At 36.9% G+C, this 144,179-nt stretch overlaps 1 non-coding gene and 1 pseudogene across 1 annotated transcript; both read left to right on the plus strand.

Annotated features, from left to right (window-relative positions):
• The first annotated feature begins 35,351 nt into the window (after positions 1 to 35,351).
• Positions 35,352 to 35,454, plus strand: LOC131822925 (U6 spliceosomal RNA). Its single transcript, XR_009350399.1, has one exon. It is a non-coding gene; the product is annotated as a U6 spliceosomal RNA (small nuclear RNA).
• An 11,828-nt stretch (positions 35,455 to 47,282) lies between these two features.
• Positions 47,283 to 113,671, plus strand: LOC131827417 (glucose-6-phosphate 1-dehydrogenase-like; annotated as a pseudogene).
• Positions 113,672 to 144,179: the final 30,508 nt, after the last annotated feature.

A 144,179-nucleotide genomic window follows, 5' to 3' on the forward strand; every position in this document is an offset into this window, starting at 1 on the left:
CCCAGATAACTGTAAGGTTTCACAGGCAAGGTAAACACATCACCAGGCAAGGCTGGTGCAAGGCAAGATTTATTAAAGGCACTCTCTGGTGAAGTTTCAGGGCTAAGGATAAGGGGAGCCAGGAAAGTCGTGCCAAGAGGAGGTGGGCACCCTCGGGTGAGGTTCCTTGACTCCAGAAAGGGGAGTGGGGGAATTCACACTGGGAGGAAGTTGGTGGGGTTCTTTTATCGGGCCAAGGCAGGGCATGGGCTCACATCCATATATGGTAGGGTATTTGGTGATCAGAGGGTATGGGGTGGGGGGGGGGGTCCTGATACTTCGATTTCCTGCATAGGTATTGGGTTACCTATGGAGATGTGACCTGGGCATACATCCTTTTGGCAGAAGAGTCAAGGATTAAGGAAAGGGTGTGGGAGGAGGCTGGAAGATGGTGGGGCCCCAGTGGTATTTCTATTGTTCCTCTTGCATTCCCGGAGCCTGCAGTCCCAACATTCCAACCTTTTTGGTGTAATAGGGGCCGCAATTCAGATCTGACTACTTCCTGCTGGCAAAGGGGCATTGTTTTAGAGTCCTACGGATGTGGGTAGGTGGATATAGGGAAGCAGGAGAAGTTGGTTGACAGTGACCCTGGAAACCTCGCAGATACGATCCTGAATGAAGCAAAGAACACAGGGGGTGATTAATGCTAATAGGCAGAGGAGAATAAGGGGACTTAGGATTGGAAGGAGCCAGGTCATTAAGGAGGAGAGCCACCATTGAGAGGGGTTTATTTCAGGGTGATGCTGGCCATGAAGGGAGTCGTGGATTTTTGCCAAGACACTGATATTGGTTTCAACTATACCAGATTCATTGATATAATAGCAACATTCTTCATTGAGGAATAAACAGGTTCCTTCCTTGTCTATGGTGAGCAGGTCCAGGCCTCATCGGTTCTGTAGGGCTACCTGGGTCACTGAGGTAACCTGTCATTGTAGGGATGCCAAAGACTTGGCTGAGGCCTCTACAGCTATTCGGAGTTGTTCAGATAAATCTCGGGTAGCATCTATGGAGTGAGCTAGGGCCCCAGTGGCCAGCCCAGTGCCCACTAGGGAAGACGCCAAGGAGACCCTAATAACCAGAGAAAGAAACACAGCCCTTTTCTGTCATAGGAGGGGGGTGGAAAGGACGGCCATTTCTGCTAGGGCTGGCACCCTTCGGGCTGGCAATCTGTGGTGACCAGCTGATTAGACCGTGTGGTGTCCCCATGGGTCCAAGTTTCCACTAGGAAGAAGTGCCACCTGAACCCAGGGTCACCAGAGGGGCAGCTACTTGGGGGGGGGGGGTAGAAGGAGGAGGGTGAGGAGAAGTGGTGTGGGAAATCCGCAACCACATGGGCCCCAGGGTTTGGGAAGTCCAACCATCCTGTGGTGGGGCTGGTTTTAGATTGGAAATGTGTACCCACGGGTGGTGTCCTAGGAGTTTTGCCACTGTGGGAGTTGTGAGAATAACAGTATGGGAGTTGGCCTTTAAGGACTTTGGGTGAAGTTCTCATAGGAGAACTTGGTCCCCAGGATTTAGGGCCTGGGGGAAGTCTCTGCCAGGGCTGTTGAGGGCAGGGATGGTTGCATCTGCACGAGCCCTTAGGAGGGCTCGTAAGAGGGTCAGATAGGGCAGATAAGATAGGAGGGGTGGAGGAGAAGCAGGCTGGTTGTGACTGAGTAGGAAGACCCTGCCTTACAGGAGTTCAAAGAGGCTGATTCCTGACAGCCGTGAGGGGAAGCCCTAAGACGGGTGAGTGCTAGAAGGAGAAGGGTTAGTCAAGAGAGGCAGGTTTCAAGAGTGAGTTTGGTGAGTTGTTCCTTGAGGAGGACCTTGGCCCTCTCGACCTTACCCAAAGACTGGGGGTGATAGGGGACATGGAGTTTCCAGGTGATGTTGAGGCTCTCAGAAATTTGTTGTGTGATGCTGGAGATGAAGGCCAGTCCGTTGTCTGATTGTAGGGTTCGAGGGAGTCCAAACCTCAGGATGATGTGCTCAGTGAAAATCGTGGTGACCATGTCTGCTATTTCCCTAGCGGTGGGGAATGCCTTGATCCAGCCTGTGAAGGTGTCCACAAGAGTTAGTAGGTTTTGTGTCGAGGCTTGTGAGTGAAGTCAAGTTGCCAGTCCTCGCCTGGCTGATGCCCTCGGAGCTGGTGGGTGGGTCCCTGTCTGCGGAGGCCGCCCTGGATGTTGACCACAGAACAGGTTCTGCAGGCCTGGTGTACCTCCTTAATGGTCTTTTGGAGGAAGGGGTGGTGAAGAGAAGTTGGAGAAATTGGTATAGGGCCTTTGGACTGATGTGGAGAGACTGGTGGATGTCAGTAATGAGGGTGTGGATTAGGCTGTTCAGGAGGGCAATTTTGTCCTGGACAAAATACCATCTCTTGTCACCCAACCTGCTACGTAATGTTTTGAGGGCCTGAGTCACCTCATCAGTGTATGAGGGACTGTGGGGAGTGTTGAGAAACAGGAGAGGGGCTGGAGAGGAGTTTAAAGCCATCTGTCAGGCAATAGAGTTGGCCTTGTTGTTCCCCAAAGAGATGGGGTCATTGGAGGCTTAATGGCCATGGCAGTGGACAATTGCCACCTCAGTAGGGTAATTGAGAACCTCGAGGAGTTTGGCAATAAGAGGCCTGTTGACTATGGGGGTTCCCTTGGTCGTGAGAAATCCCCTTTCTCGCCAGAGGACAGAGTGAGTGTGAGTAAGAAGGAAAGCATATTTGGTCAGTATAAATAGTGAAGGGCCCTGATAAGAGCCAAGAGTTCTGCCTTTTGAGTGAGTTGTGACAAGGATTTGTGGCTAAGTCCATCAGTTGATGGGGGGAGAAGACCATAATGGGCTGTCCTAAGGTAAGTTTGAGGGCCTCCTTTGTCAGAGAAGCGGCTGCTGCTAGGGCCCTGAAGCAGGGCTGCCATCCCTGGGTGGTGACATCTAGTTACTTAGAGAGTTAATGAGGATAAGGAGACCCTACTACGCGAGGCAGTCAATGATGGGGTTAAGTCCTCACCGGTGGGTTGCTACTATAGATCTGGAAATGTCCCATAACTCCGGGTCCATGGAGGGGAGACAGTCCAGGATAGAGGATGAGTCAGAGGGGAGTAGATGGAGGACAAGGTGAGCAGAAGTCAAGGGAGAGGGAGAGAGACGAATGGTGGCTTGAAGTTTGTGGAGGATGTCCCTGCCTGGTAGGCAAACAGGGCAGAAAGGGATAATGAGGAAAGAGTATGAGAAGGGGAATCCATCCAGGCTGCACGTAAGGGATGGGCTGGCCTTTGGAGTGGAGGAAGTACCATCAATTCCCATAACTGCAACTGGGGAGGGACGAGTTGGACCCAAGTAGGAAGGCAGGACAGAATAGGTAGCCCCTGTGTCCAACAGAAAAGAAATGGACTTACCTGCTACCTGGAGTGTGACCCTGGGCTCAGCATGGGTGAGAGGGATATCCGAGTCTGGGCTCTGTCAGTCATCCTCCTATCGGAAAAGTTGGAAGGCAGGACTTACCGTCTCAGGGTCTCCCCAGCGTGGAGGTGCTGGGGAGAGGCTGGCAGTTTGATTTCCAGTAGCCCATCATGTGGCATTGAGGGCACGGCCTAGTAGGCACTTTTGGATTGGGGCATTGATGGGCCCAGTGTCCCTTGGCTCTGCACTTGAGACAGGCCCCCAGAGGGACACGGTTAGGTGCTCCTTCTGTTGACCCCCAGAACCTGCTGGCCTCAGGGTTGCTACCAGGGCTTGGGTCTGCATTTGGATCTTCTGTTGGGAGTCTGGCTTGGCGCTTAAGTTCTGCTGCCTCCTCTAGGGAGTTAAAGACTTTAAATGCCATTTTCACCAGATCAGAAATGAGAGTTTGAGAGCCCTCCTCCACTTTCTTTAATTTTTTCCGAATGTCGGCGGCTGACTGAGAAATAAAGTGGGTAGCTAAAACAGTTGCCCCTGCTGGAGAGGCCGGGTCTAGGTGAGTGTATTGAGTCAGCGCCTCAGTAAGTCAGTTAAGAAACATGGCGGTGTTTTCATTGGGTTCCTGAATGATTTCCCTTCACAAATATTCTACAACTTTCCTTTGCATTCAGGTTTTGTCCCAAACAACCATCTCATTAAGGACAAAATTACCTCCTTTTACTTTCAACAAAATGTACTCCCATTCCTTAAATTTTTCTTACATATCTTCTACTTTCCTACATACAGAGTTGCTTCCTTTATTTCCATCAGTCTTACAGTTAGCAGAATTTTGTACTCTTAGAAACACCTTTAGTTATTAACATCTAATCAGTTATTAATCAATTGTGAATAGTTATAATAGAATTCTTTAGATGTCAATTTATGAATCAGTTAAGCACAATCCATGCTTACTAACAGATTTAAATATTCATATTTTCTTTGCTGTAAGAAGTCAAAAGCACAAACCTATGGTCAGTAATCAATGACTTGGCATTTTTTCCTCTTTGGAAAAGACCTAAATGTCCAACAAATTTAATTCCATTTGTTTTCACAGGTTCTGGTCCAGTTCCAGGGTTTTAAGATTGGCCAACAGGCCCAAAACACCCCAGGGATGTTTTAGGGTCGAATTTGGATTGGGAGGTCCCCATGATTCATTGCCGGGCAACCCCAGGGCTGGAGGAAGGCATCTCCTTGTCCACCACAGGGTTGTGGAAAAACTGTGTCCACTGCCATAGAGGTTAGGACGTCTTCCAGCCTCTCAGAGTCACGGAGGTCACCTGGTGACCGGCGGGGTCTGCCCTGATGCGGCCGTGATTAGGCAGGGCTTTCTGGAGGGAGGAGCAGAATCCTGGGAAACTCACCATGGCTTCAGAAGTAGCGTTTGGAAAGGCAGGTCGAGGTCTGGCGAGGGAGAGGAGAGAGCCTCCCCACTGGGGTGGAGGCTCAATCTCCTTCCAGGTTCCGAGCACCAAATGTAAGGTTTTGCAGGTGAGGTAAACATAACAGCAGGCAAGGTGGGTGCAAAGCAAGATTTATTAATGGCACTCTCTGGTGAAGTTTCAGGGCTCAGGAGAAGGGGAGCCAGGAAAGTCGCTCCAGGAGGAGGTAAGCAATCTCTGGTGAGGTTCCTCGACTCTGGAAAGGGCGGTGGGAGAAGTTGCACAGGGAGGGAGTTGATGGGGGTCTTTTATCGAGTCAAGGCAGGGCATGGGCTCACATCCATATATGGTAGGGTATTTGGTGATCAGAGGGTATGGGGTGGGGGGTCCTGATGATGAGGGAGTAGGAGGCTGGCTGAGGATAGAGCAAAAGCTGGTGCCTTGCACCCCCTCTCCACCTGCTCCCCTCCATATGTGTGGCATTCTTCAGACACCCCTGACTGCCATAAAACGATAAATAGTTAACTTGCAGGGATTGCAATCCTGCAGAACAGGAATCTCCCTTGCTCTACAGATGTCCTAGAGACCTAAACAGGGAGGTTACCTTATCAATAGCACAAATTTCCAGAGCCAAATAACTCTCAGTTCCTGAAGCCCTAATGTCTCCCTCCCCACCATAAACTGGAGGAGGCTGAGGTAGAAGGGAATGTAAATGACAGCAGGATCATAATCCCCCACCAAGAATCTCCCAACTCTCTTGATGTTAATGCCTGACCTAAAGGCGACATTGATCAAGCCATAAGGGCAAGGCCTCCCCTCACCTCTGGCACCTTGTAGGCCCTCCTTAACATGTGAAAACTCTGTTGAAACTTCCCATCCCTTCTCCTCACCTTCCCCCAACCGCAAGGTATATGACATGCCGACCCTCACAACCCAGGGCAGCAGCTCTTCCTGCCCATGTTTCCCGTCCCCGTGCTTTAATAAACCACCATTTTGCACCAAAGATGTCTCAAGAATTCTTTCTTGGTCATCGGCTCCGGACCTCAGCCCACCGAACCTCACCTAGGTTCTAGAACTTCATCACTGATGCTTCTGTTTCCTGCATAGGTATTGGGTTACCTATGGAGATGTGACCTGAGCATACATCCTTATGGCAGAAGAGTCAAGGGTGAAGGAAAGGAGGGGGGCTGGAAGATGGCAGAGCCCCGGGGGTCATTTCTGCTGTTCTTCCTGCATCCCCACTGCATTCCCGGAGCCTGCTAACCCCAAAATAACCAGGTGATTCACATGCACATTCAAGTTTGAGAAGTAATGTGGCAAGATACACCGTGACTGAGAGAGAGAAAATTAAATCCCCTCCAATTCATTCATTCATTCATTCATCCATCTATTCTACGAATAGCTATTCTGTGACTCTATCATGTGTTAAGCACTCTGATTGACTTTAAATATATCACTATGAACAAAATTTTAGCCCTTTTCCTTAAGTGGAAATGATAAGAAAGCAAGCATTTTCAATACATAGTATAGAAAAGTTTATTTTTCCATATGGAAGAGCAGAGAATCTCACAACAACCTCTACATAGAAAAGGTACACTTTTTTTTTTTTTTTTTATCAAAGTGAAAATAATACCAACCTCCTTCTTTCCAGGGTAAGACATTTAATAAATAGATAAAATGTCACTGGACACAAGAGAAAGTAAAATAATAGTACTCAGCTAAGTACCATCATATAACTATGTTAATAACAATCTTCTCCCCCACATATTGTTCAGGAGAATTGAGCAGTGTATTCTGGAATCACAGCTCAGTTTTACAGAATTTAAGACATAGGCATTTAAATGCAGGCTTTTGTGAAAATCATGATTTTTTTTCTTTGTAGCTTTTACTTAGAAATATCCTCTAGTTGTAAAAGATAGCCAGAGACCAAGTAGGAAATTATAGGCTCAGACAATAAATACTAATATAAAAACATTTCTTATTGTTACTGTAGTTGCCAATCGACAGAAGCAACCTATTTAATGAAGAAAACGGGCAATCGGCTATGTAGTTGCTGAGATTTCCAAAGAGCTTGATGTGACAGCGTCCAGAGTCACTCTTTTAAACCATAGGGATTACTGAAAAAACTTGCCATTTACAACCCAAAGTACCTAACATAGAGGGCTAAATAATATTATTAACTCACATCTGCTGGATACGAACAAATCACTATATCTCAACACTGTTTTAAAGGATTCTTTTTTATAGAATAAGTGGCCTAGATGGGCAGTTACCATCTCCAACAATGAGGGAATAGCCCACTTCCTTCCCTCCCCCTTTACTCTCTCAGTCTTTCTCACTCTTCCTCTGTCTCCTTTCACAGGCAAACCTAAACCAACATTCTAAATCCATAATCCTTCCCCCACCTCACCCTGAACAAAGAAAGCAGTCAAAGTAATCTTCTTTAAGATTTTTCTAGTAATAAGTTCTCTGGTGAAATTGATGAGGGAACAGAAGGCTGGCTGAGGACAAAGCACAACCTGACACCCTGCAACCTTCCCCCACTCCCACTCCCGGGTGGAAAATATGTGACATTCTTTAGGAACCTTCCACCCATCTTAATGTTAATACCTTGCTAGAGGGAAAAAAGACCTTGACAATGACAAGGCCTCAAGGCCTCTGGTGTCTTGTAGGTCCTCTTTAGCATATGAAAGTTCTATTGAAACCTCCCTTTTCCTTCCCCCAACCCCCATGGTACAGAATCTGCCACCCCCTCACAACCCCTGGGACAGCAGCTCTTTCTTCTCACAGGTCCTGTCCCCATGCTTTAATAAACCACCATTTTACACCAAAGATGTCTCAAGAATTTCTTCTTGGTCATCGGCTCCAGATTCCACCCCACCGAACCTCACTTACAGTCTAAAACTACATCAAAATTACTACCATTTCTAGCTATCTCATCCTTTTAGGACATAAGGAAGGCCTAAACTCTGGGGTAGTCTTGATGAGGGAGCAGGAGGCTGGCTGAAGACAAAGCAAAAGCCAGCACCATCTGCTCCCCCTTGGTAATATGTGTAGCATTCCTCAGGTAACCTTGACTGCCATAAACGATAAACAAATAGTTAACTTGCAGAAATCTCAATCCTACAAGACAGGAGTCTCCCTTGGTTTACAAATGTCCTAGAGATCTACAAACAAAGAAGTTACCTTATCAATAGCACACTTTCCAGAGGCAAATAACTCAGTTCCTCAAACCCTAATGTCACCCTCCCCTCCATAAACAAAACTGAAGGAGGCTGAGGTAGAAGGAAATGTAAATATAGTTAAATCTCTTCTGAACCTAAATCTCACTAACAAAAACGCTTGATAGCAGAAATGTGAATGGCTTGCCAAAACACAACACTGATCAAACCACAAGGCATTGGGTATCCCGGCACCTTGTAGGCCCTCTTTAGCATATGAAAGCTCCATTGAAGCCTCCCTGCCCCTCACCTTCCCCCAATGGCTAGGTACATAACCTGCCATCTCTCACAACTGGGGGCAGCAGCTCTTCCTGCCCATGGGTTCTGTCCTCCTGCTTTAAAAACCACCATTTTGCACCAAAGGTGTCTCAAGAATTCTTTCTTGGTCATCGGCTCTGGACCTCAATCCACCAAACCTCACCTAAGTTCTAGAACTTCATCAGTCTGACAGGGATATTTTTCCATTAACTCATTTTTGTATTGACCAAAATCAAACTGATCCATTAGACCTGTTTTGAGAAGATTCAGGTATAAAGTATGAGGTACCTATAAAATGCAGGGTAGCAACAAAAGCAGAGACAGAAGCATGTAAACCTAATTTAGAGAGCAAAAATTAAATAGCATTCTTAAATCTCTAAGAGCAGGAAACAGTTATCTCCCTCTGCTTGCCAGTTGCTTCATAATAGTGGGGAAAATAAAGAAAACTAAATCCCTAAAACTGTTGTTGGGTTATTGAGTTGCTGGTACAAATGAAATTTTTTATGTAGAAAAATGAGGAGTATTGTTCTAACTTCATGAGGTGTGGCTGTATGGCTAGTTAGAGTTTCTTATATTTCTTTTTACATATATACATATATGTAAATTCCAATAATCAGTAGTTCTCTTTTCCTTTCAAACTGAAAGCCAAGCTAAAGTAAAAATAACCAAGAGGAGCCAATTAAGTTTGTCTCTTACAAAACTGGATAGGAAGCATGTTTTCCAAATAGAACCCCCATGGCCTTCCATGCTTCCCTTTATTCTGTAGTAAATACAATATATGAAGAAGAGGGGAAGGGCCTGGGCATTATTACCTTTGATAGCAAAATCACATCACTTCAATAATAGGAAAAATTTTCTTTTAATTTAAGTTAGGCCTGTGAAATAGAGAATCCTATTAAGCAACAATTTAATCAAACTCTTCTGCAGGTGTCCATCTGGCCTGTGTTCTGTCAATAATGGTTCCCAAATTTCCTGGACCCTTAGAGCCACCCAATATGCCTAAGTGTAAAAGGGTTCTGAACTCCAAGCGTATTGAGTACAACTCAGTACTAGGAATCTTCATCTTATTAAGCTTCCAAGATTATGATGTGATAAGTGATCGAGGGGACACTTTTTTGAAACATCATAACTGAGTTATTTTAGGTTCATCTTTATCAATCTAAAAAAGAAAAGCTAGAGTTTGAGCTATAGAATGTGTAGAGATTTGTATCCCTGAGAAGATGATTTGCAATGTGCTGGCTGGTAACAGAAAAGATAATTATAGCTTTACACTCTTCTAAATAATTCCCTACTTTTTAACATATGGACTCAATATGCCATTAAACAACTTGCTAGCTTGGGGCAATTCAATATGTTTTGAAGAAACATCGCAAGCAGCAGCACTCTTTAGTGGTTCATCTCCACAGTATGTAGCGATGGTGTCTTCAGGTTATGCCAAGCTGCTGAGAGCAGGCTGGTAGCAAATGTGTTACTTTCTGGTGATACATGTTTCCCTCTTTTATCCTGAGGTAGTCTGGTCTTTGAAAATATGCATAAAAATGTTAAGATCCTCTTTCTTAGGGAACTCTATGTGTGTGTGTGCACAAGTGTGTGTATGTAAAAATATGTATATAAATAATTCAGATGTGGTACTGCTTGTATGAAATGCTCTTATTTTTTGCAAATTATTCCTCCTTAAAGCTAATATTAATTAAGACATTTTTCTCAAGGAGTTTTCTTCCTCCTTATAGTTAAAAAAGAAATAAAAGGAGATGACACTTGGGAGCAACTGGGTAGCTCAGTCGGTTAATCATCCTCCTTTGGTTCAGGTCTCAGGGTCTCGAATCATCTGGCTCCCTGCTCACCTCCTCCTCTCCTCCCTCCATCCATGTTCTCTCTCACATGCTCTCTCTCTCTTCTCAAATAAATAAATAAAATCTTTTTTTTTTTTTTTAGACACAGAAGTCTGTGTTGTCACAGAATTCTGTTATGCCAACTAAATTCAACCCCTTGCCCCATTTTTAACATGAGCTTTATTGTTGTTAATATTTGAAGCATAAAACAGTAAACAAAAATGTCTGGTGACCATCCCACAGAAAAATCCATAAACTGACCAGTAAGACTGAGGATGACTCCAGCTACAAAATGCCATGAAACATTTGAGGAGAAGGATGGTAGACAAGAATCATTTACCAACAGTAACTTTTAATTGTCAAAGTTAAGGATAGTAAATGAAAATGGTTATTAAATAAGCTTTCAAACTGTCCATCAGAACTCAACCAGTTTTAGATAGTGGAGAAATGCTGAAGTTTTAGCTATTAAGTTTTTCAGGTCATGATACTGTAGTCAGGTACTCTGAGAGTTACACCACCAAGAGAAATGCTTTGACCTGACACCAAGGACCTCAGAGAGAGAGAGCGAGGATGATGAGCCACGTGAAGGATTCAGTATAATCAAAAGCTTCTCAGGGATTGAGATCAGTTGGGATTCTTGCATGCAAGCTAAGAAGCTAGTGTCAGTTTATTTAATCACTGAAGGAATTAATTGACCAATGTTGGATATCTTTGCTAAGGAGGAACGGTGCTCTGGATTGATCAGGTTAAGGGTACTTTTGGTTACTGAACTACAAAAGGAATCATGATGTCTCCAAGGTATGCCTGTATATAAGATGTCTTTTAGATTATCTGATAGGACAGAAAGATCGGATAGTGCCACCATTAAGTCTTGTTTTTACATTGTTACAATTGATTTAGACTAGACAATGAAATAGTCCATTGGGTCAATTCTAACTCACTTGTGTTTTCCACTAGGGTATATTATTATGGCTCTAGATCGTAATAAATTTTATTTCCCTTATTTTCCATTTTGGTTATAAAACCCCCATAGATTTGGAAGGGAAGAGTTACTTAGAGATAAAATTAGTTTATGTCTTTTTTCACCTAGCCTATACCTGCTTAACAACAGCTAATTTTATTACTTAGAGAAATTGCCTTAAAATTTTATTTCCAGAAAAAGTTTTCTCTCTGTTTTCTAGCAATATGAGCACCTAAAGAATACATTTTTGGTTATGCAATGACTTAATAATTTTTGGTTATCTGTTCATTCACAGTGGGATGCTATACTCAATGCAGAATAAAATATAATAACAGCAACATATCAACATGCTTTGATATCAAGGATTTTAATCAAGAGAAGAAAGGAATGACGTAGAAGGACTAGTGGTGGATTGTGTGTGCCTGTGTGTGTGTCATGTAGGTGTTTATATTCAACTGCCTCTTTCCTCTTTCTGTTCCTTTTACAGGACTTCAATACAGCTTTGAATTACAAAGGCTGTTTTTCTAAGCAACTACTAGGTACATTTTTTTAATATCAGGTTAAAAGAAAAGGAGATCAGAGCAAAACTAATCTGCATGGGACTACTTCTTTATTTATTGTCTAGAATAGATCAACAAAATGAGGTTTAATTTGTCCCAGTATCCCAGACTGCTAAGCCAAATCTCAAAGAAAGGATAGAAACATGAAGATTTAAATCAAATACTGATATGTTCTGACATCTTAAGTTAGATCTACTGTTTAATTCAAGAATGTAGAGTCAGTAGAGACAATCCATGAATACCCATCATCAGTTTAGCACACATATTATGATATGCTGGTAAAATGTACTGTAATAGTGTTTATATGATTTATTTTTCCCCACAGAATTATTTCTAAACATTTTTAAGGTATAATCTAATGGGCTGTTTTTCTCTTTTAGAGATGTCATTTAGATATCTAATAATGATGTTTCCATATCTTTGTTTTTCCCATGTTATATAAAACTTCTCTCACCAATTAACTTCATGCAAAATGCTTAAATTACACTTTCTACTGTTGGAGAAACCCTCTGTGACAGAGAAGAATAAGAAGTTCATTAATATGCATGTCAATTTTGCTTTTCCCAACAACTTAACTATCCATTATTCTAGTGAACAATAAAAACATCCTACTGAAAGTGCAGTAACTCTACAATTAAGATTCAGTTTCAGATGATTACATGTAAAAATATAAGGCATGTAGCTTCCAATCCTAGAAATATATCTTTCCTTGGGTTTCTTCATTATAAGTGTATAACAGATGTGCAACAGAGATTACATTATATTAATTTATTTAACATTTGTAAATTAGTTTTGGAAACAGCACAAAATAAGAGTAGAATAAATATACTTAGGTTACAAAACTCTTAATAGGCTTTTAGAATTTGCAGCTTCTAATATGTTCTAATATGCGGGTTTACTTTCACTTATCAAATGTGTGAGGAATTATTAACAACCCATAGATTGTGAATTCACATGAAACAGATTGCTTTTGATTTGTTTCATGGATCAAGGGCATGCAGTTTCATTACTTGGAAACCTAATTTATGCCCTTCCATATTATATTCACTTCCATGTGGTGGTCAGGAATACATAAGAGCTTGAGCTGCTGTAACATTAGTACTGCCTGATTCATAAATTACTATGCTAGGTAAATTCAGGGAAGGCATTTATGAATTTCAGTTTCACAAGAATTACCACTACTGATAACATAAAGGGACTCCAGATTTCCCTTTAGTACTTTTAATTTGGATGCCAAGTCGACTAGAGGCAAATGTGTCCAGTGATATTTTCTTATTATCCTCAAGACATCTTTTTATTACTCCTATTCCTTAACCTATATGGGTTTTAATAAAGTGAAGTGATAACAGCCACCCAGTGTACTACAATACAGCTCAGTTAGGGCTGGTTCTTGATGGCATTTTACCAATAGCAATACCAGGTCATTTTCTATCATTAGCTCCCTAATAAATCTACTTTTTAGTTGAGGAGTTGGTCAGAGGAAGGCTATTAAAAGGGTAGAAGAAAGAAGAAATAAAAACATGAAAAGGTCTGTGAATATCTGAAAAACTACTGAATTGCATGCTTTACGTGGGTCAATTGTATAGTACACGAACTATATCTCAATAAAACTGTTAAAAAAAACATAAAAGCGGCAGAGGAGACTACAGTGGGCAAGAGGACTTGCAGAGCCATGATAATTTAAGTAAATCGTTAATGTGAATATCTCAAGCTCAGTTTATGTTGTTTTCACCCAAGTTTTTAACTATATGGACTCTAAGTGTAATCACCTATAAAATATATATTTTATATATCACTGTTTTAATTTTTTACTTCTCTAATATTTAGCTATTTATATAGACTAGGAATAGAATAAAATGAACAAGTATTAGTTGCACAAGTATATTTTATAGGATCTATGAGAAGAACAATAAGGATAAGAAAAGCAGACAAGTATTTTTTATCCCTTTTTTTTTCAGTCAGAGAATTCCTTTGGTTCACTGTTACATCTTTCATTCAGATCACATTTTTTTTCTAAATATTTCCAAAGTATTTTCAAAGATCTATTATTTTATTGATTTGTTCATTATTTTTAAGTGAGCAAAAAGGAAGTAAAAAACATATAATTTAGTTAAAATATAGTGAGAAATTAAAAATGTGAATTATAAAAGTATTCTAAATGTTTTAAACTAAGGAATGAAAGTAATGCCAACAATTTGTCATTTTAATGTTAAGTTTTGTGTTTTTACCTTGCCCAGTATTTTTTACTTTTTTGTTTTTGTTTTATTTTGTTTGTTCTTTTCTGTAACAATCTTAATTGATAAATCAGCTAAATAAGACTGAAATTATTGAATCTGTTTAAAGAAACCCCTCTTAAATTAGTATCTTTATAGCTGGGATCACTGGCAGTGGCAAATAGAAAAAGTCTAGCTCTGGATTGAAAATCACTTCTTCTAATTACTAGTGACCTTAGAAACTCCTAACATTGTCCACAGTTTAGAAAATTACTATAGAAAGTCTGCGTTGGACCTGTATACTTTTCACCGTGGACTAGAGCAGAGATAATCCTTGGAAATTCTAGAGTAACCCTGTAGAAAAATACAAGGGTCCTCAAAATTTTAGTTATTATTAAGTAGCCTTGCTTTAGTGTGTATGATACTTTAGATTATATCAAAAATCCAGACTTAAAATTCATTGAAACTTTTCCAGTATTCGGGAAATGTTAAAACATTTTATTACTTATAATGCTTGTATAGAGTTCATAAATGCTTTAAAATTCATGGGTCTTTTTCCAGAAAAAAATAATTATTGTGTTTTTATTCCTTAAGTAGGTTCACTAAATGTCTGGTCATTTAAAAAGCCAGGGGTTATTTCATGTTTGAATGAATTAAAAGATAAAATTTTCCCAACTAGATACTGAGATGTATGCCCTGGAGAAAATGGAAACTGTCAATGAGACCCTTTTGTCCTATTATCATATTTAAATCATTCCAAGTTTTAACTCAAGAATTATCCTAATTAATATTAAAGGGCTATTCTGGGTAGTGCAAGGTAGACTATGAGTTAATAGAGAAAAGAGTTCCAACCTATGACTGAATTGGGTGGTTGTAACCATAAGCCTGTATCTTTATTTTATAAATTCTTTTGCCCTGGTCCATCATCAAGCTCCATATTAATACGTAACTCATAAATGTAACCATCTGTTTACAAGGTGGTTTAGTGGCAGTAAGCACATGTAGTTTATAATGAATAATCATTAAGAGTTGACTAAAAATGGATCAGGATGAGTATTACACAATGGTCTTGTTAGAGTTATCTTGTTATAAGTAGAAGAGAATTTCAAAGTAAGCTCTTTTAAAAGAACACATTTTAGAAATGGTTATATTCCAATTATTGTGTATTTGATAAAAAAAAAAAAGTAATGCAATTAACACCGCAGAATGTGGGTAGTTACTGGCATTACTATGCCACTTTAAATATAACCAACCTGAATATTTGGCATTAGGATAAACTGTTCCAAATATGAAATATAGAAAGTACTAGCTTTGCAACTCAGTTACTTCTATTTTAGCAGTCAAAAACAATTAGGCTATCAAGTATTTAAAGGAAAAATGTGGTACAGTGTGATTTTCTTTCAAGAGAATTAGAAGTTACTGACAAATAAATGTAGATTGATAGTAACACCAACTAGGGATCAAGAGAGATGTCCTGAAAGTGACATTTGAACTAGCCCTTGCTGAATGTATAATAATTTGACAATGAAAGGTATTTCTGGTTGAGGGAAAAGACAATGGTACCATAGTAGGACATCAAAAAATAGGATTAGGAATCAGGAAGCAAAAATGTTTTCAATTCTAATTTCAGCAACAACAGACTAGAAAGTTCTTGTCAACCTCCCAAAGATAATAATTTTAAAATTGGACAAAATATCATTTTAAAAAGATTACTTTAGGGGCGCCTGGGTGGCTCAGTGGGTTAAGCCGCTGCCTTCGGCTCAGGTCATGATCTCAGGGTCCTGGGATCGAGTCCCACATCGGGCTCTCTGCTCAGCAGGGAGCCTGCTTCCCTCTCTCTCTCTCTGCCTGCCTCTCTGCCTACTTGTGATCTCTCTCTGTCAAATAAATAAATAAAATCTTTAAAAAACAAAAACAAAAAAAAAAAACAAAAAAAAAAAGATTACTTTAAAAGGTAGTGAGAAGAGGGAGGAGTCAAGATGGCGGAGAAGTAGCAAGCTGAGACTGCTTCAGCTAGCCGGAGATCAGCTAGATAGCTTATCTAAAGATTGCAAACACCTGAAAATCCATCGGCAGATCGAAGAGAAGAAGAACAGCAATTCTGGAAACAGAAAAACAACCACTTTCTGAAAGGTAGGACCGGCGGAGAAGTGAATCCAAAGCGACGGGAAGATAGACCCCGGGGGGAGGGGCCGGCTCCCGGCAAGCGGCGGAGCAACCGCGCACAAAATCAGGACTTTTAAAAGTCTGTTCCGCGGAGGGACATCGCTCCAGAGGCTAAACCGGGGCGAAGCCCACGCGGGGTCAGCGTGGCCTCAGGTCCCGCAGGGTCACAGAAGGATCGGGGGTGTCTGAGTGTCGCAGAGCTTGCGGGTATTGGAACGGGAAAGCCGGCTACAGAGGCAGAGCCGACAGTAAGCTCGCAGCTCGGTGTTACCTTGAACCGGTTGCAGGCTCGGTGAGCTCGGAGCGGGGCCGGAGGTCAGGCAGACGGGAGTAACTGGGCGCTGTTCTCTGAGGGTGCACTGAGGAGTGCGGCCCTGGGCTCTCGGCTCCTCCGGGCCAGAGACCAGGAGGCTGCCATTTGTATTCCCGTCCTCTGGAACTCTACGGAAAGCGCTCAGGGAACAAAAGCTCCTGAAAGCAAACCCGAGCGGATTACTCACCCCGGCCCCGGGTAAGGGCGGTGTAATTCCGCCTGGGGCAAAGACACTTGAGAATCACTACAACAGGCCCCTCCCCCAGAAGATCAACAAGAAATCCAGCCGAGACCAAGTTCACCTACCAAGAAGTGCGGTTTCAATACCAAGGAGAGCAGCAGAATTCCAGAGGAGGAGAAAGCCAAGCACGGAACTCATGGCTTTTTTCCTGTGATTTTTTTTAGTCTTGCAGTTAATTTAATTTTTTCTTTTTCATTTTTTTTTTTTTTCTCGCCTTCGGGTAAAATTTTTTTTTTTTTTTAACTGTTACCTTTTTCTTTTTTAACGATTTTTTACTAGTTTATCTAATATATATATATTTTTTTTTACATTTTTCTTAGGTGTTTTCTTTTTTAAAAAAAATTCTTTTCTCTTTTTTTTTTTTTTCTTTTTTCTTTCTTCCTTTTTGAACCTCTTTTTATCCCCTTTCTCCCCACTCACGATTTTGGATCTCTTCTAATTTGGCTAAAGCATATTTTCCTGGGGTTGTTGCCACCCTTTTAGTATTTTACTTGCCCCTTCATTTACTCTTATCTGGACAAAATGACAAGACGTAAAAATTCACCACAAAAAAAAGAACAAGAGGCAGTACCGAAGGCTAGGGACCTAATCAATACAGACATCGGTAATATGTCAGATCTAGAGTTCAGAATGACAATTCTCAAGGTTCTAGCCGGGCTCGAAAAAGGCATGGAAGATATTAGAGAAACCCTCTCGAGAGATATAAAAGCCCTTTCTGGAGAAATAAAAGAACTAAAATCTAACCAAGTTGAAATCAAAAAAGCTATTAATGAGGTGCAATCAAAAATGGAGGCTCTCACTGCTAGGATAAATGAGGCAGAAGAAAGAATTAGTGATATAGAAGACCAAATGACAGAGAATAAAGAAGCTGATCAAAAGAGGGACAAACAGCTACTGGACCACGAGGGGAGAATTCGAGAAATAAGTGACACCATAAGACGAAACAACATTAGAATAATTGGGATTCCAGAAGAAGAAGAAAGTGAGAGGGGAGCAGAAGGTATACTGGAGAGAATTATTGGGGAGAATTTCCCCAATATGGCAAAGGGAACAAGCATCAAAATTCAGGAGGTTCAGAGAATGCCCCTAAAAATAAATAAGAATAGGCCCACACCCCGTCACATAATAGTAAAATTTACAAGTCTCAATGACAAAGAGAAAATCCTGAAAGCAGCCCGGGAAAAGAAGTCTGTAACATACAATGGTAAAAATATTAGATTGGCAGCTGACTTATCCACAGAGACCTGGCAGGCCAGAAAGAGCTGGCATGATATTTTCAGAGCACTAAACGAGAAAAACATGCAGCCAAGAATACTATATCCAGCTAGGCTATCATTGAAAATAGAAGGACAGATTAAAAGCTTCCAGGACAAACAACAACTGAAAGAATTTGCAAATACCAAACCAGCTCTACAGGAAATATTGAAAGGGGTCCTCTAAGCAAAGAGAGAGCCTACAAGTGGTAGATCAGAAAGGAACAGAGACCATATACAGTAACAGTCACCTTACAGGCAATACAATGGCACTAAATTCATATCTCTCAATAGTTACCCTGAATGTGAATGGGCTAAATGCCCCTGTCAAAAGACACAGGGTATCAGAATGGATAAAAAAACAAAACCCATCTATATGTTGCCTCCAAGAAACACATTTTAAGCCCGAAGACACCTCCAGATTTAAAGTGAGGGGGTGGAAAAGAATTTACCATGCTAATGGACATCAGAAGAAAGCAGGAGTGGCAATCCTTATATCAGATCAATTAGATTTTAAGCCAAAGACTGTAATAAGAGATGAGGAAGGACACTATATCATACTCAAAGGGTCTGTCCAACAAGAAGATTTAACAATTTTAAATATCTATGCCCCCAATGTGGGAGCAGCCAACTATATAAACCAATTAATAACAAAATCAAAGAAACACATCAACAATAATACAATAATAGTAGGGGACTTTAACACTCCCCTCACTGAAATCGACAGGTCATCCAAGCAAAAGATCAGCAAGGAAATAAAGGCCTTAAACGACACACTGGACCAGATGGACATCCCAGATATATTCAGAATATTTCATCCCAAAGCAACAGAATACACATTCTTCTCTAGTGCACATGGAACATTCTCCAGAATAGATCACATCCTCGGTCCTAAATCAGGACTCAACCAGTATCAAAAGATTGGGATCATTCCCTGCATATTTTCAGACCACAATGCTCTAAAGCTAGAACTCAACCACAAAAGGAAGTTTGGAAAGAACCCAAATACATGGAGACTAAACAGTATCCTTCTAAAGAATGAATGGGTCAACCGGGAAATTAAAGAAGAATTGAAAAAAATCATGGAAACAAATGATAATGAAAATACAACGGTTCAAAATCTGTGGGACACAACAAAGGCAGTCCTGAGAGGAAAATATATAGCGGTACAAGCCTTTCTCAAGAAACAAGAAAGGTCTCAGGTACACAACCTAACCCTACACCTAAAGGAGCTGGAGAAAGAACAAGAAAGAAACCCTAAGCCCAGCAGGAGAAGAGAAATCATAAAGATCAGAGCAGAAATCAATGAAATAGAAACCAAAAAAACAATAGAACAAATCAACGAAACTAGGAGCTGGTTCTTTGAAAGAATTAATAAAATTGATAAACCCCTGGCCCGACTTATCAAAAAGAAAAGAGAAAGGACCCAAATAAATAAAATCATGAATGAAAGAGGAGAGATCACAACTAACACCAAAGAAATACAAACTATTATAAGAACATACTATGAGCAACTCTACGGCAATAAATTTGACAATCTGGAAGAAATGGATGCATTCCTAGAAACATATAAACTACCACAACTGAGCCAGGAAGAAATAGAAAGCCTGAACAGACCCATAACCAGTAAGGAGATTGAAACAGTCATTAAAAATCTCCAAACAAACAAAAGCCCAGGGCCAGACGGCTTCCCGGGGGAATTCTACCAAACATTTAAAGAAGAACTAATTCCTATTCTCCTGAAACTGTTCCAAAAAATAGAAATGGAAGGAAAACTTCCAAACTCATTTTATGAGGCCAGCATCACCTTGATCCCAAAACCAGACAAGGATCCCACCAAAAAAGAGAGCTATAGACCGATATCCTTGATGAACACAGATGCGAAAATACTCAACAAAATACTAGCCAATAGGATTCAACAGTACATTAAAAGGATTATTCACCATGACCAAGTGGGATTTATTCCAGGGCTGCAAGGTTGGTTCAACATCCGCAAATCAGTCAATGTGATACAACACATCAATAAAAGAAAGAACAAGAACCATATGATACTCTCAATAGATGCTGAAAAAGCATTTGACAAAGTACAACATCCCTTCCTGATCAAAACTCTTCAAAGTGTAGGGATAGAGGGCACATACCTCAATATCATCAAAGCCATCTATGAAAAACCCACTGCAAATATCATTCTCAATGGAGAAAAACTGAAAGCTTTTCCGCTAAGGTCAGGAACACGGCAGGGATGTCCATTATCACCACTGCTTTTCAACATCGTACTAGAGGTCCTAGCCTCAGCAATCAGACAACAAAAGGAAATTAAAGGCATCCAAATCGGCAAAGAAGAAGTCAAATTATCACTCTTCGCAGATGATATGATACTATATGTGGAAAACCCAAAAGACTCCACTCCAAAACTGCTAGAACTTATACAGGAATTCAGTAAAGTGTCAGGATATAAAATCAATGCACAGAAATCAGTTGCATTTCTCTACACCAACAGCAAGACAGAAGAAAGAGATATTAAGGAGTCAATCCCATTTACAATTGCATCCAAAACCATAAGATACCTAGGAATAAACCTAACCAAAGAGACACAGAATCTATACTCAGAAAACTATAAAGTACTCAGGAAAGAAATTGAGGAAGACACCAAGAAATGGAAAAATGTTCCATGCTCCTGGATTGGAAGAATAAATATTGTGAAAATGTCTATGCTACCTAAAGCAATCTACACATTTAATGCAATTCCTATCAAAGTACCATCCATCTTTTTCAAAGAAATGGAACAAATAATGCTAAAATTTATATGGAACCAGAAAAGACCTCGAATAGCCAAAGGGATATTGAAAAAGAAAGCCAACGTTGGTGGCATCACAATTCCGGACTTCAGGCTCTATTACAAAGCTGTCATCCTCAAGACAGCATGGTACTGGCACAAAAACAGACACATAGATCAATGGAACAGAATAGAGAGCCCAGAAATAGACCCTCAAATCTATGGTCAACTAATCTTCGACAAAGCAGGAAAGAATGTCCAATGGAAAAAAGACAGCCTTTTCAATAAATGGTGCTGGGAAAATTGGACAGCCACATGCAGAAAAATGAAATTGGACCATTTCCTTACACCACACACAAAAATAGACTCAAAATGGATGAAGGACCTCAATGTACGAAAGGAATCCATCAAAATCCTTGAGGAGAACACGGGCAGCAACCTCTTCGACCTCTGCCGCAGCAACATCTTCCTAGGAACAACGCCAAAGGCAAGGGAAGCAAGGGCAAAAATGAACTACTGGGATTTCATCAAGATCAAAAGCTTTTGCACAGCAAAGGAAACAGTTAACAAAATCAAAAGACAACTGACAGAATGCGAGAAGATATTTGCAAACGACATATCAGATAAAGGACTAGTGTCCAGAATCTATAAAGAACTTAGCAAACTCAACACCCAAAGAACAAATAATCCAATCAAGAAATGGGCAGAGGACATGAACAGACATTTCTGCAAAGAAGACATCCAGATGGCGAACAGACACATGAAAAAGTGCTCCATATCACTCGGCATCAGGGAAATACAAATCAAAACCACAATGAGATATCACCTCACACCAGTCAGAATGGCTAAAATCAACAAGTCAGGAAATGACAGATGCTGGCGAGGATGCGGAGAAAGGGGAACCCTCCTCCACTGTTGGTGGGAATGCAAGCTGGTGAAGCCACTCTGGAAAACAGCATGGAGGTTCCTCAAAATGTTGAAAATAGAACTGCCCTATGACCCAGCAATTGCACTATTGGGTATTTACCCTAAAGATACAAACGTAGTGATCCAAAGGGGCACGTGCACCCGAATGTTTATAGCAGCAATGTCCACAATAGCCAAACTATGGAAAGAACCTAGATGCCCATCAACAGATGAATGGATCAAGAAGATGTGGTATATATACACAATGGAATACTATGCAGCCATCAAAAGAAATGAAATCTTGCCATTTGCAACAACATGGATGGAACTAGAGCGTATCATGCTTAGCGAAATAAGTCAAGCAGAGAAAGACAACTATCATATGATCTCCCTGATATGAGGAAGTGGTGATACAACATGGAGGCTTAAGTGGGTAGAAGAAGAATAAATGAAAGAAGATGGGATTGGGAGGGAGACAAACCATAAGTGACTCTTAATCTCACAAAACAAACTGAGGGTTGCCGGGGGGAGGGGGTTTGGGAGAAGGGGGTGGGATTATGGACATTGGGGAGGGTATGTGATTTGGTGAGTGCTGTGAAGTGTGTAAACCTGGTGATTCACAGACCTGTACCCCTGGGGATAAAAATATATTTTTATAAAAAATAAAAAATTAAAAAAAAATAATAATTATAAAGTTTTAATTTTGCAAGATGAAAGGAGTTCTAGAGATGGACAATAGTGATGATTGAACAACAATATGAAGGTAGTTAATATCGCAGAACTATTCTTTTACGAAAGGTTAAGAGTGTATTTTTTCATTATGTTTCTTTTACCACATCAAATTAAAAAAATTAAACTTAGTACACTTGCTGCTTGTTCCAACTCTTGACTCTATCTCTGTGACAGAATTTTACATCCATACTTTTCATCATGTGAGACTGCAGTGTCCTCCTACTTTGATTCTGGGCTCAGCATCATGACTGGATTTATCCATTGGGAGATTCTTAGATAGAATGCAAGCAACATTTCAAAAGGTGCTTGGGCAACTGAGCTTGCTCCTGCAGTACTGTCATCACCATAACAACATGGATTAATAAGCTTGGTGGTCCCAGGGGATATAAGAAAAACATGGACCAACGGTATACACATACATGTCCCCAGCCAAGTCTAGCCAAGGTCTGTGGGCCCTCATTTAACAATGAGGAAGTAGGAACTAAATAAATACTTTTTGTTTAACATTACTGAAATTGTGTGTGTGTGTGTGTGTGTGTGTGCTTACTGTGGGCAGTCTAGAAAGGCAGATCCCCATCTCATTTGAAGGTGTGTGGGTGTTTAGCTTAGTGCAGCAGAGCCACCAAGGTTAAAAGCATTTTCAATCTCTCAGTTTCCAGCAAATCTACTGATGTCTGAGAAAATTAATGTTTATTGTTTTATGCCACTGATTAGAAGTATTGTGGCAAAACAGATTTACAGGCACAAAAGAAAGATAAATATCTCCCCTCTCTGAAGTGTCCAGCTCTTATAAATAAAAGTAATGTGAATTTTAGGTTGCATTATCTTTACTATGGTTTAAAATATCAATTAAAAACAACTTTATTGGGGCACCTGGGTGGCTCAGTGGGTTAAAGCCTCTGCCTTAGGCTCAGGTCATGATCCCAGGATTCTGGGATCGAGCCTTGCATCGGGCTCTCTGCTCAGCGGGGAGCCTGCTTCCTCCACTCTCTCTCTCTGCCTGCCTCTCTGCCTGCTTGTGATCTCTGTCTGTCAAATAAATAGATAGAATCTTTAAAAAAATCCACAAAACTTTATTATGAAGACTAAAGTAAGCCATGTCTTCTTCTCCTCTCAGTCACACATACTTTCCCTCTCAGCGGACACCACAGGCTGAATGGTAGAAGGCAGCAGGGTACAGAGAAAAACTGTAGGGCTTAGAGTTCTCGGTTTAATTAACTCACATTATTTTAGATCCACATCTAAACATAATGACAGATTGGTATAATAATTCCAGAAGAACACACATTAAAGAAATGTGAGAAGAAAATAAGAAAGCATGTAAAATAAATGAAAGAATGAATGAATGAATGAATGAAGATGGACTTAAGAGTCTTTTAAGAGGTATATGGACCACTGAGAAGCCTTAAGAACCAATGCAATTTGGAGGTCACCAATCACTGTATTTTGTTACATTTCTATCTGCAAACTACCCCAGGCCATGGGCAGTAAAGCTTTTATGCCTGCTTTGAGGTTCAGCTGCCTTTACCTAGGAAAATCCTACTTCATCTTCAGTACAGGTATAACCTAAGGAATCCTGTTTATGTAATGCTGATAAATACAATTATCATAGCATTATGTATTTTACCTTTATAGTATTATTCTCAATCACATTAATTCTGTAGTCTTTGTTTACTGTCTGCTCTCTTGTTAGAAAATAAGTCCTATGAATGCAGGAACAATGTTTCTTTTGGGTACCTAATTCAGTGCCTTGAAGAGTAATCTTTTTCGTTGTTGTTGTCATCCTTGTTTATGTGAATGAATGTATGAATGAATGAATGCTTAAACATTTCAAGACTCAAGAAAAGTTGTGATACTCTATTATACTCAAATGGTCCGTAGTTTCTATCTATAATATTCTCAGAGACATATTCTAGTCAGAGAAGATGATCTGACTCTCCACTTTTGTTAATATCATTTTAATGTGTCCCTAATTAAAAATCATAGTTTTGGGGATTTACTAGAACTTAGAATGATAACTTGATGACATTAATGCTTGATCACTATGTGATGTCATTGTTAAAATACAAATATCCTTCAATGATTGATTTTTTTGTTTTTATTTAAATTCAATTAATTAACATATAGTATATTATTTGTTTCAGAGGCAGAGTTCAATATTGATATTTTAAACTTTACTACTTGTCTCATTTATATCTAATTTAGCTTAAATTTTAGCTTTCATAAAGAAAAACTTGAGGAAAAGTGTTACTTATTTCAAATGTCAATACTATCATGAGTTAATAAATACTGCCTATTGTTGTTTAAATTCTGAATATTGTTCATTTTCCCTAAGACCATGTTTTCAGGTGAAGGCAAAGAAAGAGATCATGAATGCACAGGCAACTTGAAGGTGAAAGGGATTCCTCCAAGGTGGTTGTTCAGGGGAGTAAGCTTATGGAAAGGAGAGGGCTGAATTCATGAAACGTTGGTTGTAATTTCACACTCCAGTTCTAGTCGTTAAGTGTCCCTTCACTTCCCAGTCAGAAAGCACTTAGAATTAAAAGGGCCCACGTTCTCAATCCAGGGGTTTCATTAAAATGTAATGCCACATATAATGGTTAATAGAAGATGTGAGATCAAGAAAGGCCCAGTCTCCTGTGGAATGAAGAATAATACTGGAAATTCTTTGGCAAGGAATTGCCTACAAGACCACAGATATGCTCTGTGATCCAGAAGGGCAAACCAATACACTCAGATGACTTTTTAAAATAGAGAAAATGAATTCTAAGTGCTTAAAACCATCTAGAAACAAGTGAGAAAAAATGGGAACAACTAATATTAATCCATCCTTTTACCAGAAATTGATTAACAATCATATTACTGGAAAAGAGACTCTTTCAGTATTACATAATTTTAATAACAGAGCCTTATTTTCTATAGTGAGAAATTGTTTCCTTAAATGACTATTTCTTAATATTATACCTCATTATATGTTGAAGCCTCTTAGGGTACAAAGAAAATGCCCTCGCCTCAATCCATTATTATAATCAATAAAAAACTCATAACTTCTAAAATAACTGTAATTATTTTAATACTTCATACAGCTGGTATTTCTGTGGTTTCTGCAAACTACCAAAGTAATATTTTTCAACTTCAGTGGGTATGAAATAAGTTACTTTTGTTCTGAAAATAATTTTCCATATGGGTAAAATAGGCTATTCATATAGAACATAAGAATTTAAAAAATCCTAATGAATTTTCTTTCAGCTTCCCTGTGGCTCAAAAGACAGACAAACGGGATAATCTGGGAGAAGTGACAGAACATTAATGAGGACTTTAAGAAAATTTCAACTTGGATTTAACAAAAATGCTTATTTAAACCATATCAGGCTGAAATTAATGAATAATTTTTATCATTCATTTGAATGGGTAATATGTAAGCAGGATAATATATTACTTTTCTATAAGAATTAATATGCCACAGACATATTTATATAGTAAAGGTTTACCTGAACAACAGGAATGTAGCTGCTTCATTGAATCCAACAGTATATTAAAAGAATTGTTCACCACAGCCAAGTGGGATTTATTCCTGGGTTGTGAGGGTGGTTCAATATTCACAAATCAATCAATGTGATATGCCACATTAATAAAGAAAGGATAAGAACCATATGATCCTCTCAATATATGTAGAAAAACCATTGACAAAATAGAGCAACCGTTCTTGATAAAAACCCTCAACAAAGTAGGGATAGAAGGAACATACCTTAACATCATAAAGGATATTCGAAAGACCCACAGCTAATATCAATGGGGGAAAACTGAGAGCTTTTCTACCAAGGTCAGGAAGAAGACTGGGATGTCCACTCTCACCATTGTTAATTAAGATAGTACAGTACTTTAAGTTCTAGATTCAGCAATGAGACAACAATAAGGGATAAAAGGCATCCGAATCAGCAAGGAAGAAGTCAAATTTTCACTATTTATAAAAGACATGGTACTCGATACATAAAATCCAAAAGACTCCACCCCAAAATTGCTAGAATTGATACATGAAGTTGCAGAATACAAAATCAATGTACAGAAATCTGCATTTTTGTATACCAATAATGACGTGGCAGAAAATGAAATCAAGGAATCAATCCCATTTACAACTGTACCAAAAACAAAAAGATATTTACAAATAAACCTAACCAAAGAGATGAAAGATCTGTACTCTGAAAACTGAAGAACACTGATGAAAAGAAAAACTGAAGATGACACAAAGAAATGGAAAAACCTCCATGCTCATGAATTGGAAGAAAAAATATTATAAAAATGTCTATACTATCCAAAGTAATCTACACATTTAATGCAATCCCTATCAAAATACCACCAGCATTTTTTTTTTTTTACCACCAGCATTTTTTACAGGGCTAGAACAATCCTAAAATTGTTCTGGAACCACAAAAGACCCCAAATAGCTAAATCAATCTTGAAAAACAAAAGCAAAGCTGGATGCATCACAACTCTGGACTCAAAGTAAATTACAAAGTTCTAGTCATCAAGACAGTATGGTATCGGCATAAAAGCAGACACACAGATCAATGAAACAGAATAGAAAACACAGAAATGGACACATAGCTATATGTCAACTATGAGAAAGCACAAAATAATATCCAATGGAAAAAAGACAGTCTCTTCAACAAATGGTGTTGGGAAAACTGGACAGCAAGATATAGAAGAATGAAACTGAACCACTTTCTTACACCATACACAAAAATAAATTCAAAGTTGATGAGAGACCTAATGTGAGACAGGACACCATCAAAATCCTGCAGCAGAATAAAAGCAGCAACCTCTTTGACCTCAGCCAAAGCACCTTCTTACTAGACATGTCTCCTGAGATAAGGGAAACAAAAGCAAAAATGAACTATTGCAACTTCATCAAGATAAAAATCCTCTGCACAGCCAGGGAAACAACCAACAAAACTAAGGGGCAACCTACAGAATGGGAGAAGATATTTTCAAATGACCTATCTGATAAAGGGTTAGTATCCAAAATCTATAAAGAATTTATCAAATGCAACACCCAAAAAACCAAATAATCCAGTTTAAAAAATGGGAAAAGATATGAACAGACATTTTTCCAAAAAAGACATCCAGAGGGCTAACAGACAGATGAAAACTGGTTCAACATCACTCACCATCAAGGAAATTCAAATCAAAACTATACTGAGGTGCACCTGGGCAGCTCAGATGGCTAAGTATCTGCCTTTGGCTGAGGTCATGATCCTAGGGTCCTGGATCAAGACTTACGTCAGGTTCTCTGCTCTGCAGGGAGCCTGTTTCTCCTTTTTCTCTCCGCCTACGTCAAGACCTTCTTGTACACTCTCTCCCTCTGTCAAATGGTTAAATAAAATCTAAAAAAAAAGAACTACATTAAGATACCACCTCACACCTGTTGGGATAATTAATATTTACAACACAGGAAACAGAAGACATTGGTGACAATGTGGAGAAAGGGGAACACTCTCAAACTGTTAGTGGGAATGCAAACTGGTGCAGCTACTCTGGCAAATAGTATGGAGGAGGTTCCACAAAAAGTTAAATATAGAACTATCCTACGACCCAGCAATTGAACTACTACGTGTTTACCCAAAAGATACAAAAGTACTGATTTGAAGGAAGATGTGTACTTAGATACTTATAGTAGCTAAATTATATTGGGGTAACTGGGTGGCTCAGTCTGTTAAGTGTCTGCCTTCGCCTTGCGTTGTGATCCCAGAGTCCTGGGATCGAGCCCTGCATTGGGTTCCCTGCTCAGTGGGAAGCCTGCTTCTCCCTCTCCGTCTGCCATTCACTCCCCTTGTGCCCTCTGACTCTATCTCTCTGTCAAATAAGTAAATAAATAAAACCTTAAAACAAAAAACAAAAAACAGTAGCCAAATTATAGAAAGACCCCAAATGTCCACTGACTGATGATTGGATAAAAAAGAAGTGGTATGTACACACACAGACACACACACATACACCCATATAATGGAATATTACTCAGCCACAAAAAAAGAATGGAATCTTGCCATTTACAACAATGTGGATGGAGCTAGAGAGTTTTATGCTAAGCAAAGCAAGTCAGAGAGAGACAAATATATGATTTCATTCATATGTGGAATTTAAGAAACAAAACAGATGAACATGGGGAAGGGAAAAAAAAAAGAGAGGAAAGCAAACCATAAGAGACTCTTAAGCTATAGAGAACAAACTGAGGTTGATGGAAAGAGTTTTTTGGGTGGGGCATGGGCTAAATGGATGATGGATATTAGGGAAGGCATCTGGGATGAGCACTGGGTGTTATATGTAAGTAATGAATCACTAAATTCTACTCCTGAAACTAATAGTACATTGTATGTTAACTAGCTGGAACTAACAAATAAAATAAAACATTAAAAAAAATGAAGTAGCTGCCTCAGGGGCAGTATATGTAGAGACTATACTGGTTTTTTGATTTTCAACTAAATTAGGAATTTCAAAATTTATAATCTCCTGAATACTCTTGCCTTGTGTCTATCACAATGTCCTGCTCATGGTGAGACAATGATTATTTCATTTTAGAAGAGATGCTACAGTCAGCTTTCATGCCCACAGAAATATAATATTGACAATTAGATTTGTCCAACTTTCATTTAATCTCACTCCAGTAGACAGAAGAAAAAGTTCAACTGGAGATTAAAAGTGGGGAGTAAAAGAATAGTTAGAAGAGAAATCAATACCTCAGGGAACCCATTACAAAAACATGTAATAATACACCTTTTTTTTCTAGTTGAATCTAGTGATTTTATTTATTTATCTTTCTTCTAACTCTTCCTTAGACTATCACAAAAATTTAACAGAAGATGTTATATGTAATTAAGTATGTGCAAAGATTCCAAAATGTCATTGGCCTTTCATGATTTCAGGTGAAACAGAAATCAAAAACCATGGGGCGTCTGGGTGGCTCAGTGGGTTAAAGCCTCTGCCTTCAGCTCAGGTCATGATCTCAGGGTCCTAGGATCGAGCCCCGCATCGGGCTCTCTGCTCTGCGGGGAGCCTGCTTCCTCCTCTCTCTCTGCCTGCCTCTCTGCCTACTTGTGGTCTCTCTCTGTCAAATAAATAAATAAAATCTTAAAAAAAAAAAAAAAAAGAAAGAAATCAAGAACCATGAAGCTCATGCTCTTAAAAATGTCTTTGAGAATTCTTCTGCCTGGGAAGCACCCAGCAGGCAGCCATTCTCTTTCCTACATCCTTATTCTCTTGTTCTCTGGCCAATAACGTTTCCATCCCTCCTCTAAAAGCCTCAAGGAAACCAAATTTGCAAATTATCTCATTTTTGCATGATATCTTGGCTCTCTCAAACTATAGTTTCCAGAATTTAGGCTTTACTGTATATGCCTTTTTATGGTGTTTGGATACTACTCTCTCTCTCCCTCCTTCCCTTTTTTTCTCACTCACACACACCCACACACATACAAGCACACACGTGCACACACACACACACTCTCTCTCTCTCACACACACCCACACCCATATTCTTGGCTTTAACCAAAGAATCACCTGTCCTTGATTTTGTTCACTTATCTCTAACCAAAAGCTTCCCTTTCTGTCATTGTTCTTTTGCTTCTTCTTGTGCTATTACTATATGGCTTTTATTTGAAACTACAGCTGGCTTTTATTTGAAACTACAGCTAATTCCCTAGTATGGCATACACGATGGCATGCACTGTATAAATGATACTCATTGTTTTGAAAAGGTTTGGGGGATTGTTTTTTTTACTGTTTTTTTTGGTTTTGTTTTGTTTTTGGGGAGCTCGGGGGGACACTTAACAATCAGGTTGTATTTTACTCTCTTCAAGTTAATTGTGTCCTTTGGCGCAAAGGATGGGGGAGGCTGGTGCTGGGATGGGCAACCATATGACTATGAAATTTGATGATCATCATTGCCTAAACATAATATTGTAATGCTTTTGCCATGTGGCTGAGGGCTGAGGAGCAGCTTTTTTACTGTGAGCTGAAGTGGGTCAACCAGTAGTATGCGTAAGAAAAAAAGGGACACCCTGAAGCACAACTTCCAATAATGCGTCCCTGCTGGGAAATCAGAACATTAACTATAGAGCCCTGGCTATGGCAATCAGAGATAAAATGGATATTTTTTATCTATGGCTATAGGCTGATTGTGAGGGAATAAAGCAGAATTTCAAAGACTTTCAGGTTCTGCCAACACTGGCTGCAATTTCAAATCTAAGAAAAATCTTTAGAACTAATACTGTAATTGTGTTAGCTATTTTTAAGAACAAAGGCCACTATAATATTCAAAAGTAGGATTTTAAAACAAAAAATTAATATATATTCCTCTGTTATATTCACTTTTTGATTGTTCAAATTAAGGATAATCTATTCTGCTGCAATTTCTGCTATGATAAGCTGTAATTCTGTCTATTTGGCTGTATACCATAGGTACATATTTGTATATGTATGAAGCAGGATGAATTTAATAGGAATTTAAAAAACTTTTTTAGTACTTAACATTTGATGTATCTGATAATGATTTATGGATAAAGAACTTAAAATGATCAGTATCTCTTCTTTAATTTAACTTTATCTAGTTTTATATTTCTCCATTAAAGTTTTCTTTCCCAATGCAACAATTTCTGAAAAATAAATCCATAATATGCCACAAAACCACAGGTTTAAATTATGCAATATAATAGGGAGTGCTTAAATAGGAAAATTCTCATCTATAAAAAATCTTTGTGGCAATTGTCTTTCATTTAAGATTTTCCCAAATGACACACTAATTTCCAAAGAGGCACAAAGATCAGCACCACACTTAAAGTCCCACTGCAAGATGTATTTAGGGCCATTGAGCACAACTGCTTTGCCTGGATGGAATAAAATGCTATTGTTCCCTCTGAATTTTGAGCACTACTCTTTGACTTGAATCTCTCATAATTAAGGACATGTATATTATAAAGGCAAAGGAATCAAACGTAAAATTCCTGTTCTTTTTGCTAATTCTCAGATATGTCAACTTGCCAATGTGACTAGTTAATATACTTCTCTTTCAAAGTTAATTACAAGTAACCAGCCCATAAAAACATAGTGGAAGATACAGATATTGTAAATCCAATCAGGCATTCATTGATTCTATTTTCTACTGAGAGACAGAAGATTAAATGGACTTATTGTTACCAAAAATTGGGACCTCATAACTGACATTATCCAAAGAAAATTTTAAGGCACTAGACTCCCATAAATGATGTAAAAACAACAGTATAAAGTAATTCTTTTGTAAAAATTTTTTAAATTAAGTATAACATATCTACATAAAAGTGTTCAATAAATTATCATGAAGGCTACTCATAAAATCAGGAACTACATCTAGAAAAAGAATATTTACTTATTTATATCCAGAGACCTCTCCCAGTAATCACTGATTCTTTTTATTCCAAGATAACTACTCTCTAAACTTATAATCCATATATTAGAAGGACCTTTTTTTTTTTCCATTTATGTACATGGAATCATATACTCAGAATTGGCTGCATAATTTCAGAGGCTCAGTGAAAAATGAAATGGCTAGGGCATTTATTTAAAATGCATTAAGATTTTCAAGATGGTGACACTAGAACATTAAGCCAAGTGTGGACCCTGTGCAACAGTCAGAAAGCCAACTCTGTAGATACCACATATTTATATATATGTATAGATTTTTCCTCTCATTTAATTTGTGAAATTCATCATGATTCTGTGATTTTAATTTCTTCATTGGCATTATAGCATAGTTTGCCATCACATAAAAATAATTTATCTATCATCTCTATGAAAATTCATATTGTTTGCTGTAAGAATGATTATGAGTATGCTGATATTGTTCAATTATTAAAATTGAGGGGCCGCTGGGTGGTGCAGTCAGTTAAGCATCGACTTAGTTTAAGCTCAGGTCAAGATTTCAAGGTCATGAGATCAAGCCCCCATGCTGGGCTTCAAGCTCACTGAGGAGGCTGCTAAAGTTTCTCTCTCCCTCTCCCTCCATCCCTCCCTGTGTTCCTTCTTTCTCTCTCTCTAGGTGTCAAATAAATAAGTCTTTAAAAATAATTAATAAACACTTCTTTTAAAAACTAATTAAAAATTTAAACAATTTAAATACTGTTAAGGTAATTAAACAAAGAAGTCATTAGATTGAGGTCCCTCTAACGCCTCACCAACCTAAGTAAGCAAACCAAAATCTAAGCATTTAACTATGTCAAGATTAAGAAATCAACACCTGCGTACAACCAATCAAAAACCTCCAACTAGCCTTTCCCCAAAAGGGAAACTATTAAGCAGCTATAGCCATTGAAATAAGCTCCTTGTTTTGCTTCTATGTCTTCTTTATAAGACTATTCATTGCTTTTGCATGGAGTGTTCCTAACCACTTCCAGTTTAGTGCTGCCCAATTCAAATCTTTCCTCAAATAAATTCAAAAATTCCAATATTCCTCAAATTACGTTTAACAACAATCTTTTGTGTATTTTTTGGTGGATATTTGCCCCTCATTTCCATTGGGCATTTAGAAGAGTGAAATTTCTGTACCTAGTGAGCTTGTAAATAACATCTACTAAATTCGTATTTAGTAAGTATGGCCAAACAGATTTCCATGGTTGTGGAGTAAGTTTAAACTCTCATTAAGGTAGTTCTCTTCTATTCCTAATTTGGCAGTTGATTTTATAATGAATTAATTATTTAATTTTATTCTGCCTTTCCTGCAAATGTTGAATTAATCATATGATTTCGCTCATTTATTTTATTAATGTTCAAATATTATTCTCTATATAAATTTTACACTAAACTTGCATTCCTAGAGTTAATCCTAAATGGTCATGATATATTACCCTTTTTATATAACACTGTATCTACTTAGCTAAAATATTGCTTAGGATTTTTGAATCTATGTTTATGGATAAAACTAAGAAGCCAACTTTATCGTTAACTTCCTTGCCAGGTTTTATCATAATGTTATCATACACTCATCAAAAACATTGTATGATGCTCTATGAGTAAAGAATATTGTAACCCTTGGTATTTTAGTTTGCTTTGTTAAATTAACAAGTGAAATCTTCTGGATCTAGATTTTTATTTTGAGAAAATTCTTGGTACAGATTCTATTTCTTTACTAGATATAGGATTACTTGGATTTTTAACTTTTTAGTCAGTCACAATATGATGTGTTTTTCTAAAAGTCTGACACTCGTGTTTCAGATTTTAGTTGTTCTTTCTTTTCCTGCCACTTGCCAAGGGTTTATCATTTTTATTAACAATTTCAAATAACAATCCTTCTGCTTTGTCAAGCCTATCTCAAGTAAATTTAATTTCAATTTTATTAATTGATACTATCATCATTACTATGTTTTCCCTTTTACTTTATGAAATTTAGTTCTACTTTCCCATCTGTTTTCAGATACAGGATGAAGGTCATTAAATGTTATTTATTTTTACTATATGCATTTAAAATACAGCTCTACTTATAGCCCAGAAGATTTATCATTTATAATTATTCAATTACAAATATTTTATAATTTCTATGATTGTTCTTTGATCAATGAATCCTTTGGAATTATGATGATTCCTAAACAACGAGAGTTTCAAGTTTCATTTCACTTTTCACTTAAGAACATACAAGTGTTCCTTGAAATTTTTGAGGCTTTATTTATGGTGCAGTGTATAGTCGATTTTGATCAATAATTCACATGCATTTGAACACAATGTGCACTCTTTTAACATTGGTTGAATGTCTGCTGTTGTCAGGCTCGCTAATTTTGTCCTTCATATTTTCTATATTCTTATCGATTGTATTTCTTTACTCTATGAACTTTGAAGAAAGCTATGTCAAAAAAAAAAAAAAAGGTGTTTTAGTCCTAATAGCTTATGTTATCTCCTAAAGGATATAATATTTAATATTAATTATGGGTTAAATAAATGCTAAAACAGCTATTTAAAACAATTGGAGAGGACCCAAGATAAGGGAGAAACTAGAGAGGATTCAATCTTTGAATGACGGTAATTCATTGGATTAAATCCAACTTTATATCACCTTTTCCCCTTTGGTCTATACAGTTTAGAGCACCTAGAAAAAAGAAGAAAACCTAGAAGAAAGATTAGCTTATTGATATAATATAGCAAATAACAAAATTCAGGGGCCCCAAAGAAGGTATAAATTGAGAAAGAAAGTCCTGCAATCTGAAGAAGATTGTGCCTGACATCTGGATAAAAAAAGCTCTCAAAACTGACTGCCCCAAGAATAGTGCTTGGTTTGGTTAAGAATACCAGTATTCCAAAGGAAAGCAAGTGGTAGAAGGTTTAAAGAGCTGATATTTCTGCCGACTCCAGCACAAAAGAAAAATAGTTTGGAGTTTGAATATGACAAGTTAGAGAAACAAAGGACATACTCTGAGCTTTCATTTAAAATTCCAGAAGATCCATGTTTAGAAGAAAGACTGTGTCCTGGAATTAGGGCGCTCATCATGAACTAAGAGCAACACTGAAACAGAGTTATCTGACATATCACCACACAAAAAGGATCAGTTCTTAATTTATTTGCTTTCTGGAATGAAACTAAACACTATTAAGAGACAGAGATAATGAAATTCAGAGTTTTCATAATGTATAATCACTGATGAGCAAAATAAATCTGAAGTTTTTTAACACACGGAGACACAGGAAAATGACAGCCATTGCCCATGATCAAAGGCAGTCAAAAAAATAAAATAAAACGAAAAAACAAGTCCAGAGATGACTCCAATATTTAAATTAACAGATAAAACCTTTTCATTAGCTGTTATAAATACAATCAATGACAGAAGTGAAACTGAGATCAAAATAATTGGATAGATTTGGAATCCAAGCATTGATACGGTAAGGGTAAAAGTAATTATGTTGAAATTCTAGAAGGGAGTATCACCGTGCTTAAAATGAAAAATTTAATAGATAGACTTAATAGAAGATGAGAGAGGATGATATGATGGTCAATGAAATTGCAGACGATTAATAGAAATTATCCTATTTAAGTAATGGGGAAATATTTATTTTAAGTAGTTCTGCTTTCATGCTCACTTCAGTAGCACATATACTAAAACTAGAATGATACGAAGATTAGCATGGCCCCTGTGCAGGATGACATACCAATTTGTGAAGTGTTCCATATTTTCAAAGAAGGAAGAAAAGGAAGGAAGGAAGGAAGGGAGGGAAAGAGAGAGAGAGAGAGAGGAAGGAAGGAGGGTAGGTTGGTTGGTTAGTTCTGTTTTGATATGTGAGGCAACATTAAGTGGTCCAATATGCATGTAATAGAAACCAAGAAGTAACTCTTCGTAAACAGACTGATGATTTTTACTACAGAAATATAATAATGGAGAGTCCTTGCTTTAAAATTGATTTTTGGGTAAACAAATCTGGTTTGTCTTCCTTTCTTACTGAAAAAAATAAAAACAAAGCCAAAATAATACAACAAGAACTAGAACAACAGAACACTTAGTTCATGGGTTAAGTGGATTTGGAAGAATGGAAAATAGTCATATAGACTACTTCTTTCTGGGTAGCTTTTAACACAGTATAAAACAGGAAAATCAAAATGGAAATGGCTTCCTTTGAGAACAATATCTCTTTATATGCATGGCAACACATACATTACCCAAACCAAAGACTCAAAGTAAGTGAAGGAATAGTTCTGACCTCTTTTAGAAGGAAATGCAATATCATTGCTGTGTTCTTTCTTTTTGGATTATTAATAAAATTTGGTGATTGGTTAGATCCATGATTAACAAAAGTCTGCTTTGAGAGTTCAAATTTTGTGTTAACACAGTTACTTATTTTGAACAGGAGTAATCATGAGAGTCTAAGGTGACTCACATGGTGATTAGTGTCTGTCATAGAAAACAGAAGAGAAATTAGAGGTTGAAGAAGTTAAAGATACATTTTGCAATTGCACATTTATGATTGGTTTTGGTTGAAAAGACCCTCAACATAATATATAGTACTTCATTCTGGGTGAGATTTAAGAGTTCATTTTAAGAAAAATATATAGGGGTGCCTGGGTGGCTCAGTTTGCCTCCGGCTCAGGTCATGATCTCAGGGTGCTAGGATCGAGCCCCACATCCAGTTCCCTGCTTGGCAGGAAGTCTGCTTTTCCCTCTCCCTCTGCTGCTCCCCTGGCTTGTGTTCCCTCTCTCGCTCTCTGTCTCTGTAAGATAAAATAATAAAATCATACACACACACACACACACACACACACAGAAATAATTTGGCTATTGCAACATGTATTTCAAAGATCCCTTTTCCCTGTCATATGTAAACTGTCTTACTGGCATTATACAATGTGGCAGTCAGATTCCCAAGGTAAATAATTTCTATTCCCAACAATGCATATTATTTATATGTATTTCTTCTAAGGATATCAAAATAGTTTATGAATGTAATGTTCATAGTATCCTTGAGGGGCAAACAGACTTAAGTTGTCATAATTACAATTCAAAGATGTGCATAACAGTTTTGTATTTAAAAAGCCATCCCAAAGGAATACACTAGTTATAGACAGGAAAAAAAAAATTATTGCATACTTTTTTATTGTTTGAGGTTTTATAATCAGTTGCCAGGCAACTGGATCTTTTTGTCTATTTAAATTGCTTCTGGGGGCGCCTGGGTGGCTCAGTGGATTAAAGCCTCTGCCTTCGGCTCAGGTCATGATCCCAGGGTCCTGGGATCGAGCCCCACGTTGGGCTCTCTGCTCTGTGGGGAGCCTGCTTCCTCCCCCCTCTCTCTCCGCCTGCCTCTCTGCCTACTTGTGATTTCTCTCTCTCTGTCAACTAAAAAAAAAAAAAAAAAATCTTAAAAAAAATTGCTTCTGGGGGCTGGGTGGCTCAGTAGGTTAAGCATCTGGCTTCACCACAGGTTATGATCCTGGCATCCTGAGATTGAGTCCCTCATCAAGGTCCCTGCTCAGCAGGAAGTCTGTATCTCCCTCCCCCTCAACCTCTCTTCCCTTCCCCCCTGCTCATTCTCTCTCTCTTCCAAATAAATAAAATCTAAAAAAAAATTAAAAATAAAAATAAATTGCTCCTATGATAGTTGTTTTAAAAATCAATGGTTATGTTGATTACAGTTCTACTACACAAATTTCACCTAATTTGCAGTGCTATATACATATATATATTTCTCTTTCATAATCTCCATAGTAATACTTCTTGGGATTTTTCAATGACCATCTTATTTCCAGTCATATAATTTTACAGGTAAACTGAAAGACTGGGCAAAGTAAATATGAGTGGGAAATTTAATGTTTGCATTTGCAGAGTGGTTATTATTTTTTTTTCCTTACTTGACTTCAACTGTAACGGTTAGCATTCCCATTTTATAAGCTAACAGGGAGGTTAAGAAATGTAATTACTAAGGTGAGCACATACTTTAGTATCTAACACAAGCTAGTTTTTAGAGTAAAAGTATGTGGCCATTAACATATACTTCAAAGTAACACACAAAAACTAAGACTATCCCAGAAAATTGGGATACATGGTCATCCTATTATAGTACTCATACTATAACTAATGTATATTTGTTCACAAAACAAAGTTCCTAAATATGTTACACTCCTCTATTACAATAATTCTAAATATTTTAAACATTAAAGTTTATTACATTAGATTCATAGTGAGTTTTCACATCCAGTTAGGATTGCTTATAAATATTCCTGTTAGCCAATTAGACATGTTATCTCATATACACTGTCAGTTAATATATACAGATATACCAGGCACTGTTTCTAATGCTTTATTTACATTAATTAATTCACTCTTTCCAACAATCCAGGGCTTAAGTATTATTACTAAGCCATTTTCCAGATGAGAAAACTAAAGTATTGAGTGACTACTCATGGTTCCATTGGACTAAGTCAAAATTTGAACCCAGGCTTTCTAGTTACCCAAATGTCTTGTCTTTCTTTCTTTCTTTTCTTTTTTGTATCAAACTTTATTTACTTATCTTGGAGAACTGTTATAAGAATTTGGTGGGGGGGATACATTAACCATCTGCCATAAGAAATTCATAGCATATGGCAGGCACTCAGATGGTGATGGTGATGATGATCATTGTGAATGACTTGACATAAATCATTCTTGATTCTAAAAGGGCAGTCAGTTCAAAATAAGACACTAATCTTGGTCAGACCTATGCCCAAGGCAATTTGGCACGTGGTTTCATTATTTAACTTCTTCATTTCTAGTGCTACTCCCAAGAGACTGATTGAATGATTGATTTTTTATTTAAATTCTATCAATTAACATACAATGTATAATTAGTTTCAGAGGCAGAGGTCAGTGATTCATCATTATAACACCTGTTGCTCATTACATTACATGCCCTCCTTAATGTCCATCACCCAACTACCCCACCCCCTGCTCCAGTAACCCTCAGTTTGTTTCCTATGATTAAGAGTCTCTTATGATTTGTCTCCCTCTCTAACATCATCTTGTTTTATTATTTTCTCTCTTACCATATGATCTCCTGGTTTGTTTCCTAGATTTCACATATGAGTGAGATCATATGGTAATTGTCTTTCCCTGATTGACTTATTTCACGTAGCATAATATCCCTCAGTTCCATCCATGTCATTGCAAATGGCATAAAACATACAGGTTTTTACCCTGCTTGCATTTAATATTGCATCATGAAATTTACCCACATTATCATAGATTGCAGTCTAATATTCTATCAAACTGACATATTACAATTTATTTAATTTTGCCTAACTTTAAATTTTCCTTATTTGTAACTAAGACAAATAAAGCTAATGTTAAAATACTTGCATTCTGCAGAGAACCCTGGTTAATTTCATAAAATTTATTTCTACACTGAAAGATTTAAATAGTTTTAAAAATGACACGAGGCATATATTGCCAAACCTCATTTTGCACATTATAATTCCAGTATATGTTTTTTTCTTCCCTAAGTGAACAAAATGATTTTGAATTTGAGATACTTAAAAACTTGGCGCATACTATCTATTCATAAATGATATAAAGAAGTTATAAGGCAAATGTGACAAAATGTTAAAAACTATTGTATCTGGGAAAGTTTTAATAAACTTTTTCATACACTCCTTGCAACTTTTTTGATAAAAGTAAACAAATGTGCACGAAAAACAATAGCATACATAGATATGTTGGGGTTAAAAATGTATGTTTAAGTATTATATATGATAAAAATAGCACAAAGTATGAAAGGTACAAACAAAATGTACTCCTTCAATCCCTTCAGCAACCATGAAAAATAATATAAAGATACATAGCTTAAAAAGCCAATAAAGGAGCATGAACTGATTATAAAATAATACTACTACTACTCAATAGGAAACAAGGCATTTATAAAAAATGTATTTATAAAGAAATAATAATTGGAACAGGTTAACAGAAAATACAGAGTAAAGCACAAGAGCTAAACCCAACTGTTTTTTTAAAAAATAGATTAATTGCATATGAATGACTTTCAAATATATGAAAAAAACTGGGGCACCTGGGTGGCTCAGTGGGTTAAAGCCCCTGCCTTCGGCTCAGGCCATGATCCCAGGGTCGTGGGATTGAGCCCCGCATTGGACTCTCTGCTCAGCAGGGAGTTGGCTTTCTCCTCTCTCTCTCTGCCTGCCTCTCTGCCTGCCTGTGGTCTCTGTCTGTCAAATAAATAAATAAAATCTTAAAAAACATATATATGAAAAAAACTAAACAGAAACTTAAGATAAATCTGCAACCACAGTGGGGAAATTTATCAACTATCTCTCAGTAATTGATAGAACTGCTGAAAATTGATTATTATATAGAAGACCTCAACAACACAATGAGCAAAACTCAAACATCTCTACATCTTATAGCTCTAGAATACCCATTTATCTAAAAAATTATATAATGACTACTCATCAAGATAGACCATATGGTGAGAAATGAAAGCATATTACATTGCAAAAGACCAAACTTGTAAAACTAAAATTAAATTACAAATCAATAAATACAATATGAGGAAAAGCCTCAATACTTGCAAGTTTAGTAAAATATTTCTTCCTAATCCTTTCACAAAACATATACCAAGTTACACTAGAATAAACTGCCAACTGAAAAAAACATGAAAATACTGCATGGATATATATGTGATTTAGCAAAAGCAATGTTCAGAAAGAGAAAATTTAACATCTTGGAAGAGGAAAAAGGTTTAAATACTGCTGATCTAGAGGACTTGTTGTTTTAGTCCTAATATGTAAAGAGTTTGAAAAGTCATCATTTCCAATGTATCAACAAGAAAAAGCGATTCACACTTAACCTACTTTATTGTTTGGCCCACAGGAACTAAAGTTGCAGAACAAACCACAACTCTAAAATCTGAAGACACAGGCATATCAAGAGCACCACAGACACGATCTGCTTACCTGGAGCAGAAGCTGCTTAAGCTATGAAGTAGTACAGAAGTTTAAAGAGCCATTTTTTTTCTTGTCTTTTTTTATTATAATATTTTACTTTTTCAATTTCTTTTCAGTGTACCAGAATTCATTGTTTATGCACCACACCCAGTGCTCCATGTAATACGTGCCCTCCATAATACCCACCGCCAGGCTCACCCAACTTCCCACCCTCTGCCCCTTCAAGACTCTCAGATTAGGGCACCTGGGTGGCTCAGTGGGTTAAGCCCCTGCCTTCAGCTCGGGTCATGATCTCAGGGCCCTGGGATCGAGTCCCGCATCAGGCTCTCTGCTCAGCAGGGGGCCTGCTTCCCTTCCTCTCTCTCTGCCTACTTGTGATCTCTCTCTGTCAAATAAATAAATAAAATCTTTAGAAAAAAAAACCTCTCAGATTGTTTTAAAGAGTCATTTTGACGAACTGCTGGAGGTTGAATGTGTATTAAAGAGTGAGAAACTCGTTGGAGCAGAAGTTTCAGTGGAATCCCTCACATTTTCATAGACTTTACGTTAGGAAATCCACCAGGTCTTGATGGTAGAAATCTGAGAAAGATACCCACTAGACTCTGAGAGAGGGGAAAAAAAAAAAAAGTGATTATGTGGATTTCTTTTAAGATTCTCCCTGACAAAGTCATAGCCTTCAGGGGCATCAGTTTTATTAGAGCCTGATCACAGTGTGGAAGAGTAGTCCTCCCAATCTATCCCCTTCTAGCATTTTTGTCTCAGCAAGGGGCTGAGTGAGTGGGAAGGAATCTATACCAATGGAAAATAGTCTTAAGTCTAAATGCCATAGTCTTGATGCCAGAACAACTAAAAGAATGAGTTTAATCATAAGACTACAGAAAACTTTCCCTCCTCCACACCTGACCACCCCATAAAAAAGACCTTTGTATAAAAACAATGGTGCACAGCTGAAAGAACTATAACATGCAGTGTCCCTCAGGAGGAGGGCCTACGAAAGTCCAAAGTCAAAAGAGAAGGACATTAAAGAAATCTGAAGCCTCTCACTTGCAACCACAACAAACATTAAACAGTACTCAACTTCTATCTAAGTTAACATAAATTGTCACACTAAATGCCTCACACCTCAGTTTCTGTTACTTGATACATCACGTTCAGATTTCACTGAAAAATAACAAGGTATTCCAAAAAGCACCAAAACACCATATGAAGAGAGAAAGCAAGAATAAGAATAAGAATCAGATTCATACATGACAAAGATTTTGGAATTAACAGACATTTTTTGAGATATTTATAAATTCTATGTTGAAGCTCTTTTTTTTTTTTTTTTAATTAACACATGTTTTATTATTTGTTTCAAAGGTACAGGTCCGTGATTCATCAGTCTTACACAATTCACAGTGCTCACCATAGCACATACCCTCCCCAAAGTCCATCACTCAGTCACCCCATCCCTGCCCCCGTCACTCCAGCAACCCTCAGTTTGTTTCCTGAGATTAAGAGTCTCTTACAGTGTCTCTTCCTCTCTGGTTTCCTCTTATTTCATTTTTCCCTCCTGTTGCCTAAGATCCCATGTTTTGTTTCTCAAATTCCTCCTATCAGTGAAATCATAAGATAATTATCTTTACCCAATTGACTTATTTCACTTAGTATCATACCCCCTGTTCCAACCACATCATTGCAAATGGCAAGATTTCAATTTTTGATGGCTGCATAATATTCTAATATATATATATATATATATATATATATATATATATATATATATACCACACCTTCTTTATCCATTCATCTGTTGATGGACACCTAGGCTCTTTCCATAGTTTGGCTATTGTGGACATGGCTGCTATAAACATTGGGGTGCACATGCCCCTTTAGATCACTACACTTGTATCTTTCATGTAAATACCCAGTAGTGAAATTGCTGGGTGATAGGGTAGCTCTATTTTCAACTTTTTGAGGAACCTCTATACTGTTTTCCAGAGTGGCTGCACCAGCTTGCATTCCCACGAAGAGTGGAGGAGAATTCCTCTTTCTCAACATCCTCCCCAACACTTGTCATCTCCTTGCTAATTTTAGCCATTCTGACTAGCGTAAGGTGGTATCTCATTGAGGTTTTGATTTGTATTTCCCTAATGCCAAGTGATGCTGAGCACTTTTTCATGTGTTTGTTGGCCATTTGGATGTCTTCTTTGCATAAATATGGAATTTTAAACACCTATGATTGGTATGTTTGTTTGTTTTAAATAGATTTTTAAAAATAATATATTATTTGTTTCAGGGGTACAGTTCTGTAATTCATCAGTCTTACACAATACACAGCGCTCACCAACAACACATACTCTCCCTAATTTATTTGAGAGAGAGAGAGCAAGCAGGGGGAGGGTTAGAAGGAGAGGGAGAGAAAATCTCAAGCAGACTCTGTGTCAAATGTGGAGCCCAAGGTGGAGCTGGATCTCACAACCCCAAGAGCATGACCTGAGCTGAAATCAAGAGTCAGACACTTAACTTACTGAGCCACCCCCCAGGACCTCTATGATTGGTATGTTAATGGAGAAAGGAGACAGCATGTAAGAATAAATATAGTATGTAGGCAGAGAGACAGAAACCCTAAAAATAATTTAAAGTAAATGCTAGATATTCAAACAGTGTAACAGAAATGAAGAATGTCTCTGATAGGCTCATCTATAGAATGGATATGACCAAGGAAAGCATTAATGAGCTTGAAAATGTCAGTAAACTTCTCCAGCAAAATTACAAAAAAAATTAAAAGGTAAAAATAAGATAAATCCCAGAAAAGCTAAGAGCTGTGGATCAATTGCAATATACATACAAAAGTATATTTTGAATATAGAAAGAGAAGAGAGTAAATAATAAAAAAATATTTAAATTACTAATGGTAATTCTGAACTTCCCAAATTAATGAATAACTAACCACAGACTCATGAAGATCAGAAAACAATAGGAAAAATAGCAGTAACAATAAAAAACTGTACTTAAGCATATCATATTAGAAAGTATGCATGAAAGAAGATACTGGAGTAAAATGTTCTAAAATGTCAAAATTAAGAACACCAATCAAGAATTCTACAGCAGATAAAACCATCTTTCAAAAATGAGAATAATCACTTTATCGGAAAAAATAAAAATGAGGGAATTTATGATTAGTAGACCTGCTGTGGAATAAGTATTAAAGAAGTTAAAGAAGTGATTTAGGACAGAAATGGAGAACTGAAAGATACAATGATCAGAAAAGAAGAAATAATTGTCTTTCCTCTGCAGAGAACATGATTGTCTGTAAATATATATATATATATATATATATACACTAACAAAGGAACTAAACATGTTCTTACCATAGGGGCCAGCAATTATGCTCCTAGGTATTTACCTAACAGATTTAAAACTTGCGCTCACACAAGATATTGCAGTTTAATATTTATAGTCGTCTATTTATAATTGCAAAAAAAGAAAACAACCAACATAGACTTTAAGAGGTGAATGAATAAGCAAACTATGGTACATCCACACAATATAATATTGTTCATTAATAAAATAAAAGGACTAATAAGACATAAAAAGACATACTTGAATCTTAAATGCATGTTGCTAAACAAAAGAAGCCATTCTAAAAAGCTACATACTGGATGATTCTAATTACAATATTCTGTAAAAAAGAACACTATAGAGATGAGACAAATGCTCAGTGATTATAAAATGCTCAGAGAGAAAGGTGAATAGGTGAAACACAGGGTTCTTTTAGGATGATAAAGTTTTCTTTATGATGTGGTAACAGAATATATATCATATGTATATTTGTCAAAACCAATAAAAATTTACAACCCAAAGAGTGAACATTAATGTATGCTACTTTTAAAATCATTTAATAGGTTGGGGAGTCCTCTGATGGACAAATGTGAGAAAATCATTTAACTTATTACAACTGTATTAAGCAAATTTACTGGAAGCAGGATTAAAATGTTTTAGAAATGAGAGAAGTCTGTAAGACTAAGGCAAAAGCCAGTATATGCAAGCAACATACTCTAGCTGATAAAATTATTTTCCATGGAAATGTAAATTAACAATTCTAATAGTGCTATGTATGCATAGCACTCTAATTTATAAAGATACCTCCAATGGAAATACAAGTTGACAATTCTAATAGAGCTATACATGTACACTGGAATTGAAAAATTAAGAAAATGTATCATGGCTGGTAGGAGTTAGGTTTCTCACTTCAGGATGGAAAATTTATAAATAAGTGAAGTGAGGAGGCTAGAATGATCCATACGGTAATAGATTAGAATTGGAGACATCAGAATAAACTTAAGTGTACTTCCATATTGAGATGAATTTACATACAGAAATATTTATAGATGTGTATACACAAAGGAATGGATATGCACATGTATTTCTTTATTGTAAATTGGAATAATACAAAAGAAATAACACCCCTCATCCCTCCAGCAACAAACATGCTTAGCACCCAGAGCTCAAAGTCTAACTTCCCAATTTAAAGAAAACTATAGGGCCTATGGGATACATGGCTGATTTTAGGACTGGGATAGGAAATAAAACAAAATGAGTTTATAGTATATGTAGTGCAAGAAAGGAAGGAAGTACTTTAAAAAATGGTGGAGAAATGTCAAGTGGCCAACACTATGACCCCTGAGAAAGAAAATAAAATAGTATTGAATTTAAAGTATAAAATAAATAAACATGAGTCCATACCAATATAAATAAGTGATTAAAATAAATGGAAGACATCTCTCATTCAGAAGAATTCCTAATAACTTATGTAGATAACCTTCCCTTAAGTAGGTAGAGCATAACTCTCCACTCCATAAGTGTGGGATTCTCATGAGTTCCTTCTAAATAATGTATTATATGAAGAGAGAGAGAGAGAGAGAGAGAGAGAGAGAGAAAGAAAGAAAGAAAGAAAGGAAGAAGAACTTTAAAGTGGAGAAATCCAACTAACCTGACAGAAGCCACGGGTACCAAGTTTTACATCAATAGTGATAAATAATGTCAGGATAATATGTACCCTTGATATAATGCAATGGCACTTTAGCTCTATGGTCTTCCTCCCAAAAGGATATAATATCCATCTAACTATGAGAAAAAAACATGAGAAATACCCATATATAGAGATAATATACAAAATACCTGATTAGTATTCCTAAACACTGTCAAGAATATCAAAACCAAGAAAAGTCTAAGGAAGTGGCACAAGCATTAGGAGACCAATGAAATATGATACCTGTTAGATCTGTGGCCCTGGGAATGCAGGAGGAACAATAAAATGGCCGCCAGACCAACATCTTCCCCCTACTCAGGACTTTCCTGACAGAAGGGCATTTATCAAGGACATGTCACCTTAAGTAAACCGAAACTTATGCAAAAAACAGAAACCAGCTACTTTGGGACTCTCCAACCCCCAACCTCTAACCTTACCAAATATGGTTATGAGCCCCCGCCCTGCCTTGGCCCAATAAAAGCTCACTCAACCCCTTCCCGGGTGTGACTTCCCCAACTCACCTCTCCTGAGTGAGGAACCTTGCCCGAGGGCGCCTTTAATAAACCTTGCCTTGCACCTATCTTGCCTGGTGTCATGTCTATCTTGCCTGTAAAACCTTGCAATACCCATAAATAATGTAGTACCTAAGCAGTTTCCTGGAACATAAAAAGAATATTTTTTAAAATAAGTAAATTTTAGGGAAGGGAGGCAAGATGATGGAAGGGTAGGGGATCTCATATCATCTAGTCCCTTGAATTTATCTCGATAACTATCATATCATTCTAAACACCTATGAATTCAGCTTGAAAGGTAAGAAAAGGATTGCTGGAATTCTACAAATAGAAAAGTAACTCCCTTCTGAAAGGTAAGTGTGGAGAAGTGAATTGGAGGGGATATATCAGAAGATAAACTGCATGGGTTGGGAGCCTCCTTAAGTTGGCTATTGGAAAGTTATATAGCCTTGGAGTATAAAATCAGAACTTTTAGAAGTCTACTCCAGTAAGAGATGTCCCTGCCTGGAAGGTGGTTAGGTGGTGAAGTAGGGCAGAATCCTAGGTGGGACAGTGGAGTCTCCAGATCTCCAGGGTCACAGAGAACAGCAATGTCTGAGCCAGTGGAGTTCCCAAGCACTGGAGCAGGGAAATGGGTTACAATCAGTGAGCATGGGAGTGGGCTCTCAGGTAGGTTTGCCATAAACCATGAACCGCAGTGCAATTGGGTGACAGCTCTCTGTGTGAGGGACCTGCAAGCAGCAGACTACAGCTATCCTCCTCCCTCCCCTGGGAGGATCATTGCTTGCTCCCCTGGGAGGATCAGTGATACCAGAATTATTGCAGTCCCAGAGGAAAAAGAAAGAGAGAGGGACAGAAGGTATATTTGAGTAAATCATAACTAGAACTTTCCTAATCTGGAGAAGGTAAAAGGTATTCAAGTCCAAGAGGGAGAGAGAACTCTCCCACAAAATCAATAAAAATAGATCAACCCCCTAACATATAATATTGAAGCTTGCCATTTCAGAAATAACGAGAAAATCCCATAAGGAGCTTGAGGCAAGAGCTCCATAACCTGCAATGGTAGAACCATTAGACTGGCAGCAGACCTTTCCACAGCGATCTGGTAAGCCAGAGGGTTAGCATGATATATTCAGGGTACTAAGTGAGAAAACTATGCAGCCAAGAATATTTTATCTAGCAAGGATGTCATTCAGAATGGAAGGACTGATAAAGAACTCCCAGGACAAAAAGAAAATAAAAGAATTTGTGGTCATTAAACCAGCCTTACAAAAAAATATTAAAGGGAATCCTATAAGCAAAGAGAGAGCTCCCAAGTAACATAAGCCAGAAAGAAATGGAGATGATCTACAGAAACAGACACTTTACATGTAATACAATGGCACTAAGTTCTTATCTTTCAATAATTACTCTGAATGTAAATGGGCTAAATGCCCCAATAAAAAGACACAGGGTATCAGCCTGGATAAAAAAGCAAGACCCATCCCAATGAAAACACGATGGTTTAAAATCTGTGGGACACAGCAGAGGCAGTCCTGAGAGGAAAATATATAGCAGTACAAGCCTTTCTCATGAAACAAGAAATGTCTCAAGTACACAGCCTAACCCTACACCTAAAGGAGCTGGAGAAAGAACAACAAAGAAAGCCTAAACTCAGCAGAAGAGAAGATCAGAGCAGAAATCAATGAAATAGAAACAAACAAACAAACAACAACAACAAAAAAAAACCCAGAACATTTCAACTAAACTAGGAGCTGGTTCTTCAAAAGAATTAATAAGATTGATAAACCCCTGGCCAGACTTATCAAAAAGAAAAGAGAAAGGACTCAAATAAATAAAATCATGAATGAAAGAGGAGAGATCACAGCCAACACCAGAGAAATACAGACAATTATAAGAACATACTATGAGCAATTCTACACCAACAAATTTGACAATCTGGAAGAAATGAATACATTTTTAGACACATATAAACTACCACAACTGAACCAGGAAGAAATAGAAAACCTGAACAGACCCATAACCAGTAAGGAGATTGAAACAGTCATCAAAAATCTCCAAAGAAACAAAAGTCCAGGGACAGATGGCTTCCCAGGGGAATTCTACCAAACATTTAAAGAAGAACTAATTCCTATCCTTTTGAAGCTGTTCCAAAAAATAGAAATGGAAGGAAAACTTCCAAACTCATTTTATGAGGCCAGCATCATATTGATCCCAAAACCAGACTAGGATCCCACCAAAAAAGAGAACTACAGACCAATATCCTTGATGAACACAGATGCAAAAATTTTTACCAAAGTACTAGCCAATAGGATTCAACAGTACATTAAAAGAATTATTCACCACGACCAAGTGGGATTTATTCCAGGGCTGCAAGGTTGGTTCAACATCCGCAAATCAATATGATACAATACACTAATGAAAGAAAGAATAAGAACCATATGATACTCTCAATAGATGCTGAAAAAGCATTTGACAAAGTACAGCAACCCTTCCTGACTAAAACTCTTCAAAGTGTAGGGATAGAGAGCACATACCTCAATATTATCAAAGCCATCTATGAAAAACCCACCACAAATATCATTCTCAATGGAGAAAAACTGAAAGCTTTTCTGTTAAGGTCAGGAACATGGCAGGGATGTCCATTATCACCACTGCTATTCAACATAGTACTAGAAGTCCTAGCCTCAGCAATCAGACAACAAAAAGAAATTAAAGGCATCCAAATTGGCAAAGAAGTCAAACTATCACTCTTTGCAGATGATATGATACTATATGTGGAAAACCCAAAAGCCTCCACTCCAAAACTTCTAGAACTTTTACAGGAATTCAGCAAAGTGTCAGGATATAAAGTCAATGCACAGAAATCTGTTGCATTTCTTTACACCAACAACAAGACAGAAAAAAGAGAAATTAAGAAGTCAATCCCATTTACAATTGCACTCAAAACAATAAGATACTTAGGAATAAACCTAACCAAAGAGGCAAAGAATCTACACTCAGAAAACTATAAAGTACTCATGAAAGAAATTGAGGAAGACACAAAGAAATGGAAAAATGTTCCATTCTCATGGATTGGAAGAACAAATATTGTGCAAATGTCTATTCTACCTAAAGCAATCTACACATTTAATGCAATCCCTACCAAAATCCCATCCATTTGTTTTCAAAGAAATAGAACAAATAATCTTAAAATTTATATGGAACCAGAAAAGACCTCGAATAGCCAAAGGAATATTGAAAAAGAAAGCCAAAGTTGGTGGCATCACCATTCCGGACTTCAAGCTCTATTACAGAGCTCTCATCATCAAGACAGTATGGTACTGGCACAAAAACAGACACATAGATCAATGAAACAGAATAGAGAACTTAGAAATAGACCCTCAACTCTATGGTCAACTAATCTTCAACAAAGCAGGAAGGAATGTCCAATGGAAAAGAGACAGCCTCTTCAACAAAAGGTGTTGGGAAAATTGGACAGCCACATGCAGAAAAATGAAATTGGACCATTTCCTTACACCACACACAAAAATAGACTCAAAATGGATGAAGGACCTGAATGTGAGAAAAGAAACCATCAAAATCCTTGAGGAGAACACAGGCAGCAACCTCTTTGACCTCAGCCGCAGAAACTTCTTCCTAGGAACATCGCCAAAGGCAAGAGAATCAAGGGTAAAAGTGAACTATTGGGATTTCATCAAGATCAAAAGCTTTTACAAAGCAAAAGAAACAGTTAACAAAACCAAAAGACAATTGACAGAATGGGAGAAGATATTTTCAAACGACATATCAGATAAAGGGCTAGTATCCAAAATCTATTAAGAGCTTAGAAAACTCAACACCCAAAGAATAAATAATCTAATCAAGAAATGGGTAGAGGACATGAACAGACATTTCTGCAAAGAAGACATCCAGATGGCCAACAGACACATGAAAAAATGCTCCATATCACTCAGCATCAGGGAAATACAGATCAAAACCACAATGAGATACCACCTCACACCAGTCAGAAGAGCTAAAATTAACAAGTCAGGAAATGACAAATGCTGGAGAGGATGCGGAGAAAGGGGAACCCTCCTACACTGCTGGTGGGAATGCAAGCTGGTGCAGCCACCCTGGAAAACAGTGTGGAGCTTCCTCAAAAAACTGAAAATAGAGTTACCCTATGACCCAGTGATTGCAATCCTGGGTATATATCCTAAAGATACAAACATGGTTCTCCGAATGGGCACATGCACCCGAATGTTTATAGCAGCAATGTCTACAATAGCCAAACTATGGAAAGAATCTCATAGTATATGAGTGGAATACTATGTAGCCATCAAAAGAAATGAAATCTTGCCATTTGCGACGACTTGGATGGAACTAGAGAAGATTATGCTTAGCGAAGTGTGTCAGTCAGAGAATGACAACTATCATATAATGTCCCTGATATGAGGAAGTGGAGATGCAACATGGGGGGTTTGGGGGGTAGGAAGAGAATAAATGAAACAAGATAGGATTGGGAGGGAAACAAACCATAAGAGACTCAATCTCCCAAAACAGACTGAGGGTTGCTGGGGGGAGTGGGGACGGGATTGGGTGGTGGGGATATGGACATTGGGGAGGGTATGTGCTATGATGAGTACTGTGAAATGTGTAAACCTCTCGAGTCACAGACCTGTACCCCTGGGGATAAAAACACATTATATGTTTATTTCAAAAATTTAAAAATAAAAATTAAAAAAAAAAAAGAAAGAAACAAGGGCTTTGAATGACACTATGGACCAGGTGGATTTCACAGATATATACAAAACATTCCATCCTAAAGCAAAAAATACACATTCTTCTACAATGCACATGGAACATTCTCCAAAATAGATCACATACTGGGACACAAATTAGGTCTCAACTGATACCAAAAGATTGGGATTATTTTTTGTTATTATTTTTTATTATTATGTTGTTATTATTATTCCCTGCATATTTTCAGGCCACAATGCTTTGAAACTGGAACTTAATCACAAGAAGAAATCTGGAAGGAACTCAAATACATGGAGGCTAAAGAACATCCTACTAAAGAATGAGGTCACCAAGAAATTAAAGAAGAGTTTAAAGAATTCATGGAAACAAATGAAAATGAAAACACAATTGTTCAAAACCTTTGGATTTAGCAATGGTAATCCTAAGAGAGAAGTACATAGCAATACAAACCTTTCTCAAGAAATAAGGTCTCAAATACACAGCCTAACCTTACATCTAAAGGAACCAGAGAAGGAATAGCAAATGAAGCCTAAACCCGATAGAAGAAGAGAATTGATAAAGATTAGGGCAGAGATCAATGAAATAGAAACCAAAAGATCAGTAGAACAGATCAACAAAACTAGGAGCTGGTTCTTTGAAAGAAATAATAAGATTCTTAAACCTCTAGCTAGACTTATCAAAAAGAAAAGAGAAAGGACCTAAATAAATAAAATTGTGAATGAAAGAGGGAAGATCACAACCAACACTAAAGAAATAGAAACAATTATAAGAGCATATTATGAGCATCTATACCCCAACATATTAGACAATATGGAAGAAATGAATGCAATCTTGGAAACGTATAAATTATCAAAACTGGAACAGGAAGAAATAAAAAACCTGAAAAGACCCATAACCAGCAAGGAAACTGTAGCAGTAATCAAAAATCGCCCCACAAAAAGAGTCAAAGGTCAGATGGCTTCCCAGGGGAATTCTATCAAAATTTTAAAGAACTAATACCTATTCTTCTGAAGCTGTTTCAAAAAATAGAAAGGGAAGGAAAACTTTCAAACCTTATGAGGCCAGTATTACCTTGATCCCAAGACCAGACAAAGACCCCACTGAAAAGAAGTACTGACCAGTATCCCTGATGAACATGGATGCAATAATTGTCACCAAGATACTAGACAATATGGTACAACAGTATATTAAAAGGATAATTCACCATGGCCAAGAGGGATTTATTCCTGGGCTGCAAAATTTGTTCAACATTCACAAATCAATGACATGATATACTGCATTAATAAAAGAAAGGACAAGAACCGTATGATCCTCTCAATATATGGAGAAAAAGCATTTGACAAAATACAGCATTGTTTCTTGATTAAAACTCTCATAGTGTAAGGAGAGAGGAGACACAACTCAATATCATAAAGCCACCTATGAAAAGCCCACAGCAAATATTCTCAGTGAGGAAAACTGAGAGCTTTTCCTGTAAGGTCAGGAACACAGCAGTGATGTCCACTCTTACCACTGTTTTTCAACAAAGTACTAGGAATCCTAACATCAGTTATCAGACAACATAAAGAAATAAAAGGCATGCGAATCAGCAAAGAAGTCAAACTCTCACTCTTCTCAGATGACATGATACTCTATGTAGAAAATCCAAAATGCTCCACCTTAAAGTCGTTAGAATTCATACATGCATTAAGAAAATTGGCAGGATATAAAATAAATGCACAGAAATCTGTTGCATTTCTATATATTAACAATGAGACAAAAGAAAGGGAAATTAAGGAATCAAACCATTTTACATTGCATCAAAAATCATAAGTTACCTAGGAATAAACCTAACCAGGAAGATAAAAGATCTATACTGTAAAAACTACAGAACACTTATGAAAAAAAGGAAGACACAAAGAAATGGAAAAAGATTCTATTTTTATGAGTTGAAAGAATAAATACTGTTAATATGTGTATGGTACCCAGAGCAATCTACACATTCAATGCAAACCCTATCAAAATACCATCAAGATTTTTCACAGAATTGTAACAAATAATCCTAAAACTTGTATGGAAGCAGAAAAGACCCAAATAGCCAGAGGAATGTTGAAAAAGTAAATCAAAGCTGAAACCATCACAATGCCTAATTTCAAGCTATATTACAAAGATAATAATCATCAAGACAGGACAGTCCTGGCACAAAAACAGACACAGAGATCAATGGAACAAAATAAAGAACCCAGAAATGGACCTGCAACTCTATAGTCAACTAATCTTCTACAAAGCAGGAAAAAAGATCCAATGGAAAAAGGACAGTCTCTTCAATAATTGGTGTTGGGAAAATTGGACAGCAGCATGTAGAAGAATGGAGCTGGACCATTTTCTTATGCCCTACACAAAGATAAGCTCAAAATTGTCGAAAGACCTAAATTTGAGATAGGAATCCATCAAAATCCTAGAGGACAGCACAGGCAGCACCTCTGTGACTTCAGCTGACTTCTTGCTAGACATGTCTCCAAAGGCAAGGGAAACAAAAAAATGAAAAACTGGGACTTCATCAAGATCAAAAACTTCTGCACAGCAAATAGTAGACAAAGCTAAAAAGGCACCCTACAGAACGGGAGAAGCTATTTAAAATGGCATATCAGGGGCGCCTGGGTGGCTCAGTGGGTTAAAGCCTCTGCCTTCAGCTCAGGTCATGATCCCAGGGTCCTGGGATCGAGCCCCACACCGGGCTCTCTGCTTCCCTTCCTCTCCCTTCCCTTCCTCTCTCTGCCTGCCTCTCTGCCTACTTGTGATCTCTCTCTCTCTCAAATAACTAAATTAAATTAAAAAATAAATAAATAAAATGGCATATCAGATAAAGGGCTAGTATCCAAGATCTATAAAGAACTTATCAAACTCAACACACAAAAATCAAATAATCAAGTGAAGAAATGGGCAGAAGACATAAACAGACATTTCTCCGAAGAAGAGAAACAAATGGCCAACAGACACGTGAAAAAATGTTCCACATCAACTGGCAGCAGGGAAATACAAATGAATACCACAATGAGATATCATTTCATACAAGTGAGAATGGCTAAAATCAATGACAGGAAACAACAAATTTTGGAGAGGATATGGAGAAAAGGGACACTTTTACTCTGTTGTTGGGAATGTGAGCTGGGACAGGTACTCTGGATAAAGATAGAGAAGTTCCTCAAGAAGTAAAAAATAGAGCTACCTATGACCCAGCAATTGCACTACTAGGTACAGCCCCAAAGATATAAATGTAGGGTTCCAAAGGGGCACCTGTTTATAAACCTGTTTATGTTTATAAAAGCAATGTCCACAATAGCCAAACTATGGAAAAAGCTGAGATGTCCATCAATAGATGAATGGATAAAGATGATGTGGTACACACACACACACACACACACACACACACACGCACACACAGAAATATTAATCAGCCAGCAGAAAGGATGAATGCTTACCATTTACACTGGTCTTGATGGAACTGTGGGTATTACGCTAAATGAAATAAGTCAACCATCAAATTGTCAGAAAGACAGTTATCATATGGTTTCACTCCTTTGTGGAATATAAGGAACAGTGCGGAGGATCATAGGGGAAGGAAGGGAAAACTGAATGGGAAGTCATTGGAGAGGGAGAAAAACCATGAGAGACACTTAAGTGTAGAAAACAAACTTTGTGTTGCTGGAGGGGAGCTGGGTGGGAGGATGGGGTAATTGGGTGATGGGCATTAATTTAAGGAGCACATGTGATATGATGAGCACTGTGTGTTATAGGCAACTGATGAATTATTGAACACTACATTTGAAAATGATGAGGTACTATATGTTGGCTAACTGGCTAATTATTCATAAATATATGAATTTAAATTTTAAAAAATGAGTTAAGTTGAATATGATTATGTGAGAATAGAATATAGAAAATATACATAGAAAATATACATATGAATCTCCAACTTTGATTTCTAGCACAGAACTCCTAAATCCACTGGAATTTCCCAGGTAATAAGAGCAATAGGAACATTTTTTTTTAAACCCTTAGAATTTCTTGAGTGATAAGTGTCTTGTGTTCTAGTGAAGTGACTCTTGGGCTCCTGAGTCGGGTTAATCACTAAAATGACAAAACCGGGATTGGAAGTCTGAAATATTCAGCCCCTACATTCTCCCTACAATATTCTCCCTATAGAAGGGAGAAAGGATTATTAATGGTGTTAATAACTGATCATGCCTTTGTGTTGAGACCTCCATAAAAATCTTAACAGTATGGGGTTCAGAAAGCTTCCAGGTTAGAAGATGCAGAGGTGCTGGGAGAGTGATACACTTGGAGAGGGCATGGAAGCTCTATGCCCCTTTCTACACACCTTGCCCCAGATATCTCTCCATGTGGATTTTTATCTGTATCTTTTGTCATATCCTTCCTTAATAAACTGATAAAAGGTAAATTGTTTTCCTGAGTTGTGTGAACCCTTCGAGCAAATTAATGTAGCCCAAAGAGGGAGTCTTGGGAGCCTGCAATTTACAGCCTACAGGTCAGAAGCACAGGTAACAACTTGGACTTATGACTGACATTGGAGGGTGGGAAACAGCTCTGTAAGACTGCGCCTTTAATCTGTAGGATCTAATGCAATTTCTAGGTAGGCAGTTTTAGAATTGAATTACATTGTAGGATACCCAGTTGATGTTGCAGAATGGCTTAATGTGGAGAAAAAACTAACTAACTAACTAACTAACTAACTAACACACCTGGTGTCAGAAGTGTCCTAAGTATGATAGTAGTGTGAGAGTAAACAAGAACCACAGCAGGAAGAGCAAATTTTTCTGACTCAGGTTAGTTAACAACAATATACAAATCAAAAGATCAATGATTGAAGGTTCATTTTTCCACCTCATTTTCATGAGGCAGAAAAATAACCAATTAAAACAAAATTAAGCAAGAGACAGGAAACAACGAAGAATAGAAATCAATGAAACAGAAAATCAAAACATAATAGAGAAAATATAAGAAGCTAATATTTGATATTTCTAAGAGCTGACTGTGGACTTTTAAATACAACAATCAACAGTAGAAAAATCAAGAAAAAAAATTTAGCAATGCCAGGAATGACAAAAGACACTACAGATTCTCAACTTTATAATGATAAAATGTGATCATATGAATGATCATAAAATGTGATCATATGTTTTGGCAAGTAAGTAAAGAAATAAAATGACATAGGAAATACAATTTACCAATATTGACCCCAAAGGAAATAGAAAATCTGAATAGCCATATATATCTAAAGAAATTGAATTAATATTTTAAAATATTTTCACATAGAAAACAACCAGTTTCACAGGTGAGTTCTATATAATATTTATGGAAGAAATCATACCAATAGTGTACAAGCCTTTTCAGAAATGTGAAGGGAATGATTTTTAATTCATTTTTTGAAACCAGTATCATCACCAAACCAGGAAGTGAGAACATTAGAAGAAAAGAAAATGACTTATGAATATACTTATGAACAAGAATGCAAACATTCTAAAGAAAATATTAGCAAATCACATATAGCCCCACTGAAAAAGGATAGCTTATGTTATGTATATTGAAAGAATGAATGAAGTGTTTAAAATTCAAAAATTAAACAGTAACAGATCCTCAATCTTTCATGATTTTTTATAACCTTAATACTTGAAGATCATTGATCAGCTATATTTATTTCATATACTTTACAAACTTTTCAATGGTCAGTGGACTTTTATTTTAATATTTTAAAATGTTCTTGAACTTTATAACCAATTCATAAGAGTATTTTCAAATCCCAGGAGGAACAAGAAAGAAATCAATACAACTTAAATTAAAATAAGTTTTAATTTAAAAAAATAATTTTTGCCAAATTTTAAGAAATACTGTTTTCCTTATATTATCCACTATCATTTCATTGACCCTATTGTTCTAATAATTTCTCTAAACTGTTAATATTTTAATTTTATGTCATTAAAAGCATCTTATTGCTTCTATTAACTGAAGATATATTTAAATTCTAAGTCATTGAGAAGTGACAAAAAAAAAATATTTTCCTGTAAAACAAATTTACTTTTTCATTCCTCCCCAAAATTATTCTATAAGGACTTGTTTCTTTCAGAGAAAAGGAAAAAGGAAAGGAAGTAATCCCCAAACTCTGCTGAGCACTAAATATCGCTGCTCTGGTAACATCTTTACGGTATGACAGAATCTTATTATCTTGTCATTTTAACACTCTGGTTAATTTTAGATTCACAGGATTTCCCTTCTAGATATGACAGATTTTCTTGTTTATCAAATTTCACTCTTTAAATTATCCTCTTCTAATTTTAATTCAAGAATGTTCATCTTTCTCTGAGAACTTTTTTGCATTCTATAAAGGAACTAATCAGTGGGAAATAAAAAAGAAATTACAATCCTGCAAATAAAAGATGTACTTAGTAAATATGGGGCTTCTGATTAATCTACCTTTCATATTATACAAATACAGAAAAAGACACTCTCTGACATGAAATTTAAGAAAATAAAGACAAGACTAGAGATGTTTGGTTATTGGTTGACACAACTAAAAATCATTAATAATGTGTAAATATGTTATTTGTGTTAGCATAGTATCTGTAAAACTTTCAAGAAGATGGGAATCTCCAAAATGTAGTGAAGTTGATGCTTGTTCTCAGAAGAACTTGCTTTTGATTATTTTTTTAAGATTTATTTATTTATTTGAGAGAAAGAGCAGGAGCAGTGGGGAGAAGCAGACTCCCCCAATGAGCAGGAAGCCTGAGGCAAGTCTCCATCCCAGGACCCAAGCCAAAGGCAGATACTTAACCAACTGAGAACCCAGGTTCCCCGGAATATGACTATTAAAACAAATCTGTATTCTCCTCAGATGCACTAAATTATGACTGTCGCTGTGTAAAGAATCCATGTAGCTTCAGAAGAGCAGGGATGCTGGCAGGATTTAAAGGAAGAATAAAGTGAATTTTTTTTTTCACTTTATGTCATTCTTTAAGGAAAAAGAAAACATTTGATGTTTTCTTCCCAAAATAATGTTTTTTTTCTTTTAGTCAAAACCAGGCAGAATAAACATCTCGATTTAAAGAGATCTTGATAGATTAACCTTTCTCCTGTGTCATATTTATAAAATGTTACATTTCATATGAATTGGGAGCTTGAGAACAAACTGTAACTAAAACCATAACAATGACTGGCAGTGGTGGCTAAAACTAGGGCTAAAACTGAGTATTAGTAAAATTACCTTACTTAGCTTTTACCACAGGTTTGTTTTTGTTTTTGTTTTCGTCTCCCCTTTTGTTTTCAACATAAAGAATTAACAGTGATTTTATGTAACCTATCTTCCCAAGATTATAAGGAATTAATGAAGACTTTGAATCCAATTTTGTCTTACTTTATTTATTTATTTATTTTTTTAAGATTTTATTTATTTATTTGACAGACAGAGATCACAAGTAGGCAGAGAGGCAGGCAGAGAGAGGAGAAAGCAGGCTCCCTGCAGAGTAGAAAGCCCGATGCGGGGCTCGATCCCAGGACCCTGGGATCATGACCTGAGCTGAGGGCAGAGGCTTAACCCACTGAGCCACCCAGGCGCCCCAATTTTGTCTTACTTTAAAACATGCAATCTTTACCACTAAATTTGTTTATCTACTTCAATGTGAAAAGTGTAGGTCTTCCTTTACATATATGTAGAATCCTCTTTTTCTTTTTTTATGTTTTTGAAATATGTGCATTGTACAGTAAAACAACAGACAATAAAGCTTAGGTTGACCCGCGACAGATTTCTGGAACTGCTTAACCAAAACAACAACAAAACCAAATAGACAATGGACCCAAAGTGTGAAATGTCCTAAGATGACAAGTTTTCCTCATCACACAGAATGGGGCTGAACAGAGATTCTTAGTAACTAAAAGGGAGGCTTAGTGCACTAAACACTAGGTTACTATTTATTGAGGTATTTATTGTGGTCGGAGTACTGGTAGTTGAAAAAAAAAGAAAAAAGAACACATGATTCTATCCATAGGTATTCTGAAAAGTACCACACAATTAGCAAGTACTTCAATTCAATTTAAGTGACAAAACTAAATGAAACATTTTATTTGTTCCTTCTGTCCTCTCAAAAGAATTCCTCTCTTCTTTCCTCATGGCCAATCCCTTCATTCACTGTGAAGCTGTATCTCTTTTGTTTGGCTGGGTGTAGAGGAAAAGGAAACCATGAAAGTCAAACAGAAGTGTATGAATGCCATATTTACATAATGATAATTACCATAATAGGCTCCGAATTGTGCATTTTCCCAAACTCCAAGTGCTCTACTGCTTTCCAGCCTATTTCTACTCTATGACTTTCCCCTGCTCTATGACTTTCTGAGATCTGATCTTCCCTTCCCCTTTATTAAAAATTGATCTTCACGAAGGAGATATTAGGGGAAGACTCTTCATTGCCATCTGACTACAGACCTAAGTTATTTCTACACAGGATATAAAACCTGATATGCTATATTATAAAGGAAATAAAATTGATTTGGAAAAATCCATTTGCTATTCATTTAATGTGTCTGAATTATTAAAACATTGCCCCTAAATGACCTAAATAATCCCCAAACTCCCCAAATGATTATTAGCTGCACAACTTTAATTTGAAAGTATATGGAAATAGCACATAAGGAATATCAGGATTAAGTTCTGATATCTGCCCCTGAACAAAAGTCTATTTATGACATTCACCTGGTTAATAGACGATAGCAATTAAAAAAAAATTTTGAAAACACACACAGAGAAAAACAGGGAGAATGCAGACTGGCTTCAAGAAGACTGCAGGCTATTGAATCAGGCTGACCTTAATAAGAGACCCAGTGAACAGTTAACCTACTGATAATGAAAATGAAATCTGCAGTTAGTAAGGTTGGCAGCATCCCCTCACTTTGAGCTTTAACGAGTTGGCTGATATACATGTAACCTACACTATGAAGAGAGTGTCTGACTTCACTGAGAGATAGCCTGTCTAGAAAACTGCTAGGGAAGAGACAGCAGTCAAGCAGCCAACATACTTACTATTTAAAGGAGGTTTAGACAAAGTCTATCAAAGTCGTGAGTATGTATCACAGCAGTTCATTATTCACATTTCAAATTATCTGTGAGGGAGTGTCTTCCCTGCTCTGATAAAACTTTCAGTTAGTTTTCATTTCTGAACTAAAGTAGAGGTGAAGTAGAACTACTCTTTAAAGGAAAACAATTAAAAGCCTAGGTATAAGGGAAATAATTCATCTGAAACCACTTCTTTTAAATGACTACATTTTTATAAGATATTTCTGGGAGCAGTTAAGAAAGGATTACAGCTTGAATGTGAACTTAATCTGATCCCAGCCCAGAAAAACTGCTTTCTTCATTTCTTTTCCAACCTGAAATACCCTTTGTTCCAAAGGAAATCAGAGTGGGCCAGATTCTCTTTTTTATCGTTCTTACTATCACCTTAGTAATCATGAAAAATGCTTCTACAGCAATGTTTTTCAAGTAATCTAAAGGTCATTTTAAACAAAATGCCATGATTCGAGTGGTTTTGAAGCAAAGAATCTTAAAACACACACACATACAGCTTATTTCTATACCTTTTTTCCTTCAGTTGTGAAATAAGCTAAGAAAATTTTGCAGCTCAGATTCCTTGGCCCAAAGCTACACTACCACAGACTTTAAGTCCCAGGAGGTAACAACAGCAAAATCAATTTCCAGAAACATGCCCTCTTTAAAAAGAAATACGTTTTAAAATAGAGGACATAGAAACAATTTAGATTTTCCTTAACTGGATAAATTAAAATCATGTTTTAAAGTTTTGTATGACAGTTTTACTGAGGTTTAATTGACATGCAATGCTATTTTCCAGATCTATACTTTGATAAATTTTGACATTAAAACTTCCATCACAATTAAGATAATGAATCACCACCAAAAGTTTCTTTGTGCCCTCTGTAATCTCTTACTCCGTTCTTCTCGACCCCTTTCAACCACAGCACCTCTCTACACATAACACACCCAGTCCTCAGGCAATCAGATCTGCTTTCTTTCGTTATAAATTAGTTTGTATTTTCTAGAATTATTTTTAAATAGAATCATACAGTATGTACTCTTTGAGGAGGGTAGAGGCTGGCTTATTTCATTTGGTGTAAGTATTCTGGCATTGATCCATGTTGCATGAATTAATAGTGCATTTTTAAAATTGCTGAGTGGTATTGAATTGTGTGGCTATACCACAGTTTGTATATCCATTTACCTGATATGGAACATTTGGGGTATTTCCCATTTTTTACTCTTAAAAGTCATATACAGACTATACACTTTTATTTCTTTGGGATAAATACCTAGGAGTGAAATGGCTTGGTCAAACGGAAGGTACATTTTTAACTATTTAAAAAATTGTTAAACTGTTTTCTGAAGTATTTGTACTATTTTGCATTCTCATCAGCAGTATGAGATAGAATTCTAGTTGCTTAGCATCTTTACCAACACTCGGTATGATTAATCATTTTTAATTTTAGCCATTCTTATAGGTGAAGTGGTATCTCATTATGATTTAATTTTCATGTCCCTATTGACTACCCATGTTAATCATATTTTCATGTGCTTATCTGCCATTCCTACACCTTCTTTGGTAGAGTGCCTGTTTAATTTTTGCCCATTTTTAATTTTTAATTTTTTCCCAGATTTATTGATATAACTGACATTACAATGTGTAAGTTTAAGGTGCTTAATGTGATGATTTGGTACACATATATACTGCAAAATGTTTCCCACAATAATGTTAGTTAACATAGTCTTCACTTTACATAATTACAATATTGTTTTTGTTGTTCTGTGAGAGCAATAAAAAGTTCTATTCTCAAAAAAAAAAGTTCTATTCTCGTACCAACTTTCACATGTTCAATACAATATTGTTATCTATAGCTACCCTGTGTCCCTTAGCCCCTGGAGCTTACTCATTTTATAATTTTGGATAATATTATATATACAAAGCTTGTAAGCTTTATCTTTTGACTAACATCTCCTCATTTCTTCCACCCCTTGGCTCTTGGCAACTACTCTTTAAGAGTTCTAGGTTTGTAGGGCACGTGGGTGACTCAGTGTTTTAAGCTCAGTGCGTTAAGCTCTGCCTTCAGCTCAGGTCAGGATCTCAGGGTCCTGGGATCCAGCCCCACATAGCATCAATCACATCAAGCACTCTGCTCAGCAGGCAGCCTGCTTCCCTCCTCTCTCTCTGCCTACTTGTGATCTCTGTCTGTCAAATAAACAAATAAAATTTAAAAAAAGAGTTCTATGTTTCTGATTCCACATGTAAGTCGTATCATACAGTATTTGTCTTTCTCTGACTTATCTCACTTAACTTAAGTTACGTGAGGGTCCATAAATGTTGTTGCAAATAGCAGGATTTCCTTTGTATGGCTGAATAATATCCCCTGGGTGTGTGTGTGTGTGTGTGTGACATTTTATTTGTCCATTCACATTTAGAACGTTTCCATGACTTGTCTGCCCACTTCTTAAAATTGCAGTTTGTTTACAAATTACTGAGTTTTGAGAGCACTTTTTATATAAATCCTAAATATAAGTTCTTTATCAGATATGTGATTTGTGATTATTTTCACCCAGTCAGTGGCTTGTCTTTTTATTCTCCTAAGATGTCTTTCAAAGAGTAGCAGTTTCTTGATTTTGATAAAGTCCAATTAATTAATTAATTAATTAATCTTAATGGATTGTGCTTTTGGTATTCTATTCAAAGGAACTTCACTTAGCCAAAGGTCACAGAGATTTTCTTTTACATTTTCTTCCGGAAGTTTTATAGTTTTAGGTTTTACATTTAGATCTATGGTCCATTTTTGAGATGAACAATATGCAGTACGAATCACACTTTATTTTTTGCATGTTAGTGTCTAGTTTTTCTAAAACCCATGATTGAAAACTATCCTTTTCCCACTGATTTACTTTTGTAGTTTGGTTGCAAATCAATTGACCACATATATATGTGTCTACTTCTGGACTCTGTATTTTGTTCTAGACTCTCTATTTGTATATTCTTAATTGTCTTGATTTCTGTGGTCTTTTTATTTTGAAGTTAGATACTTTAAATCTTCCAGACCAGTTCTTATTTTTCAAAATTGTTTTGGCTATTCTAGTTCATTTGCATTTCTATGTGAATTATAAAATCAGTTGGTTATACAAAAAAAGTCTGCTTAACTCTGACTAGAATTGCACTGAATCTATAAATAAATTTGGGGAGCAACATTATTATAATAATAAGCCCACCAAACCTCCATTTATCTAGGTCATCTTTAATCTCTTTTAGCAATATTTGTAGTGTGCAATATATATAGGTTATAGATTTTTTGTTGGATTTATCATTTTAAAGTTACTATAAATGTTATTATTTTTAATTTCTAATTATTTGTTACTAACATACAGAAATGTAATTAATTTTTCATCAGGTTTGTATTCTGTTACTACTAATAGCTTTTTTGCAGATTACAGAAGATTTTTTGTGCATAGAATCATGTCAGTTGTAACCTGTAATAAAGACAGGCTTACTTCTTCCTTTTCAGTCTGTCCTTAAACTTGAAAAAAATGAAAATCTGAAAAGATACATTTTCCCCTCCATCTAGTGGAAGAGATATTTTTAAAAACATGTATTATATATTTTCATACTCACACAGATATCCATTTTTATCACTATGGACTGAAATGTGTCCCCCTACCTACAATTCATTGTGTTGAAGCCTAAACTTCTAGTATGATGATTTTGAAAATGGGGCCTTTGGGAAATAATTAGGTTTAGATGAAGTCATGAGGGATAGGGCCCTCATGATGGGATTAATACATTTGAACAGACCAGAGAGCTTATTTTTTCTCTCTGCTATATGAGAACACAGTGAATAGTCAGTTGTCTATGAGCCCAGAAGAGCTCTCACCAGAACCTGATCATTCTAGCACCCTGATGTTGGACTTCCCAGCCTATAGAACTGTGAGAAATTAATTTCTGTCATTTATGCTACCCAGTCAATGGCATTTTGTTATGGCAGTCTGAGTAGATTAATATGCATGTATGCATGTGTGTGTGTGTGTGTGTGTGTGTGTGTGTGTAAAACTATCTCTTTTGCAATGGACTAAATATGTGTATTCCCCAAATTCCTATGTTGAAACCTCTTTTGGCATTCCCAAATGTCAAATTCCCACAAGGTGTTTGTGGGAAGATGTTGCCCATATACAACATGATGCAATTTTGAGGCACCAGCAGGATGTCTGGGAATTTAACTCAATTCTGACATGATGTATCTGGAGACAGCATCAGATTACATGGGTTAAGATCCCAGTCCTACAAGTCCTACAAGACTATACACCAATCCTTACTTCAGGTGCCACTTCAAGCCCCAGGCCATTATATGTGCTTCAGAACAATCTGCTACAGACTGGAGATTCTAACAACCTCCTCCTTAGGTTCTTTTAGTTTGCTAGAGAGGCTCACAGAACTCAGGGTAACATGTTTACCAGTTTATTATGGGATATGATAAAGGATATGAGTCAATAACCAAATAAAAGATACATATTGAAGCCCTAACTGTAAATGAAGAACAGATATATCTTGAGAAATATATATGGGAATGATCAAATTATAATTTATATAAATATAATCATCTCAATGACCAAATATATATATCTTCTAAATATATATATATCTTCTAAATATATATATATCTTCTAAATCATGTCATGCAATATAATTCCCAATATGATGATATTCAGAGGTGGAGCCTAGAAGATGATTAAGTCATGAAGGGAAATCTCTCATTAAAGAGATTAGGACCCCTATAAAGAAGCCCTGGTGCTTCTGAGACATGAGGACACTGGGAAGAGACAAATGTTCAAGAAACAGAAAATAGGTTCTCATCAGACCCTGCATCTACTGGGGCTTTCATCTTGGACTTTTCAGTCTCCAGAACTGTGTCAAATGAATTTCTGTTGTTTATAAGCCATCCAAGCTCTGATGTTTTGTTATAGCAACCTAAATGGACTAAGACACACTTCTACTTATATCTCAAAATAGCATCCTGAAATTTGAGACATTAAGATCTAGTGTAATCAAGGAAGAACATTTCCACACTTAAAGAGCTGTTTCAGAATACTAAGGAGGTTAGTATGATAGTTAACAATTGGAGCTATACAAAATCACCAGCTTTTGTTTGGCGACTGTCACAATCAAGCACACAATCCTTAGTATATAATTTTCAAAATTTTGGTAATTTCAGCCTTATAGTTACCTTTTGGCAAATGCAGCTTAAAGCAATCCTAAATAGAAAGTATTCAGAATTTATAGTATAACATGGTGTTTGAAAACTGTATTTTAAAATTTATCAGGCTTATTCAGCAATACAATTCCTTCTTGCACTTTTGATAAATTATGTCCAGAGTAGATATAATTGTGGGACAAAGAATGTGATTTGTAAATCAACTCCAACAATAATGTAAAAGGGGATTTAAGCCAGAAAATATTTCTTCTCTCAGAACTTCCATTTTACTTCCATATTTATTTAGCTGAAGAAACACATAAATACACACACACACACACACACACACACACCCCGAAGTTGAAATGAGGATTTTATTATTTAATGTATTAACTCTTATTGATAACTGTAAGAAATGTATCTGATTTAACATATTAACAAGCAACTATGGTTCTTGTAACTTAAAATTTTACTTTCAATTTAATTGTATCATTTCAAATTTCAGTCACTTAGTAATTGCTTTTAATAAAGCACTGTTCTAAGTTTATAGTTTATCAATTTTATGGTTTGAAATATTAATATAAATTTCCAAACTGAATCAACCAGGAAATGGAAAAGCAAGAGAATATATTTTAAATGCTTTCTTTATCAGTACCAATAATATTAATTCCTTTATATTTCTAAGAAAGGTAGATTCCTAATTGAGGAACTCAATCGAAGACAAAGTCTCAAGAGGATTCTACTTTAAATACCAAAAAAATACAGAACTATGAAATTATTGTTCATTTAAATAGTCTCTAAACAAACAAAAATCTTTCATTCTATGGAATAAAAATGGACTAAGTAGATTTTTAAGTGAATTAATATAATTAAATTATGGTAATTAACCCTCTAAAATTGATTCTAATGAATACTTAAAAAAAAAAATCAGTCTATTTGTGAAATTCACTTGCCAGACAGCTTTTTGGCTTATGCTTTACTCTGCTTCTAGGGAACATGTGATGACTAATAATATAAACTGTTAAGATTTCAAAAATTTGTTCAAAATTTAATTGAATTCTTTTACACAAATGTATAGTATATACATTTTTCTCCCCCAAACTCACTCTAACTATAGATATACTTTTTTTTTTCCAAGCTCACTCTAACCATAGGATAGAAAATCACAGATTGGCATGGCAAAAAACAAATACAGAAACCAGAGTTAAGAGGCTGTTAGAGTGAAATCCATAAGAGATTTAAGAAGAAGGAAGTAGATTCCTAACAATGACAGTTGGAGGGAACCAATGGATTTGGAAGATATTTAAGGAGACAGAAATAAGATATTTAAAGAGACAGAATTAAGACAGAACCAATGGATGTGGAAGATATTTAAAGAGACAGAAATACGAGCATATTCAGGTTAAAAAAAGAGAGAAAGAAAAAGAAAAAGAAAGAAAGGGAAAACTTTTAGGACTTTTAGTTATCTGTAAGTAGTTCTATATGACTGGTAATTTATTTATTTTGGTTAAAACATAGCGAAGCACCACGTATGTAACTAAGTTTCTAATTTGAGCAATGCAAAAGAAAGTAGTGGTAAGGATGGATTCTGAAACCAGACTCTGGCTGTGTGAGTCAAGGTCTCACTACCTACCACATGTGTGATTTTGATTAAGTGTTGCCTGTACATCAGTTTTGTCATTTGGAAAAGAGGTTAATAACTGTACCTATCTCAAAAATTAAAGGATCAAATATGCTAATGTGTTTATAGCACTTAACCCAGTGCCTGGTAAATAGTGTTTGCTAAATGTTAGCTATTGTGGTATAATACTCACTGTGATAAGAAGAGCAGATTTGAATGACACTGGTCTATCATTTTGCTTTTAAATATGCATTGGGGATACCTCTAGGGTATCCTAGTGGATATGTTCTAAAGCAGTCACATATGCTACTTTATATCCCTGAAGTGGGATCTTTATTAGAGATTGAGAAAGGAAATCAACAGGAAGGAGACAGTAACTAGAGCCATAGAAGTGTAAGAACATCTTTATAAAATATATGAAGAGTAAGGGGTAAAAGAGGGAAGCTTGGGTCAGAACATCAAGAAAAACAAGAATGTAAGTGAAAGAATAAGATTAGTGGTCATGCAGTTAGAAATGTAGCAAGCCAAAGAGTGGGTGGTAAAGGATGAGAAACTTCTGAAATCATAATTTAAAATGTTGGAAAAAATTAGTAAAAGATGAGGAGTGAGAAATAGGTATGAAATGTATTTGAAAATTAAAAAACAAACAAACAACCTTGGTGACTTTGGAAAGAGCAGTTTCCATCAAGTTGGGGGTGAGGGATAGAAAGCCGACAGGTTGAGAAATGTATGGAAAATGAAGAAATCAAGACTCTAAATCTAGGTAATTCCTTGTGGGTGTTTTGGTAAGCAACATTAGTATGGCACCAGAAATGGGAACAAATAGGAAGAAATAATGTTCTATGTTTAATATATTTTACAGATTTAAGAGGCTTGTATATCTTTTTTTTTTTTTTTTTTTTTTTTTTAAATAGGGATTAGAGATGCCTGGGTGGTTCAGTTGGTTAAGCATCTGCCTTTGGCTCAAGTCATGATCCCAGAGTCCTGGGATGGAGTTCCACTTCAGGGTCCTTTTTCATCAGGGAACGTGCTTCTCCCTCTGTTGCTGTTCTATGGTTGCTCTCACTCACTCTCTCTCTGGCAAATAAATAAACAAAATATTTTTAAAAAATAAAACAAAATGGGGTTTATATATGGCCAGTAAAGAGGTGGAAGATGAATACACAAAAAGGAAGGTGGGGAAAAATCTTTAAGGATTGTGCAGTATACTGCACAAAGCACAAATAAAAAGATCAGTCTTAGACTCTACATCCGTTGTAACTGGAGAGGAGAAAAGGCTCATTGTGAATCAGTGTCAAAGGGATTCAAATCTGGTGTCTTCTGTCTAAAAGCAGAACCGAAGGTCAATGTAACATGGGACAGATATGACATGTTTATCATGTTTACATCAAGAAAAAAATAATCTTTTCTAGTAATGGAACTTTACATGGACTATGCCTGTGTTACTTATAAATGATCTGGGACACTTGGTCACAAATATCAACGTCTTCTACACAGGCCAATTAATAATGGCCACCTCTCTGAATAGAAAAGGTCACTAAGGAGTCTTTCTGAACAAACATAATACCAAAAGGATCTATTGCCTCCACTGACAGATGGATGAACCCCGGTTTACGGATTGGCTTCTCAAGCCTTTGTTGACTGTGAGAGATTTCAGCTCTTCAGACTCCGCCCTGCCCCACGAGCTGGCTGTCCTTTTGCACTGATCAAACTGCGCAATGAAAATCCTCAGAGGACTCCACACCACTCTCCCTAGCTAGCTAAACCTTTTCAGTTCCTAGAATCAGGCTTCAGCCTAGGTGACAATTCACCGGCTTGTCTGACTCATTTTTTATCCAGGCGGTTTTCTGTCAAAATCCATCTATTTTACTGGTCATCTGGTCACCAGCTTCAATCTATTTTACGTGACAAATAATTCTTGGAATGGAGAGGTAGATTTCATATTAACGTAAGATTTTTCACTACTGACAGGAAACCAGTGTTAAAGATTTTCAATATGTCATCTCCCTTGTAATACAGCTAATAAAACAGTGCTTGACCTAATATATTTAATCATAGTTTAGTGGCTGACAGTTTTTGGTATCAACTTTAGATTCTTATTTCTCAGAGATACTCTCTCAATATTTCTTAATATTAGCCTTCACTTTTTTAAAGGAATGATGGAAGGTTAGGTCTTCCAGCATAACATGTGGATAAACTGTCATTTCACAACTTCTACTTTACTTTTACATATTTCTCAATAAATATTCCATAATGTATAGAAAATGATGAATTTGTAGTCCAATTTCATTTGCTGGTCTTCACTAAATGTTAATGTATTCTTTTCTTATTTTCTTTAGTAATTTTTATATTTAAGTGGTCTGATTTTGATTCTGATTTTGGCCGTAAGGGTTCACCCCTTACTGGTGGGAGAAGAAAACAAATTATCTTTAAATATCATAAATCTACTAAAAATACTGAAAACAACTTTCAAAGCATGTACTTTCTAAAGAATGTTAGTGGAATTTTTTTTGACAAATTTTGGAAAATTCCATAAAGAAGATTAAACAAATAGGTAAGCTTATAAGTAAATTCAAATTCAAAGCGTCTCAGAGTACACTGAGATGATGATGGACTCTCTGGGGATGCTGTTAGGCATATTCAAGGTGAGGGATTCTAGAAGCTGGGAGAAACAGAAGATTTAGAACAATTTGAGATTTTGAGAAAGATGGAAGCCTGGCTAATGATGGGATAATCAGAGCATTCACTGGAATACTAAACAGTGCAGAGCCAAGTGGGCCATAAGAGACTAGGATAAGGCATTTTCCTGAACAGAATTCTCTTACAGCTTAAATATGGCCTCCTTGATTTTATAAGGCCAAGGAACATTCTTTACCTTATTAAAACAGGAATGAAAATTGGCTTTAAGATTACTTCTGATAGGTTCTGTGTCCAGAATTCAGGCAAATTAAGTTCAAAAGTTCAGCAGATTTAAGAAGGAATGAGCAAGCCTAAGAAAGTGGCAGGGATATTAGCTAGTAAAGTAAGGGAAAATAATCAGATTTCTAAGCACTGTTTTCTTTCATTAATGCTTCTATTTTGCATTTTTGTTCTTACAGGGGAAGAAAACATATGGAATCTACAGTTTTAATGAGGAAAGCACAAATGACACAAAATAGATAAAATGAACTACATCAAAATTTAATAATTTTGTGATGCAAACAATACTGTCAAAAAAGTGAAAACACAAGTCATTGGAACAGAAGAAAATATTTGCAAACCATATATGACCTTTTTTTAAAGATTTTATTTATTTATTTGATAGAGACATAGCGAGAGAGGGGAGTGGGAGAGGATAGAAGCAGGCTTCCCTCCGATTAGGGAGCCCATTGCAGAGCTTGATCCCAGGACCCTTGAATCATGACCTGAGCCAAAGGCAGATACTTAATGATTGAGTCACCTAGGCGCCCCTCATATATGACTTTTATCTAGAATATAAAAAATACTCCTACAACTTAAAAGTAAAAAGACAAATAACTTAATTTAAATAGGCAAAAAATTTGAACAGACACCTCTCCAAATATGATATACAATGACCATGTGAAATATGTTCAACATTTGTCATCAGGGAAATCCAAGTGAAAACAAGAAGGATAAAACCTTCCCACCCATTAGAATGACTATAATTAAAAAGACAATGACAAGCATTGATGATGATGTGTGGAAATTGAGACCCTCATACAGTGTTGGCAAGGATATACAATTGTGCAGTCACCTTAAAAATAATTTGACATGGGGCACCTGGGTGGCTCAGTTAGTTAAATGTCTGCCTTAGGATCAGGTCAGGATCCAGAGTCCTGGGACTGAGCCCCCACATCTGGCTCCCTGCTCAGCAGAGAATCTGCTTTTCCCTCTCCCAATCCACCTGCTTGTGTTCCTGTTCTCACTGTCTCTGTCAGATAAATAAATAAAATCTTTTAAAAATAAACAACAAAAAATAAAAATAATTTGAAAAGTTCTTAAGGTGTTAAACAGAATTACCTTATTAACCCACAAACTCACTCCAGTAAGCAAGTTAAAACGTATATCCACACAAAAATTGGTAGATAAATATTTACTACAGCACTGTTCACAAGAGCTAAAAAGTGGCAACGACTCAAATGTTCATCAACTGATAAATGGATAAGTGAAATGTGGTAGATCTTCATTGCACCTGGTAGCTGTCACCACATAAACTAATGACACAGATATTCCCATACAGTGATTTCATATGTAACTAACGGAATAATCTTCTTATTGAAGGAAAAAAAAAATGTCCCAAGAAGCTAAATTACTCTGCTATCTTATTTGGACATTCTTAATTTTTCCAATTATAAAAATCAATGAGATCAAACTTTATGGCCTCTAGCTGTCATGCTTGCGTATATGTATGTGTTCAGTAAATTACTGCTAATTGCTACCCTTATATTTAGACATTTTCAAGTGCAGGGGACCAAAGTAAGGATTTAAACCATCTTCAGTGAAGATACAATTGCTTTGAATTGCATGGGAGATTAGTGCAAGAGGACACAAAATACTTCAGTAAATGAAAATGATAAAACAGTGCCCTTTTATAAAAAGTTAGCTAAAACACAAAATTTACTTAATATATCTTGTGTCCTTTGTGTTTGTTAAGTACTAAGGTAAGATGCAAAGCAATATGATAGCTGAATTTAAATAATTTATCTAGAAATAAATTCCATCCTTTATAATATTTCACTTATTTGACAAGCAGTTATTCCCTATTTTACAAAAATTAAGTATTTCATGTTTCTCCCTGAAATAGCAAACACTAACCCAAAATGACATTAAGATTTTGTTATCTCATATGCAATCAAGAGAAAGAAACCATAAATGCTTTTAAAAGTCTATAAACGAGGGGCACCTGGGTGGCTCAGTGGGTTAAAGCCTCTGCCTTCGGCTCAGGTCATGATCTTAGGGTCCTGGGATCGAGCCCCGCATCTGGCTCTCTGCTCAGTGGGGAGCCTGCTTCCCTTCCTCTCTCTCTCTGCCTTCCTCTCTGCCTACTTGTGATCCCTGTCAAATAAATAAAATCTTAAAAAAAAAAGTCTATAAACGAAATAATAGATTAATGGCATTTTTTAAAATTATAATGAAGTATTTTTTTAATTAATTTTTTATTTTTTATAAACATATATTTTTATCCCCAGCATTTTGATATTAAATGAAGAAATACAAATCTGTCTCTTATTCACCTTAATTATAAAAATGTAAATAATAATGTTATATGACAAATGGATATGTCTTCTGCTTACATTTATCATACTAATTAAAATCAGAATGATAGTTGTTTAGAAAACAGTTGCAATCATGATAATTTTTTCTGGTATTCATATCAAGGCAAGTTAAATAATGAAAATATTAATATATTTACATTGTTTAAAACTTTTACAGTTTAAATCTTATTTAACCAATATGACTAAACAGATGTATTTCCTGAGCAATTGCTAAACACAGGACATAATATGGAGAGAAAATGCTTAATATGAAGACCTTAGGGGACTTATTGTCTAATTGCAAAATGAAAGAATTACATAAGTAAATAAACACAAAAGAAAGATATTTGCTAAAGAAACAGTCTAAGTACTAGCTTGGTACAAAGATGGAATATGTATTCTGTTCAGGAAAGATGAAAAAAATTAATGAATAACATATAGAGGTAGTATTTGAAGGGCTTCTGTCCATTTATTTGCTTATTTAAAATTTAGAGGCAGAAAATTAACAAAAGCATACTTTTATATGGCATATATGGCATATTCATTGTCGTTTGATTCATAATGTTATATAATGCTCTATCTAAAGTCAAAGAAAGCCATAATATGTGTCCTTCTGATGTCGTAGCATTGAAAGGCCTCCATTGGAAGTTAAGAGATCCTGGGTTATTTAGAGGAAGGAAAGCATGCTAAGTTAGAAAAGACATTAACAGTTCCCACTTCACAGTCTCCTAATGTTGTTATGTTCGACTGTTACCTATTTCCCCAGAGTCTGATCCCTGGTTGAGGTTTTATGCCTCGATCGTTTTGTTCTCCTTTGACCTCTCTTCATATCTAAATTTCAAACTATATTTCTCTTTTGGTATTTTAAGCATTTAACTTCAAAAGTACTCATTACTCTGCAAATAATGAATGGCATGTGACTCTGTCATAACAAAAATTGATTTGGAGATTAAATCATTTTAACATTTTATGACATTCCAACTTCATACAAAGTATTTTGTTTATAAAAACATTCCTAAGGAAATCTGACTTTAACAATTATATTAAAATGTAAGAGGTTCTGCTTTCCTAGGACAGTCTTTATTTCTTCAGTTCTGACCTCATTTGCATTTTAGATATTTTGGAAAAAATTTCCAGTCATGATAGGATTTATGTTGCATTACCAACACTCCATCCCTATACAAACAAAGTTATACATTTGAGAGCAACATATTATGGTTAGCATGGTAATTGTGCTAAGAAACAAAACACAATTAAAGTCTTAACATGGTTGAAGATATGTAAAAGACACACCAATACCTTATGTAAGTATTTTGTGTGTGTATGTGTGTGTGTGTGTGTGTATCTCACATACAACTCTAAAACAAATATTAAATTATCTTCATCTTCAAGCTATTCTTCCCAACAATTAATTCATTTTTTGAATTTTTAGATAATGTCCTGTATAACCTAACCTACTGAAATATTAAATTCTACAATGTGGACAAAGAATACTTACCATCTCCTTACTGAAAACAGGGGCCAAGCAAGTGATATCTTTGTTATTACTGAAAGAAAATTCAGTTTCCCATTGCCTATGGTCTTATCTATATCAGAGTCAGAATTTTGTCTGAATTAGAAAAAAAATCTTCTAAATATTATAACCTCTATATCAATTTATGAATTTGAATTAAAAATTTAACTTTCATACATGAATTATGAATTAGAATTTTATGGATACAGATACATATTTGAATTAGTGCCCCCTTAATTAACTCATGAATCTTGACAATTATGTCTTTTACATCTCAAAAACATAGTTTTTTTTCTCAAGAGCGTAAACAAATGGAAGCAATGATACACTAGTGGTGTTTTGATCATCTTCATTAAACTAGAGTAACATGTTTTAAATTTAATTAACTTAAAAACCAAAAATTTATTTTATCCTTCAATACACTGAGTATCACTTTGAGTGCTAGAATACAAAGAAATTCAGTATTTCTGTGTTTTTTTTTTTAAGAGTCCATTTATTTATATATTTATTTATTTGAGAGAGAGAGAGAAAGAATGAGAGAAATCAGGAGAGTACACAAGCAGGGCAGATGGGCAGAGGGAGAAAGAGAAGCAGACTGCCTGATGAGCAGGGAGCCTGACTTGGGGTCCATCCCAGGACCCCAAGATCATGACCTGGGCCAAAGGAAGATGTTTAACTGACTGAGCCACCCAGGCACCCAGAAATTTAGTATTCTTTTTTTTTAATGATATTATTTATTTATTTGTCAGAGATAGAAAGAAAGAGAGAGAGGAGCACAAGCAGCGGGAGCAGCAGGCAGAAGAAGTAGGCTCCCCGCTGAGCAAAGAGCCTGATGTGGGACTTGATCCCAGGACTCTGGCATCATGACCTGAGCTAAAGGCAGATGATTAAATCACGAAGCCACCCAGGCATCCCGAAATTTAATATTTCTTAGTGAACAGCCTTCCGTACCATTAGACATAATAGAATTATTTTCTATGAAGGAAGGAATTTAATGCTAAAAGTTATACAAAAATGTATTCATAAACTCTATCTACAAATATTTGTACATACCTATTATGTACTAGGGATGCAGTGGTATGTAATACAAACAAGTTTTCTTTCTCAGAGTGCCTCCTTAATTAATTGATAAAATACATAGGTCAGATCAGGCTGTAAAAATTGGGATGCAGCATTTTAATAAACACTAATATATCATAAAGTATTTATCCTAGCTTTATAGAGATATAATTGAAAAATAGCATTCTGTTAGCCTAAGGTGTGTGTATATGTTGATTATACATTGCAAATGATTACCACCATAACATTAGCTAAACACCTCCATCATGTCACAAAATTAGAATTTTATTTTTGTGGTGAGAACATTTAAGATCTGCTCTCTTTAACAACTTTCAAGTATAGAATACAGTATTATTAACTATAATCACCATGTTGAATGTAAGATCCCAGAACTAACTCATCTTAAACTGGAAGTTTGTGATCTTTAACCAATATCTTCTCATGTCCCCCAATTCTAATTCTAGTCTCTGTTTTTGTAAGTTAAGCTTTTTTATATTCCACATGTAAGTGATATTATACAGTATTTGTTTTTCTATGTCTGACTTTTTACACTTAGCATAATGCCCTCAAGATTCACCCATGTCACAAATGGCTGGATTTCCTTCATTCTCATGGTTGAATAATATTGCATTGTGTGTGTGTGTACATTCCACATCTTCTTCACTTTCTTTATCCATTTATCCACTGATAGAAACTTAGTTTGTATCTGTATCTTGGTATTGTGAATGATGCTGCAATGAACATAGGAGTTCAAATATCTCTGAGACTCTATGTCCATTTCCTCTGGACTTCTACCCAGAAATGGCATTGCTAGAAAATATGGTAATTCTACCTTTAGGTTTTTGAGGACTCTCTATACTGCCCCATTTTGCCTGCCCCAATTTACATTCCCATCCACAATGCACAAAGCTGCCCTTTTTTCCACAACCTCGCCAACACTTGTTATCTCTTGCCTTTTTTGATAGCCGTTCAACAGAAGTGAGATATCACACTGTGGTTTTGGCTTGCATTTCCCTGTTGACTGATGATACTGAGAACCTTTCCATGTACTTGCTGGCCATTTGTACATCTTTAAAAAAAAAAAAAAATGATTCCACCTCTACATTTGTTAGTCAGATTGTTTTTGCTATTGAGCTGTATGAGTTCCTTATGTATTTTGAACACTAACCCCCTACTGGATATATGGTTTGCAAGTATTTTCTCCCATTCTGTAGGCTTCCTTTTCATTTTGTTGATAGCTCTATTTGCTGTGCAGAAACTTTTCAGTTTGATGTAGTCCTTCTTGTTTATTTTTGCTCTTATTGCCTTTGCTTTTGGTGTCAAATCCAAAAAAGCATTTCCAGGACTGATGTCAAAAGGCTAACCCACTATTTTCTTCTAGAAGTTTTATGATTTCAGGTCTTATGTTCAAGTCTTTATTTAGTACACTTTGGATTTATTTTTGTGTCTGGTGTATGATGGGATCCAATTTCATTCTTTCAAATGTGGCTGTCCAGTTTTCCCAAAACCATTTATTGAAGAGATTTTCTTTTTTCTATTGTATATTCTTAACTCTGTTGTCATAAATTAAATAACCGTATAGGTGTGGGTTTATTTCTGGACTCTGCTCTGTTCTATTACTCTGTGTATCCGTTTTCATACCAGTTTTAGATAGCTTTGACCACTACAGCTTTGCAATACACTTGGGTTTCAGGGAGTGTGATGCTCCCAACTTTGCTCTTCTTTCTCAGACCTGCTTACTTATTTGCATACTTTTTTTTATGGTCCCATTCAAATTCTAGGATTTTTGTTCTATTTCTGAGAAAAATACCACTCAGAATTTTGGCAGCAGTTTCACTGAATCTGTAGATTGCTTTGGGTAGTGTGGACATTTTAACAATATCATTTTTTTCATCCATGATCATGAAGTATCTTTCCATTTATTTTTGTCTTCTTCAATATCTTCCATTAATGTCACAATTTTCAGGGCACAGGATTTCACCTCAGTTAAATCTTAAATTACTGGCTATTTTGATTTTTTTATGCCATTGTGAATGGTACTGTTTTTCTTAATTTACCCTTCTGATAGATCAGAATTTTTCTTTCTGATGATAGATCATTATTAGTGTATAGGAAAACAACAGACTTTTGTATATTGATTTTATATCCTTCAATTTTACTGGATCTATTAGTTTTAAAAGTTTTTTGGTAGAAACTTTAGGGTTTCTATACATAATACCATGTCATCTATAAACAAAGACAACGGTACTTCTTCCTTTCTGATTTGGATACATTTTATTTCTTTTTCTTGCCTAACTGCTCTGGCTAGGACTTCCACTATTATGTTGGAATGAAAGTAGCAAGAATGAAAATTCTTGTCTTGTTCCTAATCTTAGAAGAAAAGCTTTCAGCTTTTCCACATGGAGTATGATGTCAGCTGTGGACAAATGAGATATGGTCTTTATTATACTGAGATACATTCCTGCTATACTCAGTTTTTGACAGTTCTTATCATAAAGGTTTGAAGATAGAATGAATACTGGCTAATAAAAGAATTTAATCAGAGATATCTCATCTGGTTTTGATTTAATTAGGAGACTGGCCAGTGACACTATTTGTTAAAATGGGGTGACTATGGGACTGGAAGGTTAGGGAATAATCAAGTTCTGTTTTGGCCATGTTAATTTTAATAAGTCTATTATATAACAAATTAGAAGTGGCAAATATACAGTTAGATAAATTCATCAGAGTTCTTAATAAAAATTAGAATAGCAGATATATGTATTGGAAATAACCTCTTCTCTAATGTTGGCATGAAATCCCCCAGAGTAGTATTTGTTCTGAATATATTTCAATATAAACTATTAGATTAACTGTATTTTTGAACAACTTAGCTAGAAAAACCATTTTTTAAATTTTAAACTGTATTTCTGCATTTCAATGGCATTAAGTATGATACAACTCAATGTAGAAAAACATCCTAAATTTCTCCACAAATATAGTTGTTACCTATTAAATAAAACACATGATTACAAAAATTGCTTTATACAGGAACGTGAAGAAACAAAAGATGATAACACAGTGGCTAGGCAAACCTTAACATTTTCATACTAATAAACCTATATATATTTTTAGTGCTTTTAAAATTTTGATTCTATTTGAATTGATAAAATTTTAACTCTATAATTGGCACAGATTTTATAACTGTAAATTCTACTGGAAGTAATAATTCTTATTATAAAATACAGTCATGTTCCTTTAAATAGACCAGAAATCTAATGACTAAATTGTATAAAGGTCTTTTACTGCTTCCAAATATTATATCTCATTTCTGCTCTGCATTTTAAATGTGGCTTCCAAAGCATGATGGAATATGCACAGTATGAAAATAATGTGGATATGATGATTGCCTTGACTGCTAAATATGGTCCATTTATAGTCTCACAATTCAATGCATTTTCCATGGAATTTACTGTGTAATAACTCAGCATTAGGCTCTCAAATCTTATCAAGTATCACCATAAAAATCATCCATATGAAAATCATTTTTCATGGTCTGTAATACCATTATTTTCTTCAATAACAGAAAATGTGTGAAAAGATCAATTTTCCTTTCTTTTTCTAATCTCTGAAATACTCAAAGAGAAAAAGCAAACAAACAAATATAACCCAGTGATTTAAAATTTGCTGAGTAGCCTTAATATTTTCACTCTGAATTTCACTATAGTATGTTTTATTTGTTTACTTTTAATGTTATAGGCTTATCAAATAGGCTAAATATGTGGGGATATATATCTCAATACTTTTTTGATACCCACACTTCTTGAAAAGTTCCAAAGAAATTTGCATATCTGGGAAAATTCTCTATAAAGTTATTCTCATATCATTCAGGGTGGGAAAAAACTGTCAATGTCACTTTTTTGGTCCAGAAAACTGCTTTTTCCAGTTCAACCAGTCTGATAAAAATCTTGACATTTATATGGTCCCAAGTCATAAGTACATGACTTGCAAATGGAAGTCAATTAAACAGTTTAAGTGTAGAATCTTTATTTTTAGCAATGAAAATATTTGATGATATTAAATTAGGAATAGAGTTAAACTAAAAGTATAAACATTCTAGGTTGGAAGGTGCCTAGAGATAAGACCATCTGAAAAGCTTGCTCTGGGTACCAAAACAACTAGCAACTGCATACACTCACTGTTAGCTTGCATTGCTCATAAAATTCCCTCTATTCAATATCATCTATTGCCTCAATATTGGCTATAGCCTACTGATTTTTGTATTTGGTGGTTTTAGTGACCCACATGAAACCAGAGCCTGAGAAGAAATGAAGAAAAAAAAGATAAAGAATGAAAAGCTACTATAAGAGTGAATCCTGAAGTCAACACTGAAGAAAACTGGTGTTTAATTCCTGTTTGGGAGCTTTAGCAAGTAAGATGCTTCTCAGAATTATCAACCTGAAGATTGACCTGGACAAGCATTTATCCACCAGGGCCTTTTCCCTCTTGTCAAGATTTTCCTCCTGAGGTGTTAACTCAAGCTTGCATGTACAGAATAAAAGTGCAGACAAGAGGCAAGCTGGGTCTCTTTAAAACACTTAGTAATGTGGGCTGCCTGGGTGGCTCAGTGGGTTAAGCCTCTGCCTTTGGCTCAGTTCATAATCTCAGGGTCCTGGGATCAAGTCTCGCATCGGGCTCTCTGCTAGGCATGAAGCCTGCTCCTTCTTCTCTCTCTACTTTTGATCTCTCTCTGTCAAATAAATAAAATCTTGAAAATAAAAAAAAAAAACCCAAACACTTAGAAATGTAAGATTTATGAAATAATCTGGCTCTAAATGGTCCTAAGTCTTTGATATTCATCATCTCCATCTTCTGCCATTTATTCTGGATTTTCCTCACCTTTGGTCATGGATTTTTGATGGGAGGACTGCAAGTTTCTGTACTATATAAGACATCTCACGGGGGGAGGTGAAGTTTTAAGTGACATATGCTTGAAGTGAAATGCTTAAAAACTATCTCCTACAGCCATCTCTGAAATTAGAGGTAAGGTCAAATGGTGTGTGTGAGATCACCAGAGGCATTCAATTAATCAGGAATGGCCTTTTGTGGTTGCATTTATAATTTATCAAGGCTTTCTAGGTTGCTTGGTTAATAGAGCAGTAGTATGGTTTCTTATTCAACATTTTATCCTTAGTGTCTTCTAGTTTGGGGGATTTGACAGATAGTTAAGTATTGAAAAAACACACAAGTGAAGTCACTGATCTTCATCCCAGATATCTAAAATATTCCTTTCTTATATACTTCCATTCCTAGCAATTCTACTCAAGAAACACCTACCCAGTCAATCTTCTTCCTGTTATCACCTTGTAGGTACATGCCCTGACATGCTGTTTGGATTTACCACCAAATCTAAAATAAGAAAAAAAAAAAAGAAAGAAAGAAAACAAAATCATATACACAGAATTGGATCACGTCATCCTTCTGTAAAATACTGTGTGCTCCTTATAATTTTCACTGCTTTGCATGATAAATGAGCTCATTCACAAACTGGGGATAACCTACAATATCCCCTCAAATCATATTCCAATACCCTATGTTCCAACACCACAAAATGAGCAAATCCTTGTGAACACATCATATATTTTTACACTTCTTTTCCTTGCTATTCACTGCCTAGGATGTTTTCCTCTCTCTTGTTATGGTGATAACCACTGCTAAAAAATATAGGCTAAAAGTTATTTTGTGAAGTGTCCCCTTATCTCTTTAGGAAGAGTCATAGCAACAGACCTATGCCACTGGTAAGTCTCATGTAAGTCTCTGTGGTACTCACAAGCCATTTTTCCACCAGTCTGAGAACTTTCTGAGGCCAGGACACATTTATCCTTATATCCTCAACATTATGCTAACTCACAGGAAAATTGCATTTCTTGATAAAAAAGGAAGGAAAGGAAGAAGGAAGTGAGTGACCTAGGAAGGCAGGAAGGGAGGATAGAAGGAGAGAGAAAATGAACAGCTCAAGTCCATAAGCTTCCCCATGAACACTCAAAGGTCACAGATGTAATTACATCTGTGGGTACCCCATTCACACACTTTTTAAAATCTTCCAATTTTTTCATAGAAGGTCACACAAAATATCCTCCTGGCCTTACAGGTAAAGAAAGTCACCCTCTGCATTTTCCAAATTCTCCACACAATAGAAACACAAACAGATGCTGAGCACCAGAAATTCTAGCCTCCATCGCATGACAGGGATTAACAGAACAGCAGACAGCTAGGAACAAAGGCTCACTGTACACACTGAAGGAATGCCCTGGCCAGAATTTTTTCTTTTAATCTACTGAGCATCGCTCTGACCACTGCGCCACTGTGGACATCTGGCCTAAGAATCACAAGAACACTTTAGATGATTAGACCTAGCCTTTTGTCTGTGCTATCATCACACACACACACACACACACACACACACACACACACTCTCACACATACACGCTAAACTTCCACACAGGACAGCTCTCATCCACTTTGTTAGGAAAGGAGGCTTAAAGAGAAAGCTGTGTTCTACCATGTGGTGGTAATATGGCCCCTAAATTCTAACATGCTCTTTCCTAATTTCCTCTCTGCTCGGATCCCTAAATGGCCCCTTATCCTAGATGAATGCGGGAGTACTTCCTTTGCCGAATAGCAGGACTTCAGTTCTATTTATTATACTCAGCTCACTCTGGCTCTATTAGGACTGATCTCAGACTGGAAACTGGAACCATATATTATTCTGACTGAATTTCTTGGTTGTGTTCTTCATCTATCTATCTTGGCTTTCCTACTCAGCCTGTATGAGTTTCTTCCTTCTCTCAATTAACCCAAGATTTCGGGTGACAGCTTCTAGATCTCACCATGAACACTACCACCATCCTAACGAGCCAGCCTCAGACCTCTGAAAATTTGATCTTCCTCCTACAAAAAAGATGACAGAGTCTTATTAATTCAACCTTCTAAAAATTCAGCAACTCTGTGATCTACTGTAACTGCCTTTATTAAAGTCCCTTTTAAAAAGAAATTTAGCCTACCTGGTAACTGGCACTACGTAAGCAATCAATAACTGTTTGACAAAAGAATTGATTAATAACATTAAGGCAAAGTAGTTTATCTTCATGACTCTAGTCTTACCACCCGCAGATCCATACACCACCCTTTTGCCAGTGTTAGTTTTTAAAGGAAAAAGAACATCACAATTTTCTCCCTGATCCTATTTTCAATAAATTCAAATCCAAACTCCTCTGCATGGCGTCTAGGGTTACTTGTCATCTGAGCACTGCTTATATTTTTTGCTTTGTCTTTTGAAGCCCCTATATAGTTGCAAGTGTTCTTCTTTCTTCCAGTGATTTCTGTTACCCAGTGAAATTGTTTTTCATTCCTTAAGACTGGGGATTTCCTCAAATAGAACTTTTTAACAACATATTTTCTATAGAAGAATTAATTGTAATGCATTGTCCCCTAACTAAATGTAAGCTCACTGAATCAAGGATTGCTTTTTTTTTTTTTTCTAATAATCAGCGTAGCACCTGCTATCAAATATTTTAAATACATTGTATCTATATCCCTCATCCTTTATGTTATGCTTTTCATTTGCCCTCTCACACAACCCTGTCCTACCTTATAATTATGCCACATTCTCCACCATATCCCTTGGCCTTTGCTTGCTTCTAGCTTAGCGTATCAGATTTCAGGGTTACAACAATCCAGCCTTCAAAGGTTAAGATTTGAGATTTCTCAAGTTTGTACAAATCTTCTCCTTCATCCTTATTATCTAATTCTTCAACATTGACCTGGGTTTGGACACTGGAAGGGGAGAAGCATGACTCTGAATCTCCTTTCTGTAATATTATCTTAATGTATATAATATACAAAGTCAAGTGAAAAGAACAGATCTCTGGTTATTTATTAATAATTGGGACAGTCTCCAGTTTATAACACAATCGTATGCTTTTTAAACAATACAAAATGAAAATCCTTGAAAACCCTTACTTGTACCTTTTCATATGAAGAATATCATCACAAAGCCTGTCAGGCTAGGCCAAAAAGGGATAATATAATTTTTCAAATACGTAAACCAGAGTAAACTATCCATTAGCCTTTTCATAGATAATTCAAGAAGGAAAGGAAGGCATGTTTCTCATGGAACATTCACCTTGTGCCAGACACCACATTTATATATGACAGGCATGATCATTCATGCCTGTCATGGCATGTCAAGGGGAAAAGCCATTTGTTGAGTTAACTAGTAGGTATGAGGTCTCATGGTAGATACAGAAACAAAATAATAAAAATAAAAGAGACTGCACATCAACCCTCAAGAAGAACACAGTTGTCACAACACCAACATCTCCTTTGAGGCAGGTAATATTATGTCCTCACAGAAAATAAATGACATCCCTGATGCCACATTTAATAAAAGGAAAGGCCATGATGGGAACCCACATCTCTTGGTGTCAACAAACCTGTGTTTTGCAAGTCATCTTCCTGTACCCTAGAGAAATGTGCCAACAGATGAATCTGCACTGGTTTATCTATTAGGACTCTTCTGAGAGAAAACAAGACAACTTCTAACTTGATTCTTAGGTAACAGGAAGTAATGAAAGTTTTGTTCAAGCATGCAGTGTTGGCCTGTGAAAAATAACTAAGATTAATTAGCAGTGAAGATTTCTGAAGAAAGTATGTAAGATTTATTTTGACTTAAAAGTACAGCCATTTTCTTTGTTTTGATAATGATGTTGGGAATAGTCAGTTTTACTTTGAAAGAAGGAAATCACAAGACATGAAGACTCTTTGAGTACTTCTGGAGAAGAACCGAGGGTCAGAGATGGTTTTCTCAAGGGAAGTGATAAAAGAAAGGATATACAAAGCCTCCAATCCAGGGTGCCTGGGTGGCTCAGTGGGTTAAAGCCTCTGCCTTCAGCTCAGATCATGATCCCAGGGTCCTGGGATCCAGCCCTACATCGGGCTCTGCTCAACAGGGAGCCTGCTTCCTCCTTTCTCTCTCAGCCTGCTTGTGATCTTGTCTGTCAAATAAATAAATAAATAAATAAATCTTAAAACAAAAACAAAAACAAAGCTTCCAATCTTTGTAAGTATCACAAAGTGAAGAGCTTCTGTAGGAAAACTGAAAAGCTAAACTTCAAGGGAACCACCTTTCTTATAACCAAAATGTGAAGCCTTTATAGGAACATTAAAGTTGCAAGAATTTAGGGGAGAAATACAGCGTAAAATTCATTTGGAAAAGTTCTCTCTTCTACAATCTTTTACCTTTCTCCTATAATATGAAGGCAGTATCTGTCCTCCTTAGTTTCTTCCAAGTCTCTCCTCAGTGATTTCAGGGAAAGCCTTCTTCCCAGGAGTCAGAACCATCTCTTTGAACTACTTTTCTCTTTCATGTTCACCCTACATACCGCATTTAGATTTGTCTTCTAAATCTTTTACATACATCAAATGATACTCTTGGGTCTTACAACTATTTTCACTTCAATTGGTAACTTTTCTTTAGCTAGATATAGACCAGTACTACATTTAAAGCCAATGGAATGCTTAAGGTTATTATTTATAAACAAGGTGGAGTGGAAAAAACAAAGAGGAGGTTAGCACTTTTTTTCTTACTAATATTAAACAACAGTTGAAGAAAACAAAGAGAACAAATTAAAAGGATGCGTATGCATATGACAGTCTTTTTTTTATTATTAATTTTTTATTTTTTATAAACATATATTTTTATCCCCAGGGGTACAGGTCTGTGAATTACCAGGTTTACACACTTCACAGCACTCACCAAAGCACATATCCTCCCCAATGTCCATAATCCCACCCCCTTCTCCCAAACCCCCTCCCCCCAGCAACCTTCAGTTTGTTTTGTGAGATTAAGAGTCACTTATGGTTTGTCTCCCTCCCAATCCCATCTTCTTTCATTTATTCTTCTCCTACCCACTTAAGCCCCCATGTTGCATCACCACTTCCTCATATCAGGGAGATCATATGATAGTTGTCTTTCTCTGCCTGACTTATTTCGCTAAGCATGATACGCTCTAGTTCCATCCATGTTGTCGCAAATGGCAAGATTTCATTTTTTTTGATGGCTGCATAGTATTCCATTGTGTATATATACCACTTCTTCTTGATCCATTCATCTGTTGATGGACATCTAGGTTCTTTCCATAGTTTGGCTATTGTGGACATTGCTGCTATAAACATTCGGGTGCATGTGTCCCTTTGGATCACTACATTTGTATCTTTAGGGTAAATACCCAATAGTGCAATTGCTGGGTCATAGGGCAGTTCTATTTTCAACATTTTGAGGAACCTCCATGCTGTTTTCCAGAGTGGCTGCACCAGCTTGCATTCCCACCAACAGTGTAGGAGGGTTCCCCTTTCTCCGCATCCTCGCCAGCATCTGTCATTTCCTGACTTGTTGATTTTAGCCATTCTGATTGGTGTGAGGTGATATCTCATTGTGGTTTTGATTTGTATTTCCCTGATGCCGAGTGATATGGAGCACTTTTTCATATGTCTGTTGGCCATCTGGATGTCTTCTTTGCAGAAATGTCTGTTCATGTCCTCTGCCCATTTCTTGATTGGATTATTTGTTCTTTGGGTGTTGAGTTTGCTAAGTTCTTTATAGATTCTGGACACTAGTCCTTTATCTGATATGTCGTTTGCAAATATCTTCTCCCATTCTGTCAGTTGTCTTTTGATTTTGTTAACTGTTTCCTTTGCTGTGCAAAAGCTTTTGATCTTGATGAAATCCCAATAGTTCATTTTTTCCCTTGCTTCCCTTGCCTTTGGCGTTGTTCCTAGGAAGATGTTGCTGCGGCAGAGGTCGAAGAGGTTGCTGCCCGTGTTCTCCTCAAGGATTTTGATGGATTCCTTTCGCACATTGAGGTCCTTCATCCATTTTGAGTCTATTTTTGTGTGTGGTGTAAGGAAATGGTCCAATTTCATTTTTCTGCATGTGGCTGTCCAATTTTCCCAGCACCATTTATTGAAAAGGCTGTCTTTTTTCCATTGGACATTCTTTCCTGCTTTGTCGAAGATTAGTTGACCATAGATTTGAGGGTCTATTTCTGGGCTCTCTATTCTGTTCCATTGATCTATGTGTCTGTTTTTGTGCCAGTACCATGCTGTCTTGATGATGACAGCTTTGTAATAGAGCTTGAAGTCCGGAATTGTGATGCCACCAACGTTGGCTTTCTTTTTCAATATCCCTTTGGCTATTCGAGGTCTTTTCTGGTTCCATATAAATTTTAGCATTATTTGTTCCATTTCTTTGAAAAAGATGGATGGTACTTTGATAGGAATTGCATTAAATGTGTAGATTGCTTTAGGTAGCATAGACATTTTCACAATATTTATTCTTCCAATCCAGGAGCATGGAACATTTTTCCATGTCTTTGTGTCTTCCTCAATTTCTTTCATGAGTACTTTATAGTTTTCTGAGTATAGATTCTGTGTCTCTTTGGTTAGGTTTATTCCTAGGTATCTTATGGTTTTGGATGCAATTGTAAATGGGATTGACTCCTTAATATCTCTTTCTTCTGTCTTGCTGTTGGTGTAGAGAAATGCAACTGATTTCTGTGCATTGATTTTATATCCTGACACTTTACTGAATTCCTGTATAAGTTCTAGCAGTTTTGGAGTGGAGTCTTTTGGGTTTTCCACATATAGTATCATATCATCTGCGAAGAGTGATAATTTGACATCTTCTTTGCCAATTTGGATGCTTTAATTTCCTTTTGTTGTCTGATTGCTGAGGCTAGGACCTCTAGTACTATGTTGAATAGCAGTGGTGATAATGGACATCCCTGCCGTGTTCCTGACCTTAGCGGAAAAGCTTTCAGTTTTTCTCCATTGAGAATGATATTTGCGGTGGGTTTTTCATAGATGGCTTTGATGATATTGAGGTATGTGCCCTCTATCCCTACACTTTGAAGAGTTTTGATCAGGAAGGGATGCTGTACTTTGTCAAATGCTTTTTCAGCATCTATTGAGAGTATCATATGGTTCTTGTTCTTTCTTTTATTGATGTGTTGTATCACATTGAATGATTTGCGCATGTTGAACCAACCTTGCAGCCCTGGAATAAATCCCACTTGGTCGTGGTGAATAATCTTTTTAATGTACTGTTGAATCCGATTGGCTAGTATTTTGTTGAGTATTTTCGCATCTGTGTTCATCAAGGATATCGGTCTATAGCTCTCTTTTTTGGTGGATCCTTGTCTGGTTTTGGGATCAAGGTGATGCTGGCCTCATAAAATGAGTTTGGAAGTTTTCCTTCCATTTCTATTTTTTGGAACAGTTTCAGGAGAATAGGAATTAGTTCTTCTTTAAATGTCTGGTAGAATTCCCCCGGAAAGCCATCTGGCCCTGGGCTTTTGTTTGTTTGGAGATTTTTAATGACTGTTTCAATCTCCTTACTGGTTATGGGTCTGTTCAGGCTTTCTATTTCTTCCTGGTTCAGTTGTGGTAGTTTATATGTTTCTAGGAATGCATCCATTTCTTCCAGATTGTCAAATTTATTGCCGTAGAGCTGCTCTTAGTATGTTCTTATAATAGTTTGTATTTCTTTGGTGTTAGTTGTGATCTCTCCTCTTTCATTCATGGTTTTATTTATTTGGGTCCTTTCTTTTTTCTTTTTGATAAGTCGGGCCAGGGGTTTATCAATTTCATTAATTCTTTCAAAGAACCAGCTCCTAGTTTCGTTGATTTGTTCTATTGTTTTTTTGGTTTCTATTTCATTGATTTCTGCTCTGATCTTTATGATTTCTCTTCTCCTGCTGGGCTTAGGGTTTCTTTCTTGTTCTTTCTCCAGCTCCTTTAGGTGTAGGGTTAGGTTGTGTACCTGAGACCTTTCTTGTTTCTTGAGAAAGGCTTGTACCGCTATATATTTTCCTCTCAGGACTGCCTTTGTTGTGTCCCACCTATTTTGAACCGTTGTATTTTCATTATCATTTGTTTCCATGATTTTTTTCAATTCTTCTTTAATTTCCCGGTTGACCCATTCATTCTTTAGAAGGATGCTGTTTAGTCTCCATGTATTTGGGTTCTTTCCCAACTTCCTTTTGTGGTTGAGTTCTAGCTTTAGAGCATTGTGGTCTGAAAATATGCAGGGAATGATCCCAATCTTTTGATACCGGTTGAGTTCTGATTTAGGACCAAGGATGTGATCTATTCTGGAGAATGTTCCATGTGCACTAGAGAAGAATGTGTATTCTGTTGCTTTGGGATGAAATATTCTGAATATATCTGTGATGTCCATCTGGTCCAGTGTGTCGTTTAAGGCCTTTATTTCCTTGCTGATCTTTTGCTTGGATGACCTGTCCATTTCAGTGAGGGGAGTGTTAAAGTGTTAAAGTGTTAAAGTCCCCTACTATTATTGTATTATTGTTGATGTGTTTCTTTGATTTTGTTATTAATTGGTTTATATAGTTGGCTGCTCCCACGTTGGGGGCATAGATATTTAATATTGTTAGATCTTCTTGTTGGACAGACCCTTTGAGTATGATATAGTGTCCTTCCTCATCTCTTATTATAGTCTTTGGCTTAAAATCTAATTGATCTGATATAAGGATTGCCACTCCTGGTTTCTTCTGATGTCCATTAGCATGGTAAATTCTTTTTCCACCCCCTCACTTTAAATCTGGAGGTGTCTTCGGGCTTAAAATGAGTTTCTTGGAGGCAACATATAGATGGGTTTTGTTTTTTTATCCATTCTGATACCCTGTGTCTTTTGACAGGGGCATTTAGCCCATTCACATTCAGGTAACTATTGAGAGATATGAATTTAGTGCCATTGTATTGCCTGTAAGGTGACTGTTACTCTATATGGTCTCTGTTCTTTTCTGATCTACCACTTGTAGGCTCTCTCTTTGCTTAGAGGACCCCTTTCAATATTTCCTGTAGAACTGATTTGGTATTTGCAAATTCTTTCAGTTTTTGTTTGTCCTGGAAGCTTTTAATCTCTCCTTCTATTTTCAATGATAGCCTAGCTGGATATAGTATTCTTGGCTGCATGTTTTTCTCGTTTAGTGCTCTGAAAATATCATGCCAGCTCTTTCTGGCCTGCCAGGTCTCTGTGGATAAGTCAGCTGCCAATCTAATATTTTTACCATTGTATGTTACAGACTTCTTTTCCCGGGCTGCTTTCAGGATTTTCTCTTTGTCACTGAGACTTGTAAATTTTACTATTAGGTGACGGGGTGTAGGCCTATTCTTATTGATTTTGAGGGGCGTTCTCTGAACCTCCTGAATTTTGATGCTCATTCCCTTTGCCATATTGGGGAAATTCTCCCCAATAATTCTTTCCAGTATACCTTCTGCTCCCCTCTCTCTTTCTTCTTCTTCTGGAATCCCAATTATTCTAATGTTGTTTCGTCTTATGGTGTCACTTATCTCTCGAATTCTCCCCTCATGGTTCAGTAGCTGTTTGTCCCTCTTTTGCTCAGCTTCTTTATTTTCTGTCATTTGGTCTTCTATATCACTAATTCTTTCTTCTGCCTCATTTATCCTAGCAGTGAGAGCCTCCATTTTTGATTGCACCTCATTAATAGCTTTTTTGATTTCAACTTGGTTAGATTTTAGTTCTTTTATTTCTCCAGAAAGGACTTTTATATCTCTCGAGAGGATTTCTCTAAAATCTTCCATGCCTTTTTCGAGCCCAGCTAGAACCTTGAGAATTGTCATTCTGAACTCTAGATCTGACATATTACCAATGTCTGTATTGATTAGGTCCCTAGCCTTCGGTACTGCCTCTTGTTCTTTTTTTTGTGTTGAATTTTTACGTCTTGTCATTTTGTCCAGATAAGAGTAAATGAAGGGGCAAGTAAAATACTAAAAGGGTGGCAACAACCCCAGGAATATATGCTTTAACCAAATTAGAAGAGATCCAAAATCATGAGTGGGGAGAAAGGGGATAAAAAGAGGTTCGAATAGGAAGAAAGAAAAAAAAAAGAAAAGAAAAGAATTTTTTAAAAAAAGAAAACACCTAAGAAAAATGTAAAAAAGAAAAAATATATATATTAGATAAACTAGTAAAAAATCGTTAAAAAAGAAAAAGGTAACAGTTAAAAAAAAATTTTTACCCGAAGGCGAGAATTAAAAAAAAAAAAAAAATGAAAAAGAAAAAAATTAAGTTAACTGCAAGACTAAAAAACAATCACAGGAAAAAAGCCATGAGTTCTGTGCTTGGCTTTCTCCTCCTCTGGAATTCTGCTGCTCTCCTTGGTATTGAAACCGCACTCCTTGGTAGGTGAACTTGGTCTCGGCTGGATTTCTTGTTGATCTTCTTGGGGAGGGGCCTGTTGTAGTGATTCTCAAGTGTCTTTGCCCCAGGCGGAATTACACCGCCCTTACCCGGGGCTGGAGTGAGTAATCTGCTCGGGTTTGCTTCAGGAGCTTTTGTTCCCTGAGCGCTTTCCGTAGAGTTCCAGAGGACGGGAATACAAATGGCGGCCTCCTGGTCTCCGGCCCGGAGGAGCCGAGAGCCCAGGGCCCCACTCCTCAGTGCGCCCTCAGAGAACAGCGCCCAGTAACTCCCATCTGCCTGACCTCCGGCCGCGCTCCGAGCTCATCGAGCCTGCGACCGGTTCAAGGTAACACCGAGCTGTGAGCTTACTGTCGGCTCTGTCTCTGTAGCCAGCTTTCCCGTTCCAATAGCCGCAAGCTCTGCGACACTCAGACACCCCCGATCCTTCTGTGACTCTGCGGGACCTGAGGCCACGCTGACCCCGCGTGGGCTTCGCCCCGGTTTAGCCTCTGGAGCCATGTCCCTCAGCAGAACAGACTTTTAAAAGTCCTGATTTTGTGCGCGGTGCTCCGCCGCTTGCCGGGAGCCGGCCCCTCCCCCCGGGGTCTATCTTCCCGTCGCTTTGGATTCACTTCTCCGCCGGTCCTACCTTTCAGAAAATGGTTGTTTTTCTGTTTCCAGAATTGCTGTTCTTCTTCTCTTCGATCTGCCGATGGATTTTCAGGTGTTTGCAATCTTTAGATAAGCTATCTAGCTGATCTCCGGCTAGCTGAAGCAGTCTCAGCTTGCTACTTCTCCGCCATCTTGACTCCTCCCTGCATATGACAGTCTTAAATGCCTTCCAGGGGCTGTGGATTTTCTTTTCTTTTATTCGTTATTTTTATATTTTATTTTATATTCTTTATTCTTTTATTCTTTATTTTTCTTTTCTTTTATTTCTTTATTTTCTAAATATCTTAGTATTTCCCAAACCATTGTTTCTTTTTCCTCTGCCTCTACATATGCTCAGATATTCAAATCCTTTAAAAGTTTAAAAGTAACTGGTAATCATTCAAGCTATTTTCTCCATTTCTGATCCTTCACTGCTCAAACTTTCAGAATGAGAGTTACCATATAAGCCCGTAAATCCTTTATTTTTAAATCTTTATACATCTTTTATCTTAAAATTTATTTCTCATCTTATCATTATAATACATAGTTTAAAAAGTCAGCCAATAGTTCTATATAGCCTAAAATTTAAAAATTAATTGAAAATTTTAAAATTGATAATTTAAAAATTATCAATACCTTACCTACCATTTCCACCTGCAAAGTCCAGTCTCATAGTCAACCACGTGCATTCTCTGGACATTTCTCCTATTATTCACTTTTTAATGCTAAATAATAAATGCCATTTGGTTTTCTAATATTATACAGTATCTAATGTCTTTCAAATATAAAGGGGAAATTCCACTCTTTCATATCATTGTCCCCTTTTCCCAAAACACATGACCCCTCTGTTCTCCTCCTCATGTTAGTTTAAAATATAAAGTTAAATCAAATTTCAGGATTTGCATCATTTTACTAGTAAATGTTATTCAAATAACAACTTACATTGTACAATATCATTACATTTTCCTTCTTGCCCATCATCTTTTTTTTTTTTTTAATTTTTTATTTTTTATAAACATATATTTTTTATAAACATATATTTTTATCCCCAGGACTGTGAATCACCAGGTTTACACACTTCACAGCACTCACCAAATCACATACCCTCCCCAATGTCCATAATCCCACCCCCTTCTCCCCAACCCCCTCCCCCCGGCAACCCTCAGTTTGTTTTGTGAGATTAAGAGTCACTTATGGTTTGTCTCCCTCCCAATCCCATCTTGTTTCATTTATTCTTCTACCCACTTAAGCCTCCATGTTGCATCACCACGTCCTCATATCAGGGAGATCATATGATAGTTGTCTTTCTCTGCTTGACTTATTTCGCTAAGCATGATATGCTCTAGTTCCATCCATGTTGTTGCAAATGGCAAGATTTCATTTCTTTTGATGGCTGCATAGTATTCCATTGTGTATATATACCACATCTTCTTGATCCATTCATCTGTTGATGGACATCTAGGTTCTTTCCATAGTTTGGCTATTGTGGACATTGCTGCTATAAACATTCGGGTGCATGTGTCCCTTTGGATCACTACATTTGTATCTTTAGGGTAAATACCCAATAGTGCAATTGCTGGGTCATAGGGCAGTTCTATTTTCAACATTTTGAGGAACCTCCATGCTGTTTTCCAGAGTGGCTGCACCAGCTTGCATTCCCACCAACAGTGTAGGAGGGTTCCCCTTTCTCCGCATCCTCGCCAGCATCTGTCATTTCCTGACTTGTTGATTTTAGCCATTCTGACTGGTGTGAGGTGATATCTCATTGTGGTTTTGATTTGTATTTCCCTGATGCCGAGTGATATGGAGCACTTTTTCATGTGTCTGTTCGCCATCTGGATGTCTTCTTTGCAGAAATGTCTGTTCATGTCTTCTGCCCATTTCTTGATTGGATTATTTGTTCTTTGGGTGTTGAGTTTGCTAAGTTCTTTATAGATTCTGGACACTAGTCCTTTATCTGATATGTCGTTTGCAAATATCTTCTCCCATTCTGTCAGTTGTCTTTTGATTTTGTTAACTGTTTCCTTTGCTGTGCAAAAGCTTTTGATCTTGATGAAATCCCAGTAGTTCATTTTTTCCCTTGCTTCCCTTGCCTTTTGCGTTGTTCCTAGGAAGATGTTGCTGCGGCAGAGGTCGAAGAGGTTGCTGCCCGTGTTCTCCTCAAGGATTTTGATGGATTCCTTTCGTACATTGAGGTCCTTCATCCATTTTGAGTCTATTTTTGTGTGTGGTGTAAGGAAATGGTCCAATTTCATTTTTCTGCATGTGGCTGTCCAATTTTCCCAGCACCATTTATTGAAAAGGCTGTCTTTTTTCCATTGGACATTCTTTCCTGCTTTGTCGAAGATTAGTTGACCATAGATTTGAGGGTCTATTTCTGGGCTCTCTATTCTGTTCCATTGATCTATGTGTCTGTTTTTGTGCCAGTACCATGCTGTCTTGAGGATGACAGCTTTGTAATAGAGCTTGAAGTCCGGAATTGTGATGCCACCAACGTTGGCTTTCTTTTTCAATATCCCTTTGGCTATTCGAGGTCTTTTCTGGTTCCATATAAATTTTAGAATTATTTGTTCCATTTCTTTGAAAAAGATGGATGGTACTTTGATAGGAATTGCATTAAATGTGTAGATTGCTTTAGGTAGCATAGACATTTTCACAATATTTATTCTTCCAATCCAGGAGCATGGAACATTTTTCCATTTCTTGGTGTCTTCCTCAATTTCTTTCATGAGTACTTTATAGTTTTCTGAGTATAGATTCTGTGTCTCTTTGGTTAGGTTTATTCCTAGGTATCTTATGGTTTTGGATGCAATTGTAAATGGGATTGACTCCTTAATATCTCTTTCTTCTGTCTTGCTGTTGGTGTAGAGAAATGCAACTGATTTCTGTGCATTGATTTTATATCCTGACACTTTACTGAATTCCTGTATAAGTTCTAGCAGTTTTGGAGTGGAGTCTTTTGGGTTTTCCACATATAGTATCATATCATCTGCGAAGAGTGATAATTTGACTTCTTCTTTGCCGATTTGGATGCCTTTAATTTCCTTTTGTTGTCTGATTGCTGAGGTTAGGACCTCTAGTACGATGTTGAATAGCAGTGGTGATAATGGACATCCCTGCCGTGTTCCTGACCTTAGCGGAAAAGCTTTCAGTTTTTCTCCATTGAGAATGATATTTGCGGTGGGTTTTTCATAGATGGCTTTGATGATATTGAGGTATGTGCCCTCTATCCCTACACTTTGAAGAGTTTTGATCAGGAAGGGATGCTGTACTTTGTCAAATGCTTTTTCAGCATCTATTGAGAGTATCATATGGTTCTTGTTCTTTCTTTTATTGATGTGTTGTATCACATTGACTGATTTGCGGATGTTGAACCAACCTTGCAGCCCTGGAATAAATCCCACTTGGTCGTGGTGAATAATCTTTTTAATGTACTGTTGAATCCTATTGGCTAGTATTTTGTTGAGTATTTTCGCATCTGTGTTCATCAAGGATATCGGTCTATAGCTCTCTTTTTTGGTGGGATCCTTGTCTGGTTTTGGGATCAAGGTGATGCTGGCCTCATAAAATGAGTTTGGAAGTTTTCCTTCCATTTCTATTTTTTGGAACAGTTTCAGGAGAATAGGAATTAGTTCTTCTTTAAATGTTTGGTAGAATTCCCCCGGGAAGCCGTCTGGCCCTGGGCGTTTGTTTGTTTGGAGACTTTTAATGACTGTTTCAATCTCCTTACTGGTTATGGGTCTGTTCAGGCTTTCTATTTCTTCATGGTTCAGTTGTGGTAGTTTATATGTTTCTAGGAATGCATCCATTTCTTCCAGATTGTCAAATTTATTGCCGTAGAGTTGCTCATAGTATGTTCTTATAATAGTTTGTATTTCTTTGGTGTTAGTTGTGATCTCTCCTCTTTCATTCATGATTTTATTTATTTGGGTCCTTTCTCTTTTCTTTTTGATAAGTCGGGCCAGGGGTTTATCAATTTTATTAATTCTTTCAAAGAACCAGCTCCTAGTTTCGTTGATTTGTTCTATTGTTTTTTTGGTTTCTATTTCATTGTTTTCTGCTCTGATCTTTATGATTTCTCTTCTCCTGCTGGGCTTAGGGTTTCTTTCTTGTTCTTTCTCCAGCTCCTTTAGGTGTAGGGTTAGGTTGTGTACCTGAGACCTTTCTTGTTTCTTGAGAAAGGCTTGTACCGCTATATATTTTCCTCTCAGGACTGCCTTTGTTGTGTCCCACAGATTTTGAACCGTTGTATTTTCATTATCATTTGTTTCCATGATTTTTTTCAATTCTTCTTTAATTTCCCGGTTGACCCATTCATTCTTTAGAAGGATACTGTTTAGTCTCCATGTATTTGGGTTCTTTCCAAACTTCCTTTTGTGGTTGAGTTCTAGCTTTAGAGCATTGTGGTCTGAAAATATGCAGGGAATGATCCCAATCTTTTGATACCGGTTGAGTCCTGATTTAGGACCGAGGATGTGATCTATTCTGGAGAATGTTCCATGTGCACTAGAGAAGAATGTGTATTCTGTTGCTTTGGGATGAAATATTCTGAATATATCTGTGATGTCCATCTGGTCCAGTGTGTCATTTAAGGCCTTTATTTCCTTGCTGATCTTTTGCTTGGATGACCTGTCCATTTCAGTGAGGGGAGTGTTAAAGTCCCCTACTATTATTGTATTATTGTTGATGTGTTTCTTTGATTTTGTTATTAATTGGTTTATATAGTTGGCTGCTCCCACATTGGGGGCATAGATATTTAAAATTGTTAAATCTTCTTGTTGGACAGACCCTTTGAGTATGATATAGTGTCCTTCCTCATCTCTTATTATAGTCTTTGGCTTAAAATCTAATTGATCTGATATAAGGATTGCCACTCCTGCTTTCTTCTGATGTCCATTAGCATGGTAAATTCTTTTCCACCCCCTCACTTTAAATCTGGAGGTGTCTTCGGGCTTAAAATGAGTTTCTTGGAGGCAACATATAGATGGGTTTTGTTTTTTTATCCATTCTGATACCCTGTGTCTTTTGACAGGGGCATTTAGCCCATTCACATTCAGGGTAACTATTGAGAGATATGAATTTAGTGCCATTGTATTGCCTGTAAGGTGACTGTTACTGTATATGGTCTCTGTTCCTTTCTGATCTACCACTTGTAGGCTCTCTCTTTGCTTAGAGGACCCCTTTCAATATTTCCTGTAGAGCTGGTTTGGTATTTGCAAATTCTTTCAGTTGTTGTTTGTCCTGGAAGCTTTTAATCTCTCCTTCTATTTTCAATGATAGCCTAGCTGGATATAGTATTCTTGGCTGCATGTTTTTCTCGTTTTGTGCTCTGAAAATATCATGCCAGCTCTTTCTGGCCTGCCAGGTCTCTGTGGATAAGTCAGCTGCCAATCTAATATTTTTACCATTGTATGTTACAGACTTCTTTTCCCGGGCTGCTTTCAGGATTTTCTCTTTGTCATTGAGACTTGTAAGTTTTACTATTAGGTGACGGGGTGTGGGCCTATTCTTATTGATTTTGAGGGGCATTCTCTGAACCTCCTGAATTTTGATGCTCGTTCCCTTTGCCATATTGGGGAAATTCTCCCCAATAATTCTCTCCAGTATACCTTCTGCTCCCCTCTCACTTTCTTCTTCTTCTGGAATCCCAATTATTCTAATGTTGTTTCGTCTTATGGTGTCACTTATTTCTCGAATTCTCCCCTCGTGGTCCAGTAGCTGTTTGTCCCTCTTTTGATCAGCTTCTTTATTCTCTGTCATTTGGTCTTCTATATCACTAATTCTTTCTTCTGCTTCATTTATCCTAGCAGTGAGAGCCTCCATTTTTGATTGCACCTCATTAATAGCTTTTTTGATTTCAACTTGGTTAGATTTTAGTTCTTTTATTTCTCCAGAAAGGGCTTTTATATCTCTCGAGAGGGTTTCTCTAATATCTTCCATGCCTTTTTCGAGCCCGGCTAGAACCTTGAGAATTGTCATTCTGAACTCTAGATCTGACATATTACCGATGTCTGTATTGATTAGGTTCCTAGCCTTCGGTACTGCCTCTTGTTCTTTTTTTTGTGGTGAATTTTTACGTCTTGTCATTTTGTCCAGATAAGAGTAAATGAAGGGGCAAGTAAAATACTAAAAGGGTGGCAACAACCCCAGGAAAATATGCTTTAGCCAAATTAGAAGAGATCCAAAATCGTGAGTGGGGAGAAAGGGGATAAAAAGAGGTTCAAAAAGGAAGAAAGAAAAAAGAAAAAAAAAAAAAAAAAAAGAAAAGAAAAGAAAAGAATTTTTTTAAAAAAAGAAAACACCTAAGAAAAATGTAAAAAATATATATATATATATTAGATAAACTAGTAAAAAATCGTTAAAAAAGAAAAAGGTAACTGTTAAAAAAAAAAAAAATTTTACCCGAAGGCGAGAAAAAAAAAAAAAAAAGAAAAAGAAAAAATTAAATTAACTGCAAGACTAAAAAAAATCACAGGAAAAAAGCTATGAGTTCCGTGCTTGGCTTTCTCCTCCTCTGGAATTCTGCTGCTCTCCTTGGTATTGAAACCGCACTCCTTGGTAGGTGAACTTGGTCTCGGCTGGATTTCTTGTTGATCTTCTGGGGGAGGGGCCTGTTGTAGTGATTCTCAAGTGTCTTTGCCCCAGGCGGAATTACACCGCCCTTACCCGGGGCCGGGGTGAGTAATCCGCTCGGGTTTGCTTTCAGGAGCTTTTGTTCCCTGAGCGCTTTCCGTAGAGTTCCAGAGGACGGGAATACAAATGGCGGCCTCCTGGTCTCCGGCCCGGAGGAGCCGAGAGCCCAGGGCCCCACTCCTCAGTGCGCCCTCAGAGAACAGCGCCCAGTTACTCCCTTCTGCCTGACCTCCGGCCGCGCTCCGAGCTCACCGAGCCTGCGACCAGTTCAAGGTAACACCGAGCTGCGAGCTTACTGTCGGCTCTGTCTCTGTAGCCGGCTTTCCCGTTCCAATACCCACAAGCTCTGCGACACTCAGACACCCCCGATCCTTCTGTGACCCTGCGGGACCTGAGGCCACGCTGACCCCGCGTGGGCTTCGCCCCGGTTTAGCCTCTGGAGCGATGTCCCTCAGCGGAACAGACTTTTAAAAGTCCTGATTTTGTGCGCGGTTGCTCCGCCGCTTGCCGGGAGCCGGCCCCTCCCCCCGGGGTCTATCTTCCCGTCGCTTTGGATTCACTTCTCCGCCGGTCCTACCTTTCAGAAAGTGGTTGTTTTTCTGTTTCCAGAATTGCTGTTCTTCTTCTCTTCGATCTGCCGATGGATTTTCAGGTGTTTGCAATTATCAATAGAAGTTGTTCCTTGAAGGTTTCTTCTCATTTGGGTTCCAGGTTTCAGTCAAACGTCCACAAACTTCACAACCAACCCGTCGCCTTTGTCTGGACCGCCGGCTCCCGCCCATCATCTTTTTTTCTGAAGTTACTAACTGCTTCATTTTTAATTTAGTTTAGTTTAGTTTTGTTTTGTTTATTTTATTTTTTTTTAAAGATTTTATTTATTTATTCTGCAGAGAGAGATCACAAGTAGGCAGAGAGGCAGGCAGAGAGAGAGAGAAAGGAGGAAGCAGGCTCCCTGCTGAGCACAGAGCCCGATGCGGGACTCGATCCCAGGACCCTGAGATCATGACCTGAGCCGAAGGCAGCGACCCAACCCATTGAGCCACCCAGGCGCCCCGTTTTGTTTTGTTTAAATACCAGTCAATAGTTACGGGACTTAACTAATATGGTCAAGCACAAAGGTAATTGATCCATTGCTCCCCCACCCCCCACCCCAGCCCCACAGCAATCTTGAAGAGCCTTTTAACTTCTTATCCGAGTTGTATGACTTGCCTTTCTCTCATCTTGGCCATTCTCTTCACTGGTAACAGTGGGTATTTCTTTATTTCTCTCTCTATCATGTCTCCTTTTCCTAGATCCTCTGCCTATCTTATTCCTTCCTTCCTCCACTCTTCCCTGACTGTGCCTCCCTCTCTTCCTTCCTTCCTTTCTATTACTAATTTTTGAGTTGTTCCACTTTTGAAAAACTATGTTCCTACCCAAAACCTAACTGAAATTTTTGGTTGGCATATGATACCAGGTTGACAATAATTTTCCTAGAAATCTAATGGAATTCTCCCCTTTTCTCCTCCATTTTAATATTTTTGCTGTGGACCTAATGACATTTTGCTTTCTGAATACTTTCTTCATGAACCTGAATTCTCAAAACAGACTTCATCCTCCTCTCATTTATTTTGGGTTCTTTTAATCGGTGATTCTGCTGAAGTACAAATTTAATTATGTCGCCCTTCAGTTGTCAGACTCACCTGTTCTTAGAATAAAGTATAGCCTCCTTGGCACTTGTGACACCACTCAAATCTTGCACTTCACATTCTGAAGTAATATGTATCTTATTTCAGCTAGCTGAGTTTATGTTTTCTTTCACATTTTGGTTTTTGTATGTGTAATACCTCATACTGGTACACTTTGTAATCCACTCTTATCTTTAACTTCTATTCATCCTCAGGTTCTTATCAATACTTGGTACCTCAACCTTGTGAGAGCTTACCACATATATATTTAAACCAAAAACTAACACACTGCACTGTATTTTTCTATCTATGTCTCTGTTTCTTTCCATAAGTTGACAATTTCTTTAGATAATGACTGTGACTCATTTATATAAAATTTTTTTTCTTTTTTTTTTTTTTTGGAAAATATTTTCTTTTAATTAAATGGACTGTACAAATCATACTTTTTTCCCAAGCCACATCTGGCATACTATCATTTCCTTAAAATTTTATCATTTTCTTATTAAACACATACTCACAACTTACAACTCCTTGAACTGCACACACATGAATCACATTTTGTCTTATACTAAACTTACTTTGGAGTGCACATAATTAACTAGTTATCAGACATGACTTTTTTATTTGTTTAGCATAAAATTTTCTACCTACACAATGAGTTAATCTTTAAGAAGTAAAAGGAAGCAGGGTGCCTGGGTGGCTCAGTAGGTTAGGTCTCTGCCTCTGGCTCAGGTTGTGATCTCGGGGTCCTGAAATTGAGCCCTGCATTGGGTTCTCTGCCCAGCAGGAAGCCTGCTTCCCCTCCTCTCTCTGCCTACCTCTCTTCCTCCTTGCGATCTCTGTCTGTCAAATCAATAAATAAAATCTTAAAAAAAAAAGAAGAAGTAAAAGGAAGGGATAAATAAGATATTTTCCCTTTTTTTTTGCCACCAAATTTCACCATTCATTTGGGTTATGTGGTGGAAATCAACATCAAAAGCTTTAGCACACCTAGCAGTGGCACTGCAGTTGTCTACACATATATAGGACATTAATAAGTCAGGTGTGTGAAATTCAAAGAAAGCCAATATTACCAAACATGTCTGTCAAATATATTTCACTTAAAATTTTCTTTCTCCAAATAGTTTCCTATCAAACTATAAAAATTATTAAAGAAGTTCATTATCCATCATGGAAAAACAGATGCCATAAAAAACAAGAACAGAGGAATAGAATATTTTTTGTTAAATAAGACATCTAGCAAAGAACATTCCATCTGTGATCTAATTGTCAGAAGATTATGAGATATAAGACTTCTAGAGCACTCTGCCAAAGTATTTCTTAATCACTGGGAACAAGAAAAAAAGAACAAATTCTCCCAATTTTAAAAAGCACTAGGTATTTCTTAACTATTAATTAAGGAAAGAAAGAAAGAAAAATAGATGAATCAAAATTTGATTCAGATTTTATGTTCTAAGACTGAAATTCTCTAGTTGAAAAATGTTAGGATTCTCTTTAAACTTACAATGTTTACAAAAAAAAGCTCTTTCTCAACATGCAGATAATATATCTCTATGAATTCTCCAAGGCATGTCACACCTAAAACAATCAGTGGAAACTTATAAACTTCAATATAAGTTAATTATCCTTGAAAGTAGACTAGCATGTGAGCTGAAAATAATAAGCTTCTTGGAAAAATAAATTTGCTTTTACTGATATGGGGCTGAGAACATCAGAAGACCCTTAAGAAACTTCATATTGTGATGCTGGAGGCAATGAAGTGCAGAAGTTACAATTGTAGGCACTAGATCCCCACTAAGAGGGTTCTTAACTGAGATTCATAGACATCAGGGTTAGTCATTAACCTCCCTGATTTCACATTCTCTATAGGCTATAAAATAAGGATATAGCACTACCACACAGGACTTTCAGCAGGGTTAGATGGGTAGGAGGCACAGTTCAGATGGTCACTGCTGCCATTAGTACATGGCCATGCTTGCAAATAGAGGCCATCAGGTGGACGGTGGACCTCAGCAGGGTGGTTTAGGCTTAATGTTTAGGCTGTTCAATCAGACAAAGATAATTATTTCAGAGGGAAACATGATCAAGACGCATCCCATTGTATGCTTGCTTTTTGTTTTAAAAACAAAATAATAAACTTTTATACAACCCATGTAGGGTCTCTGACAAATGCCTAATGAATTTATCAGTGTACCTTTTCAGATTAAGAACTACTAAGACAAGACTCTCTCCTCATCCCAGAACCAACAGAACAGCAAAGACATTTACATACTAGTGAGTCTGTCACAGGGAAATGTGCTACTTGCATGCTCTGCTGGTAGGTTAAAACAAACAAACAAACTCATCTTTCTCCCTGAAAACATATTATAGTGCTTAGGTCTCCAGATGAATATATAAAAACATGTTTAATCCATAAAAAAATTGAAATGTCATATATCAGCAATAATATTATTTGTTTTTATTTTATAGCTTTTTTTAAAGATTTTATTTATATATATGACAGAGACAGATCACAAGTAGGCAGAGAGGCAGGCAAAGAGACAGAGAGAAAGGAGGAAGCAGGCTCCCTGCCAAGCAGAGAGCCCGATGCAGGGCTCGATCCCAGGACCCTGAGATCATGACCTGAGTCGAAGGTAGAGGCTTAACCCACTGAGCCACCCAGGTGCCCCATTTTATGGTTTATTTTTAAGTACCTTGTATTTTATATGCAATATTAACTGACCAGTAAGTCATTATTTAATATTTTATATGAAAATTTGCCATCAGGGAGATTCATATTAAGACCACATTGAGATACCACCTTACACCAGTTAGAATGGTCAAAATTAGCAAAGACAGGAAACAACATGTGTTGGAGAGGATGTGGAGAAAGGGGAACTCTCTTACGCTGTTGGTGGGAATGCAAGTTGGAGCAGCCACTTTGGAAAACAGTGGCTGTTTTTAATTTCCTCAAGAAATTAAAAATAGAGCTTCCCTATGACCCTGCAATTGCACTACTGGGTATTTACCCCAAAGATACAGATGTAGTGAAAAGAAGGGCCATCTGTACCCCAATGTTTATAGCAGCAATGGCCACGGTCACCAAACTGTGGAAAGAACCAAGATGCCCTTCAACGGACGAATGGATAAGGAAGATGTGGTCCATATACACTATGGAGTATTATGCCTCCATCAGAAACGACAAATACCCAACTTTTGTAGCAACATGGACAGGACTGGAAGAGATTCTGCTGAGTGAAATAAGTCAAGCAGAGAAAGTCAATTATCATATGGTTTCACTTATTTGTGGAGCATAACAAATAGCATGGAGGACAAGGGGAGATGGAGAGGAGAAGGGAGTTGTAGGGAAATTGGAAGGGGAGGTAAACCATGGGAGACTATGGACTCTGAAAAACAATCTGAGGGGTTTGAAGGGGTGGGGGGGTGGGAGGTTGGGGGAACCAGGTGGTGGGTATTGGAGAGGGCACGGATTGCATGGAGTACTGGGTGTGGTGCAAAAACAATGAATATTGTTATGCTGAAAATAAATTTAAAAAATTAAAAAAATAAAAGAAAATTTATCTGCCAAAATTCTAATAAAATAAAAATGAATTATTATTTCAATTTAAAGGATAAAATCTATATACTATAATTTCATTCAATTTTTTTATTTATCTTTTTCTCATAAAAGTTATTTAAGAGGCTTAAAGTTACATAGAATACAGCAAGAGAACTAACAAGGAGACAGAAATTTTTATTTCAAATTTTTATTTTGTATATGTATTTCCCTCATCCTAATATACTCTTTGCCCTACTCATACCTTTAAATTCAATTCAACCCTTTAGGTTCTAGGTGAGGTTTAGTAACTTGCCTCATACCAAGCCCCACATAACATGTCTAAACTAGAAACCAGCTCTCTTGATGGACGCTCTACCTCCCTTCAGTTAAAAAAAAAAAGAAAAAAAAAAAGTTTAAAAACTTAAACTTCCAACATAATGAAAAATGAAAATTCTAATAAAAATACCCTTTCATGGAGCGCCTGGGTGGCTCAGTGGGTTAAGCCGCTGCGTTCAGCTCAGGTCATGATCTCAGGGTTCTGGGATCCAGCCCCGCATCGGGCTCTCTGCTCGGCGGGGAACCTGCTTCCCCCTTTCTCTCTGCCTGACTCTCTGCCTGCTTGTGATCTCTCTCTCTGTCAAATAAATAAATAAAATCTTAAAAAAAAAAATACCCTTTCAGAATTTGTAAGGAGTATCCAGTAATTATAATTATCAATAGACTGGGTCCAAATTGAAAACAGAGAAATGTATCAATATCATCCTTATGGTGTGCCTGATTTTTTTCAATATTTTATTTCCTTATTTGACAGAGAAAATAGAGAGGGAGTGGCAGCCAGAGAAAGAAGCAGGCTCCCTGCTGAGCAAGGAGCCTAATGCCGGACTCAATCCCAGGACCCTGGGATCATGACCTAACCCACTGAGCCCCCCAGGCATCCTGGAGTGCCCGATTTTTAGGTCATATGTTTGGTCTGCTTCAAATAGAAAAGTAACAGCCAAGTCTCTTTCAGGATGACGTCACTGTTTAAGGCAGATGGACTCACCCTGGTTCGACCCTCATTTTCACCATGATAACACACTGAGTTACACATTATAAAGTCATACTCTTTCTAATGAACACAATTCTTTTTGGCAGAAACAGGAAGAAATCTTCCGGCAAAGCTTGCTAGGAGTTTTTTGTTTGTTTGTTTAAATATTTTACTTATTTATTTGACAGATAGAGATCACTAGCAGGCAGAGAGACAGGCAGAGAGAGGAAGGGAAGCAGGGTCCCGGTCAAGCAGAGAGCCAGGTGCGGGATTCGATCCCAGGACACTGGGATCATGACCTGAGCCGAAGGCAGAGGCTTTAACCCATTGAGCCACGCAGGCGCCCCGAGTTTTAATTCTGAAGACACTCCATTAGTTAAAAGTAATGGAGAACCAAGCAGTCGGAGAAGCAGCCTGATTCCTTCCTCTCCTGGAATAAAGGCAACACTGTATTGCAAAAGACAAAAGCCTCCTGGACTTTGGGGTTTACTGCAGTATTTTAGCCACCATTGTAGCTATAAGTCTCAGAAAACACTCAATTGTCACCCAGTGTTGTTCAAGAAAGCTACTAGAACTAACAAGCAATCCTGCTGTGGGTGCCAAAATCAAGACCAATATATTAATCAACTTGATTCCTATATACTGGCAGCAAACAATCTTAAATTTAAAAAGGAAATGTATAACAACATCAAAACTATGATATGCTTTGCAATAAGTTAACACAGTATTTTCAAGACCTGGGGAATGAAAACAGCAAATCATTGTGAAGAAGTAAAAACCTAAAAAAAGAAAAAAAATGATAGTTACCTTTTACACATTGAAAAACAGTATTTTATAGATTTTTACTCTTTAAATTTCTCTATAGTTTCAATGTAATCCCAATCATATAACTATCCAAATATTCCATAGAGACTGACAAGCTGATTCTACACTTTACATGGAAATCCAAAGGACTGAGATTAGTTAGTAAAATGTTCAAAATAAAGAGCAAATATGAAGTACTTGCCCTGATTTCAAGACTTTAAAAAGTTATGATAATTAGAATAATGTGGTATGGATATGGGCAGACATTTACAACAAAGGAGTAGAACAGGGTCCAGAAATATATATATATATATACACAGCTATGTGGTCAACAAATTTTTGACAGAATCAAGGTAATTTAATATAGAAACATTCTTTTCAATAAATAGTTTAGGAATATCTGAATGTTTGGTTTAGGGTGGCCTGCAGTTTATCTCATGGTTCAGATGGGTTTGTGCATATGGGCAGCAAGCCACGGAAGTGGAGTTGTGCCCTCCTCAGTGCATCCTATTAGGGAGTACACAGTGTCAACACATCTGACCACCTTAATCAATCAGTGTGACTAGGGTCTGCCTGAGTCTCTTCATGAAAAGTTGTATAGGTTTGCCTTTAATAAATACCTTTTGGGGATATATTGCAAGGCTATGCAAATATCTCATTTCTCATCACACTTCTCCCAATTAATTTTAAAATCCATCCATCATTCTTGCCTATAGCATGTATTACTGAAGTGTTCTCCTTGGTGATTTTCTTATTAACCTCATTACTTCTACATTTAATAATTAGAATTTTACTTTAGGGAAGAGAGACTCTTTCTTCCCCATTTTTAAATTTATGTCAGTATAATTAAATAATATTTATCTTATTTTATAAGTTATAATCTAATATTATAATTATTTATTTTTTTCTCATATTATTCCAGCTTTGGTAATTAGAAACTCTTTCAGGTTGGCTCCTGTGTCCTCTCAAAATGTCTCCATCATTTATGAGTACTTTTTTACTTGTTGACCCCATAAGATGTCCAAGGCTTGTCTTGGACTTTCCCTGCCCCAGAACTGAAATTAAGCATCTCTTCAAAGAATCATAGCACTTAACTGGATAATGGCATTTACAAATACAACCAGGGTCTTAGATTTAGTATTGTCCTTCAGGTGTCACTGCATTTAGTCTCAACAGGTAAAGCTAAATATCTATGTATCCTAACACACATTTATATATACTTCTATTTCATCCCCTTAACTAATATTTGTATATTAAAAAAACAAACAAACTTGCATTCCAATCATTCATACCAGTACCCCTAATACCAATCTAACTCCACAGGATTTATTCTTTTTTTTTTTTTTTTTTAAAGATTACCGTTGTAATCATTTTTTTTTTTTTTAAGATTTTATTTATTCGACAGAGAGAGATCACAAGTAGGCAGAGAGGCAGGCAGAGAGAGAGAGAGGAGGAAGCAGGCTCTCCAACAAGGAGAGAGCCCGATGCGGGGCTCGATCCTATTCTAATTTTCCATCTTTCTACTTGTTCCCTGGCAGTGAGAAAACTGGCTCTCATTATCCACAATACATTTTCTTAATAATTTCTAATTTTCCTAGTATATGCATAAATTGGTTTCAGATATGCTCATATCTCTGTGAAAATCAAATTTACTAACCGTAATTCATATTGTTCTTGGTTCATTTTTCTTTGACTTTACAATATACAGTTAAAATATTTTCCAACATTAGTTAAGTTAGTTCTTTCCTCCCCCAACCCCTGGGTATAATTATGTTACTCATTTATAAGACAGATTTATGTGCTACTGACTTCATTCCATTTGGGCTTCCTCCATAAACTTGTTGATTTTCATTATTTATTTTGGGATATATAACACAATGCCATGATTGTAACAACCATAGGCATAAAAAAGAAATCCCAAGAAGTGTCTTCCACTTCTCATGCCTGTTATCTCATTCTTATTTCTCCACTATTTCCATTTCATTCCACCCACTCTCTGTAGGCTTAATGAATCTTTTAAGCTTCTGGTATTTTTTTCCCTCCTATTCTTTATTCTTCTGCACAGTATCTCTCAGTACTGATTTGTACTTTTCAGTATACAGATCTTGTGTGTGTGTGTGTGGGGGGGGTGTTTAAGATTTTATTTATTTATTTGACAGAGAAATCAAGAGAACACAGTAGGGGGAGCAGCAGAGGGAGCAGAAAAAGCAGGCTCCCTGCTGGATAGGAAGCCCCATGCTCGGCTCCATCCCATTCAGTCCCAGGGTCCTAGAATCATGACCTGAGCTAAAGGCAGATGCTTAACCAACTGAGCCACCCAGGCACCCCCAGATCTTGTGTTTCCATTATGTCAAATTTTATTTCTAAATATTTTATACCATGTAAATAAAACACTTAAAAATGTGTTCTTGGATTTTTTTTTGTTTATAATACATACAATTGATATTTTACATATCAACCTATATCTTTTATAAATGTATATAACCTTGCTAAAGTCACCCAAAATTCTAATAGCTATTTTATAGATGTCTTAGGAGTGACTACTTTCAGAATTATATCACCTACAGGTAAAGTTGTTTTGTTTTCTCATTTCCAATCTGTCTTTTCCTTTTTTGTCTTATTGCACTACCTCAGATTTCTAAGTAAATCACTGCATAGAATCAATCAGGTATATACCTTTGTTTTATAAAATCTCTAGATTGTGTTTTGTTTTTTTAATATTATTGGTTTTAGTAAACAATTATCTTGCCTGGATTTCAAATGTGAAATTTTGTTACCTATAACGTACAACTACAGATATCACTATTCTGTTTTTTTGTTGATTTGTTTAAGTCTTATACTCTCAGGTATCTCCCCTGTGTTTATATAGCTTAGCAGACAGTATTTTGAACAGTATTTATGCTAAAACATTTGTGTCAATAAAGCTTCCCCCATCTGCCCTCTGAGTTGATTGTGGTTGAGGGTCACATTCAATAGTTCAACACGTTTGCAAATTTCCTCAGGCTTCCAATTTTCTCTATGTTATCTGGTGTCTCCAGCATATATCCAGTTATTAGTCAGCCAGAAATGCATAGAGAAATTATTAACTCACTTTCTATAGCCCTCTCACTTCCAAAATAATGTTTTAGCTGCCCCATCAGACACAGTGAAATGAGTCTATCCCCTCCACTTAGAAAGAGGTCAGGTTTCTGTAACCTGAGCTGGAAATAAGGGTGAGGTAGCAAGATGGGAAAGTATCAAGACAAGAAAGCCACAAACTTCTCACTGGCAGTTTTCAGGTGTAAGTGCTTCTCAACTTCTTATCATGTTTTGTTGATTTCTAGTGCACTGATTTTTTAAAAATAATTTTGTACAGTTTTATGCTTGTTTTGAGGGATTTGCCCCACTTCCACTATCTTAAATTGAGTAATTTTTGATCATTAATAGATATCATTAAAAGAATAAAAGAAGATATGTGCAGCATATCCCAGCCAAGGACTTATTCAAATGTAGTTCTGCCTAGTATGGTGGGACCACAAGAAACAGAACAGTTGTAATTTTACAGCCCCATTGAGGGTCTCTCTGAAGGATAATGGAGAAGAGAAATTCTTTCTGTGTGCAGAAATTTGACAAATCTACAGGTATTAAGGTTAAGTAAGTATGCCTTTAAGACAAAATGGTTAGAAGTACAGATTTATACTGATTCATTAGACAGTAACTATATTTAGTCAGGGTTCTTTAAAAAAAAAAAAAACAGAACCAATAGGACAGATGTGTGTGTGTGTGTATGTGTGAGTATACATATATATGGAGAGAGAGAAAAAAAGATTTATTTTAAGGAATTGGCTCACTTGATTATGGAGGTTGACAATTCAGGGAGAGTGGACAGGCTGGAGACCCAGGAAGTCAATTTTGCAGAATTTCTCCTCTTTTGGGGGAAGGGCAGTCTTTGTTCTATTCCGGCCTTCAACTCATTGGATGAAGCCCATCAACATTACAAAAGGAATCTACTTTCCTCAAAATCCTATTTAATCTGTTTAAATGTTAATCTTACTCCCAAAAACTCCCTTTCAGAAACATCTACAATAATGTTTTTCTAAATATCTGGGCCCTATGGCCTAGCCAAACTGGCACACAAAAGTAACCATCAGAGTAAAAGACCTGTAAGTGACATATCTGAAAATTTGGTAACAAGTAGAGCTGAGAAAGAGATATTTTCATAGATTTTTAAAATATGAGTACCAAGGTATTTATAGCCATATGAAACCTCTCAAACTGGCAACCTGAAGAGGTAGCTCTTGCTAACCATGTAGACAACATGAGCCCCCAAGATGGCAGCCTAGGCAAACAGCAGTCAACACTGGCAAATTTATTCAACTGAAGTTCTTCATAACAAAAGGAGAAGCTTATCCTCAGTGGAATAAACAATTTCTGGAGTTTTCGGGGGTTTCCAGATAGCTGTTGAGGACAACCTGCTTTAATGCTTCTGGCTGGTATCATTGGTGGCTGGCCCATCAGCACTTGCAAAAGTTGTATAAACCTCTCCTTTCCTGTACTAAAGTTCTTATACATATAACAAATGCCTCTGCCTGTGATTTTTTTTTCTCCTATGTATCTTTTTCCTATACTTTTCTTAAACTTACTGCATTGGTGGCATCTCTGCCGAATAAGGAGAAGTGAAAGTAGGATGACATATCTAGTCTTCTCCATAAGCCCATCAGGATCTACGGCACTCTAAAGATTTTTGGCCCAAATCTTGAATGCTTTCTAAATATACTCTCTAATAATTTTCTTGAAAATTTTAGGCTTTTCTCTTGGTTAGAGAGGATTTAGGGGAAAAAAAATTGAAAAGCTTTTGTGGGGCTCTCTTTATTGTACCACTTCTTTTGCAATCTTTGTCATTCTCATCAGACACAATATTTGTTTCCATATAGCTAGATAGTGGTTTTCAACCAGAGGTAATTGTGTCTTTCAGAGGAACCTTTAGCCATATCTAGGGATAGGGTAAGGGAGAGAGGACTGTCCTAGTGGCTTATAGTGGGTGGAGGATAGAGATGCTGCTAAGCGGCATAGTATAAAAGGACAGCCCCCACAACAAAGATTTGTCCCTTCCAAAATGTCAGTCATACTCAAGTTGAGATATCATGACCTAGAGTCTTCCAAGGGTGATACAATTCTTCTTCACTTAGGGATAATTAAACCAAGGCTATGTGAAGCTAACTCATGACCTACAGTTACACAACTACTAAGTAAAATCATCAGATTTTTGTTCTTTTCACTACAGGGATTATTTCTAAACCTACTATTAAGGATGGTTGATTTTACCAGCTGCTAAGTGAGAAAGTTTTAGAAATGCCAGACTTCACACTGTATTTCAAGTGCAAAGGATAAGAGACAACTTGTGCAGCAACCTTTGAAAAGTACACGTAGTCTTGCCCATAGAAAATGCTTTCTTACCAGTGATATAGATTAATTTTCATTTTCAGACCCTTTTTTTCTGAACGAAATTATCTAGTATTCAGTGCAGAAATGTTCTGCATTGGTAAATAACTGTATTTTACAGCACAACTTTATCCTTGGAAACTAAAAGTTTATAACACCTATGTGTCCTACAAATTAATGATAGCCACTTTATGATAATTAGTCTAAATAGTAACAGATCTATACATGTTTTCTAGCCACTTCATCTATCTTCCTGTAATGCATTGAATTGTGTCTCCCCAAACTTAATATGAAGAAGTCCTTAACCCCTAGTACCTCAGAATGTGACTGTATTTGGAGATAAGCCATTAAAAAAATAATTAGATTATAATGAGGTCATGAGTGTGAGCCCTAATCCAATATGCCTGGTGTCATTGGAAGAGGAGATTAGGACACAGAGACACAGAGGAAAGGCCCCGGAAGACACAGAGAGAAGACAGCCATCTATAAAAAGGGGAAAGGAAGAAGAAACCAATCCCGCTGATGCCTGGATCCAGGAGTTCTAGCCTCCAGAACTGTGAAAACTATATTTCTGTTGCTTCAATCACCTGTTCTGTGATGTTTATTACAGCAAAACTAATCCATTCCCCAACAACATATATACATGTATACAGTGCAGATCCAATACATGAATATTGACATATTCCTAAATACTCCTACATACTTTTCTTCAATGTCATAATCATTGCCTCCCCATCACAAAACCCCAACATGTGGCTTGTTGCCAGCTAACATCTGTAAGAAGTGAGTGGAAAATGGCCAAGTCTGTAACCACCATTTGGCTTGATACAGCAGATTTTTCAGAAATATTTCTGTGCTAGTAGATCCATAGGTCAAAGACAAATAGATGTTTAAATGGAGGTGGAGAGAATAATTTTTCCTAAGAATTATCAATAATCAGTACAAAAACTCAAAGAAAAATGACTCTGTGGACCAAGACAGGCTCTGGAATTAATACTCCATCCCCCAATGGCAAACAATTGCTAATATTTGTCGTTCTACCAAAAATATCTTTTCTTTATTAGTATTTCTGTCTTTTAAGACTTATTAAAAGAGTGTAATGGACTTTTGACCTATTACAGATAAATTATCTTCTGGGATATTAGAAAGAAAGGGTATCTTCTTGATTTATAAGTGTTTTGAAATGTTAATTCCAATATAATTTTTTTCTAAAATTGAATGTATAAGGCATAATTTTATGCCTAATGCATTTACTATATCTAGTATTTTTTTTAAACAGTGAAAAAGTTTAGACAATGTAACATCTAGTCACATGAAGTGTTTAATGGTTTTTTGTTTGCTTTTCTTTAGAGAAAGAGAAAGTACCCAAGCTGAGGGCAGAGGGAGAGAGAGTATTTTCAGCAGGCTCCATGCTCAGTGTGAAGCCCAAAGCAGGGCTTGATCTCACAACCCTGAGATCATAAGCTGAGCTGAAACCGAGATTCACTCACTTGGGGGCCTGGGTGGCTCAGTTGGATAAGTGTAGTGTTTGACTTGGCTAAGTTCATGATCTCAGGGTCCTCAGATGGAACCCCAAAACAGGTTCCCTGTTAAGTGGGGAATCTGTTTATCCCTCTCTATGTCTCTCCCCCTGCTCAAGCACTCTTTCTCTCTCAAATAAATAAAATTTTAAAAAGAAAAAAAAGTCTCATACTTAACCAACTGAACCACCCAGGCATCCTAAAATGTTACTTGAACGCAGAATATACCAACAGATAACTCTAGAATGACAATTAAATATTAGACAAATTAATTTTCTTGATATATTTTAGGTTAGAGTATTTACTTTCTATACAAATAAAATAGCTTCCTCAGTTTGAGTAATATGCCAGCTCATGATTGTAAAATGAAGCAAACTGTTGCTAAACCAAAATTAGAAAGCTGTCAATGTACTTTAGAATAATATGACAAACGATTACTTAATCTGGGATCCACTAAAACCTGGAATAAGAAAAACGCTAATACTAGACAAAAATCATAATATATCCAAAAACTGGTTAGTTTTATTCAGAGGCTTATTTATGTCCAAATGTCTTTATGCAACCCCCCAAAATTGCCTGTTTTCCACAAAGTGTTGTTACTTTAACAAGCTTACTTTAAACTCTCATTCAATATATATTGAGCATCTGCCAACAATTTCTCCTTCCTATAGAAGGTAATTCCATGGGACTTGGGTGATATTAACATTCAACCCTCTCCAGCATTCTTTCCAGTTATTTCCTTTTCTTAAGATAACAATATTCAGGCCTCTCCAGTGCAAACACTTGACCTGGTCCAAGTTAGTTTTAAAACTTACCCCTTCCACATGAGAACCATACCCACCTCAATTTTCACAATTTCAGTCATCATTTGCCAGCTGTATTTTCTGCTTTTGTAACTTCTCTATCACCTCTCAAATTTCTTCTCATTTTCTCAACTAATGCCACAAGATGCGTAAGACCAAGTTTTCTCTCACAGGCCAAATACAATCTAACACTAAACTTGACACATTTAAAATAATTTTGAAATCCAATCTTTCATGGTATTAAGAGAATAAAAGTGTGGCATAAATTCTCCATTAAAATATTAATTGAAAACTATAAAAATACAACTATGCCAACTGCCAGAATTATAGCATATATAGTATAAATATTTCAGAATTTCACCAACAATCTGAACTACATGATACTTGGTACTTAAAAATCATATAAGACTTATTACAAATAAAAGGATAAGGCTACCAGTTTCAGCTTATACAGTACTAAGTAAGAATGAGCACAGTTTCCACCTTTAAAAGAAGGAAAAAGCTAGAGATACACAAATTAATAATTTTAATTTAATCAACCAGGGAATTGAGGTCACAGGGAAAATAATAAGGGCTCCAAAATGTACAGCCTGTTTGCATAAAAGTATGATCCCTTCCTCAGAGCCACTCTAGAGAAGAAACCTAAGCTGGAGGCATTCCTTGCCCCAAACTCCATGATTGGCAAGTATAATAGTGTGATCTTTTACAAGTACTTCTACAGCAACATGAGCACCCTCCACCAAGGGCCACAGGCCAACATGTCACTACCACCTGACCTTACTCCATGCCGTCTATCACCAAGAACTGTCACTCAGACTGTCACCAAGAACATCGGCCAGACCCACATGATCTAGAAAGGCTGGAACTGCTTCAGCATGGAGCTAACCCTTCCTGAGGGACTGTCCAGCGATTCAAGCACATCTCTTTCCTATGTCAGGAGGAAGGAATCTATCAAATTAACCCCTACATGGTCAAGGAGGTGGCCCAGAACCGCATGGTACCAATGTTTGCCACGAGGATCTTTGGCCCCATTTGTAAGCAGGATAACATCACTCTTAACCTCAAGGAACCTTTGGGCACTGAGGGCCACAGGGGGCTATTCTGATGCATTTGTTATCATCCTTGATGTGATGCAAAATGACCTCCTATAGATGCTGTGTTTGGTAGTCATGTAGAAGCCTGCCTCCATCAACTCAGAGGGCATCCACAATAAGAAAGTCAAGGTATCAAAATGTATCTCAGAAGTACCAGAGAACAATGAGCTCCTCAACTAATGTGTGTGGAACCCCAAGGGAGAGGATGAGGCTACCAAAGTGTACCTACATGACCCCACAGTGTTCCGTGAGTCCACCATTGACACCTTCACAGTGTAGAGAACAAAAAGGTAGAATGAGTGCCCTTCTTCCTGCTGTGTGGCAGAGTCCTGAAAGATCGCAAGACTGAGGTACGGCTGTTCCCAAGGTAGCCACAAGCTTCTAGCAGCAATGCAAGCCCAAGGAGCTGGTGATGTGCATGCAGCCCAATGAAGCCACTCATACCAAACAGATGGCCAAAAAGCTCAGCATGGTCCTTCGATCCCGAGGTGTAGACACTGGACCTGGCTTATGGTAGTCAATACAGGTGTGGGAAGCTCCCAAATGCATGCGAGTCCTGATCCCAGACGACTTCTGTGGGATGCATTTGCACTTAAGTTCAGCGACTTGCTCTGGGAGGCGTGGCGGTTCCTCATGCCACTGCTGCATAGGATCACGCAGGAGGCCCCAGCCCATCACTTACTTTATGGCAGTGGACACCCTGCAAACACAGGCAGATGAGCCCAGAGCCATGTGCTTCCAGTACCCAGACACCTCCAAGTAAGTTAACTCTCACAGGTTCCCCTGCCCCCCTCCTTGGCCCTGTCTTGTGCCTTTCCCACCTTCTTACCTCCCAACTCCACTTTGAGAGGACTTCCGGACCCTAGCCCTCGGCCTCAGGTTGCAGGCCGCTAACAAACCCTGCCCGCCCCTTGCAGCTGCTGCCTGAGTCCAGTTACGGTTCCTCAACCACTGAACACTAAAACCTGCACCATGACTGTCCTCTGCCACTCAGGCCCTGCCTGAGTAGTTTTTTATCCACAGCACGGAGCCCCAATGGAAGGAAAGAGGAGCAGCTCTTCCAACCATCCCAGGCTTCTCTTCCTAGAACAGGATGATCAGGTGACAGGGAGGAAATGAGTAGGCCTCAGTGGGGCAGTGGGCTGCTCACATTCCTACTTGTTGTGGGTAGGCTCCGCAAAAGTTGCGGGGAGAGGTGAGAGCATCCAGGAGGAGGTGCTTATCAAAGGCTGTGAGAGGGCAAGGCAGCCATTGCAGCCGAGGTCACATTCCGTATTCCTGGGCACTAGCTGGAAGAGATCTTCGTGCCACCCAGCAATCCCTATGTCTTGGGCCACCTGGATGTCTCTATTAGTAGCTGCCTCCTACCACTAGAGCTCTCCACTGTGTGGCCACCCCCACCCTGCTCCATACATTAGTGGCCCCCTTGCCACTGGAAAAGCAGAAGTAGTAGCTGAGATGACCCACCACAATCTATTGCCATTAAATTTACAAACAGAAAAAAAGAAAAACCTTTTTTTTTTTTTTTCTTAAAAGAAACAGTTTCAAACAAGACTTATGTGACCACAGATGTAACTTTTAGGCAGAAGTCTGTGTAGGTTTGCAGTCAGAGCTTCCCAAGTGTAATCTGAAACTGGCCTTTGTACTCAGAGAGCAGGGAGAGACCTAGGAAACAGGCCATTCCTGCTTAGCTGAGGGCTGTGTTGTTTTGTTTTGTTTTTTAAATTCTATTTTATTTTTTCAGTGTTCCAAGATTCATTGTTTGTGCACCACACCCAGAAGGCAGTTTTAATCAACAAAAGGAAGTTACACTGAAGGCTTGCCTTGAGTGTAGCAAGTTGATCCTTGCACCCTTGCACCTGTCCACCACATCTTAAAAGTTTATGCAGAGGCATTAGCTAGAGTCGTCAGTTAGATCATGCAGCTGTTCTTCACACCACATGACTATCTCAAGGCTATGTCCTTGAAGCAGCCTCTGGGAGTGGGAAAGGCAAGCAGAACTCACATTCTAAGAACAGGAGAGGAAGTGAGGAGCCTTGGAATTACTGGACCAGCTCATGGGTAACTGGGGGTCACATTTTGTCAATGACCTTCCCCAGCAATCTGAAGGAAAAAAACAGGACCTGAGCATTTGTTTGCCTGGGGGCATATTCCAGATACCGTTTCAACGGTAAGAAGTTTTGGACAGAAAATTTTTAACAAATTGCTGAAAATTAATGTGGAGTAGCATAAGGGTGCAAAATTCCTAAAGGCATGCAAATACGGGGGAGTAATCACCCTGTTGCTTTTTCTCTAGGACCCCCACCACTCACTCGTGGGGAAGGTAGAAGGACTACTGAGAAATCTCCCTGTGGTGCTGGGCTGGGAGAAGGGGACCGAAGGCCCTGCAGAAACTATACATAGAACACTTCTAGAGAAAACCTTAATCCATAGGGAGTAAGACAAACAAAACACAATACACAAAAAATGTAGACATAGAGCACTCGTGTAGTTGCAGTTAGGAGAGACAAATAAGGGGACGAGGTGGGGAATATCTGCTCCTGGGGAAGAGCAGGGATATTAGGTCTGGACTTGCATTAATTTGGGGTAAGGTCAAGGATATCTGAGGGGGAGGGATGCTCCTAGACGTTTCCCCATTTTCACAGTACCTACCCATGACTTGGGTTTTACACGTGAGAGGGTTTTAGAAAACATGCTTCTATATCCTCACAGCCACACTAGTAAGAACCAAGTAAAAATAAGACATCAACAGCTGAAGTTGCTATAAGAGATAGCTCCTTTGGCAGAGAAACACAAAGGGAAGACCTAAAGTCTAGAGTTGAGACCCCAAATGATGCAGAGAGCATTTAGTGAGATGAATCCTCTGATTTATTATTCCACATCATGAACACAACATATCACTAGAGAAATGTAAGGTATCACTGTGGGGCACTGAGGATGAGCACAGAAACAGATACTTAAAACTCATGCAGTTCCTAACTAGATTAACGCAAATCCCCACATTAAGACATAGCTGAAAAAAGGATGAGTTCATGTCTAAGTAGAAAAGTGTTTATCTCAGTATTTACCACTTTGCAAAACATGTTGAATTTCAATAAGAACATTACAAGGCATATGAAAGGCAAAAAACAGTGTAAGCAAGAATCTTATGACACAGATGTTTAAACACTTAGGGAATTTTAAAAAACCATGATTAATGTGTTATAGGCTCTGATTTCAAAGGTAAGCACATGCCTGAGGAAATAGTTAATTTCATCAGACGGAAGGAAACCATACGAAAGAAGCATATGGAAATGCTAGAAATAAAAAACAGTGATGTGGAAATGAAGAATATTTCTGATGGGCATGTCAGAAGATTTGATGCAGGTGAGAAAACAAACAATAAATTGAAGATAAACCACTGCAAAGAAAAATAAGTACAACTTATGATATGCAAAGAAAATGATACACAAAGAAAAATAAGTCAGTAAAACAGAACGAACTATCTAGAGTTCTCGGACAGTTATCAAACTAACATGGGTGTGATCAGAATCCCAGAGAGAGAAGTGAGAAAAGAGGAGGAAGAAGATATTTCTGAGGAAACAATGGTCAGATTTTACCAAAATTAAGGCCATAAACTACTGATCTAAGAAGACTGAAGATGCAGAAATGGGGTGGGGGGAAGCACCATCGTGGCTTATCATATTCACCCCAGAATTCTGTATCCAGTGAAAATATCTGTTAAAATTAAGGAGGGGAAGAAACAACAGAAATTCGGTGTCAGCAGACTAGCTCTAAAATAAAAGTTAAAAAAGACTCTTCAGTCAGAAAAATATAACCATTGGACATTCTTTCCTGCTTTGTCGAAGATTAGTTGACCATAGATTTGAGGGTCTATTTCTGGGCTCTCTATTCTGTTCCATTGATCTATGTGTCTGTTTTTGTGCCAGTACCATGCTGTCTTGATGATGACAGCTTTGTAATAGAGCTTGAAGTCCGGAATTGTGATGCCACCAACGTTGGCTTTCTTTTTCAATATCCCTTTGGCTATTCGAGGTCTTTTCTGGTTCCATATAAATTTTAGCATTATTTGTTCCATTTCTTTGAAAAAGATGGATGGTACTTTGATAGGAATTGCATTAAATGTGTAGATTGCTTTAGGTAGCATAGACATTTTCACAATATTTATTCTTCCAATCCAGGAGCATGGAACATTTTTCCATTTCTTGGTGTCTTCCTCAATTTCTTTCATGAGTACTTTATAGTTTTCTGAGTATAGATTCTGTGTCTCTTTGGTTAGGTTTATTCCTAGGTATCTTATGGTTTTGGATGCAATTGTAAATGGGATTGACTCCTTAATATCTCTTTCTTCTGTCTTGCTGTTGGTGTAGAGAAATGCAACTGATTTCTGTGCATTGATTTTATATCCTGACACTTTACTGAATTCCTGTATAAGTTCTAGCAGTTTTGGAGTGGAGTCTTTTGGGTTTTCCACATATAGTATAATATCATCAGCGAAGAGTGATAATTTGACTTCTTCTTTGCCAATTTGGATGCCTTTAATTTCCTTTTGTTGTCTGATTGCTGAGGCTAGGACCTCTAGTACGATGTTGAATAGCAGTGGTGATAATGGACATCCCTGCCGTGTTCCTGACCTTAGCGGAAAAGCTTTCAGTTTTTCTCCATTGAGAATGATATTTGCGGTGGGTTTTTCATAGATGGCTTTGATGATATTGAGGTATGTGCCCTCTATCCCTACACTTTGAAGAGTTTTGATCAGGAAGGGATGTTGTACTTTGTCAAATGCTTTTTCAGCATCTATTGAGAGTATCATATGGTTCTTGTTCTTTCTTTTATTGATGTGTTGTATCACATTGACTGATTTGCGGATGTTGAACCAACCTTGCAGCCCTGGAATAAATCCCACTTGGTCGTGGTGAATAATCTTTTTAATGTACTGTTGAATCCTATTGGCTAGTATTTTGTTGAGTATTTTCGCATCTATGTCCAATGGAAAAAAGACAGCCTTTTCAATAAATGGTGCTGGGAAAATTGGACAGCCACATGCAGAAAAATGAAATTGGACCATTTCCTTACACCACACACAAAAATAGACTCAAAATGGATGAAGGATCTCAATGTACGAAAGGAATCCATCAAAATCCTTGAGGAGAACACGGGCAGCAACCTCTTCGACCTCTGCCGCAGCAACATCTTCCTAGGAACAATGCAAAAGGCAAGGGAAGCAAGGGAAAAAATGAACTACTGGGATTTCATCAAGATCAAAAGCTTTTGCACAGCAAAGGAAACAGTTAACAAAATCAAAAGACAACTGACAGAATGGGAGAAGATATTTGCAAACGACATATCAGATAAAGGACTAGTGTCCAGAATCTATAAAGAACTTAGCAAACTCAACACCCAAAGAACAAATAATCCAATCAAGAAATGGGCAGAGGACATGAACAGACATTTCTGCAAAGAAGACATCCAGATGGCGAACAGACACATGAAAATGTGCTCCATATCACTCGGCATCAGGGAAATACAAATCAAAACCACAATGAGATATCACCTCACACCAGTCAGAATGGCTAAAATCAACAAGTCAGGAAATGACAGATGCTGGCGAGGATGCGGAGAAAGGGGAACCCTCCTACACTGTTGGTGGGAATGCAAGCTGGTGCAGCCACTCTGGAAAACAGCATGGAGGTTCCTCAAAATGTTGAAAATAGAACTGCCCTATGACCCAGCAATTGCACTATTGGGTATTTACCCTAAAGATACAAATGTAGTGATCCAAAGGGACACATGCACCCGAATGTTTATAGCAGCAATGTCCACAATAGCCAAACTATGGAAAGAACCTAGATGTCCATCAACAGATGAATGGATCAAGAAGATGTGGTATATATACACAATGGAATACTATGCAGCCATCAAAAGAAATGAAATCTTGCCATTTGCAACAACATGGATGGAACTAGAGCGTATCATGCTTAGCGAAATAAGTCAAGCAGAGAAAGACAACTATCATATGATCTCCCTGATATGAGGAAGTGGTCATGCAACATGGAGGCTTAAGTGAGTAGAAGAAGAATAAATGAAACAAGATGGGATTGGGAGGGAGACAAACCATAAGTGACTCTTAATCTCACGAAACAAACTGAGGGTTGCCGGGGGGAGGGGGTTTGGGAGAAGGGGGTGGGATTATGGACATTGGGGAGGGTATGTGATTTGGTGAGTGCTGTGAAGTGTGTAAACCTGGTGATTCACAGACCTGTACCCCTGGGGATAAAAATATATGTTTATAAAAAATAAAAAATTAAAAACTCTCAAAAAAAAAAAAAAAGAAAAAAGAAAAATATAACCAAGTTACGTATTTGTAACATTTAAAGAACTCTTAAAATCTTAAAAAAAAAAAAATCCCCAAATTTAGTGATCAAAGATGGAACACAATCTTCAATGAATAAAATATAGTTGACAAGCTTATGAAAAAAATGCCCAACATCAATCATTAAGGAAATTAAAGTTAAAAGCACAGAATACTACCATATATCTATTAGAATAGCTAAAACAATTATCAACAATGCAAATGGGGGAAAAATCTTAAGAATACCAAATATCACAGAGAATGCAGGGCAACAGGAACTCTCATTCACTGCTGCTTAGAATGTAAAATGTTGTGGTCACTTTGAAAAACAGTGGAGCAGTTTTTTTTTTTTTTTTTTTAATTTGAAAAGTCATTTACCATCTGAACCAATTAAATCACTTCTAGATATTTACCCAAGCAAATTGAATACTTATGTTCAAACAAAAGCCTGTATATTGAAGTTTATGGAAGATTTATTCAAATTCGCCAGAAACTGGAAACAACTCATTTGCCCTTCAGCAGGGGAATAGTCTTTGTCTATTCATACGATATAATACTGTGCAGGAATAGAAAGAAATGAACTATTGTTTCATGCATCAACATGGATGAATTTTAAAAGCATTTTCAAGGATCCAAAAGCCTGCACATTGTATGATTCCATCAATACATGATTATGGAAAACAAAACCATTGGGACAAATACCTATCAGGGGTTGTGGAAGGAGAAATATGTGACTAAAAAGGGGTTGCCCAATGGGATATTTAGGGCAATGGAACTGCTCAATGGTACAAATAGCATATGTATTTCCTAAAATCCATATGATAGTGCATCTCAAAGAGGGAAGTTTAAAAAACAAACAGCAATAATAATAGTAAAAACATCAACCAGGATATTGGGAAAATCCAAGATGAAATGCAGCCCCTTACAAACTAATTATAATTAATTATTATATACCTCACTTAAAGACATAAAGAAAAAAGGAGCAGGGGCACCTGGGTGTCTCAGTGGGTTAAAGCCTCTGCCTTCGGCTCAGGTCATGATCCCAGGGCCCTGGGATTGAGCCCCACGTCGGACTCTCTGCTCTGCAGGGAGCATGCTTCCTCCCCTCTCTCTCTCTCTCTCTGCCTGCCTCTCTGCCTACTTGTGATTTCTCTCTCTGTGTCAAATAAATAAAATATTAAAAAAAAAAAAAGAGAGAAGCAGAACTAGGTAATGTTGGGAAACAGGTTTTGATTAGATTATTGTATGATACTATAATGATGGATACATATCATTATGTACTTGTCCAGATCCATAGAATGTACAACACCAAGAGTGAACCCTAAGGCAAACTATGGACTTTGAGAATGTAGGTTCACCAATAGTAATAAATGTATCATTCTGGTGGGAAATGTTGATAATGAGAGAAATTATGCATTAGTATAGTATAGTATATAGTAGTATATAGTATAGTATATAGTATATGGTGTATAGTATATAGTATATAGTATAGTATAGAAATTAGTGGAGCAAAAAGTATAGAAATTGTTATAGCTTCTCAATTTTGCTGTAAACCTAAAATTGCTCTAAAAGCACAGTCTTTAAAAATATAACAAAGATAAATCTAGGGCGCCTGGGTGGCTCAGTGGTTAAGCCGCTGCTTTTGGCTCAGGTCATGATCTCAGGGTCCTGGGATCGAGTCCTGCATCGGGCTCTCTGCTCAGCAGGGAGCCTGCTTCTGCCTCTCTCTCTCTCTGCCTGCCTCTCTGCCTACTTGTGATTTCTCTCTGTCAAATAAATAAATAAAATCTTTAAAAAAAAAAAAGATAAATGTAAAAGCTTAGTGAATGCTTTAAACATTTCTAAGTAATATACAGATTGTCCTTAAAATTTTTAAATAGCTAGTTTACAAGGTTTTCTTATAAACAAGTGATTATATTTGTTTGGTTTCCTGAGAAAAATTACAGGAGACTCATTAGTAATAGGGCTGTTCTTATATGTGATCCTTTGATTCTCATCTTTAATACTATGAGGGCCTGATTCTTTTACAGCTTATCACTGATGCCCTCTCCCCAGTTACTGTTAGACTCCTGGTCATGAGAAACATATGTGCTCCATGTTTCCCCCTAACATGAGTTGGTGCTATCACTGACACTCATCTTTTTTCTTCCCAAGAGATACCCCCCATGACTATATGACCTAGAGCACACAAATGACCCAGCAACTAGAGCCATACATTTAGATCTAGCATTGACATCTACATATGAATATTTAGATATTAAAATATTCATCTACACGTTATTCATTCAATCATTGTTAGATGAGATTAGGTAGATTGATTTTTACTGCTGTTTCTCAAACTTTAATGTTAAACAGAATAACATGGAAAGCTTACTAAAACAATTTTCTAGGTCCCATTCCCAGAGATTCTAATTCAGTCTTTTGGGATGTGGCCCATCAATTTGCATTTCTAACAAGCTTATGGGTTATGCCAATATTGCTGGCCCAAATACCAAAATTTGAGAACTGCTAATCCAAAATATCTCATATACCTTCCTTCAGTTAATCTATTTTAGATAATCTGGCATAAGAGATTTCTACAAATCTTATTTCTTAATCTTAGAAGTGATCTGTACACAGGAATAGGCTGTATAGGTCTGTTTCTAGGCCAGTTGTGGCTAAAACATGTTTATTTCAGAATGTAAAAAGATGATCATCCTAATCCTAAAATTAATGTCAAACATTTAATAATGTGTCTATGTAAGCAGTATAAATAAGATACCTACATGGTATATAATTATACATACAGAACCTCACTTTCATTAATATGTCATCATTTTGAAGCAAACCCACAAACAGCATTTATTACTTCAGAAGGAAAAATGTAAATTCTAAAACAAGTAAAGGTGGTGTTCATATTGAAAATCCGGTGACATACAGAAAGTGAAATGCCAAATATATATATCAACTTCCATTTATGAATAACCTATGCATATAGAATATAAATTACTGTATATTGCATTGCTATCAACAATATTATCATATTTTCTACACTTCCTTGAAAAATTGCATGGAAACAGTTATCCTGTAATTGCTACAGTCTTATTAGAACAATTTCTAATCTAGGTTGTGGAAAAAAATTCCTTTGAAATGTATGTAAACAAATGGGGATTTTCCCTTCTTGATCATGAAGACATAGAGTCACTTGAGAAAATATTTGAAGCGGTCTGGCCGTTCATATGGATCATCAGTGTAGTCCATTATTACTCTATAATTTTTAAAATATTTTACATATTGGAGAGAGAAATAGAGCATGAGCAGAGTGGGGGAGAGAGGAAAGAGAGAGGAGCACAAGAAGGAGAAGCAGGCTCCCTGCTGAGTAAGTAGAGGATTCGGGGCTGAATTCCGAGACCCCAGGATCATGGTCTGAGCCTAAGGCAGATGCTTCACCAACTGAACCATAGGTGCCCCTATATTGGAATATTTTTTACTCCTTCAAGCTGGTACTCTTTTCCCTAATCTGATATACCAAGGACAACTTAATGTTCTGGAGTGGGTTCACAAGCAAAGGACAAGTTAATTGTCCTGGAGTGGAGTGAACACAGGTTTAATGCATCATGATGTCATTTTTGTGTGCATTAATAGCTCAACTTCATATTAGCATTTATCAAACACCATAGACTATTTTGTATTCTACAGTGCGTAAAACTGATTCACCCACAGGCTTGATTTCTCTCTTTCAAGTAGTAGTCCAAAAGAGGAACTATGGTCCTCAGATACAGAATATGTATGTCAAAATGCTAAGCAGAAAATGAGCAAGACATTCACTCTTTGTAGCTAACTATAATCTAACCCGTATCAGTAACATTTATCTTGGAGCAAACATTTTCTTCTAACTGCTAATATTAAGTCTTATGGAATAACCACTCTGCTGTATAGGTTTAGAGACTTTGTCCCTCCAAAAATTAAACCAATTCATTTTTTACTCTACAATGAATAACCATCTACTCTTTCTAAAACACTGTCATTGGTTTAACCTAGACACGGTTAAGGTGAATTGGAAATTACCTCAAAATAATAAGGATCAGATTGTAGATTTACAAAGAATATAAAAAGATAATTTATAAAAATTCAATAATAAATACATTTAAAAGATTCAACTTTATTGGAATATTTTACACTTGAATATATAGGAAGTATAATTTACCAGTCTAGAGGTGGGCAAGTGGTCTATACTGGTTTTCAAAATGAAGTGGTGATTCCTGTCCTAGGTCTGCAAGAATAAAAATGAATTGACAGAAATCACGGAGGTAAGGGAACACAGTGTAAAAGCTCTAAAACTGTGGGAGGAGCTACTTATAAAATAAATTATATATGCAATTTGCTATGTTTTAGGTATATAGTAAAGTGATGGAATAGAGTTTCTGATGAGAACTGGGTTGGGTGTCAGAACATGAAAAATAAAGATTAGGAATATCAAATAAGTAATTATAACAACTCAGGTTTAATTCCATGCCCCTTTGCTACAAGATCAGTGAGCTTAGAAAAACCAGTCAACCTTAACACTTTGGATTTCCCATATGTTAACTGTGATAATAACAGCACCTACTTAACAGGGTTAGTGGTTAGTGTGTAAATTCTGTTATCATTGCTGGCATACAGTGCTATATATATATATATATATATATATATATGTATCTCTGTATATATGTATACATATATGTATGTGTGTATATATATGTATAGGTAGATACGTATCTATTTATATATAGATAGATATAGATATCTATCTATATATAGATAGATATAGATATCTATCTATATATCTATATCATATATCCATGTATGTATAATGTATGTATAAAATTACTATCATGATACTTAAAGTCAATGTTAATCTAAAAGGAAAAGTTATTCAATGAAAGGATATGTAAGAAATCATATTATTTCAAATGGCTTCTAGCTCACAATTAGCTTCCAAATTACTTACAACTGATTTTTTAAAAAATGTACATTGAGACAAAGGGAAATATAATGAATGGATGTTAGTGTAATATTATTCATAGTGATTATTTATCAATGAAATAGCACATCTTAATCTCAGTATATTATCTACTGAACTTTTGAGTTTAACATTAGAGTCTAAATATTGTATCTGAGGGAAATAGTTTTCTTTGTTCAAATGAACAGATGCATGAATTTACAGGCTAATGTAAAATGTTGTGCAAGTGATAAAGGCTCAGTATATATTTATTGAACAGACAAATGGGCTCCTGGGAAACAGGGAAAACTATATCAACTTTCTTAGAAATAGTAGTACGAAGAATGATGAGTTGAAGATTCAGTCCTCATCTTCATCTTTCTCTTTTTCTTATTTGCTTTCTTACCTTCCTTGGCTGAGAAACTGAGGCATAAAACTATTAGGTGCAACAAAGCAAGAACGGCAGCCACCATGAAGTTTGGAGAGGGAGGTATGTGGGAGCTCAAAGTGCAATGTCAGAGTCTAGACGAGCCAAGGCAAGTTTCCAGGAGAGAAGCAAAGGCTAGGCTTGGGAAGTTATAACAAGAGCAAGGGTGAGAAGAACATATATATGCAGAGAATTAGAATGGCGTGGGATGTCAGAATCTGATCAATGGAGGTCATGACATTTAGAGTTAGTAACAGAAAAAGGGAAAGCAGAGCAACTGTGCAATAGGCTTAATCAGTAAGGTATGCTCAGTAAGGGAGTTTAAGTAGAGTGAGGAGGGCATCCACCTAGAAGGCAGAGCCTGTTGCAATGAGGAAAGTAACAGTGAACGTGAGCTACTGGGGCATAATCATGGTGACAGGGTCATGCATGCATGGGGGCCTCTTTGTATGGGGTGTCAGAAAACAAATCTCAAAAGGGAGCACCCTATTAGGGGATGACAAAGCTAAGTTGGGTGAGGAGGACATCCTGAGATGAAGTGCTGAAACCCACATGTAGTGAGAAAAACTGAGTTGGGGAGAAGAAACTCAAAAAGAGGAAAAACTAGAATGAACGTTGTAGTTTAGATCTAAATGGAGTATTTCACTGTAAAGTCATGGCTTTTAACATATAAAGATAGATATCGAAATATAGATATTAATACAAGTGAGTATATGTGTGCATGGATGCATACATGTACAGCCTAATTATATCCCCTGAGATGCTTTGGGCATGGAATAAAAATCAGCACATCTAGTACCTGTACCTTGGTTTCTACTTAACATTTTTCCCTCAAAACAAAAACAAAACAGAACCAATTGGAAAAATTGCTGATTCATGGGCTGGGGCAAAGAAAATATAAAAGACGTAGAGTATCTTCTGCCAGAAAGAATGCTTAATGAAAAAGTATATTACAAAAGGATACAAAATAATAGAATTTCCCTTCCCAAATCTGGAATAGTTCAAAATTTTACTGAAGTATGAAGAATTACATAATTACAGTACATCTCCCAGAAAAATACTTATTGATTGTGATGGGAAGACATACTGTATAGTGGAGAAGTGTGGCAGACAGTAAATACCTTCATAAGGTTAGCAACATGAAGTTCATCAGTAACAGGGCAAAATGACATGCTGTGCCAATGCAAAGGATGCAATGAGGATACAGCAACATTTGGAATGCTCTTCCTCTGATTTTCCTGTATAAAACACATAACTTGAATCTAGTGCTTATGAAACATCAGGCTAATGTGATTTGAGGGACATTTTACAAATATCCTATAATCTTCAAAATATCGAGGTCATAAAAATCAAGATAAAGACCGAGAAACTCACCCAGACTGAATAAAACTGAGAAACGAAGCTATAATGTTCACTATAATTCTCAGCTGGAACCTTTTGCTCTAAAAGGTATTCCTGAGACATGAGTTGATTCTAGAATCAGATGGTATTTATATTAATTAGCTGATCTGACAGTGTATCTTAGTTATATAGGAAAATGTCTGTGGTCATAAAAAATACAAACTGAAGTCAGGAGAAAGATAAGACATCAGATCAGCAAATACTTTCAAGTGGTTCAAAAACTTATTTTTACTATTCAATTTTTCTGTAAGTTTGTGATTGTTTAAAAGAAGATGGACAGCAAAGAAGTTTACTTGTTAAATAAAACTATTTCTACAATTGAGTTTGTGGAAATTCAAATGGAAGTATAAATACAAAAGTACAAGTTCATTTATTCATATTTTTTACAATCTCTTTCTGTCTTGATAAGGTCAGGCCAACTAACATAAAATAGTTGAGTAGTTGATAAATTGATTTTGCCTTTTCTTTGTTCTTCATAAATGGACTTCATATTCAAGTCAGTCTTTTTTTAGTTTTTCCTTTATAACTAGAATTTTGTTTTGTAAAAATGACTTACATGCATATCTTTCCTCTTTCGATTTCCCAGAGGCAACAGCTTTCTAATGAGCACCTATGTAAGTAAACAAAAACACACACACAAATATATGTGTGAATGGATATGCACATGTATCTCACACATGCATCCATAGACACAAATATATGTATGAAACATAATAAAAATAGATATATACATATATGTATGTATGTGTGCATGTATTTTTATGCATGTACACATATATTCTCCCAAAAAGGAATTTATAATATATATTTTTCTGAAATCTACTATTTGTATTTTTCAGGTAATCACACACATAATTCACACTCTGTTTTCTCCCAGATGTTTAATACTTTGTTATACATATGTAATCAGTACAATTGAAATTATTATTGGATTTGTTACAAATTTTAATGTAACAGATATGCTGCAATCAATATCTTAGTGCATGTGTGTATGTGTGTGTATAAATACATATGCATATATATATATATAAAGTAATTGCCCACTGATATTCAAGAAGTTTGTAAACATAAAATTCATGCCAGCAGTGTAAGAGAAAACCAGTTTTCTCACCTCCTATTCCTGGCTATTATTAATATTTTAAGTATTTGCCAAACTAATATTTAAGAAATATTCATTATAGTAGTTTTCATTTCTTTACTTATGATAACCCTGGACTTCAGAAGCTTTCATTTTTCAATAGTTTTAGCATTATTTAGGGATCATTTTAACTATCTCTTCTGAGAGATTAGAAAGAAATGTTTATTTAGCTACTTAGTATAAGCCTGGCATATTTTTTAAGGGCACATTCATACGTCACCTTTCTCATATCATGGCCATTGAGAAATGTTATTATCAACCAAATTGAAACATTAATGAAAGAAGATCAGTGTATTGTCTCCTTGTAAAAACAATCAACTACCCTTGACATGTGCATGGAATTCTTTCTTTCAGTCAGTCAACAATCAACACATACCCACTGAGAACATAATGGAGGTCAGACCCTAGGACTTTGTCCAGACACTGGGAATTTGGCAGTTAACGAAACAGACAAAAATCTTACACTCACAGAAATTGTATTCTACTGAAGAAAATATACACTGATTGTCTCAAAATGTAGTAACAACACATTATAAAGCTTATAAATATAATTTTCATAAAAGGGAAATATTTGTCCAGAATTTTGAATCTTTAAGTCTGTAAGCATTGAAATTCTTTCTGTTGGAGGGTGCTTAGGTGAACACTGCTCAGTGAAGACCCTGTCAATTTGATTCTGATATTTTCATGGACACATAGTTCCTTAAAATTTGATACCATCATTTACTTTACAGCCTAGTATTGCCTACTTGGAGGCCACTGACTGTTTCAGTCTTTATCATTGTATAAACTTCTAATCAGATCTATTATGTGCTGACTTTGATTTTGCAATTCTAGGAAGAAAGTTAAAAGAAGTTGTGCTTCCAGGTGCTAGGAAGATGTCCCTGTTTCCTCCATGTATCAGGTTTGGAAATACATATGTATTAATTTAATACTAAATTAAATTTTAAAAGATAAAAAAAATTATTTTTTTGCATTTTTTTCCTGATGCTGATTTGTTTTTGCAATCAAATATTTCCATTTTAGTGTATTCTCATTTTACAATTTACAGTTTTTCTCTACAAACTGATTTTTAAAGAGGGCATAAAGTCAATAAATAAAATGCCACTGAGTTTAATAATTTTCTATTTCTTACTAGCTATAAGTAAAGTTCACTGCCCAACTGTACTGTTTTAGTATATTCCATTTAATAACATTTGATCACACCAATATTTTTCCTTCCAACAATAGATTACAAAGGATTAAACAATTTTTTATTTAGAAAAGGACTTAAAGTTGAGATATTTCCATAACTTTTTATTCTTTTAAAGATTTTACTTATTGAGAAAGAGAGCACAAGCAGGTGGAGAGACAAAGGGAGAGGGAGAAGCAGACTCCTCACTGAGCAGGGAGCCTGCTGTGGGGCTCAATCTCAGAACCCCAGGATCATGATCTGAGCTGAAGGCAGAGGCTTAACTGACTGAGCCATGCAGGCGCCTTATGATATTGTCATATTTTTAGGAAAACTTAAGAAATTTAAAGTTTTTTGAGAAGTATAATAGTCACAATAAATGAAGTTTGGGGATTTGAAGTTTAAAGATTACTTAATTACATGGAGAAGTTTGCCCATGTATAAAATTCATAGGATACATAAAATAAAATAATTTTCATATTACATATTTTTTAAATCCATAGTTAATTTTATGATTTAAAAAAAGCACTGGAATTAAATGCATTAAACTATAAAAGAAATCAAAGAATGATGGGGATGCAGATAATTTTAATATTCCTCTAAAAATGTTTTCATACTTTCAAATTCTTTAGTGTCACCAAAACTAATTGTAACCATTTCTTCAACACTTGTCCTGGGCCAGACCCTTTCCATGAATTTTGGAGATCTTATGTAATTTAAATTTTATCACCTAACTACTTAAAATGTTTAATTACATAACATTCAATGAACAATCTATTCTTTAAAAACAAACCTATAGGGATGTGTAGATGGCTCAGTCAGTTAAACATCTTCTTTCATCTACTTCGGCTCAGGTCATGATCCCTGGGTCCCATGCTGAAGTCCTGCATTGGGCTCCTTGCTCAGTTGGGAGCCCGCTTCTCACTCTGCCTTCTGCTCCCCTGCTTGCATGCTCTCTCTCTGACAGATAAATTAATAAAATCCTTAAAAATAAAATAAAAACAACCCTATGAAGTATCATTTCTTTATAGATAGGAAATTTTAGAGTAAGGACTTTTACTCATAGAATCTTTCTCCCAAGTCCATCTTAATATCTACTACTTTGTAATATCTAGTACTTTGTACTACTTTGTACTTTGTATCCTGTCACTTAATTATTAGTTTTACAAATGGAGAAACTTAGTATTAAAATGATGTTTAGTGATTAAGTAGAAGTAACACATTTCAGCTTGAATAACTCACAGTTATACACCAAAAAATGGAGCCAATTCATGATGTTGTATCAGTAGAAATAATATAAAATTCAGAGGAGTTTTAGTCAAAAGTTAATTCAGTGAGAAAAAAGCAAATGGTCAATAATGACACATAAACTGAACAGTTCTAAGAATTCAGTTGCTTAATACATGTTAATTTTTAAAGTAGTTTTTTTGTAAAATAATTGTTACTCAGTCTCTAATGCGAGGTTGCTTCACACGCACACTGATACGTAAAACAGATCGCTGTGAAAAGAGAGATCTCCAAATAATTATAAATAAGGCAGTGAATGTTAGCATGATAATGGAGGTACAGGTAGAAATCCACAGTGAATTAAACAAAAGAGATTACTGGATCTGCAAAGATGAATGAAGGGTGCTTAGAGATTATTAAAGTCAGTCATTGATATCTGGACATCTGAAGAGAACAGAAATAGTAGTTACTAAGCAGTGAGTTTACAGGGCACCTTTAGAGGAAACATACATGTTTATACGTGTATACATATATACATAAAATCAAAGTTTAATTTCAAAAGAGGGAGCACTGAAAAATAGATGTAGACCCTATTGTGATGGACTCAAAACAGACTAACCATTTATATTTTATTTCTTGGACAATAGTCTGCTTTTGAAGGTACCTGAGAACTAGAATACTACTAGGATTGGATTAGCTGTGAGTATCAGGCAGTTCTAAAATAAGAGTTTTGATAGCAGCTAATTCTCTCTCAGAAAAGAATTATTTGAAGTGGTCAATTCAAGGACGATTTGGTGTTATACGATATAAAGGACCCAGACCTTTTCTATTTTCTTGCACTGTCATGCATTGATTTCATTCCCAGCGTGACCTCGTGATCTTATATGTCTTCTGCCAGTCAGAAGGAAGTCAGAAACAGGATGTGTCGTGTCACTAGATTTATACATACCACTCCCACTTACATTCCATTTACCAGAATGGAGTCAGTGAGCCACATGTGCATGCAAAGGAGGCTTGGAAATATGTTCATTTTTCTAGGTGGCATGTGCCAAGCTAAATATCAAGCAAGGGTTTTATTACTAAGTAGAAAAGGAAGAACACATATTGAGAGCAATTAATGTTCTTTCCAACAGTAGATCTATGATCTGAATTTAAAATTAGTGGGATTATATATTTTGCTGGATAAGAAAGAATTGGAAAAATTGTTTGAGTGACATCCCATTTTCAAAATGAGGGAAAATATAAAGATGGGCTATAAATGTGATAACACAGAATATTTTAAAAGAATTAAGGATAGAGGGAGGGAAAATTTGTAACATAGTCAACATAGCAAAAATCAGCCTTTAAGAAAGAAGTTGAAAGAGAACCAGAATATTGCTGTGTTTTGAAAGTCAAGAAAACATTTTATAAAGAGTGGTCAACTATATCCAGTAAGACAGCAATTACTAAATGCATTTGTATTTTTTTAATTAATTGATTTATTTGATAGAGATATCAAATAAATCAATTAATTAAAAAAATACAAATGCAAGAGAGTGCACAAGCAGGAGGGGCAGGGAGAGCAAGAGAGAATCTCAAGCTGACTCTGTGCTGAGCCCAAAGCCCAATGTAGGGCTTGATCTCACAACCCTGAGATCACAACTTGAGCCAAAACCAAGAGTCAGATACTTGCCTGACTGTGTCATCCAAGTGCCTCTAAATGTATGTGGTTATAGATAAAAATACTGGAATGAACAGTTAAGAATATTGGTTCAGGGGCGCCTGGGTGGCTCAGTTATTAAGGGTCTACCTTCAGCTCCAGTCATGATTACAGAGTCCTGGAATTAAGCCCCACATCGGGCTCCCTGCTTAGCGAGAAGGCTACTTCTCTCTCTACCATTCCATCTGCTTGTGTTCTCTCTCTCACTGTCCCTCTCTTTGTCAAGTAAATAAATAAAAATCTTTAAAAAACATTTTTTTAAAATTTAAGAAAAGAATACCAGTAACATCGAACACTCATTGTAGCAAACGGCAAGGACATATTTCATTAAATTGTAAACTTTAGATATCTTAGAAAACAGGTAGAATATTTTATTCACTATTCTTGTAAAGGGAAGAAATATAATTGGGTTTTAGCCTCTGAGAATAACACTGCCATGGTCCTTCTTTTTCTTCTCCCTCTTTTACCTTCTGTCTCAGTCTCTATCTTCTTTTCTCTGCTTTACTAAGGTATACTTTCATTAAATTTGAGAACAGTATCTTTTGAAGAGTAGAATGTGTAATATACTAGAAAACTCGCCAATTTTAAAAGTATGGCTTGATGAATCTTATGTATAGTTGTGTGATATCAGCATAATCAAACTATAGTACATTTTACCATCTCAGAAATTCTTTCGTAAAACATTGTATGTACTTCCCATCTTCCACGTAATTTTTGCATTTCTTGACTTGTATATGCATGAAATCTTCACCAGCCTTTTCTGTGTAGATTCAGCCTCATGACAGCTTTTGCAGTTCATTCATCTTGGGAATAACACATTGATTTTTATTGCTCAGTAGTATTCCATTTTATAAAATTATTCGCACATTCATTTTGTGGTGGATATTTGGTTTGTTTTCATTCTGGGGCGAATTTAATAAAGCTGATAAAAACACTAATTTTCAAGTGTTTTTATGGGCATATCCTTTCAATTCCATGTGATAAATGCCCAAGAGAAAAATGTGTGAGGGTATTTAGTCCTTATTCTCATCAGCAATTGGTAGTCTGATTTTTAGCCACTATATTGGGAATATAATGTTGTCTTATTATTTGTAGATATGTAGATATATAAATAAATATATGTATATATACACATATATACATACAAGATATGCATCCTTTCATTTGTCATTTTTATTTTGTTTTGCTTTGTTTTTGTTAGTTATTGATATATCTTCCTTGATAAAAGTCAAATATTTTTACCATTTTTAATTGAGTGGTTTGTTTTGCGATTGAATTGTTCAGTATGTTTTTGTACACAAACTCTCTGGTGTATTTTTTTTTTTTTTTACAGACAGGTTTTTTTTTTAATTTTTCATTTTTTATAAACATATATTTTTATCCCCAGGGGTACAGGTCTGTGAATCACCAGGTTTACACACTTCACAGCACTCACCAAAGCACATACCCTCCCCAATGTCCATAATCCCACCCCCTTCTCCCAAACCTCCTCCCCGCAGCAACCCTCAGTTTGTTTTGTGAGATTAAGAGTCACTTATGGTTTGTCTCCATCGCAATTCCATCTTGTTTCATTATTCTTCTTCTACCCACTTAAGCCCCTATGTTGCATCACCACTTCCTCAAATAAGGGAGATCATATGATAGTTGTCTTTCACTGCTTGACTTATTTCGCTAAGCATGATACGCTCTAGTTCCATCCATGTTGTCGTAAATGGCAAGATTTCATTTTTTTTGATGGCTGCATAGTATTCCATTGTGTATATATACCACATCTTCTTGATCCATTCATCTGTTGATGGACATCTAGGTTCTTTCCATAGTTTGGCTATTGTGGACATTGCTGCGATAAACATTCGGGTGCACGTGCCCCTTTGGACCACTACGTTCCTATCTTTAGGGTAAATACCCAGTAGTGCAATTCCTGAGTCATAAGTCAGTTCTATTTTCAACATTTTGCGGAATCTCCATGCTGTTTTCCAGAGTGGCTGCACCAGCTTGCATTCCCACCAACAGTGTAGGAGGGTTCCTCTTTCTCTACATCCTCGCCAGCATCTCTCATTTCCTGACTTATTGATTTTAGCCATTCTGATTGGTGTGAGGTGATATCTCATTGTGGTTTTGATTTGTATTTCCCTGATGCCAAGTGATATGGAACACTTTTTCATGTGTCTGTTGGCCATCTGGATGTCTTCTTTGCAGAAATGTCTGTTCATGTCCTCTGCCCATTTCTTGATTGGATTATTTGTTCTTTGGGTGTTGAGTTTGCTAAGTTCTTTATAGATTCTGGACACTAGTCCTTTATCTGATATGTCGTTTGCAAATATCTTCTCCCATTCTGTCAGTTGTCTTTTGATTTTGTTAACTGTTTCCTTTGCTGTGCAAAAGCTTTTGATCTTGATGAAATCCCAATAGTTCATTTTTGCCCTTGCTTCCCTTGCCTTTGGCGTTGTTCCTAGAAAGATGTTGCTGCAGCTGAGGTCGAAGAGGTTGCTGCCTGTGTTCTCCTCAAGGATTTTGATGGATTCCTTTCGCACATTGAGGTCCTTCATCCATTTTGAGTCTATTTTTGTGTGTGGTGTAAGGAAATGGTCCAATTTCATTTTTCTGCATGTGGCTGTCCAATTTTCCCAGCACCATTTATTGAAGAGGCTGTCTTTTTTCCATTGGACATTCTTTCCTGCTTTGTCGAAGATTAGTTGACTGTAGAGTTGAGGGTCTATTTCTGGGCTCTCTATTCTGTTCCATTGATTTATGTGTCTGTTTTCGTGCCAGTACCATGCTGTCTTGATGATGACAGCTTTGTAATAGAGCTTGAAGTCTGGAATTGTGATGCCACCAACGTTGGCTTTCTTTCTTAATATCCCTTTGGCTATTCGAGGTCTTTTCTGGTTCCATATAAATTTTAGAATTATTTGTTCCATTTCTTTGAAAAAGATGGATGGTACTTTGATAGGAATTGCATTAAATGTGTAGATTGCTTTAGGTAGCATAGACATTTTCACAATATTTATTCTTCCAATCCAGGAGCATGGAACATTTTTCCATTTCTCTGTGTCTTCCTCAATTTCTTTCATGAGTACTTTATAATTTTCTGAGTATAGATTCTTAGCCTCTTAGGTTAGGTTTATTCCTAGGTATCTTATGGTTTTGGGTGCAATTGTAAATGGGATTGACTCCTTAATTTCTCTTTCTTCTGTCTTGTTGTTGTTGTAGAGAAATGCAACTGATTTCTGTGCATTGATTTTATATCCTGACACTTTACTGAATTCCTGTATAAGTTCTAGAAGTTTTGGAGTGGAGTCTTTTGGGTTTTCCACATATAGTATCATATCATCTGCGAAGAGTGATAATTTGACTTCTTCTTTGCCAATTTGGATGCCTTTAATTTCCTTTTGTTGTCTGATTGTTGAGGCTAGGACCTCTAGTACTATGTTGAATAGCAGTGGTGATAATGGACATCCGTGCCGTGTTCCTGACCTTAGCGGAAAAGCTTTCAGTTTTTCTGCATTGAGAATGATATTTGCGGTGGGTTTTTTATAGATGGCGTTGATGATATTGAGTATGTGCCCTCTAGCCCTACACTTTGAAGAGTTTTGATCAGGAAGGGATGCTGTACTTTGTCAAATGCTTTTTCAGCATCTATTGAGAGTATCATATGGTTCTTGTTCTTTCTTTTATTGATGTGTTGTATCACATTGACTGATTTGCGGATATTGAACAAACCTTGCATCCCTGGAATAAATCCCACTTGGTCCTGGTGAATAATCCTTTTAATGTACTGTTGAATCCTATTGGCTAGTATTTTGGTGAGTATTTTCGCATCTGTGTCCATCAAGGATATTGGTCTATAGCTCTCTTTTTTGATGGCATCCTTGTCTGGTTTTGGGATCAAGGTGATGTTGGCCTCATAAAATGAGTTTGGAAGTTTTCCTTCCATTTCTATTTTTTGGAACAGTTTCAGGAGAATAGGAATTAGTTCTTCTTTAAATGTTTGGTAGAATTCCCCCGGGAAGCCGTCTGGCCCTGGGCTTTTGTTTGTTTGGAGATTTTTAATGACTATTTCAATCTCCTTACTTTTTATGGGTCTGTTCAGGCTTTTTATTTCTTCCTGATTCAGTTATGGTAGTTTATATGTTTCTAGGAATGCATCCATTTCTTCCAGATTGTCAAATTTATTGGCATAGTGTTGCTCATAGTATGTTCTTATAATAGTTTGTATTTCTTTGGTGTTAGTTGTGATCTCTCCTCTTTCATTCATGATTTTATTTATTTGGGTCCTTTCTCTTTTCTTTTTGATAAGTCTGGCCAGGGGTTTATCAATTTTATTAATTCTTTCAACGAACCAGCTCCTAGTTTCGTTGATTTGTTCTATTGTTTTTTTGTTTTCTATTTCATTGATTTATGCTCTGATCTTTATGATTTCTCTTCTCCTGCTGGGCTAGGGTTTCTTTCTTGTTCTTTCTCCAGCTCCTTTAGGTGTAGGGTTAGGTTGTGTACTTGAGATCTTGCTTGTTTCTTGAGAAAGGCTTGTACTGCTATATATTTTCCTCTCAGGACTGCCTTTGTTGTGTCCCACATATTTTGAACCGTTGTATTTTCATTATCATTTGTTTCCATGATTTTTTTCAATTCTTCTTTAATTTCCCGGTTGACCCATTCATTCTTTAGAAGGATGCTGTTTAGTCTCCATGTATTTGGATTCTTTTCAAACTTCCTTTTGTGGTTGAGTTCTAGCTTTAGAGCATTATGGTCTGAAAATATGCAGGGAATGATCCCAATCTTTTGATACCGGTTGAGTTCTGATTTAGGACCGAGGATGTGATCTATTCTGGAGAATGTTCCATGTGCACTAGAGAAGAATGTGTATTCTGTTGCTTTGGGATGAAAAGTTCTGAATATATCTGGGATGTCCATCTGGTCCAGTGTGTCGTTTAAGGCCTTTATTTCCTTGCTGATATTTTGCTTGGATAATCTGTCCATTTCAGTGAGGGGAGTGTTAAAGTCCCCTACTATTATTGTATTATTGTTTATGTGTTTCTTTGATTTTGTTATCAATTGGTTTATATAGTTGGCTGCTCCCACGTTGGGGGCATAGATATTTAAAATTGTTAGATCTTCTTGTAGGGCAGACTCTTTGAGTATGATATAGTGTCCTTCCTCATCTCTTATTATAGTCTTTGGCTTAAAATCTAATTGTCTAATATAAGGATGCCACTCCTGCTTTCTTCTAATGTCCATTAGCATGGTAAATTCTTTTCCACCCCCTCACTTTAAGTCTGGAGGTGTCTTCGGGCTTAAAATGAGTTTTTTGGAGGCAACATATAGATGGGTTTTGTTTTTTTATCCATTCTGATACCCTGTGTCTTTTGACAGGGGCATTTAGCCCATTCACATTCAGGGTAACTATTGAGAGATATGAATTTAGTGCCATTGTATTGCCTTTAAGGTGACTGTTACTGTATATGGTCTCTGTTCCTTTCTGATCTACCACTTGTAGGCTCTCTCTTTGCTTAGAGGACCCCTTTCAATATTTCCTGTAGAGCTGGTTTGGTGTTTGCAAATTCTTTCAGTTTTTGTTTGTCCTGGAAGCTTTTAATCTCTCCTTCTATTTTCAATGATAGCCTAGCTGGATATAGTATTCTTGGCTGCATGTTTTTCTCATTTAGTGCTCTGAAAATATCATGCCAGCTCTTTCTTGCCTGCCAGGTCTCTGTGGTAAGTCAGCTGCCAATCTAATATTTTTACCATTGTATGTTACAGACTTCTTTTCCCGGGCTGCTTTCAGGATTTTCTCTTTTTCACTGAGACTTGTAAATTTTACTATTAGGTGATGGGGTGTGGGCCTATTCTTATTGATTTTGAGGGGCATTCTCTGAACCTCCTGAATTTTGATGCTCGTTCCCTTTGCCATATTGGGGAAATTCTCCGCAATAATTCTCTCCAGTATACCTTCTGCTCCCCTCTCTCTTTCTTCTTCTTCTGGAATCCCAATTATTCTAATGTTGTTTCGTCTTATGGTGTCACTTATCTCTCAAATTCCCCCCTCGTGGTCCAGTAGCTGTTTGTCCCTCTTTTGCTCAGCTTCTTTATTCTCTGTCATTTGGTCTTCTATATCACTAATTCTTTCTTCTGCCTCATTTATCCTAGTAGTGAGAGCCTCCATTTTTGATTGCACCTCATTAATAACTTTTTTGATTTCAACTTGGTTAGATTTTAGTTCTTTTATTTCTCCAGAAAGGGCTTTTATATCTCTCGAGAGGGTTTCTCTAATATCTTCCATGCCTTTTTCGAGCCCGGCTAGAAACTTGAGAATTGTCATTCTGAACTCTAGATCTGACATATTACCAATGTCTGTAGTGATTAGGTCCCTCGCCTTCGGTACTGCCTCTTGTTCTTTTTTTTTGTGGTGAATTTTTCCCTCTTGTCATTTTATCCAGATAAGAGTATATGATGGAGCAAGTAAAATACTAAAAGGGTGGCAACAACCCCAGGAAAATATGCTTTAACCAAATCAGAAGTGATTGCAAATCATGAGGGGGGAGAAAGGGAATAAAAAGAGGTTCAAAAAGGGAGAAAGAAAAAAAAGAAAAAAAGAAAAGAAAAAAGAAAGAAGAGAATTTTTAAAAAAAGAAAGTGAATAAAGAAAAATATAAAAAAGAAAAAATATATATATTAGATAAACTAGTTACAAAAGTTAAAAAAGAAAAGGGTAAAAGTTAAAAAAAAAATTTTACCAGAAGGCGAGAAAAAAAATAAACTAAAAATGAAAAACAAAAAAATTAAATTAGCTGCAAGACTAAAAGAAATCACAGGGAGAAAGCCATGAGTTCCGTGCTTTGCTTTCTCCTGCTCTGGAATTCTGCTGATCTCCTTGGTATTGAAACCGCACTCCTTGGTAGGTGAACTTGGTCTCGGCTGGATTTCGTGTTGATCTTCTGGGGGAGGGGCCCAGTTTAGTGATTCTCAAGTGTCTTTGCCCCAGGAGGAATTGCACCGCCCTTACCAGGGGCCGGGGTGAGCATTCCGCTCGGGTTTGCTTTCAGGAGCTTTTGTTCCCTGAGCGCTTTCCGTAGAGTTCCAGAGGACGGGAATACAAATGCCGGCCTCCTGGTCTCCGGCCTGGAGGAGCGGAGAGCCCAGGGCCCCACTCCTCAGTGCGCCCTCAGAGAACAGCGCCCAGTTACTCCCGTCTGCCTGACCTCCGGCCGCGTTCCGAGCTTACCGAGTCTGCGACCGGTTCAAGGTAACACCGAGCTGCGAGCTTACTGTCAGCTCTGTCTCTGTAGCCGGCTTTCCTGTTCCAATACCCGGAAGCTCTGTGACACTAAGACACCCCCGATTCTTCCGTGACTCTGCGGGACCTGAGGCCACGCTGACCCCGCGTGGGCTTCGCCCCGGTTTAGCCTCTGGAGCGATGTCCCTCAGCGGACCAGACTTTTAAATGTCCTGATTTTGTGCTCCGTTGCTCCGCCACTTGCGGGGAGCCGGCCCCTCCCCCCAGGGTCTACTTTCCCGTCGCTTTAGATTCACTTCTCCGCCGGTCCTACCTTTCAGAAAGTGGTTGTTTTTCTGTTTCCAGAATTGCTGTTCTTCTTCTCTTCAATCTGCCGATGGATTTGCAGGTGTTTGCGATATTTAGATAAGTTATCTAGCTGATCTCCTGGTAGCTGAAATTGTTTCAGCCTGCTACTTCTCTGCCATCTTGACTCCTCTACCTCAGGTGTATTTTTTATAAATATTTAATTCAGTATGTGTCTTGCCCTTCAATGTTTTTGATTTTCTTAACAATGTCTTTTAAAGAACAGAAGTTGTGGGGCACTTGGGTAGCTCAGTGAGTTGGGCCTCTGCTTTTAGCTCAGGTCATGATCTTGGTGTCCTGGGATCAAGACCCGCATCGGGCTCTCTGCTCAGCTCGGAGCCTGCTTCCCCTCTCTCTGCCTGCCTCTCAGCCTACTTGTGATAGCATTCTCCCTCTCTCTGTGAAATAAATAAATAAAATATTAAAAAAAAAAAATAATGGGGCACATGGGTGGCTCATTGGGTTGGGCCGCTGCCTCGGCTGAGGTCATGATCTCAGGGTCCTGAGATCAAGAGTCCTGCATTGGGCTCTCTGCTCAGCAGGGAGCCTGCTTCCCTCTCTCTCTCTCTCTCTCTGCCTGCCTCTCCGTCTACTTGTGATCTCTCTCTGTCAAATAAAGAAATAAAATCTTTAAAAAATAAATAAATAAATAAATAAATAAATAATGAAAAATAAAAAAATAAAGAACAGAAGTTGTGATCTTGATAAACTCTACTAGTTCTAGTAGAGTTTTTTATGACTTATTGCATAGAAGATTGTCATCTCTAATCAAACAAGATCTTCAATTTATATGCTTTATATTTATCTTAATTGCCTTAATAAGATAAATATTTTTTACTGTGATTTGGAATTTGAGAGGAAAATTTATTCTTTTAACATGAAGTATAGTGTAAGTTCTTACTTTATCATAGTTGTCATTTTTCAGGTAGAAGATTTTTTTCCCACCCAGTTCACTGAATTTTGCTATAATTGAATATTAAATTTTGTCAACTTTTTGCATCTTTTGATACAGTCAAGATTCTTCTACTTTAATTTATTTACATAATGGATTATATTGAGTGATTTTCAAAAATTAAATCGATCTTAGATTCATGCAAAAGATCCTACTAAGTTATGATACATTTTCCTTTTTTATGTAGCTGGATTTAATTTGCCGATATTTTATTAAGGTTTGTGTTTCCATGTTCATAGAAGTTCTTGAAAAGTATTTTTATTTCCTTGGAAGTTTTGGCTGGTTTTGGTATCTAAATATTGGGTTGGGTCAGTTAGAATCAATTGTTCCATCTTTAATTTGTTGAATGATTGTGTTTGTCATTGATATTTTTTCTTCTTTAAATTTGGTAGAATTCCCCAGTAAAAATGATCATGAAGTTTTCTTTGTAAGAAGGTTTTAATTAAAATTTTATTTGTCTATATATGGAATATATTTTTATATAGAAAATACACACATATATATGTGTGTGTGTGTATATATGTATATACATGTATATATGTATATGTATATATATATATATGTATATATATATATACACATATATGCTTTTTGTCAATATATATAGGACACTTCAGGTCATTTCTTCTTGAGTGAGCTGTGGTAGTTTGTGTAGTTCAAGGAATCTGACCACTTCATATGACTGTCATTCATAATAAAGTCTTTGAATAGAGTTATTCCTTATTATATATTATATATATAGTTATTAGTTATATTAGTTATTAGTTATATATATATAGTTATATAGTTATATATATATATGGTTATTCCTTTTATATATTATATATTCCTTATTATATAATAATTCCTTATTATCTTTCTAATATCTATAGGATCTGCCATGATCTTTTTCATTATTGATATCAATAATTTTTGTCTTCTCTTATTTGATCTTCATAGGCCTGGCTAGAAATTCTTATAATTTAATCATCTTTTCAAAGAAACAGCTTTTGTCTTCAGTGGTTTTACTATTTTTAAAAAATGTTTTCCATTTAATTATTTTTTTTAGTCTTCATTATTTTCTTCCTTTGGTTCTTTATATTCTCTTTCCTCTTTTAATGTTTTTTTTTCTGGTTAAAGTAGGTATTGTTTATTTTGGGATGTTCTTCCGTTTTAATATGAGTATGTATTTTTCTACATTTTTCTTCAAATGCCTTAGGTGCACATGCCACAAATTTTTATGTTTGGTGTTTTCATTTTTATTCAGTTCAAAATATTTTTCAATTTTCCCTTTGATGGGTAGCTCACACTGTGGATTTTACATTGTTGAGTGCTGCATTTTGTTGAACTGTATAAAATACTTTTGAATTCTGCCTGGCATACTACTATGCAGTTTGAGGATTGTTTTGTCCCTTTAGAGGCTTTTGAAAACTTTTTTCTATGGCAGATCCAGAACAGTCTAGTCTAGGGCCACTTTCATCTCTCTGCAAAGGTCTGACCTTTATGAGGGCTATACCCAATCCCTGTGTGATCCAGGTCTCCAGTTTGAGGAACCTAACTTCCAGCCCCATTTGTCAGACAACTTTGCAGAGTTTCTATCCTGTCCCTTCACATATGTACCTGTCAGCATCCAAAAACTCAGGCAGGCCTCCACAAATCTGCAGTGATCTCTAGCTCTCTCTCCCTCTCTATGTAGCTCCCTCCTCTCCAGTCCTCATGTTGGGAATCCATTCTCTCCAAACTGATTTCCTTCCGTTTAATTCAGCAAGCCCCCCAGGTTATTGTAATTTCCTATCCAAGTTCTAGCTTGAAGACTGAGACTGACGGAAATAATAGGGTTCATTGTTTCCTTTCTGTCAGGGATGACAGCTCTTCACTGCCTGTTCCCCAATGTCTGAAAGTGCGGCTTAAGTTTTTTTGTTTTGTTCTTTTCATTCCTTTTTGGCCAATGGGAACGTTTTATCATAGTTAACCCTTTAACCCACTGAGTCACCCAGGCACCCCAACCCTTAATGGGCAGAAGTAAAAGCCATTCTCTGACTCCCTCTTTGCCATTCTGCCTCTTTTTCTCTCTTGCTTTCTTCCCATTGTCATTTGACAAGCAAATGGACATTTATGGGGAGAAGAAAAAGAATTTAGTTGATCACAACACGAAGATGAACATATATAATGTAATTTGTAGAGTGACACCATAGGAGAACTGGGAGAGGATGAGAGAGTAACAATAATTTCTGTAACTGTAATTTCTTTAGCACTCAGTATGTAGGAGCTCAGCTAATGCAATACATACCAACTAGTTTTCCAACAGGGCATCAAGGAAAACACAGATCTATTTACAAATCACTAGAAAATTCTTAGATACATAAAAGCGTAAATTTAACCATGTTGTAAGTATATGTGGATTTGAATTGAGGGGGGAAAAAGACAGTTTTTTTAAAGAAGGGGTACCAACAAGTGATTATGATGAATCTTTTCCATTTCCTTCTAGTAATTAGTGTTTAATCCTTCTAACGTGAATGAGTTTCTCATGCCAGTTCCACTCGCATCAACAGCCTATGTTCAATCTAAAATGCAGAAGGCTATGTTGCAATAAATAGATTTGTGTATTACCTCATAATGCCAACTTTATTAGCAGTTTGGCTTTCATGCAGTATCTATATTAATCACATTCCACAAGTATACAAGTGTGTCAGTTGTTTCCCTGTGCTGATTGGTAAGCCTTTAGTGCCAAAGTCACTAGCTAAGTAAGCTGAAGGATAAATCCATAAGGATTATTATTATTAAAGGCTCAAAGCAGAGAAGCAACACAAAGATTGTCAGTAGCAGAGAGTGGTGGATACTCACAAATGTACACATAATATAATATTATATAAAACATTGAAATTTCATGGATTAGTCAGATGTTAATATGTATTATTATAGATGAACTTTTCTTGAAAAATAGAGTTTTTAACTCAAAAGCTTTTAAATTTGTTTTGGGACAGTAAAAGCAAACTGATGATTAAAGATTGTTTAAAATGTGAAATCAAACAAGGGTGAGTCTGTGAGTCTGCCAGCTAGGAAATGGACTGAATTGACTCATTGGATCTTTTAAAAACGTGACAAAGAAGCAGACTTATGCATAGAAGATAAAATTTTAAAATCATTTAATTCACATAATTAATTGATTCTCTGAAAGATTTGGATTTATACATTGATAACCATTTTGCACTAATAAAAAGAAATGTAGAGGCTGCTTTTAGACAACAGTCTTGAGCAATGGAAACTTGATCAGAGTAAAAGGGCTCCTAGCAACCACCTGGCTAACTACAGACAGGCCCATCAGAAAACCAACCTCAAAATATCCATCAGCCCTAGCTGACCAATGGGCTACTCACAAGCAGGCACATTTACCACAAAAGGGAAAATTCCATAGGTAGCCATACATCTTCACCCTTCCTCTTTAAAAACAGCCCCTATGTACTGTCTCCTTGGAGACTGTCTCTCCTTTCTGCCCCTGTCTCCTGGGCTGTATATTCAATACCCACAACCTTATGGCAGACAGTTTCTCCTCTGCTGTCCTGCCAGGTGTGTTTAAGAAATTTCTGTCTCCTCTCTTCTGCTTTCGGTGAATTCTTTCACCACCTACACCACCAGTTTCCATTCGGTTATCACTCCACATTTGGGGGTGGAGTGGTGTCCAGTTGGAAGAGACACCACAAAATAGTGAGACAATGGTACTGTGGTAAGCAGAGTAATGATCATTCAAGCATATCTACATTCTCATCACTGGAGCCTGTGATTATGTTCCCTTACATGCAAAAGGGAATTTGTAGATACGATTAAGTTAATGGCATTTATTTTTTATTTTTTTTTTAAGATTTTATTTATTTATCAGAGAGAGAGAGGGTGAGAGCAAGCACAAGCAGACAGAATGGCAGGCAGAGGCAGAGGGAGAAGCAGGCTCCCTGCCAAGCAAGGAGCCCGATGCGGGACTCGATCCCAGGACGCTGGGATCATGACCTGAGCCGAAGGCAGCTGCTTAACCAACTGAGCCACCCAGGCGTCCCAAGTTAATGGCATTTAGATGGGGATATTATCCTGAGTTACCCTGGAAGGTGCATTTTTATCACAAGGGCCCTTAAAAGTAGAAGAGGGAGGCAGAAAATCAGAGAAATGGCAGCATGAGAATTTCTCAACTTAATAT

The sequence above is a fragment of the Mustela lutreola genome, chromosome 1 (assembly GCF_030435805.1).
Source record: "Mustela lutreola isolate mMusLut2 chromosome 1, mMusLut2.pri, whole genome shotgun sequence".
Lineage (NCBI taxonomy): Eukaryota > Metazoa > Chordata > Mammalia > Carnivora > Mustelidae > Mustela > Mustela lutreola.